Source organism: Astatotilapia calliptera, chromosome 23, assembly GCF_900246225.1.
Source record: "Astatotilapia calliptera chromosome 23, fAstCal1.2, whole genome shotgun sequence".
NCBI lineage: Eukaryota > Metazoa > Chordata > Actinopteri > Cichliformes > Cichlidae > Astatotilapia > Astatotilapia calliptera.
In genome coordinates, this window is record NC_039323.1 from 36,238,669 (window position 1) to 36,368,795 (window position 130,127).

General features: G+C 39.8%; 1 protein-coding gene across 3 annotated transcripts; it reads right to left on the minus strand.

Moving 5' to 3' along the window:
- Positions 1 to 28,604: 28,604 nt before the first annotated feature.
- On the minus strand, positions 28,605 to 121,616 carry LOC113015681 (E3 ubiquitin-protein ligase Midline-1-like). 3 transcript variants are annotated; one of them, XM_026157799.1, is made up of 10 exons: positions 121,381 to 121,616; positions 69,524 to 70,311; positions 53,908 to 54,003; positions 47,360 to 47,467; positions 39,951 to 40,099; positions 38,909 to 39,036; positions 36,441 to 36,584; positions 32,030 to 32,191; positions 31,530 to 31,737; positions 28,605 to 30,913 (listed from the first exon to the last, which is right to left on the minus strand). In XM_026157799.1, the coding sequence occupies exons 2-10, from the start codon at positions 70,241 to 70,243 to the stop codon at positions 30,565 to 30,567; spliced, it is 2,064 nt and encodes a 687-aa protein (XP_026013584.1). In that variant the 5' UTR covers positions 70,244 to 70,311; positions 121,381 to 121,616; the 3' UTR covers positions 28,605 to 30,564. The 3 variants fall into 3 exon arrangements, with proteins under 3 accessions (XP_026013584.1, XP_026013583.1, XP_026013585.1); XM_026157798.1 differs by lacking the exon at positions 121,381 to 121,616 and adding an exon at positions 92,104 to 92,396; XM_026157800.1 differs by lacking the exon at positions 121,381 to 121,616 and adding an exon at positions 72,931 to 72,947.
- Positions 121,617 to 130,127: the final 8,511 nt, after the last annotated feature.

Below are 130,127 nucleotides of genomic sequence, written 5' to 3' on the forward strand. Positions count from 1 at the left end.
TCTTGATCAGCTTTCTGCAGGAATTTGGAACTCTGATATCTTCAAAAGTTATAAATCAGTTCAACCAGCTGTTTCACAAAAGTCTGAAAAAAATACGTCAGCTCATGTGGATTGTAATCTTATAGATCTGCACATTATCTTAAGGTAAATGTCTGTATATGGGATTTAGTGTAATCATACATTAGCATTAGAGTGCACATGTATTGAACATATATTATAACTAATTATTGATTATTTGTCTTTTTCCATAGGATTTCACTTTTTTTAAACTCGCTTTTTACGTTTTTTTGGTTTTTTTTATTACTTTCATTAGACTTGTTTTTGTGGAACGGCCACATTGCTACTGTTTTCTTTGTGTGCGTGCATTACTTAGATTGCTAAAGACTTTTTAAAAAATAAAAGGCAACATAATCATCTCAAAAAGTAGAGTTTATCTAAAAATACACATTATAATAATATAGAATAGAATACAGTTCTGGATTGGAAATGAAATGTATCTGCAAAGCTTAACACAGCTAACGACGATAGATAAAATTATGTGCATTTGTAGAACTCTGCGGTAGCGGATATAACGCTAATTGCAAGACGTAAGTAGAATAGATACAGACTATGAGACTGTTTAATGAAATTGCTGGTGTTGTCACGGTTTGCGGGGCAAGCCGTGTGGATTTGTAGTAAGGACCCAAAAGGCGGCAGCTCTGGTGCAGGTGAGTGTTTATTTACAGCGGTGGGTACAAACAGCAACGGGGTGTGAACATGAAACCGAAACCTAAACTGGGTAAACTAACAACACAAACCAGGAATGACGGTGCAGGGAGGTCCGGGGAAATACATACAGGGAGACCGAGGGGAAACAACACAGACGAACCAGCAACTACTATGACAGAAGACACAACTTAAATACACTCAGAGAACACAGGGGGATTACATACAGGTGGGAACACAGCTGGGAGTAATTAACATGACGAGACTAGGGAGGCAAACTGAAAACACTCACATAAGACACAGACCTTCACAATAAAACAGGAACTTACACATGAAAGGACACAAACTAAGAAACGCGGACTAGATACAGGAACACACGGGCAGAACAGAGTAAACACTAACCAGAGGAAGAACAGAACCAAAATCGCGAAGAGAAAACACAAAACGCTGGGTCAAAAGGACCCAGGATCATGACAGGTGTAAAGACTGGAAGAATGTCAACACAATGATTCTACTTATAAAAAGATACATGGCAACGCTCAAACTGTCGAGAAGTAAGACTTAGACAATCCTGTGTCCGCTGTGTACTGCTTTGCTTATGTAACTGGCTGTGTTAGATTGTGCTGTGGCTCTGACTCCTCACAAGAATTGAGGTCCTTTTTGCACATGTATGTTATAATAATAGGTAGAATGATGCAGGCTAATTCTACTGTTCTTAAATTCAGTGCACACTTGAAATTAATCTGTGCAATCTGTACATTGTGTGTGTGAGATACATCTGGAAAGCACATTAAATATTAACTATATGCAATTAGAACAATCTCCTGAAGTCATTCACTTGATCTCTAAACTCTCTTCGTTGCATGAAAGGGTTACAATGATCCCACTACTCATTAGTGTGCTGGAACATCCTTTGGTATACATGGTGTCCTTCGTCCTCTTACTTTGCCCTGTCATTTTGGAAGTCCCTCTGGGGGGAAAGAAATTCACACTTAATGACTTCAAAAGAACACACATATGTGTATAATTAGCGTTACTGTTGAGCATTTGGAGGCATATGTTAGTAACGCCAGCTATTCTTTTGTTCTATATTGGAAACGATACATAATGTATAAGGCCAGCTACAGCTAATTAGCTGTAATGATGGCCCTTTTATAGACTGCATGAATAAAATCAATAACAATGCCAAATCTTTACTTACATATTCCACTCATATGCATTATGAATCTTATTAGCTGGCATTTGTATGTGTGTGTGTGTGTGTGTGTCTCAGAGGGATGTTTTAATTCACAGCATGGCGCCGAATAGCAAGTACTCTGGCTCTGTCTATGATTGTATTGTAAGGTCTTTCCTCTTCACTTTTACCTTAAAAGATTGTGAAAGGAGACGAGGGGAGGCGGGAGTTCGAGGGAGAGGAAGGGAGGAAATGTAACAAAACTACAAAGAACTATTTAGCTGCTCAAACAAATAATGTTGGTGTCAGCGTAATGCCAGAAACGCTTCCTCAACCCCCATCCCAAAAGATAATGACCTGGACACACCCCTCTGTCAAGCAAAATAAAAGCACTGCTTCATCAGCCTGTTCTTTTCATTATCTGTTTTTGGCATCAAGGCGTGTTTACAAGACAGCTCCTTATTGTATTTCCTGATCTTATCCTTTGCCCCCTTTCATTTCCGTCTAGTGCCTTTTCATTTAGACTCCGTGATGCAGCACCTATCTTTGCCAAGCCTCGTCAAAGCCCATTGCTAAATATTCAGCCGTCTCAAAGGTGCTATTTCCCTTTCTGCTCATCTCTCCTTCACTGCCTTCACTCGTTCTCGCTCACCTGTTTCTCCCTATCTCTCCTTTCCCATCGTCTTTTCACTCAAAGCTCAAGAGCAACCGTTGCTCTCGGAGGAAATACAGGGCCCTGCCAAAGAATTCATTGAATTTGTTGTACAATTGATCCCTTGGAGGCAAGCTAGGGTTGAGAGTTGGTTGTGTTGGGGGGGGGGGGGGGGGGTGAAGGGGTGGAGACGGGAGGTATGGAAGGGTCAGGAGAACAGGGAGGGAGGGCTAATGTGAAGGGCTGGCAACTGCATCAGAGGGGACTGATTGAAAACAACACAGCAAAGTCTCAGTTGGAACAGATCCTGTTCAAATTTACTCTCTCTTACCTATTTCCCAACACTGAAGTTGGCAAAGTGAGGCACTAGAACAATACAGTTGCCACTCTTTTGTATCCACTCTTCTTGTTCCTTCAGAGGTGATACACATAATGACTGAAGACAATCCAGCGTTTAATCAGCAAAACCGGATAATAAAGTTTGCCTTTAAATCTTTTCAAATATGCAAATTTGCTGTTTGTGTTAATCTGATATTGTTTTATACTCCTACTCAATTGTGCTTCTGTGGTTTAACGAACAAAGTGCATGTCTGTCTGCTCCTCACTGACAAGCAAAACATGTGATCCCTAGGCTGTAGCAGTAAGATTGGTGAATTTGCTAAACTACCTGTGCAAAGCTCCAAGGTCTAAGACACTGACAGCATACATGCACAAGTCCTACAGATTAAGATTTGATGTCATCCACCTATCCCTCGATTTGCTCTACCTGCTTATCTGTTTATAAAGTCATAGGGGCCTGGAGTCTGTCCCAACTGGCATTAGGCTAGAGGTGGGATGCAACCTGGGCAAGTCGCCAGTCCATCATAGGGTCTTGTCACCTTGAATCTTCATGTGCAAGTGTGCAGCATGACCAGCTGTGTCTTGCACAGTGTTGTAATTAAATGTAATAAGATATTAAATTCAAGGTAGAGCACACAGTAATGGCAGCAAAAACATATTTAGCAATGCTAATGGGTAATCATTGCAGTTTGGGTTAGTCGGTTAGGCCTCAGTCACATAGCCCTGGAGACTGGTAGGGGACTCTCTGGCAAAAATGTATTTCCCAACATGTTGGCAAGCTGTTACTGGAAGTTGCATGCTGTTGTCAACTGAAACTGGTCACCAAGAGGTTGTATATGCATTATAAAGGTTGTATATGCATTATTGCTTTGGCCACTAGCAGTTGCCCATAGTTTGCATAGAAGATACTGATTTGTCTGCAAACAACAAGATTTTTTGCTTTCAGAGTAAAGTTGTACCACTGTAACAGACACATTTCAAAAGTTGTCACTTTTACCTCTCTGTTTCTAGCTTGCATCGTGCTTTTTTTTTTTTAAGTTTCTCTACAGTTTGGAGAGTAAATGGAAAGCATGGAAACCATTCGTAGACAAGCCAGAGGCTTTCATGCACAGTAATGGTGATCAAGGCAATTATAAGGGGGCTTCAGTGCTGCACTGCATACCTCTTTGCAACACATGTCACGCTAGCAACTGCCAGCCAGCCTCGCCTCTGTCAGTGCGCCCCAGGGTAGCTGTGGCTACACTGTAGCTTGCTATCACCAGTGTGTGAATGTATGGGTGGATGATTGTGTATAGTGCAAAGCGTTTTGGGGTCCTTAGGACCAAGTAAAGCGCTATACAAATACAGACCGTTTACCAATTACCATGAACAGTGCCAAGTGCTTCCCTTCATCCATAAGACGCTTATGTTCTCACTTTAATATTTAGATGCTAAATTGTCCCGCAAGTGTCTAAAGGAACTATTACTGTGAGCATCTTGAATTGGATCTAAGTTGAACCTCCATGCATCTCATCACCATCGGTGTGTCCGCTAGTTACATTTTGTGATCATAAGACAGTTGAACGTGCATCCCACCCATCATCCACCCCCACACACATACAGATTCAGTGTTATTACAGTGTTCGACACATCTAACCACAGTAATTGAAATCATAATATTCGGTTGCCTCTGACAGGATTTTTGATGGAGTTTCAGTAGAATAGCAGGCTAATGGCTTCCACATAGATTTGCTCATTACAGAGAATGAAAGCTTGCTTTTGTAGGGCGCTGGTGATTATCCACCTGCTCCATTTGGAGCTGAAGAAAAATTGAACCTCCAATTTCCACGGTTTGTACTCATTTAAAGGTCCACGGTGGCATCAAAGGGTGTGGAGTGGTGCTTGTTCTCCTGTGATGAGACACAAGAAAGCCAATCATACAACTACTCCTATGACACAATGCATGATGATGGTGGCTGATGAGCAATTTGTACAAACATAGGTTTTCAAATGCACTATCCTTTTTGCATCAGATGAACTGCATTAAGACAGAGCGTTAGAATAATGGGTCTTTGGATCAATGAGGTAAAAGGCAAAAGAAATTATGGCTTGAAAAAATATTAGAGGTAAAAAAAAACCCCAAAAAAACCTGTTTGAAAATTTTCTAAGTTAAGTTTTCTAAGTTAAAAAAAATGTCAGGGGAGAAACAGAAAGCAGGATAAATGATCTCTATCCCAACAAGAAGTAGATTCCTGAACTTGGCTCACAGCAGTGTGTGTTTGGAGAATAACCAAGACCAGCAGCTAGCTGCTAGCTTCAAAGACATCGAAGCAGGAGGGTGGATGGTAGATAAACAAAGTTACGCTAGGGGTTATTTTTTTTTTGTTTTTTTTAAAGGGGGGGACGTGGACATGGGAGGGGGGGGGAGACATAAAAGCTTTATTTACTATTAACCCCTTTCGTTTATTTAACTTAACTGTCACTATCTGCTTATCATGCTTGATCGGTATTCCAAAGGTGGTTAACTCCAGCAAGTTTTACAAGCTGCGAGGTATCCATGAGGGGTTGAAATCCCTGTATTTTCTTTGGCTCTTTAGAGTGGAATATAACAGGGCTCACGAGCTGTGCCTTTCCATCCACTGGGCTGATTGGAATAGAGAAGCTGATTCCCTCTGTTTCACTCTCAGCCTAACTAGTTCTCATAGCACTTTGAAGTGCCTCACCCAGAGCTCTGGCAGTCTGCAGGAGACTGATCTCAGACATGGTGAAAGAGGGGTGGGGGGCTGAAGAACAGAGGCATATGTTCGGCACGCGCTCACACTCACAGCTGTAGGATGTGTGGACATAGAAAAATACCCCACCTTGCCTTTTTATATGAAAGTATACTCTTCTGGACATTTTTACTTGCAAGTATTTGCACTTAGCTGCTTAAATAAGCGCCTTTGCTAAACAACCAAAATTTAACCGTTAATGCATATTAAACCCACAGTTCATTGGGATAATAATCACGACCATAATCAGTGTTGCATATTTTATTTGAATTTACTTAAACTCTGGAAAGAGCTGCAAATGAGAAAACTGCTTGCCAATTTTGGGCATTTTAAAGTTCCCGAATTGCCTGAAATGACTTTTAATTGACTCCCAATATGTTGGCGCCCTTGAAAATATACACTGATTCTCTGGCTTGAATTTCACTTCCAGTCGGCCTCATTGCAAATGAGCTTCGTTTCCCCCTAGTAATAATATTACCATCGTTACACAGATGACTACTCCCTCCACTTCTTAGCCTTAAATGCTCTGAAAATCCCCAAATCTCTACCTTGAAATGCACTTCCACAGTGCTACGAGCAATACGCCCCAAGCTACAATCCATCTGGGCAATAATTCCATTACTATATAGAGCTTAGCATATAAGGGCATCGCATCTACCTCAAAAACACACTGACTTACCAGACTGAAATGTGCCCTCAGTCTGCTTGACTTCCTCGGCATTCATCCCCATAGTAACATCTCAAAGGCTGAGCAGACATACACAGTCTGAGGTACAACATACAAGTACAGAGCAAGAGCAGCTGCTGCTTTCTCAGTTTAGGATTTAAAACTTTATTTTTATCTTTTATAGTTTATCTTTAGAATGGGACTTTTAGCATCATATCCATGTTAGATGGATTTTCCCCTACACTTTGGTGTTTGTTTAAACATTTTAATGGTCAAGACCCAACAAATGGAGGCAGGCATATGCTGTTGCTGTTAAATTTTCAAAGATGGGATAACCTAGTGTTAATTGCGCTCTTCAGTTCTGTCAACAGCCATTGTTTTGTCAGCAGTATTTTTAGAGGTAGTTACATTTCAGTTAATAATTCATGTTTAACCTCTCAGAGATCTGACACACCCATGAATAAAAATGAAACAATAAACACAAACTGGTAAAAAGCCACCTCGACCTTAAGTTCTTGAGGTTTTTTTGTTTTTTAGTCTCTTAAATCTACAACATTAACAGCATTCAAAAGCAGGGGACCCACAAAAATTAGTGAAAGTGCTTAGCTTAATCAAAACACAATGAATTATTGATTGTATAAGACAAGCACAACTATGATGGCATCCACTAGTTTAAGGATCCCATGTGTAAACTATTAACAATACTATTGTGGGTGTTGCCATGGAGACTCTTGGGAAGTGACCCGAAGTTACCAAATATAGACGTGCTAATGCTAGCAAGCTTGATTAGCAAGGTGGCTTGATAGACTGAATGGATGGAACACACAGATAAACAAATCTAGTGCTAACTAACATATGAACAATTACACACCATTCGATATCCCCGTGTTGATGTCATTTCTTAATCACCTTAATAATGTTCAGCATCAACGTCAAGACTGACCAATGACATTAGCTTAACATTCATTTAGCATTAGCCAAGAAGCTATCTTGTTTTGCTAGAGAAAGTTTTTAATAGCATTAGGGGAGTAACCTTAATTTCGATAACAGCAACCTAACTTGATAATATATTTGTAATATTGTATCACAATATAACATAATATAACAATTTTTTCCTCACAGTGTTGATCCTGGACCAACATTATTATATAGACACCTTTATGCTTCAGTTTTGGCGAGTGAATTTCAAGTAGCATTTAGACTTTCTTGATGGACTACTGGTAACTGAACACCCAACCATATTATATGTCAGATAATTGCTCCAAAAGACATTAACACCATAGACAGTGTGGAGAAATCCAATTCCACAATGCAAATTGACAGCTGTATCTTTAGACCCAACCGGTCACAGCAGATGGCTGCCTCTCCCCGTTAACAGGTTTCTTCCTGTTAAAAGGGAGTTTTTCCCTCCCACTGTTGCTATGTGTTTGTTCATAAGGGAACATCTGATTGTTGGGCTATTCTCTCTATAATTGTAGGGTCTTTAACTTAAAATATAAAGCCCCTTGAGCTGACTGCTCTTTTAATTTGTTGATATATAAATAAAAAGTAAATTGCTTTGTTTTACTTTTTCCCATCAGGGTCTATCGGGATTGACTTGCAAAAGGAGGCAACCTCTAGTGGCCATTCAGAAAATTACCATTTCTAGAAATTTCACATTGGGGTTAATTTTAATTAATTTTAATTAATTGTTATTCTACCTGAGGGTAGAATAACAATTAGGCACAAATAAAAACTTTGAAGATGAAAGGGGGGAATTTTTTATTTTTCACCCATAAAACAACAAAAAGTTCAGAAAGCGCCGACGTAAACATGGCAGTGTGTGAGCAATGCTAAAAGGACCATTGTAGCAGGGATTCTGTGTTAGCTGCAGCTATTTAAAGACGTGTAAGTGTGGTGTAGGAGGTTTTTGTTGAAAGAGCATTTTTATCATTCTTTAACAGTGGGAGGTTCATATTCACATTCACTTATTGTGGGTGTGTTGGGCAGCAGCAGTGCGATTAAAGCTAGACAGTCTGATTACCATTTGTGATCGAGTTGCTTAAAGTGTACATGTAAATAAAGGCCCAGAATTCTGCTGTCATGATCAGTGACAGAGCAAATCTAATTATAGTTAGGGGCGATTATTCAAACCCGCCAGTTAGCTGTTGTACTGTCAGCACAGATTTCCTCACAGCTCTGTGGAAATGAACCAGAAGACCTCCACTACAACACTGTCCATCTCACTCTCAGCTGCAGTTCCTCCTCAGAATTATACTATCACTACAGATAACCCTCCCATATGTTCTTTTACCTCCAAATACACTGTGAGTCACCTGAGTGAAACTGCAACTCACCTTTTTTCCCAGAATAATCCTTTCTGGCAATATTTCAGAAGTTTGCTGGGCAGATTGCTTGTTGATACAAATACGTTAACACATCAGCACACACAAGCACCCACATGCATACATGCATGAAATGTTTAGAGGATGCCCAGGGAACCTTACAATTCAAGGTGTTGCCTCCGTATTTATGTCCTTCCCCTGGTGTGCGTTTGACCCATAAAATTACTAAGCCAAATGGATGTTTGACTCAAAACATCACCCGTAGGATGTTTATGCAGCACTGCGAAGCGCAGTCGGCTTCAAATCGCCCTGAAGTAATTGCAGGGCTTTCCAAAAGCCCGTGATTGCTCTTCCAAGCTGTAGCGTTAACACATCTGATTGGGGGCTGAGATATAAAGGTGCTTTGAATGTGGGATGATTTGGGTAAAAGATGGTTGGAAAGGGATCTGTGTGGTTACATAAATCCACACCTTGGGCGATGTCTTATGCTGGAGCTGGAAGGAGTGAGGGTGGAGGAAGCATAAGCTTTGCAAGCTGTTGCACACGGGGACAGGGAAATGATCCCAGGCATCTTGTTTGCATTGTCTTGCGTGGCCATTGTTTGTGAATGTCACGCAGCAGCTTCCAGCTCTCAGCGTGATGGAGAGGGTTGAAGCTTAGTACTATGACACATACACACATGTACGGATATGTGCAGACACACACATACACACAAATACACAGTTTCAGTGTTGCAGAGGGTAGGACAGTAGATTTTTCCCCAAAGCCGCAGTCTGAAAAAGCTCCATTACAGTGTGTGCATCGCCCTCTTCTGTTCAACCACATGAACTGCACTCAGTTCCATTAGCTGACCCAGACTTTCTACTCTTAAATTTGCTTACTGTTTTTCCCTCTATTCGTGTTTCTCAGTCTGTTTTTTAGTCATTAATCCTTAATGGATGGGTGATTGAATGTTCAACTGTCAAAGAAAATGCTGCTTTATGGAGAACCACGCGCTGAATTTTGTCAGCTTTGTGTGTGTTAATTATAGAGGCGGTGACACATCTCGACAAGCATTGCCTGCTTTAGCAGCATACCCTTTTACCAGCAGTATTAGCCAAAGGTTTTAGGCACTCAAGGTTTAGAATCTTATCCAACATCAAATACCATCTGGGCTTCTGATGAGTCCCAAATACATTCTGTACCATGACAACAGGACTAAAAAAAAAAAAAAAACTACAAGAGCAAGGACTCCAGCTACAGATGGTGTGGCCTTCAGAGAGGCATGATCTTGACATCTTGGAGTACGGGATTACATGGAGGGACAGAAGGAAGAGAAAAGCAAAGTACTGTGGCAAATTCACCGAGATGCTTGGGAAGTACATGCCAAGTACTTTGGCAAAAGCTGTACCTCAGTAAATGCTAGTTTAAAGGCAAATTATAGTCACACTGCAGATAGTGATGTTTTATGTTTGCAACACTTACACATATAGATATTTAAGATATAAATGTATAGTTTTATGTCTCAGTACAACATAATGGTTACTTTGAGAGTTTGATTGATTGTTTTGTTTTGTAACATGTAAAAATATATATTAAAAAATATTCTAAAAGCATTTATTTTCCATGAATAACTCTACCGCACAATTTACATGCTCAACAAGGAGTAGGATGAAGTATACGCTTACTTAATTTCCCCCCCTAAAAAGTATTTAAGAATTTATAACTGCATAGAACTCCATACTAACTCAGTTCAATTTTATTTATATGGCATATATTGCAATTCAATACAAAACTTGCCTCAAGGAGATTTTATATGGTAAAGACTACAATAATATAGAGAAAACCCCAACAATCAGACGATCCCCTATTAGCAAGTATTTGACAACAGTGGGAAGGAAACACTCCATTTTAGCAGGAAGAAACCTCCAGCAGAGCCAGACTCAGGGAGGGGCAGCCATCTGCCATGACTGCTTGAGTGTGAGGACACACACACAGTCTGCACATAAAACAATATAAACTTCACAAACCAAAACAACAATCTCCATTTTTACATACACCCTGTGATTAAGAGCCATCTAAATTCCAGTACATTGGGAAAATAACCTTTATATATATATATTTTAACTGAGTTCTGTTTGGACATGGCTGACATTTCACACTTAAACTGTTCCACAATTTTACACCATATATGACTATAGGGTAACATTATAAAACAGTTTCACTCAAAGCTTTACCCGACACTTCTCAAACATTTTAGGTAAAGAAATGCAGGTAAAAAGTGTTAATGCCAAGGTATTACCATGGCTCTTGCAGAGCAAAAAATCATAACAATAGGGGGGGGGGGGGGGGGGGGGGGGGGGGAAGACATGTAAGAACACTTGACTCTGGCAAGTCAACAAACAAACATTTTGACTGAGTTCAAAAATCAGAAAATGCTATCAACAGTCAGGAAAAAGGACTTTTTTTCTGAATGATATATGAACAAAACCCTCCATAGAAATCTTCAGAAGGCAAGACAAGAATAAAACTGGAAAATCTGATGTATGCAAGTTCTTCTGAAGTAGAGATATATGACATTCTGAGATTTCTGAGTGTATGTGGAGATTTCGCAAGAATAAAGAGGAAAAACTCATTTTTAGACAACAGCATTTAATGAAATACCACCAACTAAGTATGTATAAACCAAAAGAGAATAAAACAAATGAAATAAGTAAAATTAAAATATATACTTTGGATATTTCCTGTATTTTGAGAAAAGAATGATATTTTGGTTCCTGCAGACTATCAAAATATGAGTATTTCTTGTAAATCAGCTATTCAGAACAGGTATCTTTGCATTGCTTTAATCCTGGATTAGCTCTACTGCTGTACTTTCAAAATATTGATTCTTTATAGGTCAGTCGAGTGCTTTGGGGAGCCTTGGTAAAAAAAAAAAAAAAGAGAAAATATGCCTTTGTTTTTTTTTCCGGTATTCACTGAAAAAAAAGTTTAAAAGCCTTTTTAAACCTTAATTAAATATTGATAGTATTTTCAAACTTCAAGTCAGCCTCAGAAGTTTTAGGCCTCATTTATATATCTGTTTTACCCAGTTGGCACAGACCACTGCATGAGCCACAGTGTGATTCAGTGCCACAGTGAAAATACAAGGACCACTGAATTTTCAGCTTATCCCTGTCACCCCTCATCTACTTCAGGCCCACCACGGTTCAATACATGCTGTGTGTATAGAGGTATGTAATTGAATGTTACCTATACCTTTCACTGCTCACAGGTTCTCAGTGAAACTGAAACTCTATCAAATACCCTTCTCAAAAACAAGCCCCCTCCGGTGTAAAGGCACCCATCGGTATGAAGTGAACACTGCAGCAGCAACTTTCTGGTTTTATCTGTGGTGATTCTGTGGAAACGTAAGTGAATCATGTGGCCTTAATTTCAGCGACAAAGATCATTTGTAGGTAACTGATGAATTTAAAGGAGATGTTTATGCTCATTTTAAAGTTGACATTATATCTATTAGACTCTACCGAGGCTCTTTTGCATGATTACAGTTCAAAATAATCTTTACGAATTTCATACTTCACATCAGTGCCACCCATGAGTTCATTCACAGCCTGAAACAAGTACTTGTAGCTTCCTTACCCCTTCACTTTAACCCCTCTGTCTTCTAACTGGCTACCTCTCTCAAACAGAAGGTTTGAACTTGCCTGAGAGGACCATAGTTCATAAAAGATGGGACTAGCTATCATGACATCACTCAATGGTTTCTGAAACCTCAAAATGCGCATTTTTACTGTCAGCATCTTGGTTGCAGAAAAGGGGCAGGTCTGGCTGACTGTAGATAATCCTCAAATTTAAAACATGACCAAGACCAAAAAAATTACAGAGCCTCACAAGGGACATTGGAGAAAAAATTACATGTACTTTTGCAAGATCCTGCAAAAGGGTTGCGAGATCGTGAGGAAGACTGTTTTTTCTTCCTGCATTTATCATATTTCCATCCGTACTTGTGAAGCTGTACTGCAGCTTGTTGTCAATGAATTCAACCAAGACTGCCAGGCACATCTTGCTATGACTCTGTCCCCTTACACTTCCTTTACACTGTCAAAATAAAAACCTATGAATCTTTCCCATGGGTGAGTGTTTTCCATTGCTATGTCGAGTCGCAAAAGCAACTCGACATCTCGAAAAACGTTTTCAGAATCTTCCTTTTTTTTTTTCTCCAATGTCCCTTGCAGGGCTCAATATGAATCAAAGTGAGTGTGAAAACAGAAAGTCATTTTTCTGTAGACTCTGATGGGGTCGGAAGCCTTTTTTTTTACCATAACCGTGGCCATCTGGTGGTCTTCTGATAAAATGCAGGTTAAGGCAACTTTGGACTGGCTTCCTTTTTCTGACATGGAAGCTAAATCCAGACTCTATACTTATGGTGATCATATTAGGAATGTCGACTATCAGTGACATCATACAGAGCCAAGAGCATAAAAAAACCATAAAACACAACGTGTTTAGAGCACTCTGAGCTGTTGACTCACATGGATTTATATCAGATATGTTGACCTGACTGTTAGAAACTTTGGCCGCATTTAATTAACCATCCAAAATAGTTTAAATACAATGTATGAATGTACTATTGCAATCCTTGTCCAAGTATGTCCACTGTCCTTGCTTTGCTTGCATATGTTCACCTTACTGTGTTCTGTGAATTTATATTTCATTTTGAAGGTTAGTTTCTCACATTACTCTTATTTTCACTCCCCTCCTTTGTTCCTTTCCCTACCCTCTTTATTGTCTCGATTGAGTCCCCTTGTGCCTTGTCATCCCTCTCCCAGGTGTGTGTGTGTGTGTGTGTGTGTGTGTGTGTGTGTGTGTGTGTGTGTGTGTGTGTGTGTGTGTGTGTGTGTGTGTGTGTGTGTGTGTGTGTGGACTGACTCTTTGGAAATGCCATAGTATTTTTGCAACTGCTGTTCCTCCTCCTACACCGTTGACAGCTGGGTCTACACTTAATTATTACCTCAAAGTGTGACAGTAAAAGCATAATAGGTCCACTTTAAGACCTGTACAGTACCTTTTTGATTAGTTTTTATTTATTTATCTATTTTTGTAAGTGTTCGCTGGTATTTTGGAACCACTTTCTGTCCTGAAACAGGGATTTCTGCCAAAGCGCCTTGGCTTTTTATTTGACAATAAAAACATTTGTTGCCTAACATTTATCACCTCTCATTTGTTGCCCAGGTTCAGCTCTTTCAGTTTTTTAAAACAGTCGTACGTGCCAAGAAAGTCCTGGATTTTTCTTCAAAGTACCTTCAAATAAATGAGGGATGGTGTTTAATACAATTCTGGGACAACCTCACTGAGAATTACACATTGTCATTCACTTTCCTATCTCACCTTGCAGCTGAGGTTATATAAATCCAGTCAATTATGAGGAAGGCATTTGCAAAAGGACATATTTCACTATCAAATCAATAAATGTTCCAGCAAAAAGAGAACTCCATTCTCTACTTTCATAGCAAGTGGAATAACTTTTTTTTTAGTCATTACTGCAAAAATGTTTTATTTGAATCAGCGCAAAGACTTCTCTGTACTCTGCACATGGGGATATTGAAAACCCTCCTGGGGAGCAATTGTTGATGGAGGTAACTGTCACTCTTTGAAATCCTAATTTGCTGTAAGACAGAAAGCAAGCTTGTCAACTGAGAAAATTGCTACCTATATTTTCACACTATTCCCTTCTGTTTAACGTAAATGACATAAATGACAGTCTGTCGCAGCAGAGACAAGTAACAAAGCTTCACCACAATATCCATACCTTCAGTAGAACAATCTCCCTGTTTAGCTTGTACATGTGCAGTAATGTGCAAAAGTCTTGAGGCACCTGTCCTTTTTCTTTCTTTTTCTTGTTTATTTTAGCGCAAGACCTTATTTTTTATTTAGTTTTTATTTTGTCCTGATACCTAACAGGCTGTGCCATTGCATAGCCTGTAAAGGTCTTCGCGTCCCTCCATGGATAAGCTTCCTCAGACCATCACCCTCCCATCACCAAACCGGTCATGCTGAATGATTTACACAGGCAATATAACATCCTCCATGTTTTTTAGACCCGTGTACATCTGTCACATGTGCACAGGGTAAGCTGCGCTCATGCAGTGAGCACAGGGCCCACCAGAGGATGCCCTGCCCGTAGGCCACAGTCATAAAGTCCATTTCTCATTGTCTGATCAGAAACAAAGCCCTGTCCAGCTCTCTACAGTTACTGCCTGTCCCTTGAAATATCCTCCACGCTCTTGAAACTGTGCTGGCAGACACAGGAAACTTGTGGTAAGAACACATATAGATGTGCCATTCTGGAGGAAGTGGACTACCTGTGCAACCTCTGTAGGGTCCAGGTATCGCATCATGCTACTAGTAGTGACACTGACTCTAGCCAAATGCAAAACTAGTGAAAAAACAGTCAGAAAAGATGAGGAGGGAAGAATGTCAGTGGCCTCCAGCTGTAGAACCATTTCTTTTTTAGTAGTTCTCTCATTGTTGACCCTTCAGTGAACTTGTTAATTATATTAACACCAAAGCAGCTGAAACTGATTAACAACCTCCTCTGCTATTTAAGTAACCAGACCAATATCTGAGAAGTTTAACTGATTTAATGCTATACTCAAGTGTTTCCAAGTGTTTCTTTGGACATTGGCTGTTTTTTTTTTCTTTTTTATGTTTTAAGCCACTGAACACCAACCTTTGAATCATTCAAGCATTATTTTATAAAAAAGCACCTACCTCAAGGGATGAAGCAGCGTTGTCTACACATACCAGGTAACTTAGAAGAGCACCAATTTAAAATTGCATCTTTAGGCATTTTGCTGCTAGGAGCCTGCTGCGAAAACACAATTTGTTTCCCTCTACAGTTGAATTTATGAGGAAAATGCAAAAATAACACTGTTTGACACACATGAAACGTGTTTTGTTAAACCACCTGACAAGCAAAAAAATATTACCGGTCAGGTACTAGGGCTTTTATGTCTGCATTCTTGAGTCAGTAAGCATTGTTAATTTTGTGTTCATTGCTGTGTATTTGATAAGTATTCCTAACACAAACAATAGCTAGTGTTTGGTGTTATGAATTTTATTGGTGCACATTATAGCTCTGTCGGGTATATTTGTCAAGCAAGCACAACCACGTGCTTTGAATAGGCAGACATGAAAAGATTTATTCTAATTGCCCAGTAAACACTTACACCCTCACATTCACATGGTTTGAGCTAGAAATTCAGGGCCCCTTGAGAACAACACAGCAGTTATTACACCTGAAATATATGTAATTGCAGCCATCCTCTGAGGCCTCTGTGCAAATTTCGGCCTCTCAAATCACTGATGCTACACACTTTGTGGAAAAGCCAGCTATATTAAATTGTTTGCAGCACACAATCCATCTGGATAGGATGTCAAGTTGCACAAAAATGTTCCTGGTTTTAGTTTGTCATCTGCGACCGCACGGAATTGAGCTGAATCATGGATGATAGACTTCAGGGTCTCGGTGTATCTGTGTTCAGGCTAAGTTTGTATGTGTGTGCAATGAACATCCCTGACGTCACAAGATTATTTCTTTGTGAGTCAGTTAGATGAAAGAGACAATGTATCCCCCTTGGATCTGTAAATGATTACGGACAACATATACAGATACAAAGGATGGCACACAAGGATGTGCACACAGGAGGCAGAGCAAAAATCAAACCCTCGCTCAGACCGGATATGAACATGATTCACCGAGTCACCTGGGAGTGTCATTTCTAAGTATCTCCAGTGGGACTCGCCTCAGGTAATCCATAAGCAATTATTCTGCGGAGACAACAGACAGGCCTGTCATATCCGTTCTCTTCTCTTGGCAAATGCACTCAGGCAAGAACAAACGGTGCCACGAGCCAGCGCACAAACACACCCACGCACGTACACACGCATCCATATACAAACGTGCATCTTCCTCTCACCTTCACACACAAATACACCTAATCTCACGCATACGCGATGCTCCTTTTTTTGCATTTCCTGCACAAATTCATCAAATTCACCTTTTTATTTTTTCTGTTATCATATTTTCCCTGCTTCTCATCCTCACTTTTCTCTCCTTCATGCACTCTCACATAGCAGTTACATTTCAGACCTAATGAGGTCTTTTCAATGCTCTTATTCATTCCCCGTCAATGATTGTACGTGCAAGGTTCATATTACCCGTCACAAGAAGTAGTACTCAACCTGAACAACCACTGTATAATGTTTTTAGCATCTCTGAAAGAAAGATGGGGCTTGTTTCAGATTATCTATAATACAGATGTTACTGATTTAATTTTATTTATTGGTGATGTGCACATTCAAAGTGGCTTTAAATCTGCAGTGTGTAGAGAAGAACTGGGTCTGCAACAACAGCAGCAGCCTCAATGTTGTCATCTTGTGGCCTTTTTTAGCCTCAGAGTAAGTCGAACCATAAATTGTAATACTGTGATTTGATCCATTTGGCTGTGAAGCCTCAACATTCAAAAGTTTTCTTTTTGGAGCCAGAAGTTTCCAATGTTTGGACAGAAGAGACAGAAGAGGTGGAGTGCTAAGTCATTAGTCATCGATGCTAGCACACCCGGTTTCTAGCATTGATAGATTGATAGTTAGATGGTCTTCACAGGTATAGATACCAGCTAATTAGTGCTAAGCAACATCATAATGAACTACTAAAATTTATCTCACCAAAACTGGAGTATAGGCTTCTTGAACAGCCAGCTAGCATAATTAACTTCACAGCATGCTGTACTGACATGGCCAAATTTAATGCAGTTAGCAGCCAAAGAACTTCAGCACTACAGATCAAACCAAGAAGTGACACCTAGCAGACAGAAAAGGTCAATTACCTACAGAATCCAACCTAGTTTTTGCCCCAGGCTCTAAACATTCCTGCTATAAAGTTAGCTATTTTAACACGGGAGTTTATGGAGGTTGAGTAATTATTAGAGCCGCCATCAGGAACAGGAACTTTAGGCTCTTCCTCATAGGTTGGTACATAAGTTTAACAGGTTTTCGATCAATTCTGACACAGCTTAAACTAACCTTGACTTGGAACTGCGGTTAATGACTTGCCTTATCTTCCTTTATCTTCACCCATCTCTTTTCAGTGTATGTGTTTATGAACCACTCTACATTTAGTCATTACTCATTATTCATCTCTGGCTCTTCTTCATAGAAGAGTGATTTTTGAGGTTTTGTCTCTATTATTGTAATGTCTTTACCTTTCAATGTAAAGGGCCTTGAGGAGACTGTGATTTGGTGCTATATAAATAAAAATGAAGTGGGTTGAACTGAATGTGAAATGGAAGATTTGGTGCTTTTAAAGCATGATACCTTTTGGATATATCTATGCCCACATTTGCACAATTTTCCTATTAAACGTGTGAGGTCGGAGTCATCATCTTTGATGAACCAAACACTAGCATCAAACGCTTAACCAGTATTAGAATTTGAGACAAGCAAAAAGTGTTTATTTAGAAAATAATGTCAGTAGTTTTTCATGTCTATCAGTTTGTTCCCCAATTGCAAAGAATTCGGAGAGCATTTTTTTAAAAGATCAAATTTAAATATTTTAATTGCATATGGTGGACCTGAAAGGACTGAAAGAGGGTACTAATCAACAACTAATATTGTTCAAAACCCTCAAGCTTTAACATAGTCAAATTACAGTATAATATGATCCTTTTATGACCTAATGGTCCCATTTTAGAACTTGTAATAATGTACTGTGATAATTACATCTGATTATGAGAATCTGAACTTTGTGATCGGATGTGCGTGTGCAAAATGTTTTGGAAATAAAGAGGAGGAAAGGTTTACCCTTATGAAGAAATGTCATCTTTCTGAAGACAAAAAGATGTATAACACAAACACATTTATTACATTTCTCAATATCAAGGAGAAAAGAGAAATGTGTACACATTACAGCAGGTATGGTCACTCAATTCTGAAATTCATCATTCTCCAGACTTCTCTGTTTAGCTGCTACCAGATAAGGTGAACCTCTCCACTATCACCAATCAGACAACCTGTCCTTGATGTAGTTCGTAGAGGCAAAACTCAGGTCATTGTGCTTATGACTCTTTCAGACTTCCTACCTCAATAAATGTGATCAACTTCAAAATATCCCTCACACAAATTATAATAGGTAGATTTATCAAAAAAACGTTGCACTTCCCAGGTCAGGGCAGGCCATTCTGCTTTATGGACTAGAAAATCTTTTTCTTGGTTGACCACAAGAGCTTTAACCCTGTGGTCAGTCATCAGCAATGACACTGTAACCTTAAGTCTAAGAGTATGCTATCAGAATGTGATTTTTCACCTTAAAAAGTATTCTTCCAAGTCTTTGAAATGAGGGGGAAACTTTCTAACTGACACACACACCAGGTCTTTGCCTTCATATTGTTGTTAGGACTTTTACAGAGATTCCTTTGGGTACACACAACACATGCCACGGCACACACATTGAGTATTATCATTTGACCTATTCAAATTCATCTGTCTGATTGTTTAATGTTTTGACTCTTCATTCATTCTCTGTGACTTCTGGAAACTTTTAATTGTCTATTCTCCAACAAAATGATTGACCTGCACACGTTTTCAGCCTAACCTTAGAGTGCCATCGCTATTGTACCTCAGCTATTGTACCTCAGCCCCTGAAAGCCTGAGCAGGAGTAAACCTTGAAACTCTTACTGAACTGAGCAGTTTCTGTTATACTTCAAGCCTGCTTGACTGGGTTTGCTTCAGAAGTTAGTGAGGGTAGTCTCTACCCATGCATTTACCCTTGGAAAGACCCCAAATCTGTTTTAATGGTCGTCAAAACCATGTGTTTACTGATACATACTGAGGTGTCAAAACTCGTCGTTAAGGGTACTGGGGATTGTCAGAAGTTGCGTTTTGGGGGAAACGACAACTTCTCAAGACTTTTTTTATCTGCAGTGGTACTGAATTTACCCTTGACTGTAAGTCACTCACAGTACAAGTCAGACAAATCAGTGCCTGAAGTCGTCATACAGAGGTCAAAAGTCATCACCAAGTTAATAGTTACAAATTCCTTAAGACAAATTCCTGCTAATTTCAAATGACAAACAACATAGTACGGATATTTATTTTTATTATTATTTATATTTTACAGCCTCCTCCAAAGTTAAACAGCCACCATTATGAGCTAAACAGTGATGGCAGTAATGGCAGACAGAGCTTTTAAAGGTGGCTTGGGGTAAAAACATAAAATATACGTTTTTATACATTTTCTCTACTCCTGATTTATTGTCAAGTGTTCTTTTTATTTAATATGTTAAATCTGTTAAAATACACTCAACAAAAATATAAACGCAACACCTTTGTTACTGCTCCCATTCCCCATGGGATGGACGTAGAGACCTAAAATTCATTCCAGATACACAATATAACCATCCCTCCCAAACAGTGGTCACAAATCAGTCCAAATGTGTGGTAGTGGGCACATCTGCTATATTGAGATAATCCATCCCACCTCACAGCTGTGCCACATCAGGATGCTGATCTGACATCATGAGTAGTGCACAGGTGTACCTCAGACTGCCCACAACAAAAGGCCACCCTGGAATGTGCAGTTTTTTGCGCTATTGGGGGTCTGTGACCACCATTTGCCTCATGCAGTGCAACACATCGTCTTCGCATGGAGTCTATCAGATTGTCAATTGTGGCCTGTGGAATGTTGGTCCACTCCACGTCAATGGCTGTGCGAGGTTGTTGGATATTCGTGGGAACTGGTACACGCTGTCGTATACGCCAGTCAAGCACATCCCGAACATGCTCAATGGGTGACATGTCCGGTGAGTATGCTGGCCATGCAAGAACTGGGACATTCTCAGCTGCCATCTGCCCTGAACAATGTGAACCATGATTCATCCGTGAAGCGCACACCTCTCCAACGTGCCAGACGCCATCGAATGTGAGCATTTGCCCACACAAGTCTGTTACGGCGACGAGCTGGAGTCAGGTCAAGACCCCGATGAGGATGACGGGCATGCAGTTGAGCGTCCCTGAGACAGTTTCTGACAGTTTGTGCAGAAATTGTTTGGTTGTGCAAACCAATTGTTCCAGCAGCTGTCTGGGTGGCTGGTCTCAGACGATCTTGGAGGTGAACCTGCTGGATGTGGAGGTCCTGGGCTGGTGTGGTTACACGAGGTCTGCGGTTGTGAGGCCGGTTGGATGTGCTGCCATATTCTCTGAAACGCCTGTGGAGACGGCTTATGGTTGAGAAATGAACATTCAATGCACGGGCGACAGATCTGGTTGACATTCCTGCTGTCAGCATGCCAATTGCACGCTCCCTCATTGCTTGTGGCATCTGTGGCATTTTGCTGTGAGACAAACCTGCACATTCCAGGGTGGCCTTTTGTTGTGGGCAGTCTGAGGTACACCTGTGCAGTACTCATGATGTCAGCTCAGCATCCTGATGTGGCACACCTGTGAGGTGGGATGGATTATCTCAATATAGCAGATGTGCCCACTACCACACATTTGGACTGATTTGTGACCACTGTTTGGGAGGGATGGTTATATTGTGTATCTGGAATGAATTTTAGGTCTCTACGTCCATCCCATGGGGAATGGGAGCAGTAACAAAGGTGTTGCGTTTATATTTTTGTTGAGTGTATAATGAGCAATAAAACTGCATTTATACACATATAGTAGTACAAACATGCCAACCGAGCAGTGGCCGTTATGAGGAACCGAGGGTTAATGCTATCTGAACTTTTACTACTACATTTAGTAACACCAAAGTCTACTCACATATGAGAAATGCTGTCACTCAAGCACATACAGTACACACAAGGAAGTGCAGCCTTGTTTATTCTTCTACTTTCCCGGGTCCGGTACTTCCTCTAGTACTTTTCCGATAAAAATAAAAGTTGATGTGTTGCTCTCCGGCATTTTAAAACCAGATGAGACACATTCTAGCTCTGAGCCAACTTCTGTTGCACATCGCCCCGCTGGGACTTCTTTTGCAAATGCCTGCCACTTAATTTGGCCTTATTCGAAAGAGAAATGAACAGAAATGGCTGAAACTAACACGCGGCCAGTGTCTGCTACCTTTTTAATTCATGCCTTTATCATTTCTTGTTGCTTGGTTGCTTCCCTCTCTTGTCTTATTTTTTTCTGCCAATTACTTGAGAGCACAAAAGCCCTTCCCCATTTGGAGTGCAATAAATTATCGTCTCTTAATTAGGCAGCGAGGCGGTAAAAGCATGTCTGTCCAAGTTTGTTTCAACCCAACTGAAGATTTTATGATTGAGAGGTGCAAACTAATTGGATTCTTGACTGGCTGTCTGGATGAAATTGCAAGACTATTGAAGAGAGACTGAGTGAGTGAAGGTGGGAGAGAGAAGTTTTAAAGGAAAGAATCCCAGGAAAAGAAGAAGCGCTGAGAAAGACAGATTGTCAGTACCAAGAGAAAGGAGAGTTCAGAGGATGAAGGGAAATGAGAGGCAAGAAAAACCCAGGGTAAAGACATGTTTATTTAGAAACCGTGATAAAGAGGCATTATGATCAACCATGAGAGAGTGTGATTTCTTGTAGTCAAAATTACAGTCATAAAGATCACACTACTAATTCTCTTTTTTTTTTAATCTTAATATTTGGGGCTTGATGACTGTGTTCAGCTTCCTTGCTAAAACTTTCCAAAACCCTATTATTTTTTAAACCAGTCACTCTTTTCTGTTGCCAATGGCCCTGCCTGATCAATAGATTAGATTGTTCATCACAAAATAATAATAATTTTTTAAAAAAAACCCACCCTTTTCCAACGCAGTAAGATTAGAATGCTAAGCTAGGGCATACATAACAGGTCTCAGATTAAAACCAAATGCATTGAAATAGAAATTAGGGTTTCTGTTCCAAAAAGATTTAAAAAGCGGGTTTTGGCAAGCGAGGGTACATTTGAATATTGTTCGTCAGGTGGCGGCTGGTAATAGGAGCCCTAATAAGATGCTGAGCTGGATTTGATTCTCATTAATGACCCTCCTGTCTGCTGTCCCTTCAGGAGGCTTAGGAATGAGACCAAAGCTTGTGAGAATAATGAGTAAGCCACAGAGATGTTTTGGGTTTTTTTTTTTAAAGAAGATAGAGTTGCTATTAAGTCATGAACTTTGTGGAAAAGGGAAAGAGAAATTTGTTCTTAGAGTAATTGCATTGATCTGCAACAAGGTTTAGCAATGCTGACAAGATGAAAAGCCTGCTACCTCCAAATTCCACAACTGCTAGCCTGCAATTAGTAATGAGAGTAGAAGGGCTAATTGCAGGCTTAGGAAATGGAGTAGCCTGCTTTTTAGGGGTTTTCTAACACCAGCTTTTAATAAAGCCAGGCAATGAGTTCTGTGCTTTTAGAGGATTTTTTTGAGGCCATCAGTAGACATGCTTAGCTGGACAGCCTTTGGCTCCTTGTAGCTACCCTACCTCCTTACAGGTGAGACCCAACTAGCAGCCAAAAGCCTTGCAGCACCCTCCCAGATGTACTTAAGCCAAGTGCAGAGCCTCATTCTAGGTGTAAACCAAGCCCGGAAGCACAGTCTCCATTGCCAACAGTCTGGTCTTCGGGATGTCGGCCAATTCCTGGATTCTCAGAGTCTCCAGCTTTGGTGGTCATTAAGAAGCTCAACCGGTAGGTGGAAAACATAGGCAGCAGCACATCAAAAGATATGGTTGACTGCCTTTTGTTGCAAATCTCTGCTGTAAAGAAAAAAAAAAGAGTGGGCCTTCCATTTGCTGTGAGAAACAATCAGAGCCAGCAGGGTTTGCAGCTGCCCACATCTCTCTTCACCTCTCTGCTAATGATTGACCTGGAACCTGTTAGCCACAGAAGCTAATAAGTTGTCCACAATAATTATAATTTTAACATCAAAACTAGCAATTATTTTGTCAGAGTGCGTGTTATTTCTCACAAATAGTGTTTATTTAGCAGGTAATGTATAATAACACATTACCAGTGGAATGATCACTTTAGAATAAAAAGCAAATCAAATCACACTGTGGCATCTCTAGATTTGGCAGGGATGGGGTATCTCACTGACAGACACATGATTTTGTTCACTTTTATGGTCTCTAGTCATTTAGAGATCTCAAGTCTCAGAAAGTGCTGCCACTGACTGACCTGAATGACATTCATCTTAGGACTCTATGCCAGACTATTGCATCAGTCCTCGTTTGTCTTTTCGTCGAAGAATGACCATAGCTGCATGCTAGTGTTTATTCCTGAATGAAGTTAGGACCACCCAGATGTAAAAATCTAAGGTGCGTTAATTTAAAAAAAGGAAGTGAGTGCAGGTTGAGCTACGTTTTTTAAAAACAAAGGTCTCCAGTTGGTGAAAAATGAATCCGGGCACCTGTTTTGCATCTATATGTGTATTGGATCTCTACCTGGGGCAGCACGGTTGCACGGTGGTTAGCACTGTTGCCGCACAGCAAGAAGGTCCTTCAATTCCAACACCAGGCCGGGGTCTTTCTGTGTGGAGTTTGCATGTTCTCCCCGTGTTTGCGTGGGTTCCCTCCGGGTACTCCGGCTTCCTCCCACCGTCCAAAGACATGCAGCTTGTGGGGATAGGTTAATTGGATAATCCAAATTGTCACTAGGTGTGAATGTTCGAATGAATGTGAGTGCGAATGGTTGTCTGTCCCTGTGTGTTGGCCCTGCGACAGACTGGCTACCTGTCCAGGGTGTACCCTGCCTCTCGCCCTATGACAGCTGGGATAGGCTCCAGCGCCCCCCGCGACCCAGAAAAGGATAAGAGGAAGCGAATGGATGGATCTCTACCTGTATTATCACATTTTGAACGTCTTCTGATTTGAGGGAGGTAAACTTTTTTTTAAATTGTATTTCAAGGGCACTAGCCTTTTTTCCACTAGCCCTACTGAGCTCGAGTTAACTTGACTCTACTCTGGACCACAGTGTTGGTTTTTGTGTACCCATTTCCCTCATTGCTGGTTTTCAAAAACACGTTTCAAATGACTCGTTGAGTGACATCATTGACTAGCCAATCGGTGGCATGCAGTCTGTTTTAAAATATTTTCAAGCAGTTACTAAAAAGTGTCTGGTACGAGGTACTAACTCCTAACAGAAAACTCTAAAAACATAGTTGAGTCCAACTGAACAGAGTGGAAAAGGGCTATTTGGTATTTTGAAGTGTAGAAAGGCAGTTTATTCAGAGATGAGTCAAAGATTAGTCAAGAGTTCCACAAGACCTGAAGATCAACACTTTGTCTCTGTGGTCAGCGGCAGGTATTTGGGAACGGTTTTGCTAAGCTAGGGCTGGAGTGGAAAATGTTAACACAAACACATTAAGCCTCCCAAATGAATCCATTTTTGGGAATAAGAAAATGACCGATAGGCTGGTGATTGCATATCGATTGCACAGTCAGACCGCTGCTACGACATTATGCCTGCAGTCAAGCCTCATGACGCAGTTTGTCTGTCCATACGCAAACATAGACACCTACAGCTTCTAATGGTGATACTATGACTTGTGAGGATTAAACAGTGGTTTGGAGTCACAGAGTGACCTGGTGGAGAGCCACACAAGTTACTTGCTCATGCATACAGGAACTTCATTTCATTTTTTGATTTCCTCATTTATGTTTAATGAAGTCTAAATCAGTGAGAAGATGTATTATTTTTTTGGTTTGTTTTCCACAGCTGGACCAGAGGTCTCACTGTATATGAAATACCTCAACTTCATACGCATGAATTCCTTATACATTATTATAAATGCCAATCAATCAATCGCCCTGATCGAGAATACCTTTTTCTTTAATGCCAGTAATGACTCACACACACTCATGTTTGCAAGACTTTACTACACTGCACTCATATATTCATTTCCTGAAAACTCACCTGGAAACTAAGTCTTTACCCATAAACTAAATCCCCAAAAAGGGAAGCTGTGTGAGTAAACATCTTTATGTCCTTGTGTCTGACACACGCACACAAAACACATATACACCAGGTCTAAGTACACAGGAATTCATCTGCATGGTTGCCATTACTGTCAATAATGAAGTGCCATTTCTGTGGAGGTACTTGTGTGTTTATTTTCTTCAATCCTAGCAGTGACATCTGCTGGTCATTACAAGTAAGAGCCCTGTTTGCAAGACTGCACAGAGAACAAAGCTTCTGTACAGCCAAGCCAAAGACCTACATTAGCAGTTAGACATTAAGAAAAAAGGAAAGCTATTGTACCTTTCTTTTTTTAAATTTAAGTGTGAAGTGTATTAGAATTTCTTCTGCACAGAGCTGGTGTATTAAAAGCCATTTTAACATGTTACAAATCAGAATGATGTGAAGTCACTAATGCTGTTGTTAGACTTGGGTTTGTTTTGTCTTTGTTGCTGCTGTGCCTCTGTAAGAAATGCTCTCTCATTTTGTACACCCACTCCTGAGGGAGTTGCTGGTATTGCTCATCTTGGAATTCTGCAGTTGCCTATTTGCTTAAAATGCCAGATTATCAGCAGCAAGCAGCCACCACTGCATGCCCACTACACACACACACACACACACACACACACACACACACACACACACACACACACACACACACACACACACACCTCCTTGTATATTAGGATGGCAAAAGCCCATAGAGTACATGTACAGCTCCCCAGGGAAGACATAGGCTGTGTCTTTTTGTCTCTGTGTTGTGGTGTAGCCATGAGAAAAAAGATCCTCATGGGACTGCAAGGCCTCTGGACTCACCAGACAAGTACAGCTGCAGTGCACAAAAAGCAACCCACTGAACCGACTCTGGCCTGATGGCATGTGCAAAAATGGGACAGTGTTTGCCTAAAGGACAGTGAAGTGGTCTTGTGAAGGAAGGTCAGTGGTTCAACTTCCCACAGGGGGGGAGGGAATGAATGAGCAACAGTTTCCTTGTCTTGCTAAAGTATCATCAAGGTCCCCAACAGGCAGCAAAGAAAAGGCCTGAGCTGTTTAAGTACACTAGTTCACACTAGTTGTCATGTGTTAATACAGTGCGACATCACGAACCGAGGCTGTGGAGAAAAACAACACGAGCTCGGCAAAACCTTCCCTTGACAAAGGTTAATAAAATTGGGACTCAACCTTTTGAGGTACATTTGAGGCAAGCAGGAAAATCCCAAGACACATTAAGTTGCCGCATTGATTGTTTAAAATGTCACACAAACTCTTGTATGGCAACGCCAGAGGATGGGTAAGCGCTTTTGGACTTTGCTCAGATTGTATAAAATTAAAAGCTGGGGTCAGAATTTAAAAATTTTGATTTTGCTGAAAATAAAAAGTAGTTTTATTAATACAGAAATAATGAATCAGTTAGCCTATGTTGGCAGAAACATTTAGAATAGACCTCCACATAGAATATCAAGAAAATATCTTCTTACTAATTTTGCACCCCTTTGCATAAAATTATTAATCGATATTGACTAGAGCTATTTATCAATAGAAATAGATGGAATTACCATGAGCAAGCACTTGGCAAAAAGTGGAAAGGAAAAACTCCCTTTTAACAGGAAGAAACCTCCAGTAGAACCAGGCGCAATGAGAAGCAGCCATCTGCCACAGCCAGCTGGTTTGTTGTCCCTCCTTCAGATTGTTTCCTCTTTTATTTTGAAATTTAGAAGCTAGTTCCTTATATGGCTCATGGCGTTGTGCTTTGTTTCTTCCCCACCCTGTGGTATACTATCCTTTTTGCTTGGGTACATTTGGCTTCCTGTTGAGTATTCTCACTGTTGTTACATTCTCCCTGCTGGCGTTCAGAGTTTGGTTTCTTTCAAATTGTTTTTGGACATTCAGCTTACCTGGAGTGCTTTTCATGATCCATGTAAGCTTGGAATAAAATTCAATTATCTTACCTACCTGCTGTGTGCCTCCACAGGTGAGAGTAACATTTCAGTTCAATTCAGTTTTATTTATATAGCAACAAACCACAACAACAGTCACCTCAAGGTGCTTTATGTAGTAAAGTAAAGACCCTGCAATACAATTTTTCCTAAAAAAAAAAAAAAAAGACAAATAAAATGTAATAAAAAATTAAGAACTGTTGGTAAACAAAAAAACTCAGAGCTGCCTATAGTGACACATTATTAAATCTCAAAAATAAGGCTTAAGATACATAGTTACAATACCACAACCCATATTTCCAGCTTGTTTTTTAGTCATGGTGAATTTTATGAAAACAGGCAAAGAGCCATCCTAGCTGTGAATTACAAACATACACTCACACGCACATGCGTGACTCTGCCATTTGGTGACCTGAAAAATTGTCTTTGTGTCCCTTTTGTTGTTTGCTCAGTGGAGCGCTGGGTAAATTAATTTGGCGAGCTCATGCCACTTAACCGTGTGAACGACACACAGAGCTTCAACTAATGCTACACTATAACAGTCTAGCAGTGAAGCCCCACTGAACCCCTGGCGTCTTAGAACAATTGCTCCTGGAAAAATCAGGAAGAGCCCCTGATGTCCGCGGGAAGTTCACGTGATAAACTTGACAGCTTCCTCTTCTACGGGAAATGTGTAAACTAGAGTGAACTCAGCAGGCTGAAGTCTGAACCTTCTGAAGTGCTTGACGTTAGAACATTTTTTGAATGATTCATGGCGTGACAGAAAAAGCCCACGCTGTCAAGTCCCTGTGCAGCATCTGTTCCTATAGAGTGAAATAGCAGTGAAGTACAATGCTGATGTAAGAATATTGATTACAGCAGCTTTAAATGACTGATTCTTGCTTACAGCACCGAGTGCAACACCTGCCCGAAGGGCACCAGTAACTTTATTCAAAACCAAAATGTCACAGTCTAAACTTATTGAATTTGGGACCGCCTGAATTTTCTCAATATGCGATCTTTATTTTTCACCAGAAATGGCTCCTGGCATTTCTCCTGGATATTTTATGAGATCGACTCTTGACATTCTCACACCAGCGCCATATTACTTAACTGGAGAAAAACAAAAGAGCACACTTTAATGTGAAAAGGAACAATGTTTATTTTTCACTCTCGTACAGACTTAGCTCAGACAGTAGTGACGCAAGCTCTCGTACTGTATTATTTTCCCGTAAAAATATCCACAGAGACTGAACAGATAACATCATAGCCTCATACAAAGTTCAAATGGAAACATTAAATTAAACACAATATTTGCATCATTTACAATGAAACACAGAGTTCAATCTATCGCCAATAAACACAGAATTGAAGCTCATTTGTCCTATGTATTGTGTTTTGAACCAACGTCCGTCAAGATATACAACCAAATCTTTACATTTACAATTTTGTAATGCTTAACAATTATTCAGTGGACTCTAACCTAAATTACAGAGCACATACTGTACTCGATTGTGTTTCTTCTGGGAGGTTTTCTTATACAGATTTGGACTATTTATGTATCAACAGCTAAAACTCACGTTGGCTAATTTTATCCATTTAAATTGGAGAAATTAAGGAAAAAATCAAAAAAACAAATAGGACCCGGTGACTGAGTGAGGTGAGTTTACCCTACTGACTTCGTCATTGTGCAACACGTCTGGGGACAGCCCCCCTGTGCGTGGGTGGTTGACTTAATAAAGTATCTTTTTATAGACAGTCTGAATATAGGTTTGATGACCTGAAGTGTAAAAAGAACATGTAAAGCAGTATGTAGAGATGAGAACACCCTGGTTTTGGTGTAACGGTATTGTGGCACAGATGTGTCCCACTAAATATCCATATGCTCAATTAGCAGAACGTTTAAAAAAAGAAGAAAAGAAAAGAAAAAAAGTACACCCAAATGTCCATTTCACACATAATCTCCAATAATAACCTGTGTCTACAACTGTAACACAATTCACATATTATGTACCACATAAAATAATAATGACAGGACTTGTATGACTGCCAAAAACAAACTGAACACAATAAGTCCAACACAACACTTTCCCAATATGAATACATGTTAATTGCACCAGAATCCATTTGAATGTTAAGCTACAAAATGAATAAAGTATGAACAATGTGCAAAGACAAAGTCTATATTTAAGGGAACGCTGCATTTAATATTGACCATAATGCTATTTTCTTCTCTGTCACATTTTAAAAATAAGTCTCCATTTATTCTCGTAGCGTAAAATTTATATGAACAGCAATGGCTACTTTGGTTCCTTTTTAATGAGCAAGGAAAAGATAAGAGGGGTGAAATTACTTTACAAAATATACATCTGTAATTCTGCTCTTTCCAACAACCCTGACGGATGAAAGTATACTTTTTGTGTTTATGTGTGCAGTTTGAGGGAATTTCAAAATGCAATATCTAAGAAAATAATCTAAAAAAGGCAGGTAGAGAGGAAAATAATAATTGATTGTGGCTTGTATCCTAGTTACCATGGTACAAATATGCTCACCATAGCCCAAAGTGCCTTAGAGTAGACTTTTCTAACCAGAGTCAGATTTGATTGAGCAAATTTTAATAATAGACAGAAAATCTTTTTGAGAAGCTTTGACAAAGCAACACGTCATGCAATACGTCTTTTTTGCACAGTAAAGCTGCGCTAGCTAACTTTGCAGAAATGCTAGCAAGTTCTGTTGCTGTCTGAGAAAGTGAAGTTGCCGTGATACTCACATAGACATTTAGCCCAAGACAAACAGGGTGTTATGGCATGTATCAAAGGAAGCCAGCTTGTAAAGGAGGAATAAATCTGACATGCAAGTCTGGCTTTTTATTAGGACAGTGTGCTTGCTAGCTTCTGATAGAGATGGCATTGCCTCTGGGTACAAAAGTGCATATGAGGAGAATTTATGTTGGGTAAATAGAGCAGAGCTGATTGAATTAAAGAGGATAGATCCCTCTTCTGTTCTCTATCCAAAGATGAGTACTTTCACATCTCTTGCCCAGTGCAGCTTTAAGATACTAAATTTGGGTTGATTTATTTTTGTCTCTGTGTAGCCTTCAGTTGTTTGGTTCCAGTCCCTCTAGATGGTCAGGGATCGGTAGACCAGTAAGAATGGTTAGACACTTGTTCCACACGTTGAACACAGGACACACGGGTTGGATGAAAGAGACATGAAATGTGTGTAGGTGCTGGGAGCCTACAGCATCATAGAAGCTCAGGTATCCGGAATCGTAATCCAGCAGGACCCCAACGCGTCGCAGGTGGGGTGACGGCTCGATCGCTAGCTCCTTGCTGTTGTGACGAACCACCCAGGAGTTGTTGCAGCGGCAGAGCACCCAAGACGCTGAGTTCTTGCCGATCCATTCGTGCTTGGGGGCTGACTTATAGGCTATGCCTACAGCATACCTTGGAAGGAGATAAAATTTCTGTTATCATTATTTGGAAACCAAAGACCATCAGTATTTGCTTAGTTGAGTATCTCAGTATTCTGTTCATAAGTGAATTTGGTGGTATAAGCAGATGAAGTGGTGAACTGTCAGAAGTAATTGTGAAATGAGGCAACGCTTTCAATTTCAACATCAATCTAGGTTCCATCCTTCATTTGTTTCCATGACTGAAAAGTTGGGATTGCGGATACAGCTACCTGCGTAGTGTGTCTACACGCATCTTTAGCAACAGGCTGAGGATCTCAGACATCTCTAAGGACCTGCTCCTCCTTTATGCAGAAAGCAACAAACTGAGGTGGTCCAAGCATCTAAATAGGATGGAGCTTTCCTTTTAGAGGTTCTCTGGTCATGCTCGGTTGGGAGGAACCCCAAAGGCTGATCCAGAATACAATAGAGGGATTACATTTGTCATCTGACATAGGAGGATACCTCAGGAGAAAGAAGGAAGGTTGGTGGGGAAAAGTCTGCTTAGCCCCACAACCTAACTTTGAATAAGTGGACAGAAATGCATAGATGGATAGATGTTATCCTCAAACAGAATCCATAAATTATTACTTAAAATGTGTAGCTCTCACCATGTGCTTCCTCCAATGAGAGCTTCCCAGTAGTGACGCCCACTGTCAATATAGACATTTCCCACAACACCGTAGCTGCTCTGGCTGGCGAACCGCTCTTGGCTGTGGCCTTTCTTGGATGTGGTTTCATCTCGCTCCACTGTCAGGTTGTCGTGAGACACTTTCAGCTTCTTGTGAGCAGATTTAGGATCAAGCTTGAACGGCTGGCCTGTTCGTAGTAAACGAGATAAATAGAAGAGTTGATTTACAAATGGTTCCCATAATTTGCTAGGAAAAGACAGAGTATACCTGAGTTCTTACCAACTTGACCATAAGGACCATGTAGTTACCAGTAAGAGATTATAGTGAAGACTTTTCTAGCATATGTAATTTCTCTCCTTGACCTACTTACCACCTATGGCAAATATTTAGCAGTCCACCAAATAAATAGTAATTAGGGACTGTGTGTTTACAGACAGGAAAAAAAAGACTCAGGACTATTTCAGTCTTTATTATCTTACTGTTTGTCTTTAAAGTCCCTGGTTCACTGCTCCTGCTCCCCGCTTGGTTAATAGCCTTCACAACAAAGATATACTTGGTGCCACTCTGCAGACCGTGCACTGTGTAGTGGTTCTGCTTGATGTTGGGAACAATCATCCAGCTTTCCAAGGAGTTACAGAGACCTGAGAGTGGAGGAAAAAAAACAAAAAAGTCATGTCAGATTTAGTAAATAGACAGTTAATTCACTTAAATTATAATTCATTGTATTTATTTTTTGCATTATGCGACTCTATAGGACAAAGTCTAGAATGAAAATGAAACTGAAGTGCTGAAGAATTCATATAACTGCAGGCATTTCTCCTTAAAATAACTCACAAATAACAGAAAAACTATTTACTTAAGAGTTCCCTGGAAGAATAATGCATCACTGTGTGAAAGGACGGTGAACAAAATAACTGGTTGTGTGCAACCCCATGCCAGTGGAAACAGGTGAGAGGGTGTGAAAAGGCACATGAGGAAACTATTCACACCTCGTTGACTTCATAGCTGCACTGTGCTCCCTCTGCTATGTGTGTTTGTGTGTCTTTGGTATGTGCTTTTTATTTAATGGCACTTTAGAGCTGCTGCACAACCTCCTAAGGCATATGTGTGTATATGTGGGTGTACATTTTCCCTCCATTTCATGTCTTTGTTTGCCTGCTGATCAGGAAGTTGCCACTGCTCGTTGTTATCCATCCATAGATGGAAACTAGTGTTTTGGGTGTGTGTATGTTTTTGTTTTTTTTTTAAATAATGAGCACCCACAATTTTAATGTCACTGTCACATAAACTGTTATGCCACATTCTAACAAAGACCTCTAAACAGACAAAAATATCATCGGCACTGACACTGAACACAAAGTCGTTTAAATATTTGTTTTACCTTTTAAAATGTTAAAGCAAGAGAGGAAATGAAGAGTCATATTCATTTACGAAATGAAATGGAAGCATTTCTGCAGTTTTGTAAAGATAATTTGCAGCACAGGCCTAAAACTAACCTGTATATTATGGAGCCCTACAAGGGACATTGGGAAAAAAAAATGAAGATGAACTTTTGTGAGATCTCACAAAACTTTTGCGAGATCACGCAAAATAGGCCGCATCCTTCAGAGGCCGCATTTGACGGCTGTCCCAATTCGAAGGCTGCTCCAAATGCATCCTTCATTTCCCCGAATTTTGATGAATGGGTCGGGTGTATCCTTCGTGGCCCAATCTATCCCAGAATTCATAATGTGGCCCAGCCAATTCCAGTTTCCAACAATGGTGGCAGCTATTACTCTATCTGGGTCACAAAATACGCTTTCAAGATATTTTCAGGCTAGAATGTAGCTGTGTAAACTTCAAATATCTGCTCGGTTTATCAAGACATTTAACACTTGCAAAAGTGCTCCGAGGTTTTCGGAAATGTCTGTTACCCACCAGCTCAAACCTGACCAGGAGGTCGAGGCCCACTAGAGCTGACGAGAACACCCACTCCCAGTACATTGTGCCTGGACCTCCCGGTCAGCTTCAAGCTGGCGGCCTCCGAAGGGATGCAACCTATTTTGGAAGATCTCACTAAAGGTTCGCAAAAGTTCATTTTCATTTTTTTTTCTCTAATGTCCCTTGTGGGGCTCCGCAGTATATTGTAAACTCACATATGCTAGCTTAATTCTTTCAGAAATGATAGGTAGACAGTGAGATAGCCCTGATGACTAACTTTAGCTAACACAAAAACATATCTTGTCAAGGTGATTATAGATGATAGTTTGTTATGTAACATATAATTCATTGATTATGGAAGAAAAAGCATCTAAAGTCAGGCTAACAAGCTAGCTTAGCATAAAAGTATGATCTGTTAATAATATAATATGGTCTAGTAAAGCTACTTTCAATATTCTGAATTATTTATATTGACAATAATGTGCTTAGTAAATGAATAATCATAATGAAAGTAGACAGGCACCTAAATTCATTAGTTATCAGTTTAGGCTAATACGTTATACATGTATTTGTGTGTACTTTGTTTTTGAATGCAATTTAAATTCCTTTGGAGGAAAAAGAAACAATGAAATGTAGTTAACTGAAAATCCTGAATCCTGAAAATTATTAAATCCATGATGCTAAAGACTAAAGGCAATATTAGTGTATGCCACCATGCAGTTATTATTTAACTACTGAGGAAGCTACTGACACTACAACAGGCTAAAAGACCTCTAAGACTAAAAAGCAGTTTGTGCATGATCTTGTCATGTATTTCCCACTGGAAATTAGATTCAGAAGGCTGTACAGAACAATTAGAAGGATAATGTTTTCACTGTTCCATTCCATAAAATTACAATACTTCTACTTCCTGCATAGTGATACAACTCAATTTCCACAGGGGGGAAACTTCTTGCACATGACTTGAATGCCAAAAGCAACACCTCTGACTTTACCTGACCTGATAACAAGAGGTGAGAAAAATCATGCTGTCTTCTTGAATGGAAAGAGACAGAAATGTGAAAGCAAGAGAAGAAATGAAGTGTCAAATCAGTTTAATGGCTGTCATTTTTAAATACTCTTTAATCTGTGAAGTAATGACAAGGCAATGGCAAAGGTGTAACCTTACATAGATGGGAAGGAAAAAAATAAAGGAAGGGTGTAACCCAAAAGTATCAGGAGCTGAGTGAAAAGGAGGGAAACAAAGCATGGGAACCAAGAAAAGAAATGGAAAAAGGTACTTTTACTGTTATGTAATTCTGTTTGAATGTTAGAAAGGATTTCAAAAAGAACAGATGAAAGACAGAGAAAAGGCGGTTTGATTGAAAGGGAGCAGGGGATCTCGCCTTCAGATGCCCTGACCCCATTTTCTTCCTTGTAGTTGTTGCTCACTTGAGTGTGCTCATGATTGTCTAGGGCTTGTGTGTATTTGAGCAAGAGTGAGTATGTCGGCATATACTGCCTGTCTGTTGTTGCTCTACGAGACATTGTGTCACTTAGCGTGTGTCAAGGATGCTGATTCGTTTCCCAGCTGTCATCCCTCCTGACACATCTCACTCCTTCGATGCCACTTAAACCTAAATGTTTCACATGTTTCAGTGTAAGAACTCTGCGTTTCCAGTGAAGTCTAATCTTTTACTGAGTGCTCTTCATGCATTCTGGATTTGCTATTGTCAAATCTTATCCCTCTTTCATCCTTCACAAGCTACAGTCATTTGATGTGTGACAACATCAGGGTGATAGTAGCATAAAGGCCAGAGGCTTCACTTCAGGAACTTCCACTTCCACTCCAACGCTATCTTAGAAAAGCACTTCAACTCCCATCTGCCTAAGGGGAGCTAGTGGCCAGTAGTAGGGCAGCATAAATGTACAGAGTTGATCTTAGGTCTGACGAGGATGCCTCCTGGATGCCTCTTAGGTGAGGTGTTTCAGGTATGTCCTGCCAGGAAGAGGTCCTGGGGCAGACCCAGAACTCACTGGAGAGGATATATCTTTCAGCTGGTTTGGGAATGACTCGATGTGCCCTCGGATGAGGTGAGATGACTTGTCTAGAATTAGGGTTAGGGCTTGGTTTTGGATGTTTCAAGGTGGATGCATTTAGAAGGCCCAATTGACATTGGTATGGGGCAGAATAGGGCTTTCTGGCATTACTTTGTCTACTTTCAAGGTGCATGGAGAGGAGAAGAAAATCTAAAGAAGTTACAAGTCTATCAACACTTTTATAATAACTTTAATGGCTTGGTCAAGAACTAAAGCTCGTGGCCCTCATTACAGTCATCCCTGATGTCTGTAGTGCACCCGTGCATATAGACAGCTGTCACTGGATTACTATGATGATGAGTAAAATTAAACTACAATAAAAGAGTCAGCATTCAAACATAACATGATTCTTAGACAAGTTTTGATCTTCTTAAAGGATATGTGAATGTTTATTCACAATTCAGCGTGACAGATGGAAATTACATCAATCTGTTTGCATTCACATTTACCAAGTTAGTACTGCTAAAAGGATTGCTTTTTTTCCCACAAATTACATTAATTGGATACTTGGGAAGTGGAGTTGTACCTTAATTACTTAATGGAAGCCATTAAGGTGCTTTAAGACCCTGAATGTGGTGCTCAATGGGCCGCTTCAACCTCTCTCCTTCCCCCTGGGAAGTTTTTTGTTATGCAGTTCAAAAAGCTCTTCCCTACAAACGACTCACCATCTTTCAACTTTCTTTTTTATTTTGCTAATGCTAATGAATTCACCCCCATAACCTCTTATTTTCTTTATTGTAGCTGGGACCTTAAAAATAACTACTAAAATAAACTTTGTAGATTGGTTATCTGAGCTGGGTTATATCTTCATGTATTTATTCATTCTTGTACTTTCAAGATTTGAAAAACCATTTAGTTCTTATCTGATTCCAGCATTCATTTCATACTTACTGGCAATGTTGGACTGTCCGGTGAAAATAGCATACTGGAGCTCATAGGACGTCACAGTGAATTCATCATCTGACGTCCAGTGGGCAGTGATTGTGTCATAGGACGCCGTGCACAGTTCTTCCCTTATGCACGGAGCACTTGGAGCTGCAATGATTGAAGAAAAAAAATCATCGTCTCAGGCTCTAATTTTAGATTGTGTTTGGATAAAATTGCAAATTACATTAGCGATATTCCAAAGTGATGACACACTCAAAGGTTGTCAGCTGTTACAACGGTAGCCTTGATTAACCTTGTACGTGTTCATTTGCTTCGATTTATGAGTCTACAAGCTTCATTACACATAGGACTGAGGATGCTCTTTCTAATAGAGTGGTACGCTGAGCATTAAAAGGAAGGCAGCAGCAAAATAATAAACAATTCAGATAAAAAGCAGATCGCATTAACAGCGGGAACAGTAAATGTAACAGCCCTTTTTAGGAGTAACAAATGCGAGTCGTTACATAACCAGAGATGTTAGATTGGCTCTCTTCCACTCATGCATTGATTCATTGGAAAACTTCATTATGTTATAACTGTTTTTGTTCCACAGAGAAATAAATACAATGAATCACTCTTGTATTCAGTGCATGAAGCCTCTCGGTAGAAAGAGATAGAAACAGAATGGACCGAGGTAAAGAAATAAAGATATAAAGGCACAGCTTAAATTGATTGTAAAGCCACTTCCTATCTCTTTCTCTGTCTGTCACTCGCTCCCTCTCCCGAGCCTTCTGTCATGAGTGGCTGCACATAGTGGAGTGATTCAGACTGATTCACTTAGTGAAAAGGCCCTCCAGCGAAGCCCTCATGCATCACAGAGAATAAATACGAGCCAGCCACTTTCACAGACCTTCAAAACCCACTACACTACCTCGTTTTTGTCCCCACCAAGCTCCATAATTCATGCAGTGACATTTTGATGGGGCCTTGCAAATAGGACATCGGAAATTAATGTTGAAAATTAATTTTAGAGTTAATAGGCTGGGGTCTGTTCAAATGCAATGCTTGAAGAAAACCGAGACATCAAAAGATTTTTTTTAAATCCTAAATTAAAGCATAAATATAATCTTAATTGGAGACAATATTTGAGTTTCACAGTCCATGAGAAACTGAATCGTGTAATCAAAGGGCTACACAATAGATTAAGACTATACATTAGGTCATGGATTCAAAGAAAGAAGCCATCAAAAGATGATGATAATGAGGATGAACATGAACAGCAGTTCTCAGTGATTGTCACTACGCATTTTGAAAATTAGTTTCTGGTTAATCAGTATAATCTGTCCTGTCTTCCACCTCTGTTGTTGTGATTTAGCACGGTATAAATAAAACTGAATTGAACTGAATTGAATTATAATCAGCAGACGTCCATTTGATGAAAAATGGAGGTTAAACATAAAGGTTTCCCAAGCAGAAAGTTCTGGGTTTCTGGGTAAAAATAAAGCCTGCAGTTCCTTGAATGGCCACTTGAGGCTATCTTCAAATGCAAAAACTTCCAAAAGGCTGAACTTTACAGCAGAATAATCATCTTTACAGCCTGATACAAAAGACACTTTGCGTCTTAATGCCAAATTACTCCCTTTTGGAGTCACCCACCTGAATTGTATCTAGGCTTATGGGGTCAGATTTAGTTGAATAGGCAAAATAGCACAATCTCTAAACTCCTTGGAAACATATCCCTAAATGTAAATTTTGTGTCACGAACATTAACAAATGCTTTTTACGCTTCTCACTATATTTTGTGTTTTGAGAAATATATATCCAACACAGTTAGTTGCAGATATTCCCACTTTATACATGCCACCCTGTCACTGTCCTCTCTTTGTAAATACTTAAAATTTTAATTTAACCTTTAGGGCCCTACATGGTCAAGCTCCCCAGTACATTTCTGACCTGCTGAAACCGCATTCCTCTTCCCGAGCTCTAAGGTCATCAGCAAAAAGCGCTATAGAAACAAATTTTACTTACTTACTTACCAACAGTATATTTTTCTTCCTCCAATACCCACTCTGCACTAACGAAACACATTAGTAAAGCTGGCCCATAGTCTACTAACCAGTGTTCTAGCATTTTATTTGAATGCTACTTGGCACTAATTAGCAGTGATCTGTATAGTACAGGGCTGCCCAATCCCAGTCCTCGAGAGCTACTATCCTGCAGCTTTTAGATGCATCCCTACTCCAACACAGCTGAATCAAATGGTTTGATTACCTCTTCAGCATGCCATCGTGTTTGGCAAAGGCCAGATAACAAGCCATTCATTTGATTCGGGTGTGTGGGAACAAGGATGCATCTAAAAGCTGCAGGACGGTAGCTCTCGAGGACTGGGATTGGGCACCCCTGGTATAGTACATTGAATGCCTGCCAAGCTTGTTAGCATTAGTTGGTAACATAGCACATCACCCAAACACAGTCAGGCTATGATTTTTTACCAGTGAGGTAATCCAGATTCTCCAACAGCTTCTTCTCTCTAGTAAAGTCCAGGGCAAATGTGTCGAAGGTGTCAGTCAGGTGTATCTCAGGGATCAGCACTTGGGTTGATGCAGTAGCCATGGAAACCCTATATCAGGACCAGTAATAATAATAATAATAATAATGGATACTTTATTGATCCCCATGGGGAAATTACTTGTTTTTCTCTGCATTTGACCCATTCACTCAGTGAAGCAGTGGGCAGCCCACTAAGCAGGTGCCCGGGGAGCAGTGTGTAGGGACGGTACCTTGCTCAGGGGTACCTCAGGGTAGCCGTTAAGTGGATTCGAACCGCCGACCTTCCAATCATGGGGCGACCACTTTACCTACCGAGCTATCCCTGCCAGATACTTGTAATACACTTTACATATGAACTAGTCAGTTTAAGCTATTTTGTAATTGTATATGTATGTGTTAGGGGTGTTTTTGAAGGGTAGACCACCCCAAAATAGATTTTAACTGGACTTGAAAAAAAATGTCATGTCAACATCACAAGTGTTAGCAATACAGTGACAAGCATTTTTAGCATTTTGCAAAGCATTGTACATAACATCCATATACAGAATTAACACCTCAACAGTTGCTAAATAAAAACACAAACTCCCAATCTAAAGAAAATAATCTTCCTAATTAGTGAAGCTGTGCAGATTAGATTCTGATTGAAACACTGCTTTTGTATGAAGGACTAAAGGATAATGATTTCTTTTTTATATCACCCCTTTTGTTTCTCCTGAGGATGCACATATTGGAGAGCAGGTTTTGTTCTCAATTGCCAAATCAATTAGTCAGAGAGCTTAAGCAGGGAATGGAATAAGATTATGCTAAATAGAAGATGAAATCCCACTCTACTTGTTTTGGCTGTTGGCGAAGTTATGTACACAAAGTTTTCAAACTGTTTCTCACCATTTGTGTGGTTGCAGTCTTTAACCTCTCCCTTAAGCTAGATTTTAACATGCTGAGCTGAATAATTAAGGCATGCGGTCAGTGTGTGGGCTGTCTGACCTCTCATTGATGCTCTTTGCTGTCTGCAGAAAGCGAGCATGATCGGTTTCTTTCAGCGTTTGATCGGCCTGTGTTATGAGGGCTGTGGACCTCTCTATGCATTGCTTGCAGTTGGAGATCTGTTGGGCGAGCTTCCGAAGCCTCTGTGCCTAGAAAGTGTGAAAGAGAAAGTCACAGAAAAGACTATCAGGATGAATCGGAATGGATGAAATAGTGCTTATGCAAGTTAAGGTGTTGTGAATCATTTTGGCTGATAACATAATCAGAGCTGATGGCACAAAACGTCCCAGAAATATGGGCTTTTATGGGCGCAAGAAGATGGATGTTAACATTTTGAAGTCACTCATACATGAAAAGGTCAAATCCACGGTTGACTAATGTAGGTAGTCATCAAATTCTGCACGTTTTCTTCTACTGGTATTAACATCACAGAAGGTTAACAAAGGGCATGAACATACCCATCATCCATAAATAAAATCACAGGACATTTAGTTTAACTTTCACTTTACTTGTCTCTTTTTCCACATTCTTTTTGCACCTGACACTTCAAGGTAATGTTTTGGACATAGCTACCCATGATTGGTTGGTTTCTTAAATTCTGTTTTGAAGCCTTGATGAAACAGACTTGACAACGAGATTGAAAAGTCATTAGGCATTGAGCACATTTATCCGCTATTTTGAAAAAAGGAAAACAAGACGTTTGAAATAGACTTTTTATTTTATTCAGTATGACATAAAATTAGTGACTGACCCATCAACTTAGCAGGATAGCGTTTATAGGTGTCATAGGGGCTCATTTGCTTTCCCATAGACTTCTATAGAACGACTATAGAAAGGCTTTTTGCAAGCAGATACTGGCTATCTGGTGGCCTTCGAATAGAATGGTGGTTTAAGACAGCAGTCCCCAACCTTTTTTGTACCACGGACGGGTTTATGTCCTACAATATTTTCACGGACCAGCCTTTAAGGTGTTGCGGATAAATACAACAAAATAAAACCAGTACCGGTACCAAAAAAAAGAAGATTTATTCATAACACACGGGAAACGACCCAGGGAAACTGAGTTAGCGATAAAAACAATAAAAAAAATAATGCTAAAATTACTGAGAACCATGAATTTCACACCCAAGCCTCAACTCTCACGGCCCGGTACCAAACCACTCATGGACTGGTACCCGTCTGGGGGATTGGGGACCGCTGGTTTAAGACACTTCTGCACTGACTTTATTTTTCCAGCTTGGAAGCTACGTCCATGGTTTATCTTGTGTATGCCAATAAAAATGTATGAATTCAATTATTCATATGAATCATTTTAAGGGCATTCATTCTGGTAGGGAAATCTGAAATCGTGTTCATTATTTGAGTCACTTTACCCTACCTACCTTGTTGCTCATCTGCAAGATGCTTTGCAACCCACCAAACTAATGTAACAACATGCCTCTTGTTTTCTGTGGTTGGAGATATGGGTGTATAGGTCTTATTGCCGCACTAGAGCTACCATCAAAAATAAATTGTTGCATATAAAAAAAAACAAAACAAAACATTTTTTCTTGTTAAGATGAAGTCCTCAGAAGCTCCATCTTAACAAGGGAAGAGTAAATAAAGAGCACACAGGGTGCTTGGCAAAATGTTTTCTTTCAGTATCAGCTAATCTTCTCATGCCCCAGCTAATCTTAACTTTTTCAGAGCTGTCAGTGATTCTGCTAAATGGAAATCTGGGATTTTAGATGGCCTCGTTTGCTCCTCGGTTTCATTTTCTTTCCCTGTCAGCAAAGATTTCAGGAGACAGATTTAGGTCAGTGGTTACATTGAGGTCAAAGGACATTTCATCAGCAGCTTGGCTTGCAAAGAACCCAAGATACTGTAATCCTGATTTAAGGGCACTGAAAATTTCAATCAATTGCTAGTCATTATTACTACAGAAACTTTGTCTCAGAAAAGACAGTGTTGAGTTGTTTTTGAGTATGAGCTAACACAAACACCCAAAATCAATTTGTAAGAATTCTGTTGGTCTATAAACAATGATCCATCCATCTGTATCCATTTCTCTATTTGCTGCACAATCCTAACAGCTGAAAGCCTAGATTACATGGTAAAAAAAAAACAAAACCCATCCCTAGTGCATTCCAAGTCTCATTAGACGGAGCTTAAAGAAATCATCTGTGTTTAGAGTACGAGAAAGAGTGCCGTCCCATATGCTCTGGGATCTGCTTTTGGGCAGTCTGTCTGTTTTTCCCTTCTGTTGAATATGTGTTGAAGGGTTTGCCGTCTGTTGGAAGAGTAAGGATCAGGTCAAGCAACTGTGATGATGCATTGTGTTGATTAGAAAATGAGGTCTGATGATATCTTAAACTGATATCAGAGAGTTTAAATTGGGATTAATAAAAGCTTGGCCTTATAAGTCAATCAACTCTAGCAAAACACAAGCTCTAAATTGTAGTTAGGTGTCATGTAGATATTAAACACAGAGCATGAATGAGGGAATCCATTTGTTTCACAGGTTATTACAGCTGCAGACAATGTTCACTCTCGGAGGATTATTATGTGTGCTTGAGCAGTTGATAGATGGACTGAAGCAGCATTTTAATATTAAATGAAAGTTGTAAGAAAGATTGAGAGAATATGTAGGCAAAGCTTGTTATAAATACAGCATTTATAGCAAACAAATGGTGTCACAGTCCTCGCCCCTCTGAGCGTTCTATGGGCCGAAATCTGTGCCATCAGAAACTGAATTTGAATAAGTTAAATCTGAATTTGAATTGCTCGGATTGAATCTGAATTGTAACTTGAATAAATGCTTTTAAAAACTGAATATGAATTAGCCTAATTTGAAATTCAATTTATTGGTTTGAAAATGATCATCACTAAACTGAAATTGAATTTTATAGTTTGAAAATGAATTCATTTGCTTTGAAACAGTATTTAATCCTTTAAAAATTTAGCTCTCGAATAATTTTGGATTCACTTATCACCATTCAGTTTCAGTTCTACAATTCAATTTCAGTTCCAAAATTCAGTTTTTTGGGACTTACATCCGGTTCCGGTTCAAGAATAATCAAGCGCAGATTAAATAGAACTACGTTTTACTAGCGGACCGAAAGTGTTACTGATGGGAATCTACAGCGTCTTGAGCTGAATTAAGACTTCAGAAGTCATTCGTCATGTCGAATGACCAGCGGATAAACTCTCAGGTTGGTAATAAATGTATTACATGTATAAGAACAAGCGTCATGTTAACAAATGATAGCCGTACAGTAACTTTTATGCTTATTGTAGCTGTTAGCTAAAAACGCTAAAGTGAATAGTTAGTCTAATTCATTAGTGCAGCATTACTGGATCACCTCTGTTTGAAGTGATATGATACAGTGGGGCAAAAAAGTATTTAGTCAGCCACTGATTGTGCAAGTTCCCCCACCTAAAATGATGACAGAGGTCAGTAATTTGCACCAGAGGTACACTTCAACTGTGAGAGACAGAATGTGAAAAAAAAATCCATGAATTCACATGGTAGGATTTGTAAAGAATTTATTCGTAAATCAGGGTGGAAAATAAGTATTTGGTCAATAACAAAAATACAACTCAATACTTTGTAACATAACCTTTGTTGGCAATAACAGAGGTCAAACGTTTACTATAGGTCTTTACCAGGTTTGCACACACAGTAGCTGGTATTTTGGCCCATTCCTCCATGCAGATCGTCTCGAGAGCAGTGATGTTTTGGGGCTGTCGCCGAGCAACACGGACTTTCAACTCCCGCCACAGATTTTCTATGGGGTTGAGGTCTGGAGACTGGCTAGGCCACTCCAGGACTTTCAAATGCTTCTTACGGAGCCACTCCTTTGTTGCCCGGGCGGTGTGTTTTGGATCATTGTCATGTTGGAAGACCCAGCCTCGTTTCATCTTCAAAGTTCTCACTGATGGAAGGAGGTTTTGGCTCAAAATCTCACGATACATGGCCCCATTCATTCTGTCCTTAACACGGATCAGTCGTCCTGTCCCCTTGGCAGAAAAACAGCCCCATAGCATGATCTTTCCACCCCCCATGCTTCACAGTAGGTATGGTGTTCTTGGGATGCAACTCAGTATCCTTCTTCCTCCAAACACGACGAGTTGAGTTTATACCAAAAAGTTCTACTTTGGTTTCATCTGACCACATGACATTCTCCCAATCCTCTGCTGTATCATCCATGTGCTCTCTGGCAAACTTCAGACAGGCCTGGACATGCACTGACTTCAGCAGCGGAACACGTCTGGCACTGCGGGATTTGATTCCCTGCCGTTGTAGTGTGTTACTGATGGTGACCTTTGTTACTTTGGTCCCAGCTCTCTGCAGGTCATTCACCAGGTCCCCCCGTGTGGTTCTGGGATCTTTGCTCACCGTTCTCATGATCATTTTGACCCCACGGGATGAGATCTTGCATGGAGCCCCAGATCGAGGGAGATTATCAGTGGTCTTGTATGTCTTCCATTTTCTGATGATCACTCCCACAGTTGATTTTTTCACACCAAGCTGCTTGCCTATTGTAGATTCACTCTTCCCAGTCTGGTGCAGGTCTACAATACTTTTCCTGGTGTCCTTCCAAAGCTCTTTGGTCTTGGCCATGGCGGAGTTTGGAGTCTGACTGTTTGAGGCTGTGGACAGGTGTCTTTTATACAGATGATGAGTTCAAACTGGTGCCATTCATACAGGTAACGAGTGGGGGACAGAAAAGCTTCTTACAGAAGACTTTACAGGTCTGTGAGAGCCAGAGATTTTCCTTGTTTGAGGTGACCAAATACTTATTTTCCACCCTAATTTACGAATAAATTCTTTACAAATCCTACCATGTGAATTCATGGATTTTTTTTTTCACATTCTGTCTCTCACAGTTGAAGTGTACCTCTGGTGCAAATTACTGACCTCTGTCATCATTTTAAGTGGGGGAACTTGCACAATCGGTGGCTGACTAAATACTTTTTTGCCCCACTGTATGTGACTATCACTGTGTTTAACTACCATAATAATTCTTAGGGTACTGAGTGCATGCTTAATTAGTTTTTTTGTTTGTTTTTTAAACATACTGCTCCATTGCTATGTTTGACAGGCTGAAGTCGTCGGATCACCTCCTAAATCAACCATCTTGTACAGGTGTTTTGTGCCAGAAATGGAGTGTCCACTGAATACTGAAGATACTGAATTTCTACGCCTTGCCATTGATCCCTCTTGTGCCTTCATCTAGACAAGAGACATTAACTTAACCACTCTCACATGCTCTGTACCTACATCACCTTCCCTGACAGTCGTAGCTAGGCTCATCTGAGGGTGAAATTATAAGAATGTGTTATTTTGCAAAGTGCTCTCTAGGGTTCCTAAATAAAATATGGCATTGAGGTCATTTCTTTTGAATTAATCCCCTCTTCTGAAATATAAGAACCTCTCCTGGTTTTAATGGCACTTTGGATTTCCTTACTTTCTGTTCCACTCCCAACCCCGAATAGATGCTGACACAGTAACATGGAAGAGGGAAAGAAGTTGGAAAGGACTACTACAAATAAACCTAATGCCTAACAATGTAAAATAAGAACAATAATAACAATAAAGGTAAAAGATGAAGTAACAAGTTTTTAGTTTCTTGTTTATTCCAAATGATCATCCAGATGTCTGTGACATGTGATGACAAACACCATAATGGAAGACCTTTGTCATCACATGCTTAAACTCATCATATATTTTTGCATATGCTGAACAGACAGTCAGACATGCTTTAACTGTGGGGTAGAAAACTGCATGAACACCATACGGCAGGGATCTCAAACGCTGTCCTGCAACTTTTCCATGTGTCCCTGTTGCAACACACCTAGTAGGTCATTAGGAAGACTATAGAACTTGACTGCATGCTGAGTTGGAAATTCAGCCATTTGATTCATGTTACAGCAGCTCATGAGTGAATGAACATGGTGCAATAAAAGTATTTTTAGAAGTATATGTTTCCAAATACATACATTTACTTAAATTTACTTGAGTAGGGTTAGGGGTTGCCACCTCAGCATGCAGTCAAGTTCTATACTCTTGCTAATGACCTACTAATTGTATTCAGGTGTGTTGCACCAGGGACACATGGATAAGTTGCATGACACCAGCTCTCGAGGACTGGAGTTTGAGACCCCTGTCATACGAAATATGACAGGTGTGGTTGAACTGCATGAAGACTCTGAAGTGTCTCTTCTCTTCTGGCAGGACAGGAATGTGGCCTTGTCCTGTGAGCCACCTTAAGGGTGTACTTGGAGTAGAACTGGACTGTCACCGGCCTCAGGCTCTTCACCTTTTCAAAGACAAAGCAGTCATTTAGATAAAATATTAGATATTGTTTACCTGTAAATGCACAAAGTAAATTTAGAAATGTAATTCTTGTCAAGAGTGAACAAGCACTGATAGTGTAATCTACAGCTCTGGCCAAATGTTTAGAAACTGAGAAGTGTTGTTTGTTTATTTACAAAGTTTGCTGTTTCAGTGATAGTTGTATATCATATTATATCACTTCAAACAGATGTGATCCAGCAATGCTGCACTAATGAATTAGACTAACTATTCACTTTAGCTAACGTTATTAAGTTAGCTAAAGAGTTGGGATGCTGTGTGAGACATAAATAAAGCTAAAATACAAAGGTTTGGACACCGTTTTGCATGTTTCCCTACTGTAGGAGTCTCTGCAAGCATACAGGGCTCGGAGAGGGTACAAGATGACAACTTTGGAATTCTACTAGAAACAGTCGATCATATTTGTTTGTCAAAGCTGAATTCAGGGGAAACTACGCTAAATTAGTGTTTTTAGCTAACAGCTACGATAAGCATAAAAGTTACTGTACGGCTATCATTTGTTAACATGACGCTTGTTCTTATACATGTAATACATTTATTACCAACCTGAGAGTTTATCCGCTGGTCATTCGACATGACGAATGACTTCTGAAGTCTTAATTCAGCTCAAGACGCTGTAGATTCCCATCAGTAACACTTTCGGTCCACTAGTAAAACGTAGTTCTATTTAATCTGCGCTTGATTACTCTTCAACCGGAACCGGATGTAAGTCCCAAAAAACTGAATTTTGGAACTGAAATTGAATTGTAGAACTGAAACTGAATGTTGAGAAGTGAATCCGAAATTATTCGAGAGCTAAATTTTTAATGGATAAAATACTGTTTCAAAGCAAATGAATTCATTTTCAAACTATAAAATTCAATTTCAGTTTAGTGATGATCATTTTCAAACCAATAAATTGAATTTCAAATTAGGCTAATTCATATTCAGTTTTTAAAAGCATTTATTCAAGTTACAATTCAGATTCAATCCGAGCAATTCAAATTCAGATTTAACTTATTCAAATTCAGTTTCTGATGGCACAGATTTCGGCCCATAGCGTTCACCTCACCTTCCCCTCTTTGATCTTGTTCCCGATGATCTGCCTCCTCTGCTGAATAATGTCAATCAGGACGTCACACTCCTCCAAGAGCTTGCCCTCCTGGCGGGACGCGTTCACCTGAGAAACCAATTCATGGCGAGTATTAGACAAACAAAGCGACTGATGAAAGGTGTGGATGGGGTATATAGAGGGATGTATGTTTAGTGATTCCACATCATGTCCACTGAGGGACAGGGTGTTATTTTCATCCATCAGCCAGCCCTCCTGTCTGGAAGCAAACACTTGACGAAGATATTCAGCTATTTTGCCTCCTGCTGGCTAGAGGGCTGAGTGATAAGGAAAGTAAGCGGGAAGCACTATGTCTGTTAGAAAGCACACATGACTCTCAGCAATATGCTGTGCAAGGGTAATGAAATGAGCTCTTATACACGGTACAGTGTATATATATTTGCCTTTTTATATGAGTGTGAGAATTCTGAATGTGAAAGAAATGTACAGTAGGTTTATGTTTTTGCTGTTTTATATATTAAACAAGTACATAAAAAGGTGAAGCGATGTACAAATAGATCTTGTGGAAAATCTGACTCACTGAGCAACTTCAATAACAGAAGTTGCTTTTCAAATTCAACAAAGGGCATTTGTGAACTGTCACGGACATGTAGATATCTATAGCAAAATGCCCAATTCACAGCAGAGATAAACATGTTCACAGGCTGATAAACTAAAGTATTTTTGGTCTTATTTTCCCCTTCATAAAAACTCTACTTCATAACTCATAACTAGTTATCCATTATTAGAAGTGAGGCAGCTTTTAGAGGCAGGTTGGCTAGCTACAAACTGGATGGCTAACTCTTTGCTAATCATCGGTTCAGCTAATTCAAATCAAAGATCTAAATCTTCAAACTGTGTTTGAGATGTTGGTGCCTTTTGAATCATTTTTAATGCAATTATCTGACAAATAATATGCCATGCTCTTCCACTAATTTTACTAAACAGGCGTTCTATCTATTGTAGCTAACCTAGGTTAGTTAGCTTGCTAAAGAAGCTAACTAGTCAAGAATACTTATTATTCATGACAAACAAAAATATGCAGTAACTTTATTTTTACAGATGCTGTCGTGTAGCATTTAAGGGGAATGGAATATAAAGGTGATTACATCTAAACAGTCAAATTATTCTTTTACAGACATATATACCTACAATCATTGTAGGTATATATTATGGAATTCACAATATTGAATTCCAGTGTAGAGCCTAGTAATATCCTAAGTGAGCAGCAGTATTATAAAAGGAGCATAATCAGCCTAATTTCAGTCTATGGACTGAAACATCTGTGTGCCTCAAATCCCACTGATGGCAGTTAACTTTAATAAAAATGATTTAGTCTAGCTGGAAGGTGTCTGAAAAAGTGCAGCTGACCGCTTTCAAGGTGGTTCTGCCATGAGGGTCCATTCTGTGAGGCAATTGATTCACTTTGCAGTTGGAACCTGTATAGTCTGAGCAGGCTATAAAAGTTGTTCAAGTCCAATTATGAGAGTGCAGGTCCAAACATAATGTGTAATTTCTCATTGTGGTCATTTCCTAGCGGCCCTTTCAGCACCTTGTAAAGTGTTTTCTTGCTGCAGCAGAGCGATAGCACTGGGAGCAATGAAAGGGAAGTCTGCTGTGAGCGTTACTGAGCTGAAGAAAGACTGCACAGTTATTCATGCAAACATACACTCTTACAAGCACACATCAATGCTGACAGGTGTTTTAATAATGACATCATAGGGGCTCATTTGCTTTTCCTCCACAGAGCCAAACGAGGTTGGAGTACACTTCCACAATATCCTCAGCGTCCCTTCCTAAACAGCATTTATGTGATTTTCTGGGATCATTTTGCCAACAGAAACAATTTTCCACCTGGATTACATCTCAGTGCTTATGTTAGACATGCCGAGCTGAATGCCTAAGCTCTGCTCTATAGCAATGCCTCTGCAACTGTCTTTTCAACACTGTTAATTGGTTTCATCAACATCACTGTGACAGCTCTGGTGAAGCCTGACATTTTTAACAGTTTACTGTATATGTTATCTCTGAGTGGCATTTTGTACACCACTTAGTATACTTATGCAGATATAAGGTATTTTGGGTTGAAGCCTTTCTTAATATAAACCAAAAGAGCACATGCTGAGGCTAATCTGTTCCTTGGAAGGCAGCTCTTTTCATCTCTAGCCGCATTTATTTAACTTCTGGCACTGATTAATGTTTTGATGTTTTAGGAATGGCTTCCAAAAACTGATTGAAACAGCCTAAAATGAAGTTGGAACAAAAGCCTCAGAATTTTCTGGCATTACTTTGTCTCTTTAGTTTACCAGAAAGCTCTAACTTGCTTTCTCGGACATTACGTGACTGTAGAAGGTGACATCTGAAGGTGTCACTGTGGATTTAAGGTGATATACCCCTCTATGCTTATCTCTCAATAAGATGGCACAGACACAAAAGTAATCTTAAGCTCTTTTCACAGATGCACTTTAGCCCTGAACTTTTTCGGGATTTACACAACAGACATTTGAGAATGCAAAGGTCTGACACATCCTGGATGCTAGCCAGTATGCCCTCTGTGCCCTCTCTGTTCAACTTAGTCTATGTGCTGTCTGAACATGCCCATGTGAGGATAGCACATCTAATGTTCCAATGTATTAACCAATAGCAGGTGGGTGTCACCTTTGCTGTCACCTATATGCTCTATGTCAGGGGTGGGGGAAATCCAGGCCTCAAGGGCCGGTGTCCTGCAGGTTTTAGATGTGTCCTTGATCCAACACAGCTGAGTTAAATTGCTAAATTACCTCCTCAACATGTCTTGAACTCTCCAGAGGCCTGGTAATGAACTAATCGTTTGATTGAGGTGTGTTGACCCAGGGTGAGATCTAAAACCTGCAGGACACCGGCCCTTGAAGCCTGGAGTTCCCCCACCCCTGCACTATGTAGACAGTACCATTGACTAAACCAGTAATTACACTTCTATAAGTGCAAATACATGTATTTATGAACTATCTATGGCTCATTCAGAATAATCAGACTGAAAGGCTAGTCTAAAGGTAAGGTAACCCATAACTGACAAGCATGGTTCTGCACTGGTAGTCCACATGGACTTTTGGCCTTAGTGTATAAGATGATTACTCACAATCGCTCTATCTGCACTACCCAAGATAGCCACCAACGTGTAACCATAAATCCCACATCAAAAAATAATCAAAGTTGAGCATGGTCTAAAGGACGAGGTTTCACAGCATCTGTATTGTCAATTGTTCCTCGCATTCTTCAACTACCACTTTGTTTTTGTGTCACTTTCTTACAATAAATTAGTTATTGAGTTATGTGTAAGCTAACGTTAGCAGTGCTTGCATCAGCACTTGATGCTTTTACCTTTTAGCTTTTACGTTGCAAGCTTAAGGGATTGCTCTCATCTTAAAAAAACGATTGATTGTATGTGGCCTGTGTTGGTGTACCACACAACCACACTGGTTAACACAGCTGTCGACTGTCTTACTTTTTAACATCGACTGTTAATGACTTCCTGTGGTGTCTGGCACCATAACCAACTCTACCAATTCTAGTGCATTTCTAGCAGTGGTTACCAATCCCTCAGGAAGCAGTGCATAATTACAATATCTTATCAGCTAGTTTCCTGCTTCAAATCCACTTTCATAGTTCGACAAAGAAAGCTTATTTTCAAGTAAGGAAAAGAATACTTTCTGTACCCTTGAACATAGTTAACCTGTTAGAAAATGGATGTCATAATATAAACAGCAGTAACAAGGGAGTGGCGCAGACACACTGTCATGTACACAGCCACACAGACACCCACACACAATTTGTGACCAAAGTACATGATGTGCTGTGTAAAGATGTGAAGCATCTAATGACTGTGGGCAGAACCCTCTGGAGCATATGATCAGTATGACAGATTATAGCCTGAGAGGGACATTAAGTGATTCATTTAACCACAGAAACACACATGCATGCACACAAATGATTCAAGCCTGGAGGATATCCAAACTTTGTAAAATGTGCATCAAACAAACTTTCTGGGGGGGGGGTGAAGTTGGTCTTGAAGGGCCTATATTCCCTGACACGCATCAGAGGTAACGCTTTCCTTCTCTCTCTGGCTTTAAAACAAAACTGCAAAAGCGCTAATCCTTTTTCATTTTCTTGTGTTCTTTTTCTTTTTTTAATGGGATAATTTCCTTCCTTTCATTTAAATAAACAAACCAATTAACTGCCTAAAACGATCCCTCTTTGAGTATTTATTGCATTGAAACTCATTGTACCTTCACGAAATTATAACTGGGCCCCATTTTTGCAAAAGAAAAAAAACCAGCATAGAAGGGTCCAAATGTTGTTTGGCACTAGATTCTTTGAAAAAGAAAAAAATGTGTCACGATGCCAGCCGAAAAATAATGCGTGCGTAATTTGGTGTGGGAGTGTTAAATGAAACTGTGGCCACAGCTGAACCACAGCAGATGGTGACTCAGAGGAACCGGGTGTGCAGTCATTTTTTCTTCTTTGTTTTTATTTTTTTATTTTATTTTTTCAAACATGACTCGTTAAGGAAGGTTGCCATTTGCTTGATCTTTCGCCAACATTAAGTGTCTGAGAGATTCTCAGCAGCCATCTTTAGTGAGGCTTTGGGAGAGGCTTAATGTGATGTGAAAAATTCAGAAAGCTCCATCAACAGCACGCCAACCAAAGCTGAGTAACCATCTCTTTTTTTATCTATTTATTTATTTATTTTTAAGCCCTGACATATTCATGCCAAGCATATCAGACAGCTCAGTTTCCTGAGTTCACGTAAGTTGTATTTGTATTTGATGTACTTTTTAGCCCATGATCGTTATTGGTTTTTTGCTTGGAACTTTTTCTAGTCCAGTTCGACCCTGTGCAGCTTGACCTGACGTGCTCTCAGTGTACACCTCAGAGGTTATTTAGGGTTATAGATTATGTTGCGAAACTCCACTGCATGTGTCATAATGCACTGGGGAGAAATAGGTCAAGTGGGTTTGTTTGCCCTTTTCATGTTCATCATTTATTCATCAGAAAAGGATCAAAGTTTTTCTTTCTCCTGTTTGAAATTCTTGCCTCGTCACAGTTTCCCCCTGAGCTTAAAGCTCAGAGGAAGCATATCTGTGTGATGGGAAACATGAAAACATGCTCGGAAAAAAAATGTATACAGCGCTTAAATGTTAATAAATCATAATCCTCTTTCCTTGCAGCATGCAAAGACCTTGCCACGCATGCAGGCTGTTCTCCGTTATTTCTAAACTAAGATGTCACTGCCTTTCAACCACTGCCTGTGGCATCACTTTATTTAAAGCTTCTTAGTGGGCTAGTGGAACATGAACAGGCAGGCTTAGCACAGAATTGCCTTCACTCGAGTTAAATGCATGCAGACATTCGCACAATTGGTTGTTATCCCAAAAATAAACGTGTTAGACTGAAACCTGATGATTTGCACTTGCCTGTTTCTGCACTCAAAGCTTTTGGGAAATTTCAACATTTCAATTTCGAAAACAGTTTTTTTAGTGCATGGAGGCTGAAAGATGTTGCAGATGTTACATATATTTGTATTTTTATATATTTATATGTAACCCTTAAAAGATGCTAAAGACGCTATGTTTGTTTGTGTACGTTTATTTTTGTCTGCATCCTATGTAAGATCAGATTTTCGAACGTTCTCTGTTATTATTAAGAATATTTATGTGAAATTAAACAGAGCTCTGCAGTTAATGTAGATGCTAGATACATTTTAGAAGCAGTTTCATTAAAAATATATACTTTAGGAGCGTAATATTCATAATGTATTAATCACTGAAACTTTGAATGTTGTAAAAAAAAAAAAAAACTAATATGCTGGCCACACTCCCTGAGTCTACGATGACGCCTCCAAAATAACCTGACGAATAATGAAAAATCTGATTTTCTTGAGTAAACTTTGCTTTACTCGTATTTGTTTTTAATGTAAATAAATCTACACTGTCACTTGTCATGTTTTTCCCTTGTTTCTGGGCAGATAAAAACATATATTAGACCAGTAAATGTGAATGAATAAAAGCAGGTTTAAAAAACAAATCAATGTAAATAAATTTTTTTTTGCCGAAGTCTGCTATGTTTACATCTTCACTTTTTAAAATGATATCCATTAACAGTCTCATGAATACATAAAGAAAAAAAGGTTTTTGCAGTGGCATTACAAAATACAAAACACAAATAAAACAGCACAACAGTTTGAGTGAGTAATCAAGGAAAAATGACAAATATAAAAAAACTAAAACAAAAAAATAAATATTATATTAGGTTTACAACATGATAGTCATATTCAGTCATTTACTGTATGTTTTGTTGTCAACTCTTGCTACATGCTAAGCTAAGGGTTAATAAACAATGTTGAGTAACTATACTGTACAGGTTACACAGGAGATGCTACAGTTAAGTCTTAAGTAGTAAAATATTATATTATCCATTCATTTAATAAATTCCAACATACAGCTAACCATAAAGGGCAACGTGGGACTCACCTCTACATGCTGACAAGTTTGAATCAGTTTTCCCATAAGAGACTCCAGCTCGTTGTTCCTCTTGATCAGATTACTCAGGTTGGAATCCAGAGCTTGCTGCAGAAAACAATAACACAAAAGAGACAACGGAGAAACTGAGAGACAAGTAAAAAAAAAAAAAAAAAACAGTCTCTGACGTGAATGTAAAGAAATCAAAGTGGAGAAAGAGCTGTCAATACAAGGAAGATAAAAATGCAAAAAGAACCGCTTTCCCTTTTAGTTTTCTCATGGAAGCCAGAGGGGATGTAAGAATATCAGAACAACGGCAACAACAGAAAAAGTTCTAAAGCAAGTGGAAAAGAGCTGCGTCTGGAAAACACAAGAAATTAAAAAAAAAAACAGTTTGATTCCTCAGTTCAAGTCCACAAAATAACAGCAAAAAGAAGCAACGATTTTCTATCATCTCTCCTTCTGCGCAAGCGTCCCCAGGAGCTCCGGTGTTATCAACTGTCTTTTTAAACAGGTGCGTTTGGTGACCATGTACCTCTGAGCGCGGGTGATACCCCTCGTCTCTGTACTGCCTCCTCATACTGCCCCGTCCGAGTCCGAGCCTCTGACAGAGAAGCCTACTCTACGAGAGGATGTGACTGGGACAGCCACTCCACTGAGCACCGAGCCATGCGCAAACCCGGCCAAGCGGCAAATTAGGCATCAAAAGCTTTCCCTATGAGAGCATGCAGCAGCGCTCCCGGCTAACGAACCGGCAAACAGGTGACAGCACGTCAGTGCTGTCCCTTAATGCTCCTCCCTGCTCCCCCCCATCCATTCCCCTTCCCCCCCTTTTTTTCCTCCTCTCTCTGTTGCTTTTCATCTGCCTGGGCACAAGCTGTCTCTACTTCTAAGACCGTCATATTATTGCCAAACCAAGCGTGCTTAAGCTGCTCTGATGCCACATCTCCTCTTGCCCATTCAAAACTGTTTTCCAGATGAATTTCACCCCAGACTTGGTGAACTCTGAGATTTCCATGTCTCCAAAAACAAAAAAGGTGTGCAAGTTCGCTGGAGCAGCAAGGCCGTGACAGGCAGCACACTTGTCCTAACGCACAAGAAGTGAATCTTTTGCTTTCTTTACAGCTGCTACTTACTCGCCTTCACAAGTGAAGCTGCTGTGAAACAACATTTGTATTTGCTCGACCTTTAACCCCCCCCCCCATTTTTTTTATAGCTGCAGTGTAAACAAAGGCAGTTCTGATGCTACAATAAGGATTAAAAAGGCACTACCAAGAGGGAATATTGTATAAACAACCACGGTAAATAGTGATAGAGATTTGCGTGTGCAAGCATGTGTACACTACTGTACTCGGCTTAAATGGATGGCCTTAATACGGCGATGACACACAAAAACCAAACAAGGCATAAAGGACTCTTTGAACAAAAATATGGCGCTGTCATCATTATCCCTCTAAAAAAATGAGCTCTGAAAGGATGGAGATGAGGACAAGAGAAACAACAATAAGTCAGCAGCTCCCTCAGATGCAGTTGAAATGTGTTTCCTCACCCCAGTGTAATGTAGGAAAGGTAAAGTTCATGAAGTACACAAACACGCACAAAAGGGAAAAGGAGCAGCGAAAATTATGTTAAGTTTTCCGTGCCTCTGTTTATGGCTACATTCCTGTTCATGTTAACATAACCTTTGAGTGTTTGTTTGCTGTTTTATTTGGACTCCACATCGACAGCATCCATTTTGCCAAGTGGCGTTTATCTCTGGGGATTGCTAGCCCTGTCAGGTCACCTGTCAGTCATCCTGCCGGTTTATCCTACCATCTCTCTTTCTCTTTGTCTGCCTGTCCTCTTTTTCTGCTGCCGGTCCAAGCAAGATTTTTACCCTGCATCCCTCCAAAAAAACAGAAAAGTCTCTGTGTGAAATTAATCTGCTCTGAATCACCTTGGCTAAGCCTTTTTGATTTGTTGAGTTTTATTATACATAGCGAGCCGCAGGATTTAGATTATCTTAACATGGATGCAAAATGATTAAATAAAAAATGATGGATACTTTCACATTTGACACTGCAGATGTGAAATATACAGTTTATAAAAATGTGGAACACTTACATGTACTAAAAAAATTTTATTGCTTGAATGCTACAGTGATCTTAGACTACCTTTTTCCTTCTCCGTCCTCCTTTACTAAGTGGTTTTTGTCCTGACACAAAGACAAAGACTGACACAAAAATTTAAAACTTAGTTATTAATTCAGAGTGTGTGACTATAGTTTTATTATTATCATGATATTTTACTTGTTTTTATTTTATCACAGATTTATGCTGCATTATAGCATTTCTTTATTTAAAAATGTGCCAGTATTTTGAAGTTTGGAGGTAAAACTTAATAGTAAAACTGAATATTTGTCCTTACGTTGGGTGAGTGCTGAGTGTTTGTATATGTTTGCATGAGGGTGGGAATGCATGTTTGTGTCATGTGCCTGTTTGTCTGTGTCTATATGTCAGGTCGGGTATTAGACTCCACCTCTCTGGGAACTCCCAGGCCCTCCAAGGCCTATCTCCCCTCACTACACTCCCTGCCGGTGACTGATGCCCTCAGGGGTCGGCGCATTGGTGGTTCTTGGTGTCCGGGGCTGGGCGCTCAGGTATGTACCAGCTCACTCCCGGTGGCTACTTGGCGGGGCTTGGCGCCTGTTGCTCGGTCAGGCCTCCTCCGGGGTGCGGGGGGCCCTCGGGTCTCCGGCCTCTGGGCCTGCGGCTCGGTTCACTCTGGCACAGCTGGCTGCTGGCAGAGCCGGTGGGCACGCCGGTGCAGCCCCCTCTAGCTTCTACTCAGTGGCTACTGGGTGACGTCTCGTCTGGGGATCCTCAGCCCTTCCCATGAGGGTGGCACGGATGCCCCTCCAGTGGTCCTCCTTGGGCTCTCGCACTCTGAGGCCTCTGGATGTCTGGGGCCTGGATCTCCTCCATGCCTGCTTCATGCCCTGGGGGACGGGGCTATGGCTCGCTACATCCTCTTGCAGACCATTACATGTGGAAACCATTTGAAAACAAGCGCGCTGATCCACACAGGTATGCACATGCGTGTTCACTGCTCGTAGACTTAAATTACACCTTTCTTGGCTGCTACAGTGGGGCAAAAAAGTATTTAGTCAGCCACCGATTATGCAAGTTCCCCCACTTAAAATGATGACAGAGGTCAGTAATTTGCACCAGAGGTACACTTCAACTGTGAGAGACAGAATGTGAAAAAAAAAATCCATGAATCCACATGGTAGGATTTGTAAAGAATTTATTCGTAAATTAGGGTGGAAAATAAGTATTTGGTCACCTCAAACAAGGAAAATCTCTGGCTCTGACAGACCTGTAACGTCTTCTGTAAGAAGCTTTTCTGTCCCCCACTCGTTACCTGTATGAATGGCACCTGTTTGAACTCATCATCTGTATAAAAGACACCTGTCCACAGCCTCAAACAGTCACTCCAAACTCCGCCATGGCCAAGACCAAAGAGCTTTGGAAGGACACCAGGAAAAGTATTGTAGACCTGCACCAGACTGGGAAGAGTGAATCTACAATAGGCAAGCAGCTTGGTGTGAAAAAATCAACTGTGGGAGCAATCATCAGAAAATGGAAGACATACAAGACCACTGATAATCTCCCTCGATCTGGGGCTCCACGCAAGATCTCATCCCGTGGGGTCAAAATGATCATGAGAACGGTGAGCAAAGATCCCAGAACCACACGGGGGGACCTGGTGAATGACCTGCAGAGAGCTGGGACCAAAGTAACAAAGGTCACCATCAGTAACACACTACAACGGCAGGGAATCAAATCCCGCAGTGCCAGACGTGTTCCGCTGCTGAAGCCAGTGCATGTCCAGGCCCGTCTGAAGTTTGCCAGAGAGCACATGGATGATACAGCAGAGGATTGGGAGAATGTCATGTGGTCAGATGAAACCAAAGTAGAACTTTTTGGTATAAACTCAACTCGTCGTGTTTGGAGGAAGAAGGATACTGAGTTGCATCCCAAGAACACCATACCTACTGTGAAGCATGGGGGTGGAAACATCATGCTATGGGGCTGTTTTTCTGCCAAGGGGACAGGACGACTGATCCGTGTTAAGGACAGAATGAATGGGGCCATGTATCGTGAGATTTTGAGCCAAAACCTCCTTCCATCAGTGAGAACTTTGAAGATGAAACGAGGCTGGGTCTTCCAACATGACAATGATCCAAAACACACCCCGGGCAACAAAGGAGTGGCTCCGTAAGAAGCATTTGAAAGTCCTGGAGTGGCCTAGCCAGTCTCCAGACCTCAACCCCATAGAAAATCTGTGGCGGGAGTTGAAAGTCCGTGTTGCTCGGCGACAGCCCCAAAACATCACTGCTCTCGAGAAGATCTGCATGGAGGAATGGGCCAAAATACCAGCTACTGTGTGTGCAAACCTGGTAAAGACCTATAGTAGACCTCTGTTATTGCCAACAAAGGCTATGTTACAAAGTATTGAGTTGTATTTTTGTTACTGACCAAATACTTATTTTCCACCCTGATTTACGAATAAATTCTTTACAAATCCTACCATGTGGATTCATGGATTTTTTTTTCACATTCTGTCTCTCACAGTTGAAGTGTACCTCTGGTGCAAATTACTGACCTCTGTCATCATTTTAGGTGGGGGAACTTGCACAATCGGTGGCTGACTAAATACTTTTTTGCCCCACTGTACTTCAAAGCACATTGTGCGCTGTCTGTCCTGCGTGCTGCACAACAACATTGAATATTTAGTATTTATTGCTTTATACACTTAGCTAGATTAATGGGATGGTGTTGTGTTTAGTATGTTGCTTTGTTTTTTTTTTTGCTTGTTTTCTCTTCTTTCTCTCTCAACAGGTGATCCAGGAGATTTTTTTTCTCCCCCCCTTTCTCACTGTCCCTCTCCCCTTCCGTTTTTCTTTTCCTTCCTCTTTCTTTCTCCCTTTCCTATCCCTCACTCATGTCTGTCCCGTCTGTAACATCTGAAAATAAAATATAATAAATAATAAAAACAAAGGTCGATCAAATGGACCAATACGGCAATGCCACGATGATCCATTTGGCAAAATAAATCCATTGGGTATCCTTGTTGGTCTTCAGACAACAATTCTGACGGCTAAAGAACCAAATGGGACAGGCAAAAAAAACCAAAAAAAACCTGAATATTTGAAACAGCTGACCGGGTTAATTTATTTGCAGAAAGGACGCACTAAGAAAGATACAGTTCTTTTCAAAGCCATCAGACAAAAGAGTAATTTTTGTTTTTCGTCCCACTGAAACACAAGTTGCCAGTAAAAACTGAGCTAACCGAGTGAGGCAGTACCAAAAAATGTGTTGCATATAAAAAATGTCATGTCAAAGTGTTTTTTCTCACTTCCTTGTTTGATATGGCTGTTTAATGGGAGGTAAAATTATAAAAATGCTACAAAATGCTACAAATACTTGTTGTACACCAATAATGATTTCTTTTAGCTGGTTGTTCATTGCCATCTGCTGCAGAGAACACACTGACTGTGGATCAGACACTGATACTACTCCACTGCAACACCAATGAGCCATGCCCAACAGAGTGAAAACAGATTACCCAGTAAAACTGTAGTTGATTTCCAGTACTTTGTGACATCTCCCATGTTTCTTTCATAGAAAATATCAAGAAATGGATTGTGCATCACCATGCAGCCTAAAAATATCAAGGTATGGACTTCTCAGTCCACTTGGTTTCCACACTTTCAGAAAGCTTGTTAGTTTACTCCCACAACCCACCTAGGATTTATGTAAACATCCAGAGGTCAGCGATAGAGGAGCAGTCTTAACCTGTTCTGTAGAGGCGGTTTGATTCAGGCTTTTGTGTAGAGACTTGAGACTTGGCTCAAACTGAGTAAGTAGGCGAAGTGAATGAAGAGCAGTTCCATCAGAAGACGCATAATTCAAGCCTGTTCTCATTCCCAGGGCCTCAATTAAAGCTGTTTTGGCAAAATCACCGGATTGGGGCTTTTGGAATGAAGGTATATTTGGCCCCTGTGCCCGGATGCACAGGCTCACGGTGTTAGTAAGCTGGGTTTAAGTCATTATTTTTCAAATGTTGTGAAAAAGAATATATTTTTTTTGCCAAACTATGGTCTTTTCTTTAGTACCCACACCTAAGCAAGAAATTTCCAGTGCCTAAAACTAAACAAGTACTTTTCAGTACCTGAATCTAACCAAGTAGTTGTCAGTCCCTAAACCCAACTAAGTAAATTTCAGTACCCAAACCCAACCAAGAAACATTCAGTACCTAAACCTATCAAGGCGTTTTCAGTATCTAAACCTAACTGTAACTTTCTTATGCCCAAATCTAACCAAGTAGTTTTAAATGGATAAACTGAACTAAGTACTTTTCAGTACCTAAGAGTAACGAAAAAACTTTTAGTGCCTAAATGTAGCCAAGAAGTTTCAAGTGCTTCAGCCTAACAGCCATGAGAGTTCAAAACAGTTTTTGTGAGGTTTTTATATTTCAAAGAAAAGCTTATTCACTCAATGGCATCTGTTTTTAATTAGTAAGAAGGTGTTCTGCTGCAGCATGCTCAGAACTTCTCTTAGGTTCTTCTTAAATCGCCCTAAAAGAATCCACTCTTTGAAACCGAAGCAAATTTTTCATCTCTTTCATCACCTAACATCTTTGTGATGGCTTCAAAAAAGGTTACATGTCTCTATATAACAAGCATCACACTTGTTATCAGTGTATGCACTGTTCATGTGTTCAAAAATGGCTGTAGATGCATGCTGTGAATGAAACAAATCAACCTGGAGCAGTGCTGATAAGCTAAGAATGTATGCGAGCGGATCACACATGCTCGCTCACTCACAGATAGGAAATGGTAAGCAAATGAAGTCAAAACTTCAGAGGACCTACGTCTTTTCTAAGATTTACTGTGACATTGAGCAGGATTGTGCTCTGAGGATTCATCTCCATTCTCTTCCTGGTTCATGAGTTAGAGAGATCAGAGAAACCTCAGTCATGCAGATGAGGAGAGAGACTGTGAGGAAAAGATGAGGAAGAACAAAGGCAGACAGTTAAACAGCAAGACAGACATTAAAGAGTAAGCAGGAAGAGGAAACGGGAACTTTAAAAGAGCCCATGCTTGTTTACTGCTCTGCTTTATAGTCTGTCTACCTGTCCCTACACACATCTATAATGTATTTATCTCATATCATCAATGAAGTAGGCGTTGTGTATTGGTTGGTTTCCACTAGTGAGCTAAGTTATAAATTGGGAACAAATTGTTTGTCTTTTTTTATCAATCTGAGAGAAGCACAGATGACTGCTACAGGAAAAGGGCACTGATTATGAAGCAAAGCACAGCAGAGCAAAAAGAAAACACAGCATGAAAGGAGCATTGTTGTAGAAGAAATTGAAAAAGTGTGTGTGAGAGAGAGAGAGAGAGAAACAAAAAAGCCCAGAGCGAGGAGAACATTGAGTACAGGAAGTAAAAGTTGTCTGCGAGTGCTACACAATGCACTGTAAATTTTCACAGAGTGGCTTTTATTTATTACAGTTAAAGAGAGAATCTCATATCTGTATATGAGCGCATGGGATACCAAGCATCTTATAACATCCTTGGTTTGAAATGCAGACTCTAGTTTAGGATTTATCTTTTTATCTTCTAAGTAGCTACATCAATACTCCATCTAACAGCAGCAGGCAGATCTTTCGAGGGCAAAATGACTCAAAAGCACTAAACAACAGGAAATGCTAGTAACCAGTTCCGAAGACAAAGAGCCCAATGCGCAAACACAGCAGTCTATTTATGCTAACCACAAATAAGCAAAGTATAATAATAATGTCACTATTTCAACTTTACAAGGGCAACAATACAAATGCTAACATCGTGCTTTCACCTCAAACATACCAGACTTTGATATGACCAGAACCAGAGCAGCAAATATCCAAAATGTCGAGGTCCAGGCTCTGGGGAGATCAAGACTGAAAGAGTGGCTTTTCTATCCAGGTACACTTTTACTGCATTGGTGGAGTGTTTGGGATCATTGTCATGCTGGAAAATGAAGCCGTTGCCAATCAGATTCTTCCAGATGGTACTGGATGATGGATCAAAATCTGATGGTACGTTTCTGTTTCATATTTCCATGAATTTGGATCCACATAGTCCGCAACATCACTGGCTGAAATGTATCCCCAAACCATGACAGAGCCTCAACCATGCTTTACAGATGGCTGTAGACACTGTCGTACCTGACCTGACTTGAGTCAAGAAACAAATTTGGATTAATCACTTCATTTTTAGTCTACTTCCTTACAAAATTTGGTATATCTACAGCCTTTTCTCTTTGTTTCCCTTCTTCGTAGACACTTTTCCACCTAGACAATTTTTGACGAACAATAGAACATAAACTGAAGGGCCAGATGCATCTCTCAGGTCCCAAGTCAGGTCTTTGTTGGATTTTTAGTTGATTTCTTAAGAACATGACATTAAAATACTGTTCATCTGGAACAGATTCTTTCTTTACCCTCTACATGTTCAATTTCCTTGTTTTTTTAAGGACACACTGCACACAGATATGCCATGTTTGCAGGTAATAGTTTTTTCAGAATCACCTTGCTAGGACAGAAACACTATTTTATGTTTGTCAAACTATGTTGTGACTGTGCTGTGTGTATGTGACTGAATGAATGTTTAGAAAGTAGGACATTGTTGAAATTCTTTTTTGGTAATGCTCCTTACACTTTTTGTCAGGATGTTGTTGATGGTTTTTTGTGGGTTTTTTTGTGTTTTTTTTTTTTTGGGGGGGGGGGGGGGGGGTAGCTGAGAAAGATGATTTACCAACTAACTGACTCTTGCTTACTTGCAAACATGATCCTTCCTCAAGAAGTCCAAGAAGATCAGCTGTTGAAGATTTAAGTGACTCTATACCATAATATTGTAGGTGATAAATATGACTGGCATATTAAAGAATAGCCAGTTGCCCCCTAAAAAACATTGCCAATGGGTTTACTTTTCATCTTGCTGCATCAGTAAAGTGATGCAGAGTGTCCTCTACACTCTGGCATCACTGCTGTGTGGTCAGAGGGAAGAAGCAGTGTTCACTCTCTCTGTTTGAAAGTTTCAAGCTTGTTGAGCTTTTGATCACACCCAGCGGCAGCACCAGTGGAGGGTGTGATGTCAAATTGTACTGACACACTGTATGCTTTTGGCTGTCAGCATATGTATTTTTAATTTAGCTTTTTATTGCTGTTTTATGATCCACTTTAAAGATTGTTTGCCAAAGTCAAGGTTGCATTTAAAAAAAGGAAGAAAAAAGGTCAGGACGATAGGATGGACTGTCAAAGCATGTAAGGGAATAAGTATTTTTTTAATGATATAAAAGATGAATGAGGTGGCTGGAAGACATGGAGCTAAATGTCATGCTTATCACCAAGGTTATGGTTCAGAAGCTTTTGTGTCTGCTCATGTTTTAATGTGTTTGTACTTGACAGCCCCACGTATTTTTTAACACTAAAGGGCAGCTGATTAACCAAAGTGGATTACAACAAAACAGAACCAACCTGTGATTTGAAATTACACACACAAAGAGCAGCTGCCATCTTTTATCCTCAAGGTTCTTTCTCCTCAGACCCAGAGCCAAGGACTTTAAAAGCTATTCCCAGCTGCCTCCTCTGTGACGGGGGTAATTTTATCTCCGAAAAAGGATGGGTGTTCCCACAATAACCTCCATGGCTCTTATCAGACACACACCACCACCACTGCCACTGGAAAAAAAGGAAACTATTCCAATCATCTGATATTCTCCCCCGCACCCCCTGTGGAGTGGGGATATCTCAAACTCCAGCAGATCAAGGCAAAAAGTGATATGAATGAAATGTTCCAGAAAATATGACCAAAACAGTTCCAAGTTGTCAGACTTTATAATGAAAGAAAAAAAAGTGAAAAATCATATCTAAAGAAAATTGGGTGACCTGTAACAGATTGAGCATTTTGGCTTTAAGCTATTGGAACTACCTGACAAAGTGAGGCTACGTGCTGGACCTCCTCGTCTAAGAAGTCTCCCCAAAGTTTTCTGTCTTTATAAATTAAATATCTAATGCGTTTTTCACCATTAATATTGCATTGCACTTTACTTGGTAATTCTGTTAGACCTCAATTTACTTCCTACCCTGTTTCTGTTTACCACGCAACCTGCCTTTTTAAAGCACAACACATTCACTGTATACTGTACAATGCTCATAAAATCTGAGGACAGTCTGTGTCTAAATGTACTTGTGTTGCATAATCATAGCTCAGCATTGCTTTTATTTATTTATGACTATATGCTGTCTGGTTTTAATGCATTGTTTCACAAAATGCTGCCATGCACAGATTAGAGAAAAAGTAATAGCTTACAGAAATGAATTAAAGTTAAGTGACGTGACATGTGTGGTGCCTTGAATCAGAACTTATCCTGAGGCAGAGATATATTTTAAGCCTCACTCTTACTGAAGACAGCAAAACAAGCCAGTGGTCTGAAAAATAAAGTGTGGCTTTTAATGTGATTAGCAATAATCCGTCTTTAACTTGAAGGATAATGTATAATATTCAGCTCAATGGGCTTTTTTTTTTTTATCCTGGACTTAAAGTCGTGTTTATGACTGATCAGAAATGCTGTTGTGTTAATGTTCTTTTCTACTTTTTTGAAGAAAAAACCCTGGAATTTTCACCTCAGTAACAAACAGTCAATTTATCAGTTTGTAAAGTGATTGCAAATTTGATGTTCTCACCATCTAGGCACGCAAAAATGCGATTTCTTCACAACAGCTCAAAAGAGATGACTGAAATTAGTTCTTTCATTTTTTTTAATTGCATACCCTTCACCATTTCATTGAGACAAAGTGCAAAGACAGTTCATTTCAACTTGCTACCAAAACAAAACAAAACACAAAAAAGCTAATATCATGAAGCTGCATTATACTGGCACACCCCATTAAATATAAAAGAGTGAGTAGATGTAGCCAAAAGTACATGGCATCAGCTCAGTGGTGGCTTATAACATTATGTTTAGCTAATAATAGTAGCTTGCTAACACAGAGCAAATGTTAGCTATATGACAGCTAACACAAAACATGGTAAAATAATCAATTCAAATCAATTTTATTTCTACAGCTCCAAATCATAAAAACAGTCACCTCAAGGCGCTTTATATTGTAAGGCAGACCCTACAATAATACATACAGAGAAAAGCCCAACAGTCATATGACCCCCTATGAGCAAGCACTTTGGTGATTTTTAAAATAAACTTTCAAAGTTATGTTGCAAAGCACATGGTTAACTTGAAATACAATATGTAACTCAAAATTTCATGTCATCTTCTCTGAAATGTGATTTACAATGTTGAAAATGTAAGATACCACCAAATTACCTGAAATTATGACTTATAGATAGCAAAAATGTTTTGTTTTGTTTTTGCTTGGATAGAAATGTCCTTCCTACTGGCCTCCCAATTCATTTAAAAAGCTGCCACTAGAATACTGCCTACACACCAAGAAGAGAGAACACATTAAACCAATTTGTTCTGGCTTCTTGTGTAATACAGCACTGAACTTCAGGACCTGGATTGCAGAATAAAAAAACAAAAAGCAGACACATCTCTCAGACCTGCAAGGACTGGTTCAAACCAAATCCAACAAACTGACTTTAAACCAGTGCACAGTTGTGATTCAGCTGCATTTGGGGCCTAGAGCTGCCCCAACTCGAGCTATGTTTAAAGCCAAGCTAATGACTTTTTTCTACTGCTTTTACTTAATATGGACCTTGTACTTATTTAATAAATTCAGATTTAATCTTACCTGCTCATTCATTCAACTGGTTCATATTTTATTATGTTATTTTCTTTGTCTTTTACTTTTTTCCCCGTCTTTGGCTTTTAAAGTGTTCTGTTTTAAATTTGCATTTTAATATTCTTATGAAGTTTTCCTTTCTTTTAAATATTTCAGTAGATTATGGAGAGCCCGTTGAAATGCCTGTGTGTATAAACTGTGTGTGTCCGTGTGTGTGTAGACGTTAGTGCCTTCGTGTGTATGTTTCCTTTTGTGTAAGTGTGCGAGAAAAATCGAGCGAGCGCGCTCACAAGTTAATGAAGCAGTCACATATGCTTTGTTTTCCCATCTGTTGTCAGTGTCCTCACAAGGTACTCTGAGTGATGTCAAACAGCAGGAGGACTATATATTTCAACAAGAACTTCATTTAACCAACGAGCCCTGTCAGAAGTAAATGTCAAGACGTTTGGGGGGGAAATGACTGAATAACAAAGTTGGAACATGTGACAGAAATCCCTCATTTGGTTTTAGACGTGTATCCTCTCACATAACTGTTAAGAAACGCTTGAAACTTGGGAATGCACATGAGCTGCAGTAGTATTGCTCACGCGGATTCAAAGTATGACATGGTTTGCTTGGTCTAAACAATTTGTCTTGCACACTTTCTTGGCTTACACAGGCAGTATTTAAAAACCTCTGCGCAAGTAGGAGACACGAGTGCCATCCAGTTGTTTTGTTTTGGGGGGGGGTTGTGTTTTTGTTTTGTGGTATAGGCGATAATTAGTTTGTATAATAACTGCAGGGTGTGCTGACCTGTGCTATTTCTCTCTGGTTGAATGGTGGGAGAGCGGGGAGAAAGAAAATCATGATAATTAGATGATGCACTAACCTGTAGCCTTCCTGCTAATTTTTCTTCTCTGCCTAAATTTGCTGAAACAGGCAACATGAGGCGGTAGAGGCACCCACATTAAATCTAATGACAAAGAACATCAAGCCCATCACTGGAGGCAAAGCTGGTTCTAAAACAAAACAATGATAAACAGAAAGGCAGGAGGGAATGTTTGTAGGCATTTTTATTGGGTGCACACATATGTAATCATAATCACTGATTTTAGTTAGGTTCAATTTCTCTGATTATATCACTGCATGCCCTTTCTCCAAGGACATATTACCAACTACCAACACATATTTCAAAGCCCTTGTAAAAGGAGAACCACGCTCACTCTTGACATTATATTTAGGGGTGCTTAGCAAGGCTGAATAAACACTATCTCTGTGTGTGTGTGTGTGTGTGTGTGTGCGTGTGTGTGTGTGTGTGTGTGTGTGTGTGTGTGTGTGTGTGTGTGTGTGTGTGTGTGTGTGTGTGTGTGTGTGTGTGTGTGTGTGTGTGGCCAAAAAATGTCCCCTGGTTAAATGACACTTTGGAAAAGTTACATGTATTTCCCTGCCTGCTGCTTTGGTGCGGTGGTGGGGAATCTCTATTCTCCCTGTTGCACGTATGCTTGTGTGGACTTATCAGCGTAAAAGCTCAAACGTTGTCTTTATTCAAATCATCAGGCTTGACCTAAGTGAATGCGCTTGTGCTGGACATTAGAGGTGACACAGCTGCAACCTACAGTAGATGCATAAATGGGTATACTTAGGATGCACCAGTAGGGATCATGATGATTGGGGTCGATACCAAGAGGAACACAGAAATAGCACAAAAAAGTCAGTTCCTCCAGCTGCTGCTTGAGGCTGCCTCCAAAAGCGAGTCAGTCCCAGTAGATTAGCATCTTAAAATGCCCAACTTTAAAGCAGAAAAACATGTTTACAGCCCTGTGCTCTATAGCTAATTCCCACTTCTAAACAACTATACAGCAGTGTTTTTGTTTTCTTTTAACATGACTAATTTTTTCTGGAAGAGAGTTTTATACAACCTAAGACACTTTCCTCCATATTTCAAAGCTATGACATCACAAAAATGTGACTGGTCAATGTTGATCATGGAAAAACATTATTAATGGGATATCTCACAGACCCATTTGTGCTATAATCAGCTAATTTCAGTTCATGTGCAGGAGGAGGAAAATGTGGTGATAGAAACAGTTTTTTTCTTTGATAGCACAAAGGGACAAGCTCATGATTAGTCCAGGACAGAAACAAGCACCGCTAACACAATCTCAGTTCTTTTGCAACCCTCTACACAAAAACATGCTAACACAAAGCTAGTCAAGAGCACAGAATGAAGACAAAGTTAATCGCATGCTGGCCCCAGCCCAACAGCCAGAGTCTGAAGTTCAACAGGTAACAGAGGCAGTGACGTTGTAGCCTCCATTCCCTATTTGTAAAGTAGAATTACCATGGCGATCCCTTTAAAGTCTCTTTGAGTTTGTTTTCAACTTTGCTTTGTGTTCTTGGCACATTACATACGTACATGCTAAAGGAAAGATTGTATATGTGTCTCATTCAGACAGTCATTTGAGTTGTGTGCAGAACTGTAGCCTATGGTTGATATTCCTAACTTGTAAGTATGAGACAATTTATTTCCATTCATTTTACTTAGATGAAAAGTACTGAGTAATGTGTAATCTGTTACTTGTTTTGAGTAAAGACTCCAACACTGGTTATGCTTCAACAAAGCTAAGCTGAAATAGTGATAGTGTATCTGTATGTGCCTATATACTGTTTTACATAACTTAAATAATGTCTAATTTTCAACTTTAACTGAAGACAAAGACGCATTCGAAAACAGAAAGTGTTGTTGCAAACTGTTGACCTGTTGACCTGCTTACTCTAACTGAACAGAAGAAGTGATGTGTTCATTGTGTGACATAGAAGGCCGTTTGCCAGAGAAAACTTTCTCTGTGCTGATCTAAAATCAGATTACTAGCAGCCTAGTAGGACCACAAACGTGAGGTAAAAGTGAACTTACATCATCAGGGGTGTGATGTGGAGACTAGTGATGTGTCTTGCATTCATTAATTCAGCTTTGTAAATGGAGGTAACTGCATACTCCTAGTTTCTGGATTTTGCTTTGTACTATGAAAGCTTGGCTTTGGACTGAAGTCGCTATACCTTGGCCATTTCTACTTTGACCTATTTTTTCCCTTTTTTGTCTCCCTTCCCTTTTATAGAAGCCATTAAAATACTCCAACATTATGCAAATGTAATCCTAAGTCACTGGAGACACTCTCCAGCAAAGTGCTTATATTAGTCAAAGGCAGATTAATAGAAGAAACCATCTGGTGGACATCCAAGGTAACATTTACTTCTGCATGATCTTTGCTGTAAGACACACACACGCACAGACACACACTGCCTCCATCTCCATTACCAGCACATTGTAATAGCCATGCTCAATTAAGCACACCTACACCCAGCAGGCAATTGGTGCTCGTTAACCTGCAACCTCATTAAAGACACCATGCCTCGTCACTAATGACACTCCCCATATTCGCTCTGTGTGCTTGCTTCTGAACGCCCTCCTGGCACAGTGGCATGGCGCAGTGATTATGCTAATTGCTTAATTATTCAGCAGAGATAATAAGTCAGCACATGATAATCTCACATGATAATCGAGTGAGATACCTGGATAAGGATAATAGAAAATTTCACACTTTTGAGCAGAGTAAAATTAAAGTTTAATATTCATTATATGGGTATAAGATAAAGAACAAAGAAAGTATAAGCTTATCTGTCATTAGAATGTGACGGATCTTGCAGGTTTTAATTAGAAAATGGGGATTTTTAGAAGATTTCAAATGTGAAATAACTTCATTAAAATCAATTAAGCAAACATAAGAAGGGTGAGAAAAAAATCCATTTCTGTGCTTACCTTGAGTTTTTCATAGCGGTCGCTCAGTGCTGCCACCTGGTGGTCCCTGTGACGTCCAACTAACTTGCAGAGTGAGCAGATGAGCTGGTCGTCAGTGACACAGTACATGTTCACCTTTTCCTCCTCGTGCTCCAGGCACTGGAGCCCTCTGAGGTGGCAGTCCGGCATAGGCTCGATGAGCCGGTGGCCGGTGAACGGCTTCTTGTTGGGGTGCGTCGCTCTGAGGCATTCGTCGCAGTACGACACCTCACACGTTACGCATGTCTTAACAGCGTCCTGTGGCGGGTCCTGCTCGCAGAACTGGCACTGGACCGGCTCCGGAGGTGTGCTCGGGCTGGACATGGCAGCGCTGAGGGGGACCAGGGCCAACCGGTTGCTACCTTCCTCGCCGGGAGAGTTGGGCCCACTGTGAGGGGCAGGCAACGACAGGGGGAGCCCGGCTGAAGATGAGGCCCGTTGAACTCTATCAATAATATTCTGCAAGGTCACGTTTCTCTTAAGTCCTTCTAGTCCACGCTCTGGACTCAGGGAAATGACATATCTACAGGTGGGGCACTGGAAGGCGCCGATACTCTGAACTGATTCGTTGGTGGTGCAGTGGGAGACGAGGATGCGGTGGGCGCAGCCGAAGCACAGGCTATGGGCACAGGGGAGCAGCAGTGGGTCTTCAAAGAGCTCCAGGCAGATTGGACAAGTTAGCTCTGACTCCAGAGTGTCCATCCTGATTAAAAAAGGCCAGGCGGGACCAGGCGCAGTGTCAGCGAAATCCAGAAGAGCCACTCAGCTGTCTGGAGGCCAGAGAAATAGATGGAGGCGAGCAGAGAGAGGGAGAAAGGAAAAGAAAGCAGGGGGATTTGTGATTAAATGGTGTGAAACAGCTTACTTCTCTGCGCTTTCTTTGGAGGGCTTATATCTCAATGGAGCAGACCACTGAGTTGACTTAAAGTACCGGGTTTTCTACATCTGACTGAAGACTGAAAATAAGATTAAGTAAACAGATTAATTAGCATGGTTCAGCATGTTCCACCAATAAGCATTTAGAAGTTTAAAATCAACACCTGACGATAATTTGGCTGTGGAGCTTCTACTTTTGTCCACAGTATTAAGTAGAAAGGAGGCACAGGGGTCTATAAATTCCAAATTGTTTATATACTGCCTGCGACAGTGGCCTCAAGGATCTTTATTTTGTAAGCTACATACCCTTCAACATTAGAGAGAAAACCTCATTTATTAGACAGTTCTCTATGAGCAAAAATGTGGTGATGGTGGGAAGGAAGAACTCACTTTGATGAGGAACAGACAGCCATCTACGGAGCAATGAGGTTAAAAAGAAGACCGAAAAGAAGAACACAGCAAGGCGACAAATAAAAGACAAGGCAAAACTACAGGAGAGATGCTCAGTGCTTGATGGGAGGTTCCTCATCATGGTTCTGGGTCATCTGACCCAGCCCTAATGATATCCTTTATCAAAAATTAAAAAAAATCTCAAGCTTAATCTTGAAAGTGAAAATAGCTGGGAGCCTATTAGCAAGATTCAAGACAGTCTAAGTTAGAAAAAGGTGCATTAGTATCAAAAAACAAGCTGAGGAGAATGTTGCTAGTCAGTTTGGAGGTTTCTTCCTGTTAAAATGGGATTTTTCCTTCCCACTGACACCAAGTGCTTATTTATATGAGGCCATATTTATATGGCCTGATTGTTGCGGTTTTCTGTTGTGTATTACTGATTTGGTGCTTTATATATACATTTCAATTGTACTAACAGAAAACGTAAAGACCATTCTGTAGGCTGAAAGTCAAACATATAGTTGCTCTAACAAATATCTCATGGTCTTTATAGCAGCCACATTGCAGATGTGCTGTTGACCCACTTTGTGCCCTTTTGTGATTCTCATTGTTGTTGACCGCAGTACGCTATAGGTTTCCCTATGCTTGGATTAACAAGATTACACACCATCAGCAGCAGCTGCTGCCGTCAAGAAGCATCTGTCAGGCTGGACTTAAAACTACTGAGCCACAAGCCAGTAATGCAACTTCTCACTAATCAGATACTTTATGTAACTAGTGTGCAATAGTGGCAGTGAGGTTCGCTTTATCCCTCGTTCTTTACCATTAAGTCACTGTACAGATAGTACAGCATGGAAGCCCCGAAAAGACAAGTGACAGAAAAGGCCTTAACAAAAGTCTAAGAGCAGGTTGAAGACGTCTTTTTTTTCCAACTTGCTCTTAAATGGGTGGGATTATGGGATATATGTTTGTGCTCTACTCATTTTGGCTACAGAAGGCTGATCCCACTCATGTTTTCTCAAATAATATTTAATTGCCTGATGCATGATAAACACACAGAGTACATTTTGTGCTAGCACCTTCTGTAACATTACTATCTTTCTTTTAGCTATGCACTAGAAGGGGTATAATTTTCCCAGCATGCTCTGAGTGAGACAAAATAATTAGTGTTCCAAGTCATCTAGAACATCATGTTCTAGCAAGAAGCACTGCAAGATCAGATAAGGGTAGCCGACAAATGTTTTAACTAGCTACACTGAAAGTTTCAGAACTCATCCGAAACTACTGTGTTCACAGACTGAATGAGGCTCGCACACAAACTCGACATAACCTCTTTGGCGGAAGTAATAATGCTTCAAAGAAATGACTATAGATTGTTCTTCTCACCTGGTTTACATTAAAGAAAGGAAAGAAATGAAATGAAATTTGATGAAGCTTGATGATATTTTTAATGGGTTTTTATGTCTTTTGAGGCGTCCGTACATTCATTTCAAGCTATTTCAAGCTTACTTTTGCTCAAATCATATAAATTCAACTTTGATGCACCTTTACCACTCGAGTTGAAATGGGAGTCTTGTTTTAACATTGACTACAGCTGTGGCTCCATCTGCCACATCTGGAGTCAGTTGCTAATTAGAACACATGCCAATTCATTTCTCCTGCAGAGCCGCTGACTCTGGATTTCCACGTGAACCTCCGTGCTGTCAACATGTCTCCAAGAGACTCAGGAAGAAAATGTAGAAGAGGCTCAAACTCAACTCAAATTTAGAAACACAAAACAACAAAATGTAGCAAGATTTACTGTTTTATAAATTCCTGATTATGTTGGAAAGCATTAAAGGGGAGCTGCCTGCTAATTAATATAACTAAAAGTGCTCAAGTAAGCTAATAAATAAGTGTGGCTCTGTTTCCAGTCAGTTCTAATAAAGACAAGTTACCTCTGAGACTTTGCCTCCAAGTTAAAAATTCAACAGTGCATGCTTTCTTCATTTCTGAACTCATAGCCCTAGGCCTTTTAATACACTTTTGGTTAATTTTAAGAAGATAAATTGGATTTTACTGTAGCTGAAAATGTCAATGAAAAAAAATCCCTATTTTGGAAGTGAAATAAAAGTGAAACCAACCCTTAGGGCTAAAAGGATCTTTGCCAGTTTCAGGAAATGTGTCACAGCACAAAAAAAGAAAAAAGAAAGAAAGAAAATGTCAGATTAGCACACAGATAATTCTGAAAACAATGAGATTTGAAAAATAAATGATTTTGAGTATGAATGCATTTGATTATAATGAGTACGTAAATTGATGTTATAAACCATGCTCCAATTTCTACACACTTTAAGCATAATAACGACAGTGACACAAACACACACACACACAAAAGAAAAATGCAAGGAATGAAATGAAATGCAGGAAAGAAATCCGCTCTTATCTCCATGGTGCGGCCCTTTCAGCAGATGTCACTGTTTACTGAGATTAAAACTCGTGTGAGTGGACTGCTGCACTCTGAATATCTCCTCTTCATTCTCTAATCTATCTTTATGCATGGCTTCCTCTCATCCTCTGGGGAAAAAAACAAAAAAACAAGTGCTGCAGATAAACTGTCCTCATATGAGCTCAGCACAGTCCAACCACCACTTTTAGTACCTGTGATATTTGAGATCAGATATTTACTGTGAGACCTGATGAGCTGGTGAAAGAGATGGGATGGGGGGAACTGTGTACATAGACGTATTACCAAGCAAGCCCTTGATCTCTTACATTTATATCAGAAGGGAAACGCCAAATGCTGGAATCAAGCAAATATGGAAGGATATACAGAGGAAAATGCAAGTAATTGAATGTGGGAGATGGGAGTGATTTGGCAATCGCATGCTTTAAATGAAACGGAATGGGTATGTGTTTGCTTGGACTGTTAAAAACAAACACTCAGAGAGACACACTCATCTACACTGGCATCGCAGCATGTGCACACACAGTGATACATACTCATTAGCACAAAACACCTACTCTGAAACATCTAAGAGCCTCTCTGAGGTGCTTATAATGGCAACTAATCTGTCAGTGAGACCCGAGCTTTCCGACTGTCAAATAAAACTTGGAGGGTTGAAAGGGTTAGCGTATACTGTTATTCTTTTGGTCGAATTGCCTTTTCATAACAGCATCGTTGGATGTTAGCTTACAGCAGCTCTGAAGCTAAATAATCACTAAATGAGCAGTTTCAACATGAGGGAGCAAAGTTTATGTAGTAGGGTGAGATGTAATCTTATTTAGCCCAAGTATTTGACAGTATGCATCTGCGGTCATGTATGTAAACACAAACTTAACACACAGACTTCTCCAAATGTAAGATCATGGCAGAAGAGCTCCAAATTCACTCCTACCTAAATGCAAGCAATGTAAGATTGGGACAAACCCAAATCTTTCAACTTTTTTTATGATTTTTTACAACAAGAGGCTGCGACTTGTGTAGGGAAGAGTTATCATCAATCTCTGTATTTTAACTCCTGTCAGGTGTGTAAAGTTTTTTGTGACAACAAAAAATCTTCTTAAATCCTACTTTTACCTGGCATGCAACCAGTAGCCATACTAAGTTAGCAACTAGCTTGTGGCTAAAGATGCCGAAAAGCTTGATAAGTAATTTTCTAGACAAACTCTAGAACTTGAACTAAATGCATATGTTGTCATTTAAAGCCAAAAAAACAAGCTGTACACCATTAGCCTAACAGTTGGAAGACTAAGCTAAGTTAAGCTAACTTAACTTGCTGGTAAGACTGAAAAGAGGTCATTGTAACCTGTTAAATCTGGTATCCTCTTTATTTTAGCTTAATTAGATATGATGCATTAGCCAAACATCTTTTTTTTAACTTTTTTTATAATGTTCTACTATAATAATAAAATAATTTAGATATGTTTATAATACCCTTTGTTTATTTGTTTATCTGGATTCTAACATCTAATATGTTACATATGTTATTTCAATAAAACTAATGAAACCCTTAAAACTTAATCCTAAAAACATATTTTGTTAAATCCTACTTATAATTAGAAAAATTAGATGACACATCTTCCCTCCTTCAAGGTGATTTCTTTGGATTTCTGCTATTGTTGCAGGACAGGGTCAAAATGACCAACCATGGCAGTTGTGAGGGGAATGAATGATGCAAGTGGTTCTAGTAGAGCCTCATTAGCTAAAGTGAATGATAACTATTTACTGAAACATCAGCTTTTTTACTGTTCAGTGCACTTTTATGCAATCTAGTAATCATCAGTTTATAAGATACTAAAATATAAAACCATATAGCATTGTGTATCAGGTGATTTTTTTAAAGTATTCCTATAGGGCAGCAAATTATATTTGCCCTATTTATTAATATCTGTAATGAGTTTTCAATAATAAGCGACTGGGCATTTAAAGCTAATGTGTTTGTACAATCTTTCTGCACATGTTTAATAATTTCCCCTTTTTCTATCAGTAACAAACATCTCAACGTGACTCAAGCTGACAGAAAAAAGGGCCGGCACAAACTGGCTAAGATTAGCTGGCAAACTTTATCCTTTAAATTAGTTTGAGGCTTGCATTTGTTTTTAAAAGATGTCAAAAAATGTGACAATCCAACCACGTTGATGAAGTTAATATTAAAAAATGTGTGAGCTCGGCCAATCGGATGTCCTCTAACTGGTTCATTATGTTCCACTTGTTCCACACTGATAGCAGAGGACTATTGATCGACTGTTGTTAATTAAAAGATGAACTAGATTAAATAGCTCACTGAAAAAGACCACAATCATCCAATATTACATTAAAAAAAAGTTCTATTTAATTCTCAGGTATTCTTGAAGTGTAAAACAGTTCCACTCCTTCTGGAGCATGCTTCCTTTTGTTAATCAGACTCTCTAGACTTATCACAATGAGGTTAATACAAAGCATAACCATTAAAACAAAAGAAATCTAATGCATGAGTGTTGTCTGTTTGAAGGTAATAAAAGTGCATAAATGAACTAAATATCAATTGGACCAGTCTAAGGACTATTTTTTATGCACTCCATTCCAGCACACAGCTGTCAGCCAACTAACAAACAAAGTAGAGAAGGTAGATGCAGGAAAAAATAACTTCCTGACAAAGCCAAAAAAAAGTTAGACATTGACGAAGCTCTGACAGGTTTGAAAGGGGAGGGAGGAAACCTGGAGGCACGAAAGGATGAAGAGAAAAAAAACCCTCAGTCTGACAAAAGAACACACACAAATCTAAATCTGCGCTTACATATAGACATGCATAGTTACACAAATCCAAATTGGCAGGTGAGACAAGATGAAATGCCTCTCAACACACCATAGGTGACACTGTTGAACCATGTTTTGAGGTGACAGAGCACAAAACAGAAGAAGAACGAGTGGAAAGGGGATGTAAAGAAGTACTTTCAAAAAACTGGAGGCAAAGAAGAGAAAGCAAGAGAGAGAGGGGGGAGAAAGGCCATTGAGAGTGGAGGAAAAACTTGATGGAATCAGAGTTGTTTATTTTTCCCACCATCACTTTGTGCCCCATGACTGTCAGAGCTGCCACTATGTGTGAAAGACTCGTCTGCTGTGCTGGAACCACTGAAATGTCAGTACCAATAGCGTTCAGTGGGGGGCAATACAAAGCTGAATGAGCGGTGGAAGACTCCTCCGCAGTCATTTCTCCTCTGTTTCTCTGCAGCTTCAGCATGTGAAGAAAATGTTTCATTCTGAACAGGAACTGTTGTCCCTAACATTACTTGCAGCTATATTTTTATGGGATGCTGGATAGTGCCTCATCCAAAATGACATCTATCTAATTTATAGAAGTCTATGTATAAAAAAAGGAGAAGGCTCATTATATTTTTGTTCTTCATCTTTCATTAAAATGCTTAACAATTTTGTGTGTAGACTAAAAATGTTCACAACATATTTATCTAGTTTATCGAAATGTTCTGTAACAGCTGCTTTCAAAGAAGTTCTAAATGTCGCGTTTCATTAAAATAATCAGTTTTTCTCTGTCTATATTCATCTATCTGCTTGGAACAATCTGCAATTGTTATTCATTATTTAACTATTTAAGGTTGTGCAAAAAAACCAGATTCATGATGTTTTGAATTTTAGCTTATGTTAGCAGCTCTATCCTGCTGTGTAATGAGTAATAATGCCATTGTACACGTTACACGATACTTTAATCGTTTGCCTTGGTCATACAGTGTTAGCTATTAGCATGATACTATATAGTCTTTAATAAGCTTGAATGATGTTTTCACTTTTTAAAGGTGCCTGTTTACAGGTGAGTCATATTTCAACAGGAAACTGTTTTCAACCAAACTATACAGCTATTATAGGTTTAGCATTAGTGCAAACAAAATTGCTAGCAATAATCATCATTATGTCATGAAACTTTGCTAGTTTAGGTGTAGTCTCAACCAGCCATTATGCAATACTTACTTACTACTACTTACTAATACTTACTAATTAGGGCCCGAGCACTGAGAGTGCGAAGGCCCTATTGTATCTGCTCCGTTTCTTATTATTATTATTATTATTATTATTATTATTATTATTATTATTATTATTATTATTATTATTATTCACCCCAAACAAGGGCCTTTTTGAGGGCCTAAACATGCTCAAAAACTCATGAAATTTTGCACACATGCCAGGTCTGGTGAAAAATTTTGTATTTTAATGGTTTTACATATGAGCACTGGGAAATGGCTCTACAGCGCCACCTATGCCTTGTTAAATGCAGCCCTACGACCACATCGTTTCAGCTACATGTATGAAATTTGGCACACATGTGTATCATGCCAAGACGAACAAAAAAGTCAGTGGGCCCATTGACGCAAACCCAACAGGAAGTCCGCCATTTGGAAGAGAAGGTGACATTTTGGCTCTAATTTTGCCATTTCCATGCCTCGAACTTTTGCGAACTCCTCCTTGGGGTTTCATTTCATAACCTTCAAATTTGGACAGTGTCAACTACACCCTTGTGCCATGTTAAATTGCGGAGCTTTTGAGTTTTCACAATACTATGAGGCCGTGGCGCCATGGCGAATTTCGATGACTCGCCATGAAAATCTTATTGCCTCTCATTCTGTCATACATGTTCCGATCTGGACCAAAGTGAACACATATGATAAGGCTCCACCCCTGAACATATTTCAACTGCCATATTTGACATTAAGGACAGCGCCACCTAGTGGGAACAGGAAATGTCATGTTTTACACTTTGGGGATACAGTATGGTGATGGGTGACATCTGCAGCCTCAAATTTCTCCAGGAAAGCCTTAAGGAGTTGGTCTTGGGTTACAGTGAAAACTGTGAGTTTTCGCGAAAGGGTGTGACCCCAGCAGCATGGCGAACTTTGATGTCACGCCATGAAGAAACAAATTAGTATAACTCAATGAAATCCAGTCTGATCAGTACCAGACTTTACAGGCATGATGTCAGACGCGCCCTGAACAGATTGATGTGCCCATTGTCGGAAATACGGACAGCGCCACCTAGTGGCAACAGGAAATGTCATGGCTTTAATTTTGTTGTACTGATTTTCACAGGTTCATCGTGGCCACCTCAAAAGCGGTGAATATCACCATCAGTCCCTCGTGATGCTTCAGTGCAAAAATTGTGACTTGAAACTGAACGGCGCACCCTGGTGGCAACGCTGTTCACGATGAAAGATGAAGTGGCTTTTGAGGGTCTTGGCAAGTTTATAGAGGCTTGAAATTTGGCACACACCTCCAATGTGACGAAGGCTTTGTGGTTATGTGATCATTTTCATTGAATAGTGCAAAATGGCTCCACAGCGCCCCCTACAAAATTTCAAAACATCAGCCCCAGCTCTGTGTTTTATGTATGAGTCTGAAACCTGGTAAGCTTATAGGAGATATCAAGATGTACAAAAAAGTCTCTTGGAGCAATATCCCAAATCTAACAGGAAGTCAGCCATTTTAAAATTAATGTGTAATTTTTGTGACATTTTCCCCTCTTTCCAGGCACCGTTCTTTGACGAACTCCTCCAAGGGATTTCATCATATTGAACCAATCTCCAGTGTGTGGAATCTAAAGACCTTTGTGATGTTAAATTGCGAAGGTTTTTACGTTCAGGGAAACGGGGTGGTCATGGCGGCACGTGGAGTTTCAGTCACTCGCCAAAAAGCAGTAATCTGCTGTCACTCAAAATCAAAATGTCCAATATGTCCCAAAGGTCGCAGGCGTGATGAGACTCGAGCTCGGAAATGTTTGTTATGCCATTTGTACATAATGGTTAGAGCGCCACCTAGTGGGACGACTATAATCATGATTGAATGAGATGAAATGTTAGCTGGTGGTTGAATGCATGAATTTCATCAATGTGACATCAGATCGGAGGTGCTGGTTGTAGGTGTTGGGCGTAGCTCGACGCGATGGGGTGCGAGGGCCCTCATAACGCTGCTTGCAGCTTTAATTATTATTATTATTATTATTATTATTATTATTATTATTATTATTATTATTATTATTCACCCCAAACAAGGGCCTTTTTGAGGGCCTAAACATGCTCAAAAACTCATGAAATTTTGCACACATGCCAGGTCTGGTGAAAAATTTTGTATTTTAATGGTTTTACATATGAGCACTGGGAAATGGCTCTACAGCGCCACCTATGCCTTGTTAAATGCAGCCCTACGACCACATCGTTTCAGCTACATGTATGAAATTTGGCACACATGTGTATCATGCCAAGACGAACAAAAAAGTCTGTGGGCCCATTGACGCAAACCCAACAGGAAGTCCGCCATTTGGAAGAGAAGGTGACATTTTGGCTCTAATTTTGCCATTTCCATGCCTCGAACTTTTGCGAACTCCTCCTTGGGGTTTCATTTCATAACCTTCAAATTTGGACAGTGTCAACTACACCCTTGTGCCATGTTAAATTGCGGAGCTTTTGAGTTTTCACAATACTATGAGGCCGTGGCGCCATGGCGAATTTCGATGACTCGCCATGAAAATCTTATTGCCTCTCATTCTGTCATACATGTTCCGATCTGGACCAAAGTGAACACATATGATAAGGCTCCACCCCTGAACATATTTCAACTGCCATATTTGACATCAAGGACAGCGCCACCTAGTGGGAACAGGAAATGTCATGTTTTACACTTTGGGGTACAGTATAGTGATGGGTGACATCTGCAGCCTCAAATTTCTCCAGGAAAGCCTTAAGGAGTTGGTCTTGGGTTACAGTGAAAACTGTGACTTTTCGTGAAAGGGTGTGACCCCAGCAGCATGGCGAACTTTGATGTCACGCCATGAAGAAACAAATTAGTATAACTCAATGAAATCCAGTCTGATTAGTACCAGACTTTACAGGCATGATGTCACACCCGCCCTGAACAGATTGATGTGCCCATTGTCAGGAATATGAAGAGCGCCACCTAGTGGGAAGAGGAAATGTCATGTCTTACACTTTGTTGTACTGATTTTCACAGGTTCATAGTGGCCACCTCAAAAGCGGTGAATATCACCATCAGTCCTTGATGATGCTTTAGTGCAAAAATTGTGACTTTAAACTGAACGGCGCACCCTGGTGGCAACGCTGTTCACCATGAAAAATGAAGTGGCTTTTGAGGGGCTTGGAAAGTTTATAGAGGCTTGAAATTTGGCGCACTCCTCCATTGTGCTTAAGGCTTTGTTGTTATGTGATCATTTTCATTGAATAGCGCAAAATGGCTCCACAGCGCCCCCTACAAAATTTCAAAACCACAGCCCCAGCTCTGTGTTTTATGTATGAATCTGAAACCTGGTAGGCTTATAGGAGATATCAAGATGTACAAAAAAGTCTCTTGGAGCAATATCCCAAATCCAACAGGAAGTCAGCCATTTTAAAATTAATGTGCAATTTTGGCGACATTTTCTCCTCTTTTCAGGCTTCATACTTTGACGAACTCCTCCAAGGGATTTCATCATATTGAACCATTCTCCAGTGTGTGGAATCTAAAGACCTTTGTGATTTTAAATTGCGAAGCTTTTTACGTCCAGGGAAACGGGGTGGTTATGGCGGCACTTAGAGTTTGAATCACTCGCCAAAAAGCAGTAATCTGCTGTCACTCAAAAACACAATATCCAATCTCTCCCAAAGGTCGCAGGCGTGATGAGACTCGAGCTCGGAAATGTTTGTTATGCCATTTGTACATAATGGTTAGAGCGCCACCTAGTGGAACGACTAACTAATCATGAATGAATGAGTTGAAATGTTAGCTGGTGGTTAAATGCATGAATTCCATCAATGTGACATCAGATCGGAGGTGCTGGTTTTAGGTGTTGGGCTTGGCTCGACGTGCCGGGGGTGCGAGGGCCCTCATAACGCTGCTTGCAGCTTTAATTAATAATTACTACTGCCAGTGAACACTATGTACTGTACGTGGTGTTAGCTCAGCTCAAATGTTTAGTACCCTGAAAAGCTAAAAGACCTTTTTAAACTGCTATTTAAGCAGTTATAACATTGATTAAGATCTATTGTTTACTGACTGTTTACTGGCTGTTTGTTGGTGCTTGCAATCAGTGCATCCCTGCTTCTGTCTGTAAAATAGCTACTGTCTTACATTTTTGTATTTTCAACCATTCCTCAAAGAGGATGCGGTTATTGAAGCTGCTGACTGTTACATGTAGGGGAGCCTGCAAAATGATTTTTTTAACTCATTAACAAGGAAGCATTTCAACAATAGATCCTGCTCTTTCAGATACATTGCTAATGTAATGATACCAATTTTACTGCATCGTGAAAAGGCTCGTCATGTAAAATCAACGAATGTTCCCACAAAGAGGATTTTGAGAGTGTACAAATCTCAAGGCAAATAAGGAGGCAGTTTAATTTCATTGCTTTAACCACGAAAAATTCAGTCAGAAAGCACAAACTGTAATAACATTCAGTGAAACTCTCTCAGTGACCTTTTCCTCAGAAATGGCAATATAATATTCAATAGATATGATAGGCTCAGAAGGATCAGATTGACATTTGTTTATCTCAGTCTTCCTCCGTTTCTGTTTCTGTCTCTACTCATCTCATGTTACATCATGACACAAGCCCAAAATGCTGCATTTCTATTTTGAGCGGGCACAAATGTCATTGCCCCGATGCCTCGCTGAAATGCCTGCTGTTTTATTTTGAAAAAGAAAAGTAACTTTCATATGGTCTCTGATCCATGAATGCCAACACATAACCTTTTGCAACTGGCCGTTATTTCAGCGTTCACTTATTCAGTGAGGGTTAAATCAAACCCAACTTTTATCCCTGTGATTTCTAAGTACTCTAGCTAATCTACTTTAACCCTCATCCTAAACCAAACCCTAAGTATTTAAAGAGACTACCAAAGATTTGGTGTGTGTAGCAACGAGTGTTTGTTGAGACAGACAGGGTTGGGTTAGAGGTTAAAGTACTTTTTAGAAATGAGTTCATATTTAGACAAATGCTCACTCACGCCACATACAAATGTATCTGAAAATAACTAATAAATTCATTTGGAAATTAAGCCTCTGTCAACTTTTGATCTCCCTTCCTGTTTATATTTGGGCCCGGCTCCCCCCATTAGTCTGCATTCGACTTCTAAATCTTTCATTAACGTCAGGTCCACGAAGGTTGCCGCTTTCCTTTCCCCTTGTAGTTTGAACTGTTAAAATTTTCATAGGACCTCTTTCTTTTCTCTCCATTTTCTAAAAACTGATTCAACAAGAGAATGATGCAGACAAAAAAAATCCCCAGATGAGTGAGAGAGAGATTCTGTGTTCGATTTAAAGGGAAAGACTGAGTGCTGCACTTTTACATAATGTACTGAGACACTCATAATGAAGATGATAATTGTTGCTAACTGCAGGTCTAAACACTGATATGTTTTATATGTTTTTGTAATAAAACTTAATTCGTGATCATTTGTTCTCTTAAAATGTTGCTTCAGGGAAATTTGATTGCATTGCTTTTTCAGATTTTTTTTCAGCACAATGAATTCTTCAACTGCACAAAAACCCGAAAAACTCAACTGAAATGAGCGACACTTCCACGTGGAAGTGTAGAGAGATTCCATTACCAGATAGCTTTGAGTAAATTGCATAAAAGAAATTACTCGGCAATAAGCACCCAAAAAAGCTATGAAAAAAACCTCACATTTGGGTGCAGGGTCCATTTGGTGATTTGACGTGTGCGACTGTGGCAGCGCATGGAGCAGAACTGAGAAGTAGGTCATCCCCATTGACCTGGCTCACATAATAAGCATATACACTGCATGTGTGTGTCACTTTATGATCTCGCTGTTCCAATTTGCTCTTAACTCAGAGAGGCAGAAAATAGCAAACACACAGCGAAATGTTAGAACCGAGCGAAAGAGGGCAAAGCATCAGAAGCCGAGCCAAAACATGACGATATCTGGCTGTCAGCCTTTTTAATGTTACATTTTACACGCCGCAAAGTCTTTTCCTGCTCAAACTTCAAAATGGAAATTGAATCTGTAATAGATTCAAAATGCGCTCAGGGTAAAGGTGACCAGAACCTGTCCGCGTTGGATTGTCAGGTACCATTTTGCCTAAACTGCCCACAAACATCGCCTACTTTAGCAACTGGGACAGAGAGAGAAAAAGAAGCAGCTCTCAATTATTCACATTTTTATAAAAAAGCTGAATAAATTATTTACATTTTTGTGAGCTCTTCAGTGCAACCTCTACTTGGCTTCGCTTTTTTGCCAACATCTAAACCATTTGACACCTCACATACACCAATATGTCAAAGAATTTTAAAGATCCCTCAAATGTTTATGTTTTTCCCTGAATTGCAAATCCTATAATCTGGTTTCATAGGAGGGCTGGAGAGCTAGAGAGATTAACCCTCAACCTCGTGCGGTTGTTGAGAACAAGGAGCCTTTTCGGGGGCTTTCTCTCCTTGCTAAGGTCAGAGGAGATTAATATTAACTGTGCACAACCAAATGTTTTAAATTACACAGATTTTTTATTAAATGTAAAATCTAAGTAAATGTTTTGAACTTCCTCTTTTTGTTTAAACGTTCTACTTAATATACAATTTCATTGTACTTGGCCATCAATAATTAACGGTCACATCCAGGAAGCTCTGGAATTCCAGGTCCAAATTATTACATTAGCTAAAATATTTAGTAGTGCTACAAGTGTTGCATTATGTTCATACTTTATATCAGAATACATGCCTCAATACTGTGCTCAGTTACTAAAGTATGTTGCAGTGTCCGTGACTTTCACCATGACAAAACTGTAAAAAGTAGCATTTTATAATAAACTTACAAATTAAAATGTAAATTCTGTTAACTGAGAATTGTTGAGCTGATACATCATCATGTTACATAGTATCTTCCTGCATCCAGCATTTTTCTACAATGTTTTCCTGCACTATTAGCCTTCTGGCTCGTCTTGTATGTAATAAATCTTGAAGTCCAAGGAAATTAATTTTATATATTCAACAGCCTTGCTCACAGGTGTAGTTGTCATGAGTCCAAATAGGACAGAGGACAAAAAAGTTGGGTGAGGAACATGCCCAGAGTTGAAGCTAACGAAGTCCAAACAAATCAGTTCGCTAAATGTAAAAAAAGCTTTTTGAGTGTTCAAGGGAGGATTAGAACTCAAAATCTTTTTCCCATTTCCTTTCCTTCCTTCCTTCTACCTCCCTAACTTCTCCTTCATGTTCACTACAGTATGAGACTGGATATTTAACAAGTTACCAACAGTAGCAGTTGCCACACGCACGCACATACTCAAAGCTTTTGTCTGATTCCAGATACCCTGCCATGCTGATCCCTAACCAGCTTCCTACAATACTGGCTGTGACCAATCCCGGCCTTTCATGTTTCGAAGCGGTCAGTCACACCTAACAGGATTGGCTGGTGATAGTCTGGGATGCAGAGGCTATTAGTGATTATAATAAAGGGTGACATTTGTGAATGTGGTGTGGGTGCGTGTGTGAGCCGGTGCGTGTGTGGCAGGGTCTGTCTGGGATCTCACTTGTGTGACCCAGATTGGGTACAGTGGCGCATGTGAAAATGGAGGGCGGTAGGGGGGCGGAGATTATGTTAACAACTCAAAAGCTGCTGTTGTCAAGGACAGTTTTTGTCAGGGTGAATGATCTGTACTCTCCCACCGCATGCAAACATGCAAAGGTGCCTTTATCATCTATTAGTAAAGGATTTCTATATCCTATATAACTTTTAAAACCTGGTGATCTCAACATATTGTCCATAAATTCATGCAATAAACAAATGTAAAACATTTTATGGAAAATTAATCGCAAAATCCTCACTGTGTGCCTAAACAGTTAGCGCTGTTTTAGGCTCTGTGGCCAAAGGTTCAACAATAAGCATGTGTAATCAGCAGCTCTAACCACTTTGTTTTTGATTTTTTTCTACTCTCAACTCTAAATGATGTCACAGGGGTTATCGCTAATGTGGTCTGCCAATTAGAAGAAAGTTGGCTTAAAGGAAAGGGAAAGGCAGCTAAAACACTCAGAGATGAAGTGGATGACTGCGCCAAGGCTCATCATACATGAACAAGCGTCATTTTGAACTTTGAATCACGGAATGTGACTTTAGTAGAGTCCAAGAGCAAAAATACAGAGCTGAGAGTGTAATAGTCATCTTTTTGAATTGGGGTAGAAAAAAACACCCTACACTTAGCTGGAAACAAAATGTCACACTTTTCTGACACCTTTTGATAATCACACATCACACTAGCTTGAATTCACACTGTAATAGAATTCACCGCAGCAACAGTTCAGTTAAGTGCCATTTACTGTCCCATCCTTAAAAGCTGATGCACTTCAACGTTACTTCTGGTTCACTTTTCAAACTGTACAGTAAGATCCTCAGTTGGCTATTTGACATAAGACTGACTGCAGAAAAGAGAGCACTCACTGAACCCTCATATGCTGCATTTCCAGACACTACAGGTTTAGTTAATGTCTTCTTCCATGAGCACAATTATTCTATAATGCCTTAATGCTGCCTCAAAATGTGTGCTTCGGATCCCCTAGTGGAGATGAAAGTGATTAAACTGTGGTTATGCCCTGAAGTGCTAAATTATCATAGCAACTTTGATTGGATAATGAAATGTTTTCGATGTGAAAATGGCCCCAGAGAGCTGGTAAAGATTAGGTAAGCGAGTGTTTGCATGCATGAACAGAGCACTAGTGGGATAAACACCACTCATGCAGCATTTGCATGACTCATGCAGTGTAGCATGCAAAAAGATCTTGTTTTCGGGAACTATTCAGGGCAATTAAGATTACAGATGCAAAATATCCGTCTTATCGAGTTATATTTACATGTTATTAAGGCTTTCCTACATAAAACAATGAATATCTTATAGTTGTGCACAGATCTCTCTGTGGAAAAACTCAGATTTTCTTTTGTGTTTGAAGATTTTTAACTTGTTGGAAATTAGGATTTCATCTTGTTGAGAATTTGTTAAGTTGTTGTCAAGCAGTCACCTTGGACGTCTGCTTCTTCAAGAAAAAGCTGATTACTTCTATATAAATTCAGTTTAACCTGCCTGAAATGCCTAAATGACCCTGTTCCACAGGGCACCTTGTGTCATGACACCAGAGATGTGGAATATGCTAACAATTATACTAGATTTTTAATACAAGGCTTCAAGTCATCTGTGTTTATGTTGAACTAGAAGGTTAGGAATGTCAAAAAGCATGATGGTATTCAACCTATCCAAGACCTCAAGAATGATGGATATTCCAAACACATCTGCCGAGCCGCAGCTGATTGAGTAAGTCCCTTGATGCGTATCAAATGTCCGCAATGTTTTTTCAGAACCGAACACCCCAACCTGACACCTGTGAAGGGGTGTTTTTTCAGGCAGCATGCTGAGAGGATCACTGATTTTGCCTTCCATTAGTAAAACTGAAACGTCATGTTACATAAACAATTTAAAAGCAGTGCTGATCTTTGGGATCTTCATTTTTGTTTCTTTTTAATACTCTGAGAAAGTATGACCTACTTGAGGATGGCTCCAAAAGTTAATTCATGCTGCCCACATAAGACAAAGACTCCAACCTACCAAGACTCTAATGCATACCTAAGAGTGAGTTGATGGATGCCAGTTGAAGTGACAAAATTATAAAGACATTTTAAGAAAAAAATTTTAAACAGAAAATGTTTACAAAGTTTACAAAGACTGAAAGCAGCATTTAGAACTTGGGAGAGGTTAACTCAGGGCATTCAGATTTTTAATGCATGGCAGAAATCATTGTGTGCCAACAAAGGCAACTGTACCTGATTGCTGCCTGCTAGCTTTACCTCCTGCTAACCTAAGTCGCTGAACTGGACTTCTGAACACACTTAGCATTTTGAATACAATGATGTGACAAACTACATTGTTTTCTATGTTGCTAAACCAGAAAGTCTGCTTGAATTTTGGTGTAGCATATTCAATATGTTACTTAGCACTGATTAGTAGTTATCTTTAAAGCTTGCTAATCTAACTGCTTAGCATTCGCTATTAATGTGATAACTTCTGGTTCCAGAAAGCCAAGATGGCAACAACTATGATGCTGGAATAATTAGAAATCCATAGGTGACAATATCAGTGAGTGTAGTCACATGGCTATTTAGTATTTAGTATTTATTTATTTATTGTCATTGTCAAGAACAATGAAATTGCGTTTGGGGCTTCCATACAACCCAAAAAAATGAAGAAAATAATAAATACCCCTTAAAACCCAAGTGTACATATTTAACCCAGTGTGACTCCAATGCAATAAGACAATCCTTAGCAATAATGTTCGTAGAAATTCAGACAAAGACCTGAGAAACATGACAAAATGTTTCTCAGGCTATGTCCATCTTTTACAGTCTATGGATTTAGTTTAGGTTTTGTGTTTTTATTATTTCATGGTGAAATAGTCAAAGGTTCTTAGCTGATAATATGTGGAATCAAATGACCCAAAAAGCAAAAAAAAATGCCATTAACAATGTGCAAAGAGACTTACAGAAATTGAACTGATTTGTTTAAGGATGCTAGATTAAATCTTTAGATTTTATCCGTAAAATTTCAGGCTGTTTTTATCATAAATTTGACCACACTAACATCACTCTGCTCCATACTACAGACTCTTATCAGTATATTTTTTAGTTATGATTTCCAAATTCACCAGGCAATACAACAACTACTTGTTCAGCGGGGAAGCATCATGCAGAATGTGTGGCCACTCATTAATTTAGTCAGAGAAGCAAAACTGTCATTTACATTTAGCGAACGAGACAAGGATTTAGATGTTGAAGAAGAGTTCGACTTCAATTATTTATTTATTTATTTTCATTTTTCTTCTTCCATTTCTCTGTGTTTCTGTTCAGAAAGATTCAGTATCACAGGTTTTACTGACCATATTGCCACATTAGTGGAAAGTTATTTGCAGTGCTGGGTCACTGCACCGTGGTATAATCCTCCACTCAACCTTTTAGTATGAACATGAATTATTTCGACTGCAGATCAGACAAAAAGGCTACACTTCAGCCTCCATTAAGTAGAACAAACTGTGTAATAGCCTGATAGTCGTACAAGCATTGTCAATTTCATATTTATATAGTTAAAATTTTGAAACTTGTCTAATACCACACTGCAGCACACTGTTGAGGCTCCTGACAACTTTAAAATAAAAAGTTTGAGGAACCACTTATCCTCTCCACAGGACTGCACAAGCTGCCAACTCTCACTGAACCGATTGTGCTCATTGTCACCGTTTCTGATGTTTCCATAGCAACATTGCACTCTCATCTTATCCAGTGGGTGATTAAAGAACGCACTGGGGTGGATAAAATGAACTGATCTGGAGTGGAAATAGAGCGAGAATGAGAGAGAGAGAGAAAGGAATCCAGTATGTCTTGTCCCTTTTGAAGCGTGTTTAGATAGCAATTAGCAGTTCACCCCTCGAGCGTCTGAAGTAGGCAACTGCTGACGCTTTGAAGATCAAATTAACCAATTACGGGCAGATAAGACTCTCAGGAGTTCTACCTCCCCGTTTTATCATGGATACTACATGCTTGTGAGATAACAGAATATTTAGGGAGTAGCACTGCTGTCTGCTTGTCACGGCATTAGCCACCAAAGTTTTTCTGGAATACTATTTTTTCTTCTGATCAAAGCGTTATTGTACTTTCTTTGAAGCTAGGTCATATGAAGTGCTTTTCCATAATCGGTACCTGTACCTGCAGCATGCCCCCACTTTGGAGAAACTAAGTAGTGTGCTGCTTTATACACTGTTGCTAGCAAAGCCTATTTTAGCACTAACAAAATAACAGCAACCTAACCACCAAAATCAATATCCTAATTGTACTTTTGTAGTGCTTTACCTTAGACTCCGATCATTCAAGGATTTTAGAGATCCTCATCAACTGGTGCCATGATTGGTTAGACTTTTTAACAGATTCAAATGGACTTAGTGTTACGACTCCTAGTGAAGACACATGCAAAGTACAGCGGTCTTGAGTTTTGGTGATATTGATTAGTCTGACACTTGCAGTAATTAGCAGATACAGTATCTGTCTGTGCATTGCACTCAACAGTTTATGGATACAGCTGGCTAACCACGCTTGCAAACATTAGTTGATAATTGAGCACATTACTCTCTTGTCCAAATATGCTAACTTCAGGCTAAGTAAAAGAAAACAACATGGAAACAGCCAAAAATGTTAAATTTGAGGAACTTTGACGAACTCTGATGTCAAACACTGACTTTGGGCTCCAGAGTGGTTAGGCTACGAGTGGAAAAATTATGTAACCAAACAGCTTCAGAAAAGGTAAAGTCTAAAACAAAAGTAAAATAGTTTAAAAAAAACCAAACATGTTTCCTAACTTGAGGCCCTAACTACCTCAGGAGAAGACAACAATAAAATTTTAAGAGGAGATGGGGTTTGTGATTAAAAATGACTGTTGAGCTGGAAGTGAGAGTATGTTGTGAGAATACTAAAGTCAAAGCTGTAGTTGATCAGCAACCAGTGTTCTGGAAGAAAAAGTAAGTTATTTTTTGTCAAGGGTGTTTCTGAAGAGGTTGGCCTCAGTACCTCATCAGAAAGGACTGCCATACAGCGAGGTAAAACAGTGACACAACTTACCCTACATTTTCTTCATCTGTGGGTCTCGGATTACAATATATTTGGCTTCCAACCCTGTCAATAGCAGCACGTTGCTTAGCTTGCAGTCCATTAATGCTTCCTGCTTCTCAAAACTAGAGGCTACACTGTCTATAAATACCTCACACAACTCTTCTTCAAAGAAACCAAACCATCCGTTTTACATCAGCAACGCTCAAAGTTTAAGAGTGCACCTTATCCCTGAGTCAAGTTTACATAAACTGACAGATGTGCTCCAAGAAGGAAAACAAATGAAAAAAAAAAAAACAGCATTTGCTATATTTGTCTACATAGTTCCCACGCTCAGTCTTCATTCACGGGAGAGAAAGGGGGGTTTGAAACCTAAGATGCTTCAGTCAAGCCTGTCCAGGCTGACAATGTCTCAATGAAACATGTCGGGGGGAAACAGGAAAAGAAACCGTAACAATGCTATTGTTGCTATATTGGTCGGCAAAGTGACAGCTAAGGACCAAGTACAGAGAGGGTCTTTTTGTTTTGCCTAGTCTATTCATGTCAATGCAGACTTTGTATATGGCAACTTATGGTGAGCACATAAGTACTGCTATATTTGGATGGATTGGATAATTTCACTTCCATATGACTTCCATAGACAATGGTGAACAGTCTCTGTGAAAAGTGCTACACAAGCCGAAAACTATTTTACAAGTGTTTTCAGACAAGTTGGCATCTTCCAAACAAACTATGGACAACTGTGGTAATCTGCTGGTGACCAAACTTTGACCTGTACGTATCAAAATACGTGGGTTTATAAATCATAGCAATCATAAACTATTTACTTTTTTCCCCACCAAAAAGTTCTATTTTATGAAGACTATATGGTTAGGGGTTAGGGTTACTTTACATCAGACCTCATGAGGTTAAAGCCATTTCCAACTTCAACATAAACTATCACTAAAAGTGAGCAGCACCTAGTTCTATTTAATGCATTTGATTGCTTACTTAAGGCCTCAAGTTAGGCTACAGTGACCTCCCCTTCCTCAAGTTCTCCACTGTCTCGCAGATCAAACATAGAAACCTGGATTTCCTTGATCTCGCTGAGCCACCGCAGGTGAGAAAAAGCACTCGCAGACCTGAGCCCGTGTTATCCAGCTGTCACCCACATGATTCAGCACGCACAAGATGCATGCACGCTCTCACACACATGCACTGATGTGTACTTAACACGGCTCAGCACAGAGAAATTCAATAACTTGACCTCTGGGAGGCTTAAAAACACAGAATGAGCGACTTGTGCGGATGTGAACAACGTGTAGAGCATGTAGTGCAGCTAACCTGTATACGAAGGTGTTTTATCCTATCTGCACATACAGGACTTTCAATAGAGGAGGAAGGAATTGGGGAGGACAGTACAGATAAACATCTCCACTTTCAAATTAATGCTGTCAAACTCCCTGCACACTTTAGTGGAAAGCAGACAAAACATTTGGGACCTCTGAAGCTGCTCTTACACACTCAAGTACTCAAGTACGAGTGCACTTTTAACCATCCTTCAAGGCACTGTCTCCTGTCTCCTTTATGTGTGCCGGCGCTTCAAGCAACCACCAAAATATCCAGTGGCTCTTTGAATTTGGGTCACAAAAAGCCAGACTCACATGCTACGTAACAATGCCCACACACAGACTTTTTTGGTAAGCTGCCAAAGTTTTACAGCTAATACCTGTCGACCTCTTAAAGTGGGATCAGCTGATTTGCTCGTGTCTGTGGAAGCTGCCACACTTCAGGGAGGACCACGAGCCCAAATTAAAAGCTGAAGTTCTTCAGAACTCCTCGCTATAAATGTCTGTCTAGCAACTGTTTCTTCACAAGTTTCTTTTCAACCACCATACAGACTGGCTCCACACTACTCGCTGGCTCCACACTACTCACTGGCTCAGTCCTGAAGCCACCGCTCTGTCATTATCATTCCAGCAATGCTGGCACTGAATGCTTCCACTACTTATTTCCACTGAGAATACAGTCTGATCTGAGATGGAGGGTGAAAGCATGCGGGAATCCCCCAGGGACTGGGAGACTTAAGTAAACTACTCTAAGAAGAACTCCCTCTGAGACAGCCCACACCTCCCACACCTCCTTACAGTAAGCACACACACATACAAAAAAAAATAAAATACAAATCAAACCCCCCTCTCTTCTTCCTGTTCCTTACCTTCCACATGATTAAAATCCCATCATCCACAAACAAAAGTGAAAAAGAGAGGAAGAGAGAGAGAAGTGGGAGTGGGGGGGGAGGGAATGTCAGCTATCTTTGGCTCTCTCTCTCCTCTGTGGGATGCAGAAACAGCAGCAGCGGCGGCAGTGGCAAAGCAACAGCAAGCAGCAAACTTGGGACTCAGAGAGGATGTAGCTGCGTCTCCGTGGCTGTGTCATCACCTCTCATGACATGTTTCCTCCTGCCTGTGTAAGCCTTTCCATCCTGACCCGGCACAGAGAAAGAGAGAGAGAGAGAGAGACGGGACAAAGTAGTGTACCGCCCCCCTCTCTCTATCCCCTCCTCCTCTGTCCATTCCTCCCTTTCTGTTTCCCTGTATTCAAATCTGCCAGCGAGCTGCTCTGTCTCAAAGTAGGCCAATCACTGAACTGCTGGGGGGTGGAGTCAGGGCCCGCTGTGTGTGCAAGTGTCCTTGCAGTCATACAAACAGACATTGGGTGTGCATGTCTACTTATCCTTGCAGTAATATGTTTTGCATGCAAATTCATATTCCAAGTGTGATGAGCACAAAAAAAACCATCCCGTAGTTCTCAAGAGTGGATTTTCAAATAATTGCTTAGTCTCAGATGCAATAATTGAACAAATAAAAAGCCAGACTCCAGATTATTTTGCTGGGTTTATGTTTTCGTCTTGCAAATATTTACTGCATCTCTCAGTCACTTCAAGTGCCCTCTAAATGGCCAAACCTCCGGGAGTGAAAAATGAAGCCAGTAACAGCAGCTCCAAGAGTGGTTACTTGAGCCTGAAATGCTAGAAAAGACAAAGTCCCCACAGGCTCTCATGTTAAAATGCCCAATTTCATAGCATTAAAATACACGCTTACAGATACATGAAGCATTTGGGGTGTTTATGGATACTTTCCCCTTTCGTAACAGCCTTATAGTAGACACATTTTTTTCATAACTTCTCCTGTTGGATATTTTTAAGGCTAAAAGTTAGAGGTAGGGCTGTTTTGATTGGCATAGATGATAACTATAATACTTTTAATCATGACAGATATGGCTTGCTTATGTGGCACAGATTGTCCAAGAACTTTCAGGTCTATTCTTGGTATATTAAAGTGCAGCACCATATTAGCCCATAGCTTTGCACCAGTTAGTGCTTCCAGCACATACAGATTATGCAGCTTGTTAATTGAGCTAGCTTATATTTACACCCCAGTTGGCAACTGGCTGCCAACCACCATTTGGTATAGAAAAAAAAACTTCCTGAGTGTTTGCTGTAGGCAGCTGGAACCCTGAAGTCTGAGTCATCCAGGTTTAGAGTCCATCAGTGACCGCCCAATAGCCTCTTGTCACTGGAGAAAATCTATATTTCGCAAGTAGTTGGCAAATGGTTGCTGGAGGTTGGTAGGTGAAATTGTTTGCTAAGCTTGTTTGTTTACAGTGCCTGGTGAACCAAACTTCAGATTGCCACAGTTGTCCATAGTTTGTCTGAAGATGCCTACTTGTCTGCAAACACTTGCCAACTGCTAGTAAAGTGGTAGTATAGTAGTTTTCAGTTTGCATAGCACTTTTTACTGTTGCAACATTAACTTTTGCTTTAAAGGCATCACAACCCTTTCATAGTTTCAGGTATTGTTTGGTAGTTAAGCATAATGGAGGACATAAAAACTGTTGTAAAAAACATTGCTAAGATTACATTTCTGATTATAGCTAATTTGTTTGGAGATTTGCAATGCAAAGTCAGTTCTTCAAATGCATCTGCACAGGTAGCATGCTAACACGAAGGAAGCCAAGAATCCAGAGCCCGAACTTAAACTGTTCCACAAATCACGTGTTGAGCTGTCAGGATTTAAGGCTCCATTTTCTAACTGTGCATGTTTCTAAAGACGAATCACTGTATTGATCGGTTACGCTGGTGCCAGTACTGAAAGAAAGACCTGATGTGTGTCCTCATCAGGATAGGGATTTGTGTTGACGTATGGGCCTACAAGTTTTACATTATTCACTTCAAAATAATAATATATGTGTCTGACTTTTGTTGAATAAAAGTTACATAAAACTGAATTGCTTGAAATACAAGTGCAGCAAGAAGATGAGGAAATCTCTTATTACATATTACATACTGACACTATGTTTATCATCGTTGTGGTAAAGACACAAGTTGAATTTGACATTTAACTTTAATTTATACCAGCTGTGCTACAGTTAATAGCAGTTAGTGAGGAAGAACATTGTTTATGCTAGGGAGCTTAAAACCACAGATTAGTATAAATGCCGTGACCATGATTTGTTATTTACTAGGAGAACAACAAGCATAGTGGAAGCTGTACTAAAGGCGAATGCCATCAACAGCAGTTCAAAGTAAGAACACTTCAACAAATATGTTAAATATTTGTCAAATGAAGTTCTCTTTGTATTGGAGATGAGTAAAATCCACTACACATGAGACACCTGTGTATTACCTTCCATCTGTCCACCCCTGACACGTCCTCAGCACAAATTCACCCTCTGTAATTTATTTAAATGCCTCCCCAATGTCCCGATGTCACTCCCTCTCTCCCTCCACCTTGAAACCTCAGCTGTTTTGGCTGCTCCCCATAAAAACAATCTCCTCCTTTTTTTTTTCCCTTTTTTTTAACACAGCCCACAAGGAAAGCAGCTTAAATTAATCTCCGAGATGCAAGTCAGTCGCACACGCAGCCCACGCTGGCCTGTCATTACTGCAATCTTTGATCCAGAATCTTCAGCTGCTTGGAAAGCCTACCTGTCTGAAACGCAGTGGACAGTTCATTTTGAGAAAGCGATTATGTGTGAGAAATGGCAGAAAGTCTGAATCAAAACCATTTTTGAGAAGTCTACAGTTTATGTTTAAAAAAAACTTGATAGCAAGCAGCTCATTGCTAGCTTATCTGAAATAATCCCTAACATTTTTGCCCTAGAGAAGTGACTCCTCTAGTTTTTGAGTGTAGAACATGGTTCCTGCTCTTGCAGTGGATTGTCGGTTTAACTCTATCTTGCATGCTTGTATGGTTTGGCGTGAAAATATGTTGAATATGCCAGATAAACCTGTTTGTTTGGGTCTGCTAAGTCCCAAACAGCATGCCTAAAACTGACAATGCTTGGCATTTCGTTTCACTGGCGCGTTTAACAGATTCCTATTAGATAATGTGTTTTTGGAGTTCTTATAAGGTCATTTAGAGCCAAAGTGGTAAAATACGCTTAAAGTGGGAAAGTATGGCATGCTTAGTGAATTTTTTAAACATCAGGGAACATTTTCATATTCCAAACCCTAGACTAAGTTGACTAAAGTGTATGTGTATGCTCAGTGTGTGTGTGTGTGTGTGTGTGTGTGTGTGTGTGTGTGTGTGTGTGTGTGTGTGTGTGTGTGTGTGTGTGTGTTGCAGTTGCAGGATTCTGGTGTGTATTTCTGGCGGTTGGAGTGGGATCAGTCGAGGTGAGGCTGCTGCTAAAGAATGCTCTTTTGGAAAAGGACAAGGAAAGAGTTTCCATCTCGGGTCAGTTGCCGGCAAGAGAGCAAGACCACTCACTTTCTGAACACTCTTTACCAGGCCGGCAAGATGTGAAGTGTTCCCTCGCTATGTGAAGAAGGAAAAGTAAAAGCACATGCAGTTAGTAAAAGAAAAAGAAATGTCAAAGGAAAAATATGACCCTACGATCTAAGAACTAAGAATAAACATGAGTTGACTGGTGAAATTGGAAAATATGTCTCGCTAAAGGTTGGAGTTTCAGGAGTGCCTTTTTTAAGTCTCAGATATTAGCTTCACAGAGATGGCAAGCATAGTCAGCTATGCTAAGTAACATACAAACACATTAATCGAATTTCTTTCTGCTGGTTAGTGCTGGTTAGTGTGATAGAGTGTGATACAATTACAGTGTGATGTAATTGTAGCAAAATTCTTAAAAAGCCCACCTAATAATGAAAACTATAAGAACTTATACATTTTAAGATAGCTAGTTACAAAAGTATCCTGCTGGTACCACTGAGGAAACTAGCTATACACATACCAAAGCTGTATTCTTAAGTAGACGTTTAAGCTTGATTGGGACTTCTATGGAAAATCTGGGTCCTAACTTACGTCGTAACCTGAAACTCCTTTTAGTCCTACACCATAACCTTCCACGCCACTCAAGTCACTGCCGGCTGCATCGACCCAGCGTGTAGTTACATTTCTCAGGAGGTGCACGTCAGGTTACATATAAGGTTACGGTGTAGGGTTAAAAGGAGTTTCCGCTCCTGATGGACGTTGCAATGTAGATTTCCTGCTGAAGCATAAATAACACAAAACTCTGTTTCTGCTCTAAAGTTGGGCCTTTTAACATTTGAGGATTGACATATTTTCAGAGTCAGACCCCATTGGTCATTTAAGGAACTGCAGTTTTTCACAATCAGCATAACGTCAGTAAACTTGTGTACGATCGCCAGTTCCTGTTGGAATTACGAACATCGACCAGTTCTCAAGCAGTAAATTCATCAGACCATATCTTTGTGATGCTAATACCTGCATATAGGTCCCTACTGATCAGAGAAAAACTCTTTGTGAGGAAGGTAAGTTTGGTCTGAGGGATTAATGGAAGTCTAACAGAACTGCTTTGAATCCACGCAGACATGTTCTGAGCTGCTGCCACTGATAATCAGCACACTAATGTGCAGGAGTATGCTACATCTGTATCTGCCTACATCCATAAATGCACAGAGGACCTCTGTGTCATAAAGAACATCCCCACTAAGGCCAGTGAGAAACTATGGATGATACAGGAAGTACATGAAAAACTAAAAGTACAGAATGAACCAAGCTCAACTGTCTACAGGGGATGCCATTTCCTCTGCTTTCCACCGGAGCTTGGCACTTGTGGAGGAGAAGTCATGTATGAATGCTTCTTGTTGACTTCAGCTCAGCATTCAATACGGTCAGCAGATGGTCAACAAACCAACACCCAAGGGTATCTGGACCCCCATGTGTAACTGGCTGCTGGACTTCCTCACCAACAGACCTCAGTCAGTAAGAGTGGGAAACAGCATCTCCAGCTCCATCAGCTCGCCTCAGGGCTCTGTTCCGAGCCCACTGCTGTTCACGCTGCTGACATATGACTGCAGTGCCGCATCTGCTTCTAATCACATCATCAAGTATGCAGATGAAACAACAGTGGTAGGTCTCATTAGGAACAGCAATGACCTGTCCTATAGAGAGGAGGTGAAGCGATTGGTGGAATGGTGCAGTGTTAATAGTCTGTTCCTGAACACTGAACATTAAGAGGAGCAAGGAGATTATCATCGACTTCAGGAAAAAACAGCCCAGTCATTCCACACTTGTACTTGAGAACAAGTGCTGTGGAGGTAGTCAAAAGCATCAAGCTTTTGGGGGTAGAGATAACTGACAGCCTGGACTGATCATTTTATACAGGATCAGTAGTTAAATGGACTCAGCAGTGTCTGTACTTCCTGCTCCTGGATGAGGAGAGCATACCTTTGCCCTCCCATCCTCTCCACTTTCTACCGTGTCACTGTCGAGATCGTGCTGACCAGCTGTACCTCCATCTGGTTTGGCAGCTCCAGGGTCCCAGAGAAGAAGTCGCTACAGAGAGTGGTGAGAATTGCTGAAAAGATCAGTGGGACTTCTCTTCCATCCATCCAGGATATCCCACACAGACGCTGTCTCAGCAGAGCCCGTAACACCATCCCTACTATTCAAATTGCCATTATTCATTTGATTGATGTTAATCACCAGTCTATTTTGCCATCTGACTATATTTTGTTCTATTGTTTTGCGTGAACAGCTTTTACCTATTTCTTTAAAAATTGCTGCCTACTTTTGAACTTACCATTTATTCAGTTTTCTGTAACACTAAAGTGAGAGTTTGCTTTCCTTTGAAACAAAGTTTTGTCTTTGAGCGTACACAGACTCAAAATGTTTTATTCCACTGATGCAACACTGTAGACATGGATACTGTATTGTGTTGCATTGACAGGTCGTCTGTTACTTTTTTTCCCCCCTTGGAAGTTATCCAACAGCACTCTTTGGAATTAAAACATGAACACGAGGACTCTTCATTCAAGTCTCTCAGCACACACACAGTAGCTAAAGCTTTGTGTGTGTGCTGTAAAGCAGCGTGACTGTTTTTCACTTTGAACTATATATCCCTGTGATGCCCCTGGTGGTATTGTGATTGTGCTTCAAATGTCATTGTGGAAAAAGACAAAAGGGTGCTGAGTATTAAAATAATAATGGCTTCATTTTATAACTTTTAAAGCAAGAAATAAAAGAAAAATATTTTTTTCTTCTTTTTTTTTTTTTAGTAAAAACACAAAATTTTCCATTCTGTTCAGAAATGTCATTTCCGTGGAGATGTTTTGACACACACATAGAAACACAGATGTATTCACAAACCAGAGAGACCGAGAAAGTTTGACTCTGTTTGTATTCAAGGCTGCGGTTTTGTTTGTACCCAGAGAGCTTTTTTTTTTTTTTTATCATCAGCTGTAAGAAAACATGAGACAGATAATAAAGTTAGTGACGGTAAAAGCTTTTCTATGGAAACCCAAAGCAATATTTCCAAGCTTGATTTTTATCGTCTGCTTTATGAAGGCTGCTCCATCTTTTGGTAAAATATAGGGTCTGTAATATTGCCTTTTCATTTTCAAGTGTCCCATGACGACTCTCAATTTGGGAAAGGTTGGCCTCCGCTCAGAATTTAAAGAGGCTTTACTTTTAACTACCAGGAATGAGCGGAATGCAGAGGGGTCTGTCTCCTCTCTCGGACCATTACAGGGATAAAAGACGACAGGGTTATGACCAAGACCTTTGCAGAGGGCAGCAACGCCATGGGTAGCCTGGGATTTGTAGGATTTACCTCACGTGTGCACTTCAAGGTATTTAAATAGACCCTGGTCAACATCCTGGGTGAACGATATGCAAAAAGACAAATTCTGTAGAGTATCCAACAATGCAAATCCTTTCAAACCCACCAATCCGTGCTAAAAAAAAACATCAGATCCATCTGCATATTATCCTTCAGAGGCACTTTTACGACTTGGATGGAGAGCATCTTAAAACCTCCCCTCTTCACTGATTGTTATCTTTAACAGTATTTACTGTATGACTCATGTGAAGCTTGGGAGATATTCTGTATAGGCCTTCTTATGTTTGCTCTCAATTGCAGACCTTCTTGTATAAGACCAAAAGAAAACACGGGGCCATCTTTGTAGTTGCAGTAAAAGCCCTTTTGGAAAATGCCAAACAGATTTCCCCTCAAGCTGACCTTTGGCCCTTTTTTTAAGAGCAAGTTCACATGCGGTCAGCAGAGGACTGGTTTTAATCAGGAAGTCGAAGACATACAGCTGGTACCAGCTGAGACATTGTCTGCTTTGAAGTGCAGTTTGGGATTTAAGAGGGTGTAAAGTAGGAATGAAGTTGCATTTTGGTTGTGCTCCTTTGTGTGTTTTGGGAGATACTCTTGTGGAGTCTGGAAGCTATCTGTCTCTGTCAAGTGACCTCAGTAAATAAAGTGATCTAATCTGCGAAAAACTAATACACAGAAAAGCCTCGAAAAACAGACATTAGGAAGGGACAAGAGGCAAGACAGACAGATTAAGAGATAAAGAAGAGGGGGGGGGGGGGGGGGGGGGTAGTGCAGGAGATAAAGAAATCAACATGATAAACACTAAGTGCAAAGTCTCTCTTTTCTCAGAAAATGACTATAGATCAAGAGTAACCTTTCTGTGTCAGCAAAGAGTAGTTCCAATAACAAACAAATCAGATGTGGGGCCTCAATTTGCTCTGTTAGTACACTCCATGTAGTGCACACTATTTTAAAATAAATTATATTGCATATTATGTGAGTTTGTCTCTAATCGAAGACAGTGAGTTGTCTTAGTTTTAACTAATTTGACCCTACACCTGGTATTTCAATGAAACGCTGCTGCTAGCTAGTGACCAAACTCAGTGATAGGTTGCTATGCAATGGCTAGCTAAAACTGCTGTTATCCTATGCTCTTCTACTGGAACAGCAATGTTATTCAGGTAACCTGTTAGAGCAGGGGTGTCAAACTCAAATACACAGTGGGCAAAAATTCAAAACTGGAACAAAGTCGCGGGCTAACGTTAATATTTATTGAAATATATTTATTCCTCCAGATATAAGAATGAATCTTTTCTTATGGACTCAAACACGTTTTGCTGAAAAACTGTATGAAAAACTGTAAAAATATGGAACAAGCAAAGCTTAATACTAAACAATATATATATTAGCTGTATAATACCAGTAGGCCAGCTCTAATAGTAATTTGGTATGGCTTCACGGGCCAAATGTAATTAGGCTGCGGGCCAAATTTGGCCCACGGGCCAGAGTTTGACACCTATGTGTTAGAGGATGTTCAGATGGTGAAGGTTTTATTCCAAGAAAATATCCTCCACGCCATGACATCACCACCACCAGCCTGAACCACTGACATAAGGTGGCTCCACACTTTCATGTTATGCATGCCAGACTCTGACCATACCATCTGAGAGTCATCAGACCAGGGTTCTAACCATCTATATTCCAAATTTAGTGAGACAGTGTGACTTGTAGCCTCTTTTTTCTGTTCTTCACTGACATGTGGCTCCTGGTGTGCTCTTCTGCTTAAAGGTATGATATCTTGTGAACCATTTACAGATGCTCTTCTGCATACCTGGGTTGTAACAAGTTACTGTTGCCTTCTTATCACCTCAATGCAGTCTGGCCATTCTCCCCTGACCTTTGGCATCAAGACGGCATTTTCCCCAGAGAAGTGCTGCTCATTGGATAGTGTCTCTTTTTCAGACCATTCTCTGTAAACCCTAGAGATTTTGGTTGTGTGGAAAAAGTCCAGAAGATCAACATTTTCTGAAATACACTTATAAAATGTGTTCAATGTGCAGCCCATTGTGTTGGATTGTCAATGCAACCCTCTTCTCCCATTCTTCACACACTGATAGCAGCACCGCAGGAGAAATGCCAGCACAGGCATCCAGTATCCGTACACAGCAAAATCTCCAGTGTTACATTAACAGTAGAGAGTGTCTATATGGGTCCACACCTCTGAGTGTTAAATACAACACTGTTGAGTGTTAAATTAACACTTTTGAGAGTGTTATATGTTTAAAAGTAACCTAGTCAGTTTTGAAGATTAACAATGGCTAACACTGAGCAGTGCTGGTTTTCTAACACTGGAATATTCCTAACATTTTGAGTTATTTTCCAGTGTTAGAAAATCAGCACTGGGAACGTGAGCATTAGCCGGCTCTTGGGCGGTCGCTGTCACGCACAACCAAGTTTGTTTCTCTGTTCAGCCATTGTTAATCTTCAAAACTGACTAGGTTACTTTTAAACATATAACACTGTCAAAAGTGTTAATTTAACACTCAACAGTGTTGTATTTAACACTCAGAGGTGTGGACCCATATAGACACTCTCTAGTGTTAATTTAACACTGGAGATTTTGCTGTGTAGTTTCAGGTGCTGCACATCTCGTATCTTCACACCATAGACAATTGTCTTCAGATGACCCCAAAGATAAAAGTCTAAGGGGGTCAGATCGGGAGACCTTGGGGGGCATTCTACTGGCCCACGATGACCAATCCACTTTCCAGGAAACTGTTCATTTAAGAATGCTCGGACCTGGCACCCATAATGTGGTGGTGCACCATCTTGCTGGAAAAACTCAGGGAACGTGCCAGCTTCAGTGCACAAAGAGGGAAACACATCATCATGTAGCAATTTCAAATATCCAGTGGCCTTGAGGTTTCCATTGATGAAGAATGGACCCACTATCGTTGTACCCCATATACCACACCAAACTAGAGATGGCACGTTACCACTTTTTTATGTCCGATACCGATATCATAAATTTGGATATCTGCCGATACTGATGTGAATCCGATATAGTGTGTTTTTTAATCAATAAAAATGTTTTTTTTAAATCTTGCTGCTTTTTGTATAAGTTCATACTCAAGTTACAAAAAAACAAACACTAAAGCTATTCTGTTATACCTGTATGTAAAAATATTTCATAGTTCAGCAATACTGATCAATCTAATAAACTTAAACCTACTCCATCCTCCCTATTCTGGTATTTTAAAGAGTAAGCAACCTAACTAATAGTGTTCTAAAACTCCCAGCAAAAAAAAAATTTAAAATAGGGAACCCCCCACCCTCCACCTCATGATGCTTAATCGACGTAATCAACTTTAATTTGACGCAGTGTGGGGAAAAAAATGCACAGAACTCAATTATTTTTCAAGAATAATTAAATAGATTCAGCATCTTTCTTCAACAGAATTGCAGACTGCACAGATGGAAAAAGTACAATAGCTTACCTAGGGTATATTAGACTTAATAGTTACTATATACAGTAATGGACTTCTATACATTTTTTATCAGATTAAAACTTTGGGTGTAAGATGCGGATAATTATTTATTAAAAGCTACACAATTTAAATGAGAATAAGAAAGAAAAGTATGTCTTTGTGCCCCCTTTTCCCTGTTAATGCCCTATCGGCCCCCCTGGCTAAACTTTGCTAGATCCGCCCCTGCACAGTTAAGATCCTGGTGTAAAAAGTAATATTAAATAAATTCTAACAACAGCTTATCAAGCTTAAACGTGCTGCTGTTGTTCAGCCGCTGGTTTCCTCTTTCTGGTGCGAAGTGGGCCAAAAACAAAGAAGAGAGACGGGAGTCGCGACAGAAAAGCCGATCAGCTGATCATTGATCAGTTTCATGATTGATGTAGCAACAGGAGAGGCAGGGAGAGAGAAGAGGCACTTGCTCCATATATCGGTTGTTAAGCTTAATGCGGGAATGCTTTACAAACATTCAGAGATGGACTTACACACTTGCTTTATTTTTCTCGGGGATATCTTTGTCGGAGATGAAATTCCGGGTTGGTAGCGAAGCTCCAAATGCTTAACCAGACCACTGACAGGTCCCGCACGCCACAGCCGCTCTATCACGTGACGCATACTGTTCCGACGTGCTAAAGTTATAAGGCGAGTTACAGCGTGTCGCAAGTTTTGTGAGGTGCTTTTTTGATATTTAACGGATCGGATTACATTGTTTATTTCTCTCCAGTAGTTTAGGTCAGTATCGGACCAATACCAATACGTAATATCGGATCGGTCCATCTCTACACCAAACCATGACCTTTGTTGTTCCAACAGTCTTGGAGGGATCCATCCAATGTGGATTAGTGTCAGACCAATAGCGGTGGTTTTGTTTGTTAACTTCACCATTCACATAAAAGTTTGCCTCATCACTGAACAAAATCTTCTGCGTGAACTGAGGGTCCTGTTCAAATTTTTGTTTTGCCCATTCTGCAAATTCCGTGCGCCGATCTGGGTCATCCTCGTTGAGATGCGGCAGTAGCTGCACTTTGTAAGGGTGCCATTTGTGAGTAGCTAATATCCGCAGAAGAGATGTTCGACTAATGCCACTCTCCAGTGACATGTGGCGAGTGCTACGCTTTGGGCGCTTGCTGAATGAAGCTAGGACAGCCACTGATGTTTCTTCATTAGTGACATTTTTCTTGCGTCCACATTTTTGGCAAATCCAACACTGAACCAGTTTCACGAAACTTAGCAAGCAGTTTGCTAACTGTAGCATGGGAGATGGGTGGTCTCGTAGGGTGTCTTGCATTGAAATCTGCTGCAATGACCCGGTTACCGCCAGATATCAACACAATTTCGATCCGCTCCTCACGTGTTAACCTCTTCAACATGTCAATGGCTGTGAACAAAGAGAAACTTGTAAATAACTCGTGAAAGAATAAAGTTATGTTGAAACCAAGCACACCATTGTTTTTCTTGTGCCATTACCAATAAGTTTGATGTGTCACATGGCCCTCTTCCTATTGAAAAAACAAAAGTTGTATCCAAGATGGCCGACTTCTAAATGGCCACCATGGTCACCACCCATCTTGAGGAGTTTGCCCCCTCACATATACTAACATGCCACAAACAGGGCTTTAATATCAGCAACCACTCCCACCAACCATTGTTATTACGGTGTATCCATATAAATGGCCCACCCTGTACTCAGACCAGCCCAACTAGGCCCAAATATCCTTCCACTTTCAAAGTCCCTTAAACCAGCTTTTCTTTCCCTTTCTGATGGTCAGTTTGAACTTAAACAGTTGCTGATTAAACATTGGTGCTGACAAGCAGTTGAACAGGTCTTCCTAAAAATGTGTGCTCAGTCTACATACTATACTTACATACCCATATGTCACTGCATGTACATGAATGTACCCATTCACTCAAAATAGCAAGAGTACATATGGACATATGCGATTTGAGAAACAAGAAGAATACTGAATGTTGCACATTTACAACATGAATCAGCAGATAGCACAGAATCAGAGGTGAGTCTGCACTCACGTCTATTTGTGTACGTGAACTGGATGAACTCAAGCCTGACATACAACAATATTTTGATTCCCCGCTGTTTGTGTGTTCTGAACAAAAAAAAATGAGACAACCGAGGTCAGGCTGAGTAACAAACTCTGAACCATGAGCAGTTGTGAACATCTCCTTTCAAGCGTGACATGGCATTGGATGTGATTAAAAACAGGGTTACAGTTAAATAAGACTCAGAGCAGTTCTTTTCCACATTATTCATGTGGGGTACTAAACATCCTCTCTTCTAGATCCATTGTCTAAATCTGGCACATTACCCAACAGCTAGAGCTCAAGGTCATTCTGTCACCACTGGAACATCATCTGGGCTAATGCAAACATGCCCCTATGCACAGAGAAGCGTGCAAGCATAAATGCCCCAAAAGCCTGCACACGAATGTGCACCCGTATTGCACACGGGCAAACGGGGATAAACATAGACATGTGCACATAAGTGTACTCGCACACATGCATACATATGGGTGTCAGGCAGCATCATCATTAGCTGTCAGCGGACCCAGTGTGGCCTCAAACTGTCACTGAAGGACTCCCGTCCCCGATGCTTGCCTTCAACCCATTGCAGTACCAGCTGGCACGCTATGACATCACATAATTTCACCAAAAAAAGACTAAGACAAGAAATGTCTGTATCTTTAAAACAATAATAATAACAATAATAAAGGTCAAAAATGTTTATTTTGAACAAAAGATTGACAGCGTTTTAGGAGTTTAGCCACAAAACTAAAAAACGAAACCACTGGTTTGGTTCATAGCCTCCAACGGTCTTGTCTTTGTTCAGCATTTCAGTTCAACAGTTTGAATAAATAAGAGCTGCTTATTACCAGCAGGCTACCACAACTTCATTATTTGTTACAGCTGGCTGTGCTGCATGCATTGTGCCTGGGCAAAAAAGAAAATCTGTCTTGGCATATAAGACAAAATCATTTTAGCTCAAAGTCAAAAAGCTTCGGCTTTACCGGAGCTTTCGCCTGCACCTCGTATCATCAGCAAATGGAAGTCATTTCAATTTATAATGCTAGTCACAGAATAAAGGCCTGTATAAAAAAAAAAAAAGAAGTCAGGGAGCTTCATAATATAAGCATCATTTTCACATCAGTAAATTTTAAATGATACCCAGCACCACTGATGCTAAGGCGTATTTCTCTGACCTGCCTAAAGGCTCAATCCAGCATTAATACTCTGTCAAACGTAATAAAGTTGGACAGTTTTTTTGACCAGGCTCTCATAAACCGAGACACTGAAAACTGTGTGGAAGACCTCCATAAAACGGGGCTATCTTTAAGCCATTTGTTATTGATTCATGAATCAGCTTAAGGGTCAGTAACATCCTGCTTTTTTTTAAGTAGCAAAGAGCAAAAAAGATCAGATCATTCTGCCTTTCTTTTTTATATTCCTATTACTAATACCAATCCAGTTTTATTAGATCAAGATGCAACTTGGGAAGGTTTAAAGAGGAAAAAGCATCAGCTGCACATAATAGGTCACTGGATATTCTGCACCACTTGGTGAGCATTAGCCGGCTCTCGGGCGGTCGCTGTCACGCACAACCAAGTTTGTTTCTCTGTTCAGGCATCGCTGCATTATCTATTAAAATTCTCACACGGGGGCAAGAGTACCGCAGAGTGTGTCTGCCATCTTGAATGAGGGTGTGATGAGGGTGTGATGAGGCATAAAAATTCTCTTCACTCCTCCTTCCTTTCAGCCCAGGCTACAAACGAAATCCAGTTTAAGATATTTGCCGCTTGTGGCCGAGAGGAAGGTCGGCGTGTTTTCCCTTTATTGTCCTGTCAAGCACAGCTGAATACCACGGAGCTTTTCAAACTAAAATCCTAATTATGCCCCCGTGTAACCCTCTAATTAGTACATTAACACATCCGTCGATAATGCTCTACTTGCATGTCGCACCCATTCAGCTCACCATTCGTCCTTGCCTCATTGTATAACTCATGAACCGCACATTCTACAGTAAATGACGGTCTTTACAAACTTGGATGATAAAGTACAGCAAATGTCAGTGCCTCATAAGCACTGAGAGTACAGCTGGTAAATTGCTAGTGTTGATAACATTTTATACATTTTTTATGCTACCATAGATGACATGAGACAGTAGCAATTACATGTTTATAACCCTGGTACATTTTAATATATGCTATATTTTGTATTTGTTGGTGATTATCAAATGTGATATTTATGAAAAAGATTTCAACAGTCAAATACTGTTGTTCAATAAAAGCCCCTGGCAATTCAGATCAACACTCAGGGTCCAACATAACTGATGAAACAGCCCTAATTGCCTTTTAAGCATAGACTGTATATAAAAGATAGACAGACCACCTACCGGTTTTGGACTCCACATTTATCTCAGTGGCATCCAGATGGGGCCAGAAATTACCACATCTGGAGGTAGTACTAAGAAGTAAATAATAAACCAAGGCTAAGCTTTACCACCATTGCCGTCTAGAAGATGTGCAGCACCTGAAACTACGGATACTGGATGCCTGTGCTGACATTTCTCCTGTAGTGTTGCTATCAGTGTGTGAAGAGTGGGAGAAGAGGGTTGCATTGACAATCCAACACAATGGGCAGCACACCGAATACATTTTATAAGTGGTCAGAAACTTGTAAATAACTCATGAAAGAACAAAGTTACGTTGAAACCAAGCACACCATTGTTTTTCTTGTGACATTACCAATAAGTTTGATGTGTCACATGGCCCTCTTCCTATTGAAAAAACAAAAGTTGTATCCAAGATGGCCGACTTCTAAATGGCCACCATGGTCACCACCTATCTTGAGGAGTTTGCACCCTCACATATACTAATGTGCCACAAACAGGGCTCTAATATCACCAACCACTCCCATTTTATTACGGTGTATCCATATAAATGGCCCACCCTGTAGATCAAGCACTGAGCAATGTAATTAAATAAAACTATCAACAGCTGCAGGAATAACATGCATATGATTCGAAAAAGAGTCATTTCATGAGTATATTTACTTTAGGTACATTTACTAAATATTAAATATATTGGATTATACAACCTGTGAACTATTAGGATAGCCTTTTTCCATCTTGCAAAAGGAATATGCATCACAAGATTATGGAGCTCTACTTTTCACAGAAATCTGTCAAAGAAAGAAGCCGAAACGCGTTGGTCAATTACTAAAGTTGTTCATCTTCCCTTAAGTGTTGCTGGTGTTCCTGCATTGTGAATTTTCCCACTGGGTCCACAGTAAAAAATAAATAAATAAATAAAAAAACAATTAACAAAAATGTTCAGTTTAGTAATTACCGGGGCGCTACCAGAACTTTTTTTCTGTAATTTTACACATTTATTTATTCATGCTAACAGATTTATTTCATTTTCCACAGCAGCATTTCTTGGATATGTGGAAAAACTCAGAAATGCTGTTAAAGCTGCACTTCTTTTTTCTTATATTAAGATATCTCAGGAATTTAAAAGTGTAGTTAAATATCTTCACAGTGACAGAAAGGGTGGTTTCAGTGGTTTGGCCCACTTACGATGGGTTGCATGTGGCCCCTGATGTAAAATGAGTTTGACATTATCAATCTAACAGATGGTTTTGATTGGTTACTACTTCCATGAGATGTGATCATGTGACTGACTGGTGATTTCAGATGGAACCACTGTGTATATTATTGTCTACTTATAAATTCTTTAAAACAAGTATTGTATTACTTGGATGGAAATTATGAAGTATGCTGTAAAGGGTTATTAAATGCTGCAAACTGCATCTGTTAAGTTTTATAAAAACATTTGTAACTTTACAGAAACTACCCAGACAAAGTTCATAGATGCATTAATTAGGAAACCTCAACTGGAATAAAAACTACTTGGAGTAAAGTTAAAGAAAACTGCAAAAAAAATAATAAAAACATGATGGACAGATTGAAAGTGTAACTGCATATCATGTAAGATGACTCTCTCCAGACTGGCCAATGATTCAATCAGCCAACTATGACATCACACCAGCTGGAGCACTGATACCGACTGTGAGAACAGAAGTGCACACCTTACTTTGGGTTAAAAATAAAGAAATAAAAAATTGCAGCTCCCATCATTTGAAGACCTAACAGAGGTCATAGGAAATTCTATGTGGAGATGATTGAGGAGCAAGTTGTCATTTTAAAGTCAAAGGCTTCTTTAGCTGAGCATTCCCACTGTGAAAAAAATGGACTTTTTCACAGGTGTGCCGAATGACTGCGTGAAGCATGAATAAGTTATAAGTGAAAGTCAGGCCCTCCAACCTCCCTTTGCTCTTGTACCCTGCAGTGCAATGCTGCTCTGTGATTACATGTGTGTGTGTGTTCATGTGTGTGTGGTAGTTAATGTAATGCAATAGTTAATGTACTATAGTCCACCCAACAGTGAGAAAATACTCTGATTTATGGGACTGCCATCGCCTGTGACAGGAAGAGCACACATTTGCGCGCGCACACACATCGGGAACAACTCGCTTTGCTCATACCGCATAAAAAAGTACACATCTTCTATGGCAATAAAAAGAATCCAAGATGCTAGCTGGGGATGCAGATGACTATGAAATAGAGTCAGTGAGAGGAATCGAAAGCTGGAACATTAATCAAAGAGCATGCATTTTGTATGAAGGAAGGTGGGGGGGCCTTAAACAATGTGATGGCAGCATGGCAGTATGAGACAGTGATTAATTATGAATGGAATAAATGATGCTCTCAGTTGGATCATTAATGGGCTGAATTATTAATTAAGTCGTCTGGGCTTTAATAAATCCTAAATATATTTTTGACAATGTTTACAGCTTCAAGGCACGATATGTGATCAAAATGTAAACACACAAGTTTGTTCTGCCTTTTAAAATTTAAAGAGAAGTATACAACATTTGTTAATCGTGTTTGCTTGTGAATAAATTTTGAATTGGTATTAAAGTGGAACTGACATGATGGTGGGGGGTTCAAATAATGAGGTGATGCTCGTGAGCCTAAAGCTTAAAGTTCAGCCTTCAGGCTGCTCTAAATACTCCCTGTCTGGTGCAAAGACACCACTTGCTCTCCAAACCTTCTTTTTGAGGCTCAACCAATCAGAAAGTTACCCTAAAGCGAGAGGAGCTAATGTTTGCTTGTTTCACATGTCCAATGGTTGACAGCGAGGGCCAGAATAAGATAAATAAGAGAGATTTTGAACAGTTAATTCTCCAAAGTTGCTCCAGCAGAGTGCAACAATAACAATATGGAGTTCCAATAAAGAGAGATGGATTTTACTTTATTTGTGTTGCCATTTCATCTCTCGGTCTTTTGATGAATGATGATTGGTGCAATAGCAAGGCATTGTAAACTGCTGCAGGTACTTATTTACTCTATTACTCGTGGAAATGCAGACACATATGTGCACATTATGCCCCACCTTCTACTGCCAAAAGGAAAGTAACCAAACATATTTTCTTGCAAATGAGTAATATATAATCTTCTACTGCTGCTTTAAGGGGGAATCACAGTTGATCATCTGCCTAATGGATAAGGAATTGCAGAATTATCAGAGACTATAGCCTATTCCAGTTCTGTGTTTGAGGGATTCGCTTAGACACATAAGGAATATTTCGATTTTTTTAGATTGTAAAAGTAAATCAATGAACCAAAAACCTGTCCACATAAAATAGGAACGTGACTTTGGTCCCTTTGCTTTTCAGCTGTTTATGGGGAAGCTGGACAGAGACAGACCCACCTATTTAAGTCACTTCGAATGCATTATTCAGACAGGGAGATAAACGGGAGGTTTTTGTTTGCGCATGCAGGTGCATCCCAGGGGACGATGCTTCTTAAAGCGAATGACATTTGCTTCCAACATGGTTGCCTGCCCTCTCTACGTGTCTTGTTTCTCTATCGTGCTGGAGCTGTCCCCTCAGGCTGGGCCAACACCTTGTCTCTATTCTTCTAACATCAGCAGAGATAAATAGTGCCAGCCACAGACACGCAGGGCCAATCTCACGAACTCACACCAGCACATACACACTGACCTCAGAGGTTTAATCAATAAACCACCCGCAGCACTTTTCCAAAGCTTACAGAGAGACACTGTGGGACTACTTATGTGTGTGTGTGTGTTTTGTTGCCACTATCCAAAAAACTCACCCAAACATGCCAATCTATAAGCCAATAGCAGCACTGCATCCCTTGGAATGCACAGTTTTGTATATCTCAGTTCATGTTATCTGTTTGCACAAAAGAAATCCATTCTCAGCTGTGACGCTAAAAGAAAGTGTATTTTTCAAGTGTTTGACTCTTGCTTGGAAGAAGCATTACCTCCCATTAATACAAATCGACTTATAGATTGAGTACCTCACAAAAATTAAATTCAGTTTTGTAGCACCAAATCACAACAAAAGTCATCTCAAGGTGGTTCATATTGCAAAGTAAGGACAATAATACAGAAAACTACGACGGTCAGACGATCCCCGTGAGCAAGCACTTGGTGACAGGGGCAAGAAAAAAAACTTTTAACAGGAAGAAACCTCTTTCAGAACAAGGGTCGGGGAGGGGCTCCATCTGTTGTGATTGGTTGGGTGGTGAGGGGAATGGAGTCATTCAAAGCTGAATTTGTTCATCCCTGTTTATTGTCTTGTTCCTGAGAACCAGGACATGTTTCCATTATTGGTTGGAGATCATTATGTAGGATTGTTGACAAAAGTTGTGGTTTGTGTCTTGCGATCACTGGTAGCCCCTCCCAGTAGCCACTGATGTAAGTGGGCCCATCAAATTTTTCATCCCATGGTGGTGCCAACTTTTTTGTTTGTGGCTCTTGATTGTTGGTAGAAAACACCTAATTGTCACACAGATTTTTTTAAAAGTGAGAACTTTACATATCAATCTGCTTTCTTTAATTGTTGTCCAACTAGGTTTGGGGTCTGTAGCTTATCCCAGCTGAGATTATGTGAAGAGCTGGGTACACTTTGGACAGGAAAAAGGAAACCATTAAAATATTCAATTACACCTTGGACAGGTATATTGGATAAGCAGTCACGAGGCTAACACACAGAACAAGCCTTCACATTCAAAATCACACCTTTGGGCAATTTCGATTAATCACTAACTGCATGTCTCTGGACTGTGGAAGGAAGGTGGAGGACCCAGAGAAAAGGTTGCAGCCAAGACCTTCTTACTGTCAGGCAACACTCAAAGGTCTATTACGAGCTTAAATACGGGCTAGTATTTCCACAAGATCAGTGGCAATTTCTGGGGATATAAAAAGTGTTATTTTGTTCTGTTTATTGTCTTGTCTTTTTTTTTTTTTTTTTTTTTTTTGGATATTTGAATCAGGGAGGTCATTTTCTTAAAAAAACAAAAAAAAGTATTTTCTTTATTTTAACATTATATGCTAACAGGTAGGGATGGGTATCGTTTAGGTGTTATCCGATACCGGTGCCAAATCGGTACTTTTGAAACGGTGCCGGTGCTTAAACGGTGCTCAAACCGGTGCTTAAAGAATGGAGAACACAAAATTGGTCCAAAAACCTCTCATGTTCAGCTGGTTTTTTGTAAAAAGATAACAATGTTAGCCTTTTCTTCAGCTGTGGGGCATATATGGTATCACTCTTGGCTGGAAGCAGTGCTTAAACAATGGAAAAAACACAAACTTTGTCCAAAAACCTCTCATGTTTAGCTGTTTCCCTCTTTTTCTTTGGTCATTTTAGCCTTTTTGGCCAGGGTGAAGGGAGTATCTGCCATCAAACAAGAAGACAGCCGCATGTAGCTATGATGATGTTTGCTAGTTCACCTTACATGCATTAATGTAATAACGTGGTTAGCCTACTCAACGTAAATTGCACCCGAACAACATTAAGCTACTCACGCAGAGAAGAACGGCTGCTGCTGCATCAATATCCTCATCATTTCTGCTACACTGGCAGGGCTAGGGACCAGGACTCTCCTCTTCGGGTTTTTGGGGGATGTTGCTAACTCCGGGTCCGATAACAGGCAACCCACCCGCAGTAGATGTGCTCGGTGTGAGGTCTCGCAGCAAGCTATCAAATACGGCGCATTTCTCGGCTTTTTAAAAAAACCCTATGCGTCGCCAGGTGTTTCATCGGATTTGAGGTGTTACCTCCTTTGACAGTATCACAGTATCAGCTTAAAGCACTTGTTGCAGGCTGCTGAGTTTGCATATTTTGCTGTGAAGTACAGCCAGACTTTTGACCGCTTTGCCTTGGGCATTTTAATCTGTAGCTCTGCTCTAAAAGAATGTACGTACCTGGACCCGCCTACTATCCTCGGAAACGTAAAATGATTGGCTAGAAGTGTATCACAGCTCAGGAAAAAAAAAGCACCGAAATAAAGCACCGAAATGTGCGCTGCTTTTCGGTCTGGTTACTACCGTTTATGTCAGAACCGGTGCCATCATGGCACCGGACACCGGTACCCATCCCTACTAACAGGTCAAAATCACAATATCAGTTAAAAGGGTCGATATCAGCAGATACCAATATTACGCTGATATCTAGGCATCTTTTTAATCACTTGCAAGGCACCAAATCACAACAACGGTACCCTCAAGTTGCTTTATATTGTAAGGTGAAGACCCTACATATCGATAGGACCCACTAAAATACAGTTCTAAATATTACTTATAAACCTCACTGAATTTATTTCAGGAAAACATGCACCATAATTCTTTTTGCATTCATGTATGCCATGCTAATGAATGCAAATCATAATAAGGTGAATTAATATCCAAGAAATTCTCAGCACTGTGTGACACGGATGAACCTGTAAAGACGAAATTAGGCTGCATAGGGAGTACTACTTGACACAGCTCCTTTTTGGAGCAAAGAACACTGGTGTCACAAACTGGTCCCACATCAGCATCCAGCAGAGAAAGACACCCCCACATAAAAAAAGACCATCCTGATAATTTGCGGGCATTGGTAGTTTAAACAGTGTTAAAATGTGTTTGTTTTCAAGGGTGTAAAGATGCACAAATGCATTACAGTGTATTAGCCAATACAATACAATTTGAGAGACCTTTCCAGTGCAGGGAAGGGATGTTGAACTAGAGCAAACTTTTTCTTTCGTTCTGCTGCATTTTTCCAACATAGCTTGGCTCCTACATGACTGTGATACTGTTGACTAGTCACATTCCTATTCTGGTTTTCCCCTAATGCAGACCAAACAAAATGAAATCTGAGTCGCAAGTCTCTGGAATGGGTTTTGTGTTTGGACAGTGTAATCCTTTGTTATTCTTACATTATTGGTTGTCGTATTGACAATGAATTGGCGGGTACACCACAATGTTCAGATTGCACTGTGACAGTAATCTCCATCCACCCACGGGTTATTCTTCATTCATAGTAATGAATTTATAGTAATGAGTAATGAATAATTTAAATAAATATTTAAATATATTTAAATATTTGTTTTCACTGAGAAATATATACACTGGCTCTCTCACTATTTTACTTACAAATCAGAACTCTACAGTTGAATACTGGCTCTCCTAAAAGTTGGGGGACCTTTTAACCAAAATCCACAATGTGATATCAGGATACAGTGATAATACTGCCTGTTTCTGACCATATTTTTCTTTAATGTTCAGCTGCTCTTTTTAGGCTCGGAGAATGGCTACTTCTGCACCCCTCTGCAAGTTTATGAATTCTCCATGAGGACACATCGACCCCCTTCTACTTGTAGTCCAGACACCGACTCCGAGCTTCAGCTGATCAAAGAGCCAATTAATGCTGGCAGCAGTATGCGCACAGTGTTGCAGTGCTAATCAATGGCATACTAAACTGCACAGGCACAAAGACTTGGTAAACTAGACAAGACAAACAGTGTCAGGTACTGCTGGAGTCACTCCGAATTACCTTCTGTTGGTATTTACATGGTCTCTTTTATTTTATTTTATTTTAATCTCATTTTATTTAAAATGAAGGGGGAAAAGGCTACCACAGAGGTTTTTGGACTGCTGGTTCCATACATGCACTTTTCATGTCCTGGTGAACATTGAAATTATAGTTTATTTTGATAATACTTCAGCATAATTGCGAGATGAATAATAATAATAATAATAATGAATTTTATTTATGAGCGCCTTTCAAGTCACCCAAGGACACTTTACAATAGGATAAAACACTTAGTAAAACAATGGCAGAATAAGAACAATAAAATAAAAGCACAAGATAAAATGAACAAACAGTGGATTCACAGTGAATATGCAGATTTGAACAGATGAGTTTTGAGTTGGGATTTAAACTGGGGGAGAGAACCAATATTTCTTATTTCAGGGGGCAGAGAGTTCCACAGCCTGGGAGCAGAGCAGCTGAAAGCTCTGCTTCCCATGGTGGTGAGGCGGAAGGAAGGTACAGTAAGCTGGATAGAAGAAGAAGAACGAAGTGAACGGGCAGAACAAGTGGTGGTTAACAGGTCAGAAAGGTAAGAAGGAGCGAGGTTATGAAGGGCCTTGAAGGTGAGCAGAAGAAGTTTGAAAATTATCCGGAATTTCACAGGGAGCCACTGAAGTTCCTGAAGAACAGGGGTGATGTGCTGGTAGGAGGGGGTTCTGGTGATAATGCGAGCAGCAGAGTTCTGAACCAGTTGAAGCTTATGGAGGGATTTTTGGGGGTGACCATGCAGAAGAGAATTGCAGTAGTCAATACAGGAGGTAACAAGACTATGTACAAGAATGGACGTAGACTGGGTGGAAAGAGAAGGAAGCAATCTGTTAATGTTACGTAGATGGAAGTAGGCAGAACGGGTGAGATTATTGATGTGAGATTTATAGGAAAGTGAACTGTCTAGGATGACACCAAGGCTCTTAACCTGAGGAGAACTGAAAACTGGAGTTGTGGAATGCGCAGTGATGTTTCAGAATCACTGACAAGAAGCCAGAATTGCTTCTAGAAAGAGTTTTTGTTTGTCAGGCTGTCCACTGTGACTGTCTTGTCTGGACGCAGGCAAGTACTACAAACAAAATGGACAAGAAATCATATCAGAATGGGTGCATGGACAGTGTTACTTGAGGAAAGCTAAGACTATTGTAATTATGTGAAAGCAATACAGAATACCTGAGAGCCTGACTGCAATATATTGCAGTACATGTGTTGAATTCTCACCTGGTGCCTGTTTGTTATGTTTTTATTAGCAGAAAAAGCACAAAGTGATGCACAGAACTATGCAATAAAGCTTACGCCTGAGAGACTGGCCAAGAACACAAGTAAATATACAAATACATGATTAAAAATTCATTTTCTTAGCTAGGAGTGGCTCCTGGTGTGGTCTTCTGCTACTGTAGCACCTGAGATGCTCTTCTGCATACCTTGGTTGCACAAAATAGTTATTTGAGTTACTGTTACCTTCCATGCATTAGCTCAAAGTAGTCTGACCATTCTCCTCTGAACTCTGCCATGAACAAGTCATTTTTACTGAATGTGTCTGTCTTTTTTGGTCTGTTATCTGTAAACCCTAGATGTAGCTGTGCTGGAAAATCCCAGTACTTTTAGAAATACTCCAACCAGTGTGTTTGGCAGCATGAACCAAAAGTTCAAAGTCATTCAGATCGCCCTTTTTACCGATTCTGGTACTCGGAATGAACTTCAGCAGGTTGGCTTGACCATGTCCACATTCTTAAATGGACTGGGTTTCTGCCGTGTGACTGGCTGATTAGAACGAATATGCTCACTGTGAACTTGATGCCATGTTTTCCACCCTGTTGCATCCATAAACTGTACTGGTGCAACATACAGACAAGCCTGCAAATGATCTCACAGCAAGCCGTATTTTTTGATAATTACATTAAAAATACAACAGCGACAACAACAGCAGAACCACAGTGGTCAGGTCTGGTATAGTGACATGAATGGGATGAAGTGAAACAGAGAAGACAGTGGTTGACTACAGCTAGTACCCCAGTTTTTAAGCATTACCTGTTTTGCAGATGGATCCAACAAATGCTTTGTGAAGATCTCTTTTTTCAACTTTTTTCAGTAAATGTAACCAAGCAGTAAATCTAAACCCAACCAAACAACAAGTTAAACTGAAACTAAATGGTACATAAAAATCAATGCAAATTACAGTGTGAAACATAAAGTTCCCAAACAGGATACGAACCCTGGTTTCCAGGTTAACAATTGTTTAAAGTCGCTTTCTGTGGATGTTCTCAAAGAGATAATGCTATCTATAGAAGGTTCCTAGCTTATTTAACAATAGTAAAACTTTATGATTCATCCTCTCTCAATACATCTTGTATTTGAGCCAGCCATTACATGAGAATAGCAAACACAGCCAAAGCTGCAGGCAAGCAAAAGCTGTTAAACAGTGACGGAACAGAACAGGACACTTGACTGTAATTCGCAGTCCATCTCATTACTAAGTGTCTTTGGCTCGTCTTAGCTTTGTCGTTATGCAGATAAACATTCAAGTGTCATGTTTGGTCACCCATAGAACAAACCAATCCTTTCATCCTGTCCCGTATCCTCAGGGTGAATAAAGGGGGCCACTACAAATAAAAAGCTTCTACTTGCATTTAACCTCCCTCCTAATTCTCCTCAAACTCAAGCCTCTGTCTTCTCTCTTTATTCAAACTGATCTTCTTGAGCTTTAGTGTAAGACAAGGAGGTGGCTATGAGCCAGTATTCTGCTGTTGGGGAGCTGAAACATGAATGCCAAGATGGATGGGATTTTATAGCTGGAATGTGGGGGGTTTGGCTGGGCATGAAAAGATTGGACACACTGGCAGTCGCTGATGCCAAGGCCTTCTAGCATGAGACCCTGCTGGGTTCCAAATATGGCAAAGAGTGTGTCAAAATTAAACTTCAAAAGGAGAAATATTTTAGAGAGTTTCATGCCACATTAAAGTAATATTCAATTGTTTATTTTATATTTTCATAGTAAAAAAAAATCTGTTTCTGACAGAAAAACCAGAAACTGTAGCGGAATATAGCAATAATGAATAGCTAGCATTAACAGACTGTTACAACCTCCAGAAAACATATATACAAGAGCTAAATATCACCCATTGGTTCATAGATTCAAGCTTTTAAACCTCAACTTTAGCATTATGACTGGTCTCATATTGTTTTGTGTTCTTTTGCATTGATTTTTTGTGTGTGTGTTTTGCAGCCCAAAATGAAACGTGTAGAAAGGTTAGCAACCAGGAAAGTTATCAGGTAACGCTATAAGGTTTTGATTGCAAGCACTGGACAAATCATGGGACACAAATGTATATTCCCTGACAGGCTGTGAGTGGTTGCTGGCTGATGCTGACTGAAATTCGTTGCAAAGAGAGATTGGCTGCTAGCAGTATACTGTTCTTGCCCACAGTTTGTATATCTGCAAATACAAACTTTACACTCCAAGCACTTGCAAAACTTGAAAGAGTGCAACATAAACTACAGCCAAATTATTTCAATATTTTTAACCAGTGCAATTGCATGGAGGCTTTTGGTGTAGCATTGCATAACTCTTTGACATCAATTCCATGCTAGCGACTGCCAGCAATCTCTAGAAACCAACTACAGAACACATTCTTCCCTATTACCCAGCATTTACCAATGGGTATCTGATAGGCCTCTTCTTCTTCTATCCAGCTTACTGTACCTTCCTTCCGCCTCACCACCATGGGAAGCAGAGCTTTCAGCTGCTCTGCTCCCAGGCTGTGGAACTCTCTTCCCCCCCGAAATAAGAAATATTGGTTCTCTCCCCCAGTTTAAATCCCAACTCAAAACTCATCTGTTCAAATCTGCATATTCACTGTGAATCCACTGTTTGTTCATTTTATCTTGTGCTTTTATTTTATTGTTCTTATTCTGCTATTGTTTTACTAAGTGTTTTATCCTATTGTAAAGCATCCTTGGGTGACTTGAAAGGCGCTCATAAATAAAATTTATTATTATTATTATTATAAGCACTGTTTGAACAGGCCTTTAGCGCTCAGTTTCACAGCAGCTGCCAGAATCTGTAGTAACCACTCGCAACCAGTCAAAGAATACACTTTATTCTCTCATTATTCTCTCACTGGTTCTTGCTAGATGCTCGCTAGCTGGCCTCTAAGTCTGTGTGACTAAAGTCTTAGAGAAACAGAATTCTAGGGGTTCATTCACCACTCACCACTCACAGCTGTGTTTTACAGAAAGTCATATCCCTTACTGCATAATTTCATAAACAATGTTCTAAAAGGCATTGATACCAAAAGCATGGTTTAGTTCAGTGATTCAAATTAAATTTAGCTAGTAGCAACATTAGCTACTAGCTAAATTCACAAGCTTTGGCATTTACTTGTCAGTCAAAACACAAAGACACCAATCAATACTAATTTAAACTTTCAGCCTTAATCGAAATGGGTGACTAATAAAAAAATTTCACTACTAGTCCAGTTGTCATGAAGGTGGAAATTAGCAATATGGAGAGACCTCTTACACTTTCAGAATTACCCGGAAGTGTCCAAATGAAGAACTGCACTTTTTCATCTTTGGTTTCATTTTACCTATGGCAAAAAAGCAAATGCCTCTACTTTTTTAATTCACTCACTTGCCATCTTGGGTTTTCTCCCAATACTTGTACACTTCACTGTGACAAGCCAGGAAAGTCACTCGTTTGCTCCAGGTTTGTGTCACGTATCCAAACTTAACTCATACGGTTTCACCTCATTTTACTTCAGCGCTACTAGCTCCAGGTATGCAATTGTCACATCCTGCTGCATTCACCAGCACCTCCCTCTCCCCATGTCAGCACTGATAAGGGAATTGAGTGCATGGCATCTATAATGGGGGAGGGAGATAGTAGGAATGTTATGAAATACAACTACTTCCACAACCAAAGCAGTAATAGCCACAGAACGCTGTTGGCTCAGTTAGAAATGAACAATGACACATTTCAACCTTCTTGAAGTAAAAGGTCAATACACTAGCAGAACTCACAAAAATCTCATCTACAGAAGATGAGCAGCATTGGAGCCTTCTGACTGAATAAAATATGCAATTCTTCAAGAACAGAGAGTATAGCTGCTCTTGTGGGGAATCATCTCAGCAATTCTAATGTTTGTGATTGTCAAAGAATGTCTATAAGAAAGGTTTCAGCCTTTCAGTTTACTACTATAGCTCAGAAGATGTTTAGATTATGTAAAACACCCAAAAGACATAATTCTTGAGAATATAACTGAATTGCTAATGTCGTTTTTGGACCACAGTTAAAACAGATTCCATTTATCTCGCAATGTAGTAAACTGTAGATACACTTTGCTCAATCACCCACAGAGAAATCCTACTAACTGAATACATTTTACATCATTATTTAATGTTAACATCTCTGTGTGTTTGTATGCCGGTCTTTAAAAAAAGGCAGTCATACCCTCAAACCCTAACCCTAACCCCAGTGCCAACAACTCAGCCCCAATGCCTAAACCAGGCAATAACAAATACAACCAAAAGATTAGCATAGGTAAACACACATTCACTACAGTTTTCTGTGTTTAGCATTCAGCTTAGCAAAGCTGTCTATAATTCATAGCTGTGTATGGGCACTGTTTGTATTATTCATTATCAATTTTCTGTTGCACCTTCCTACAGACACATTGCATTGCGGTGACACATCAGAGGCTGTTTAATGCTGAAGTCTACACAAATTTATGTAGACCTGAGGGAAGCTGAACTACTTATCAGTTTCAAGTTGAACTGTACTTTTTAATCTTTGCAGAAGGGTGACTACGTGTGATGCACATCGGGGTGGGAGAACGCATTACAGAAGAATCTGCTTGAAGAAAGGTTCGCATTCCAAGGAACTAACTGTTCAAGCACAATAGAACACATAACTGCTTTTGCATTGCAATCATGGCTTACATTATTTAGCATTAGCAACATTTAGCGCCTAGAAGACCCATTGGCTTGACTTGTCTATCTAAATAATTCCTTGAAAAGCAAAGACTTTCATTCATTCGGTGCTATATGTACTCTGATGGGCTTCTTTTTTTTTTTAACAAAAGCAGAAGCTACATTTTAACTTGTAATACCCAGAGTCCAAGAGAGACTAACGAAGCCTACAAACTAAGCCTATTATAATGACTAGCAGGAGATTTAGCATTATAATACATACAGGGTATCCAGTTCAAATGTGGAACATTGTTTTCCATTATAATTGAGTCCAAACAAGCAATTTGTCCACTGGCTCTTATACATGGAGAAAAGGGACTAAATTGGCTGATATTATGACATAAACAAAGGCCTCTTTGGGTAAATGCAGGGTACAGCTAATAAGCTAATAATAAAATATGGTCTTTATCAACTTTCATCAAATTTTTTTGTTGTATAGGATTACACAAGTTAATAATCCACTTAAATCCCTAATTAGCAGTTATCTTTTATTCAAATAATTCTGTAACAGGTACATTTTTATTAAGTTTGGTTTTTTTGTGTTCTCATACTTGCCTTTTATTCTTGTCTAAATAAGTGCAATACTCGCAGTAAATCAGTGCTACACTAAAGCATGTCAAGTTCACAGGCAATACAAAGCTACTCAAACAGGCACAAACCAAAGTGGAACCAAAAAAATCAAAAATGCCACTTTAAAACAATAACATCAGCATGCACGTGCATTCAACTTCCACGCTTAGACCACATGGAGGAATCAAGCCCCCAACACCACCACCCCACCTCCGCCCCCCACCCCATTTTGACCCACTCCACCCCTCTGATGTATGACATCCTATTGTGAATGTGCTATGAGGTAAAAAAAAGAAAAAGAAAAAAGAAAAAGAAAGAAAGAAAGAAAAAGACCCTAAACCTATTGCCTCTAAAGGATTGGTCCTGGAGAAAGTGAATTAAGCAACAAAAGAGGCACTTACGTTCAAGAGCCTCACATGGTCGTCCGACAGTAAAGAAGAGAAGCGGGCAGTGATTCCAGCCTGAGACAACAATAGTGAGTAACCTTGAAGAGAGAGAGATGGAGAGAAAGTGAGGGTGGTGTTGGTAGTGGTGGGGGGGAGGAGAGACAGTGAGTTAGAGAGATGGGAAAGAAATGTGAGCAAGAGAGGAGACAGATTGATGCGTCCACACACCGCGGCATAGACGCAAATCAAAACACTTTGGATCTTTTCTTGCATCTCCCCTCCTCTCCTCCTCCCGTTCAGTTTTGCCCCCCCCCCCCCACCACCAACCCGTGCCTTTGGGTTCCACATGTGTTCAGGCTCAGGCAAGCGTGAAGCGAGCTGAGAAAATCAGCGCTGCAAGTGCTTTGTCCAGCGGTTGGGAAACTCATGCTTCCATTACGTGGAACATTGAGCTTTCTGGCTGCCTTCTGTGGGTCTGATCCGCAGCAGATGGATGGAGAGGCAGGAGATGATATCCAGCATCTTGGCCCTTCTATCACACCTTTCCTGGAAGCTTGCCCTAAACATAAGATTTTATTTATTTATTTTTTAAAACCTGCATGTCCTCTGGAAAATGCAGATAAATCTCTTTCAGTGGCATGTGTCCAGTTTCCCCTACAACTCTGTTTCTGATCATACTGCACTTTTTTTTTCACCCTCTTTAAAGAGATGATGCAAACTGCTTCAATTTTTAGAACTGTCTGCAGTTTTCTACAGCTTTGAGTTGCTTTTAACTTTTAACAGTTTCCACCCGGGGGAACGACAGCAGAGCGCAGCAGGATCAGCAGTTGTTTTGCAACTGAAAAAATACACATAAACTATGAGCACTGGAGTCTTTAAAAGTAATATCAACAGTTGGTTGATTGCTAGTTTTAAAATTTGATGTGTACCCCTGTCAGAGAAAAAAGTCTTTGATGAATTTAATTTTAATAGGAAGGACAGGATCATGACAACAGGATCCAGGTATGGTATTGTTCTAATCCATTAATATGTTTTTAAATCCAGCTTCAGTAGTTTCATTCTAATTGCCTTCAAATAAATGGCTTCCACTTACATTTGCAGGCATATTCTACTTTTATTCTACTTTGTTTATCAGCACTCGGCTCATTTCAAATGAAGTTGGGTTACCATGGAAACACACCTCTTACTGGCAGTACAACTCTCTGTATCATTGATTGTAACATGTCATTTTTTAACTGCAGATCTTCAGTCAAAGCTGTGTTAAATTGTATATGGATATTGAGTATATAATGCATAGTATGGAATTTTGGATGCAAAGTAAGCCATTTTTCATTATATTATCATGTATACACTAAAAAATAAGACGGTTGAAATAAATAGTAAAAAATGCGCTGGGTCTTGGAATCTGTCACAGACTGAATAATGGAAGGGCGTAGCCTCCATAAACTCATTAACAGATTTTGAACTTTGCATTTTTTTAAACTGAACATTGTTATTTTGGCTATTTGCATTATGCCAGAAGTGACCCTACTTTAATGAGCAAGTGCTAAGCTATCAGCTAATGCCAGTAAGCTTGGTTAGCAAGGTGAATTAACAGTGGGTGCAGCACACATGTAGTTATTCATGCTAGGTGACCCATGACAACATTCAAGAGTTTAACTCACTAAAGTGGAAGTACGAAGCATGATATTTATCAGGTGAATCCAAAAGTCACAAACACCATGGAGAGAACAATCTCAGGGTGGAGTCCTGTTGGCTGAGTTGAGGTCTGGTAATATCAAATCACTTACAATGATGAGTAGCCAAAAAAAACCCAACTAAAATTAACCCTGTGTACAACTTTGGCTTCATTTTGTAGCCAAGGAGTTTGTACCTTGTATGTATGTTATAGTAATGACCTTTGTTAATAATACTTTTGTTAAGATTAGCAAACAAAGTTATCCATATTTGTTTGTTTTTAGCTTTGCATGTCACTACAGGGAGTGCAGAATTATTAGGCAAGTTGTATTTTTCAGGAATAATTGTATTATTGAACACCAACCATGTTCTCAATGAACCCAAAAAACTCATTAATATCAAAGCTGAATGTTTTTGGAAGTAGTTTGTAGTTTGTTTTTAGTTTTAGCTATTTTAGGGGGATATCTGTGTGTGCAGGTGACTATTACTGTGAATAATTATTAGGCAACTTAACAAAAAACAAATATATACCCATTTCAATTATTTATTTTTACCCGTGAAACCAATATAACATCTCCACATTCACAAATATACATTTCTGACATTCAAAAACAAAACAAAAACAAATCAGTGACCAATATAGCCACCTTTCTATGCAAGGACACTCAAAAGCCTGCCATCCATGAATTCTGTCAGTGTTTTGATCTGTTCACCATCAACATTGCGTGCAGCAGCAACAACAGCCTCCCAGACACTGTTCAGAGAGGTGTACTGTTTTCCCTCCTTGTAAATCTCACAGTTGACAATGGACCACAGGTTCTCAATGGGGTTCAGATCAGGTGAACAAGGTGGCCATGACATCTAACAACAGAAAGCTGTTATTTTACAGTGTTCCTAGACCCAGCAGTCTTAGCTAATTATAGGCCAATCTCCAACCTTCCTTTCATATCAAAAATCCTTGAAAGAGTAGTTGTCAAACAGCTAACAGATCATCTGCAGAGGAATGGTTTATTTGAAGAGTTTCAGTCAGGTTTCAGAGCTCATCACAGCACAAAAACAGCTTTAGTGAAGGTTACAAATGATCTTCTTATGGCCTCTGATAGTGGACTCATCTCTGTGCTTGTCCTGCTAGACCTTAGTGCAGCATTCGATACTGTCGACCATAATCTCCTATTAGAGCGATTAGAACATGCTGTAGGTATTACAGGTACTGCACTGCAGTGGTTTGTATCATATCTATCTAATAGACTCCAGTTTGTGCATGTAAATGGAGAGTCCTCTTCACACACTGAGGTTAATTATGGAGTTCCACAGGGTTCAGTGCTAGGACCAATTCTGTTTACATTATACATGCTTCCCTTAGGCAGTATCATTAGAAGACATAGCATACATTTTCACTGCTATGCAGATGACACCCACCCATCTGTCCATGAAGCCAGATAACACACACCAATTAGTTAAACTGCAGGAATGTCTTAAAGACATAAAGACCTGGATGGCCGCTAACTTTCTGCTTCTTAATTCAGATAAAACTGAGGTTAATGTACTCGGCCCTGAAAAGCCTAGAAATATGGTATCTAACCAGATTCTTACTCTGGATGGCATTACCTTGGTCTCCAGTGAGGAACCTTGGAGTCATTTTTGACCAGGACATGTCCTTCAATGCACATATTAAACAAATATGTAAGACTGCTTTCTTCCATTTGCGCAACATCTCTAAAATTAGAAATATCCTGTCTCAGAGTGACGCTGAAAAACTAGTTCATGCATTTATTACTTCCAGGCTGGACTACTGTAATTCATTATTATCAGGATGTCCAAAAAACTCACTGAAAAGCCTTCAGCTAATCCAAAATGCTGCAGCAAGAGTACTGACAGGGACTAGAAAGAGAGAGCATATTTCTCTTGTTTTGGCTTCCCTTCATTGGCTTCCTGTTAAATCCAGAATTGAATTCAAAATCCTGCTCCTCACATACAAGGTCTTAAATAATCAGGCCCCATCTTATCTTAATGACCTTGTAGTACCATATCACCCTATTAGAGCACTTTGCTCTCGCTCTGCAGGCCTACTTGTTGTTCCTAGAGTATTTAAAAGTAGAATGGGAGGGAGAGCCTTCAGTTTTCAGGCCCCTCTTCTGTGGAACCAGCTTCCAGTTTGGATTCGGGAGACAGACACTATCTCTACTTTCAAGATTAGGCTTAAAACTTTCCTTTTTGCTAAAGCATATAGTTAGGGCTGGACCAGGTGACCCTGAATCCTCCCTTAGTTATGCTGCAATAGACATAGGCTGCCGGGGGATTCCCATGATGCATTGAGTTTTTCCTTTCCAGTCACCTTTCTCACTCACTATGTATTAACAGACCTCTCTGCATTGAATCATATCTGTTATTAACCTCTGTCTCTCTTCCACAGCATGTCTTTATCCTGTCTTCCTTCTCTCACCCCAACCGGTCGCAGCAGATGGCCGCCCCTCCCTGAGCCTGGTTCTGCCGGAGGTTTCTTCCTGTTAAAAGGGAGTTTTTCCTTCCCACTGTTTCCAAACTGCTTGCTCATAGGGGGTCATATGATTGTTGGGTTTTTTTCTCTGTATCTATGAAGCGCCTTGAGGCGACTTATGTTGTGATTTGGCGCTATATAAATAAAATTGAATTGAATTGAATTGAATTCCTACAGAGAACTGTAAAAATATTACAGTACTGTTTAGTATAGATTATAAGCTGTAAAGTATAGCTTTACTTCATCATGATTTCTTAGTTTGTTTGGGTTTTTTTATGTATAATTTTCACAGTTAAATGTTTCAGATCATCAAATTTATATATTAGACAAAGATAACCTGAGTAAATACAAAATCTCATTTTTAAATTATGATTTAATTTTTTAAGAGAAGCCTTTCTAAAACTACTTTGGTCTATTTGAACAGGTAACTGCCCACCCTGATTAGCCCCACTTTTAGAAAGTTTGATTTTACTAGCTACACCCCAGCCTGCTGAATCAAGAAATTGCCTAAATCACTAAAGAGATGTAAACTGACGAGGAACAAAGCAAAATAAACACAAATACTTATCTTAAATTTGACAAAAACATCTTGCTACACAACACTATTGGGAAAATATTGTGGACTGAAAAGACAAAAAACTTTTTGGATGGTTTGAGTCAAACTAACACAGCATTTCATTTAAAAAATATATACCAACAGTCAAACACGGTGGTGGTAGTGTTATGTTCTGGGACTGCTTTGGTGCTTCAAGACCTAGACAACTTGTCATGATTAATTGACCCATTCATTTCAAAGGCCATTAGTTCATTTCCTGAAGCTCAAGCACATTTAGGTTATGCAGCAGGACAATGATCTGAAACACACCACCTCTAAACAGCTCAAAAAACAAAGAAAATGAAGGATTTGTAGTGGCCAAATTAAAGTCTGGACTTAAATCTAAATACGATGCATTACCTTAAACAGGCTGTTCAAACGCGAAAAGCCTCCAACGTGGATGAATCAAAACAATTCTGCAAAGAAGAGTGGCCCAAATTTCCTCCACTGCAGTGTGAAAGACTCTTTGCTACTTATTAATAGTCAAATGCTTGATTACAGTTTTTGTGGCCAAATGTGTCAAAACCAATTAGATGTAGCAGGCACACAGGGCGAGTTAGGTTTGGATAACTTTTTACATTAAGAAATTAAATCATCATTTTAAAACTGTATTTTTTATTTCCTTATATTAACTTTGTCAAATATTTACATTTGTTTGATGATCTGAAACAAGTGTGACAAATAGGCAAAAAAGAAACAAGTAAAAGGGCGTAATATCTAGGTAATATTAAGCTAATACTTAATATTAGCTAGAAAAATAATACAGTATCTTTCTAGTTAACATTCATATCAACATCAACATTTACAGGATTCAAAAGAACGATATACCACGTGCAACATTTCATGCATTTTGCAGCAATTTGTTGTATGTAATTTTGTAGGTTTTTGTCCAAGGCTTTATCCAAAGTAAGACGACAAAATAAATGAAGCCATAATATTTGAAGCATCTTTGAAAATGAATGAAATTTAATGTTTGTTTTTGGGGGGGTTTCCTGAGTCGGATTATAAAATAGCAGTTGTTCTGAAAGGGTTTCTGGCCATGTTTGCATGACTGACAGGTGTCTGAGGCTATCACACTCAGCTGTGTTGTTTATACCACCTCAGCTTCACTTAGTGTCTGGATTATTTTGGTAGCCACAGCAAAGGCAGTGACAACAGATGAACCCAAATCCAAACCCCAACACATCTGAAGCTAAAAACTGTCAAAACTTCAAAACACTCCACTCTTTGGCTTTTCTGGCACACACTCAATAACATGTTTGTGATGACAAGAAATGTAAGGTTTAAACATCGAGCTGAAGGCTCAGTATGGGTGTACACCGGGGCAGTATTATGAAAGAAAACACAGTTTCTTACAGTCATTATACACTCAGAAAAAAAATGTCTCTGGAATGGCATATGGCGAAATTATAGAGATTAATTTTACCCATGCATTGAGTAAAGACAGTCATTTGAACTCTCCCATCTGACAGTGGGTAGGATTTAAATGACCTAAGCTCTTCCAGTGGCCCTTAATAACATGATCAGCAGCTAAGTCAAGCTCCACAAGGGAGTGTAAGTCCTGCAGATGATGACAGACTTGCCTAATCATCGTCTGTTTCAGTATTATGAAAAAACAACAACAACAGATTAACATGAACATTAATAATATGCTTTTGAGTGACTATTTCATGCTCCATAAAGATTACAGAGGACGTGAAGCAGATTTTTATGTCTGTATCTTCTCTCTCTTATGTCTCATGGACACGTAGGGAGATAATTTTGCGATGCTCTATCTTGCGAGGCAAGTGGAAGGATAATCTTCCACCCAAGAGATGTTTTTTAATTTTTATGTGTATTACCTTACTCATAATACGAGCAGCAGTGTTTTGTTGTGTGTGTGTGTGTGTGTGTGTGTGTGTGTGTGTGTGTGTGTGTGTGTGTGTGTGTGTGTGTGTGTGTGTGTGTGTGTGTGTGTATCTTAATAGAACAACTCTCTTGCTGCACATTTCTTTGCAAAGCTATTTTGGTGCACTTTAAACAACGTTACAGTACCGATCATTGAGGGAATAATAGACACTGTAGGGCTCCCGTGAGATTCAAATACATTTCAAAGCTGTTTAGCTGTTGTGTTTGGATGTGGTGCAGCTGTATTAATGTTTCCCCTGAGCTTAAAGTTCATTGATAATATGTTCCACACTCTGGCACTTTTTTTAGTGCTTTCATCCTTTCTTTTCTGCAGTGGAACAAATTATGAAAGAACTGTTTTGTCTTACTTTTCATCACTTCAACAAAAATGTTAGCCGACCATTCAACAGCCAGATGTTGTACTTTTTAGTAGTGCTGTGTGATACTGCAAATTCTGGTATCAATCCTATATCAGGTAAATACAGGGCCAGTATTGTCGATGCTGATTCTGATATTTTCAGTCTATAAAGGCAGCTTATGTTGGGGAGATCACTGTGAGATGAATCATCATCAATTTGCACATTCTGAACACATTTTAATGCCCACTAAGTCACTGATTTTTAATTGCCATAATAATTAGTTAATAACAACAAAACTGACCTGGAATGTAAATGTGTCTGTCTCTAAAGCACTTTGGGTCAACTTCTAAATAAATAAAAGAAATGTGACAGTCAACACAAAAAGGTTCAGTTATTTTTCATAGCACATGCTTGAGGTATAGCTTTACATTTTCTAAAAATATATAATTCAAAGTGGCCTATAAACCTAACTTAAAACAAAATATCGATCCTATCAAGCTAGTATCATCCCAATAACAATACCAATGATGGTATCCATACTGTCAATATTTGGATTGACCCACCCAGTCCTACTTTAAAGCCTCTGTTAGTTAGATAAGGTTAGAAGTAGTAGGGGGGAAATACATGCAGCCTGTATTTTATAAGACAGTGCAAAGAGCAGACATTAATGTGGGAAAAACACAAAGAAACTGATCTTCAGTACATGGACCGCCTGCTTAACCAGGTTAGCTATAGTAGACAAATCGGGCATTCAATGTCTTCATGGTGAACACGGAAGCCTAACGGTTTAATATTATTAACATCTTGTAACTATGATGTAGTATTTATTTTTTTACAGTCTAATAATAGCGCCATAGTTCTGGCATTTAAGTTTCAAAACTCATACAAGTGGCTTACAGCTTCTTAACACCAAAATTGTTGATGATTAAATAATAGGGGATTTTTAGTCGCCTGTTTTATGTTACAAAAATACCCAAAGCTTGACTTTTTTCACTGATTTAACCAAAAAACATTTTAATATAAAATAAATTTTGATTTTGAGATGGGGGCAAATGCAGAAATGTTACTTCATTTCCAAGGTTTTAACCCTCACTCCTGAGACACTCTATTTGGTCAGCCTGCTGCCCCAAAGGCTTCTCTCTGCATTCAGTGAAAGTGATGAAATACAACTTAAACACACCTCATTAAAATGAAATGCATTAAGCTGGAATAATTCCGTAAAGTAGAAACATAGATTTGGCTCTAAAAAGCCATTTAATAGATAATATATCACCAGCTCAGGATCTTCAAGCATCACGTTTAGCTTAATTCAATACTGTTAGAGCCAAAAGATGCCAGCAATCACTAAATCGCATCTTGATCTTTGCCATCGATCTCCATGGATCTATTTTCTTCCGTTGCTCAAAATCAGGGTCATGGGAGGGTTGGAGCCTCTCCTTGGACCAGTTGTCAGTCTGTTGCAGGGCTAAATCTCTCTAAAAAATTAATGAAATAAAAAAAAAGCAGAAAAGGAGTTTCTGGGATGCAGCGCCTACCAAAAACCTGAATGGAGACCAGATTAGTGAGGAGCTGCTTAAAGAGCCTACACATACAGTGTGAAAAGTACTGATCAAATAAATGTATGTGAGCTAGTATTAGTGCTGAAACAGAAAGAACATGATATATAATTCCCTTTGCTGATACCAGTATGATACAGTATGATACAACCCCCCCCCCCCCCACACACACACCAGAAAAATACGAAAGT

Excerpts from the sequence above, each read along its gene's own strand:
- LOC113015681 (XM_026157799.1), bottom strand. The coding sequence starts at position 70,243 with ATGGACACTCTGGAGTCAGAGCTAACTTGTCCAATCTGCCTGGAGCTC. Across the intron at positions 54,004-69,523 it reads ACCGCTATGAAAAACTCAAG|CAAGCTCTGGATTCCAACCT; the intron begins GTAAGCACAGAA and ends TGTTTTCTGCAG. Across the intron at positions 36,585-38,908 it reads GAATCTGGATTACCTCACTG|CTCCAAGTGCTCCGTGCATA; the intron begins GTAAAAAATCAT and ends CAATCATTGCAG.